The sequence below is a fragment of the Bombus flavifrons genome, chromosome 4 (genome assembly GCF_040668555.2).
Source record: "Bombus flavifrons isolate JBK064 chromosome 4, iyBomFlav1_principal, whole genome shotgun sequence".
NCBI classification, from domain to species: Eukaryota; Metazoa; Arthropoda; class Insecta; order Hymenoptera; family Apidae; genus Bombus; species Bombus flavifrons.
This window is the reverse complement of record NC_138445.1, coordinates 4753273-4870677: the sequence shown is the minus strand read 5'-3', so window position 1 is coordinate 4870677 and position 117405 is coordinate 4753273. Positions and strand designations below refer to the sequence as shown.

Below are 117405 nucleotides of genomic sequence, written 5' to 3'. Positions count from 1 at the left end.
AAACTCTGTTATTATAAACTAAATTATATTTTTTAAACTCAATTTGTCTGCCGAAAAAAAGTTTTCTTCTAAACGCTAGAATTCTCCAATTTTTCATGTCCTTTTTTCAAAAATGACTTCAATCTCAGCGTCGACTACAGAACTTTCAGAATATTCCTTAAGTTTTGCATTCTAATGACTGTGACAGATGCTATACTGCACTCCAATACACTCCACGTCAATAATGGTTACATTGTCAGAAATTGCATTTCAAGACTATCTATTTACATTCCAAAATGGTCTAGTTTCATATATCCAGTAGTTAGTCTAAAAACAATCCATAGAAATCACTTATTTTTATTGTTGTTACACGAGAATCCACCCTTGCTTGCTTCAATAACAATATTAAGTACATTACTTTAGTAATTACATTACTTTAGTATTTAGTATTTACATTACTTTAGTACATTGATTCTTCCTTCCGAAGCTATATTCTTTTATTTTATATTACCGGAAGGAAAATGGTAGAGAATTATTGAAGAACTGAACAATTCATGCTCCGTTCGCCTCAGGGGGAACTCATCAATGCATAGAACTCTTACAACATACGAAACCTGTATTGAATTTGTCAATAACTGATGACCTTCAGGACACTTATTTTTTCCAAAACTTGTTTCAAACGCACATACTTACGTTATACATACAAGATGTGTTCAAATAGTTCGGAACATTACGTTATAAAACGCGATAAATGATACTTCAGAATGTGGACTGTGGAGAGAGGGTATTATCTAATGTATAAACGACAGACTCACTAAATACAATCAACCATATTCTACGTTTAGTTGGATTATCGCTGTTCCAGTCCCATGAATAATTATAAACTGAACCCCACTTTTCATGATATTAAAACAAAAATTGACAAAGTTATATAGATATATTCAAAATTATATAAAATTATATTAATATATATATTATATATATATAATTTCATATTATAATAGAAAACAAAACTGAAAATGCAACAAGCACAAATTTTCTTCTTATCAAGTTTGGAAAAAATTAAATTTTCTCTTAAAATTGTGTTTCTGGCTGTGAAAAAATAAAAACTCAATGTTAATTTTATTACGTCTTCGTTCAATATTTAGCAAATCTTTCTAGCAATTTTTTATTACTTCTATTAATCAATTAGGTACACTATCCTCTAACTTATTTAAAGTGTTTTTTATTCTATTCTTTTTTTGAGTTCAGCGATACCTTCTATAGGTGGCTTTTCCTGATTGTATACCTTCCTTGCTAGGATCTAACCAGGACTGAATACTGGTTACAGTAATAATTCTATCCCGAAATCTTGAAACCATCTTTTCGTAGTGGCGACTATGTGAATAGGAGCATTGTTTTATTGAGAAGGTGCCTTTTCTTCTATTTCAGTTATGAGAGGCAATAATTCACCATGTAACATCTCTTGATATCCTATAGCGTTCAATTTACCTTTTACAAATACAATTTCTTTTAAATATCCAGGTATGATCAGTGGATTCTGGGAAATATTGAAAAAATAATAAAGAAAATGTATTTGGACCTATAATTATTCACGACATTGTATACCAGAATAGTGTTTTGTATTTTCAAAGAACAAAAATCGTATACTAGATTCTAACTATATTTCAATGTATAAAAATCTTTCGATTTATTATAATCATAGACCTAAACTCATAAAAAGCTGCCATTTTCACTATTTTTAACTGTTTATACCCAGCAACATTAGCTGATTTCAATGAAATTTTCAACATAAAAACGTCGTATATATAACTAATATAACTGACATAAATCTACTAAACCAGTATTTTGTATGTAGATATATAACTTTTGCTTTGTGCTATAAAATACATTTGTCCTCTATAACTTGTCCAGGATTTGGTATGCTTAAATTAAAAATAGCCTTCCTTTTTTTTTTTTTTTTTTTGCACGTGAAGAAATCCTCATGGATACTCTGCTGCTACTAATAATCGGTAACAGCAGAGTAATGTCGGACTCTTACCGACTAAAACTCCACGATGATCATCCTACGCGTATGACAGGAGTGCTCCAGGAACCTCTTATGAATTATCTTCCGTTGCACCCCCTTCCCACGTCCTCTTGTTCGAGCCAGTTCTAACAATTCCCTGACTGTTGAATTTGGCGTTAGGGGGGCCATTGCCCCTAGCGCTATCCCCCCTTCTAGTCGCGGTCCGTTGGGACAGAAATTAAAAATAGCCTAAGCCAAGGCTATCCTTCCAAGCAACCTTTTTCCTACACATATAACAGGTGCTCGACCTGAGTTTTCGAGTTTTACAGAAAAGTATGTTTGGTACCATATTACAGTCAAAACTTGATAATTCCAAGCTCAATAACTCAAAGACCCCTATTAAACTACAGTTTTGCTTATTCCCTCCGCTCCGCTGCGAAAACCTTTAAAAGTCAAACTAAAACTTACTTTAGGTCGAATTACTTGCCACACGTCTAGATACATTATTTTGGCTCTATAAATCGAGTTTAGAATAGCCAGATCTCTACAGGTCGAAGTTTACCTCTATAAGTTAAACTATCGCTGCTGCCTCTGTAACTTGAAGCGTACTATAGCTACGCTATGTAGCTCCTTTCTTCCAATTGTTCGATTATCTCAAATAACATACGACGGGAAACATAAGACGAAACAATACGACGAAAGTAAACTTCTTTGCTCTTCGACTACGTGCATATTATGAAACTTTCCTTTTTTCTGATACAAGCTTATTTTTGGATACAAAAAGCGTACGATTGAAAATTTAAAAAATTATAAAATAGAAATTTCTTCCAAAAAGTTTATTTTAAAAGATATAGAAGATTATGTGAATATCTCCATCGAGAATTTAATTTCAGAAGAGAGCCAGAAATTTTTAATTCAGTTAACACTTAGACTGCCACGCCGAAATCACATGTTTCGTTCAGGACGCCACGGGAGTATTTTTATTATTCAAAGCATATAATGGCAAAATAATAATAAATTGATGATGTAAGATAACATTCTTCCCAATGGACTGTTTATCTTATTGCTGGTCACAGGTGACCACCGTGGCGCTTTGGTAACAGTTGATGTCGACATATTATAACAAGGCTTCGTTTATTTCAACAAACCATTCGCTTTCGTTATTTCGTCGTAAGAGAAACGTCCAAAACATATTGTTGAAACGTATAGAAGAGTAAACAGTATTTGCTTATTCTATATGTCGGAGATGAAAGGACATCGGGACCTTTCGTTAGAATGTTCGGAAAACCCCAATACCCCAATCCAGATGTTTACGACAACGACATTTAAGCAATAAACGAAGAAATTGTTATGCGGGCACTTAAGGTTTATGACGATGGGTTTGGGCTCGAGGTGACATAAGGAGTCACCGAACGTACCCACGGTCACGGGAGGAACGTGTAATAACGGAAGTAGAAAATGTGCAGCTCTCCTCAAAAACAGAGATTGACCCAAGGAGTGGGAAAAGGACTATATAAGGGCAGTTTCATTTGGATTACGAGTTAGTTAGTTAGTTAGTTTTGGGTGAATTGCTGATTGAGTTATCGAGAGAGTTATCCGAATTGTGTATTACGTTGGCACTCGTCATCCCGTGGACCGTGGATTCGTTGTCGAACCTGAATTCGTTGTCATCGGCATCTCGACCATCCTATCGCCACTATTACTTGTAGCCTCTTGTAGTACTCACATTTGTACCGGTAAACATCGGCTATATCCGTGATGGTAAATTTGAGTAAAGGTTCATCGAACGCCCAAAATTCTAACCTTAATCCGACATATATATAATAGTAAGGTACGTGCACACATCTAACTGTGTGACACGAAATGCAGAAGAAAGAAGGGCAAGCGTACTTGGTACGAAAATTTTGCAGAGAGTGCTATAAAAAAAATGTTAAACAGTTAGGATCAAAAATTGCTAAGAATCGGATCAAAAAGGTGACCACCTATTGTCCAGATTGTATTAATGAGCCACATTTATGTTTAATTAAATACATTTATCTATTAATTTTTTAGGAAAAGATCCGTCGGTCTGGGAGAGGGACGAAACATATAAAGCAGGGTTGTAAATAGTGCAAAAATAAAAAATTGTTAATTTTACTGTACAACGGAGCTTAAAATTAATATCGGATTATAATAATTTATCAACCGAAGAGGAAGAAAATAAAGAATATGTTCTACAAATATGCAAGTAAATCAAGCTTGATCAAAGATATTTACTAAGAAATATGTAGTGTTAAGTTCTTCTTCCATATTTATTTTTCGTTATCTATTAAATACCTATAACAAAGTTTAATAATATTTTTGTCATAACTATATAAATAATTAAAATTTTAGTTAATAATGACGTACATAATTAAAAGGAAATATCAAGTAATACAATTTTTGTAAATAAAAAATATCGTAGCTGTAAGAAAGTACAACTCTCGTAACTGCGTTAGTGGCTTAGACGTTGTCATATACTAATTTTATAAATAAAATACAAAGATTTTGTACAATATATATTTTTGACAATAATACATAAAGCCTAAAACGTACTTTTTTATTGGAAAATATTCAGTAACTCTTTTCAAAAAACATCATATTTATGGCATGGGTTCCTGATGCCTAATCAATTTCAAATTTTGGACACATTATTTTCTTACCAGATATCATAATTTATCAGGATAAGACCAAACAAAATTCGAACACATAATTACTATCATCTCCTGCGTCTTTAACTTTTGCATATATGTGGATCGAATAAAATGAGTTCTAGAAGGAAGCTTGAAATACTAATACTTTCTGAAAAGGTGAATGTAATTGTGCCTTCGTATGAAACTTCTATATGTTGAATTTTCCTTTGTTAAACGTCTTTTACCCGGAGATTTTAATAAGTCGAAGCCTCTGTAAATCGAAGATTTCAGCTCTTCCCTTGAGATTCGAATTACCGAGATTCGGTTGTATTCATATTGGACCTTAGACCTGCCGCGACCACGCTTCTGAAAGTCGCGAATGCTATAGTTATACTTGCAGAATGCCGAGGTATAGATAATTCAGAGACACTCGAGCTCACGGTGTTCGTCGTACATGGAAAGTGATAAACTACTAGAGATGTGAAAAGGAAAAAGTCTACTGGTGGACCTTCGTGAGGTCTTGAAAAAATTGCTCACGAGGCAATTTCATGCTAGCTCCAGCTAAATGGGTCTTCGAGGCACTTGAACTTGGCTTCATTGATGTACGGAATCAATTTTTTAAGCGACTGGACCAGTTTAGCCTACCAGTGAAAACGGTTCCATATAAATGCATTAAATCAAATGCCTTTGGATTGGGTTTGCTTGTCAGTGAATTTCCAACTTTAGGATCTTCTAGAAGATTACATATCGTGTACAGAACTCGATTGTATGTAATGGATACATTTTACCGAATTTAGAGAAAGACAGCGCGAGTGAAAGAGAAAGGATTCCGAGAGTCGACTGGATGAAAAGAAACATATCGGTTGGACGATGTTAATGCAACAACAGAACTTTTTTATTTTCTACCCTTATTGAATAAAACTTTTACCGATGTAATCCTGGGGGTTTTTCTGATTATAACAAGGACCAAATGCGATATAATTTGAAACATATTTGCTTATTTAGTGATATTAACTTATTTTCTTTCGTCTATTACGTAAATGTGATTTAAACTACATCGTGTTTGGTCTCATTTTAACCAGAAAAGTCTCATAAATACGGTAGTAAAATTTTAATTAAAAAAAAATTCAGAAATAAAAAGGTTTCATTATTGTCTCATAGACAATTAGTATTTTTTCATGGACGATTGAATTTGTATCAGATTACGCTACTTAACGTAATCCCTTTGGGGATGACAACCGATCAATTATGGGAAACATAGTGGCGATCAGTTGTGGAAAAAATACTGTATTATCTAATATGTACTAAGATATAGTATAATACAACATTTAAGATTATAATAATTAATATTATTTGACGTTAACAATAAGTAACGAGATAACAGACATATGCAGGTAAAATTTAGACAATACAACTCAGAATAAAGAAGGCGTTAACTCCAAATACAAGCATGCTATACTCATAATGACCATCAAAAGTCTCTGCCTACACAAAATATCACATAATATTGCTTTATTATATCGTTGAAATAACGAAATTTTAAAAAAATACGGACTGGCTCCAAATAAAGAATTGTATAGAAGTATTAGATTATTGCATAATAAATTCAAGATTTCAATGAGTTTTCGTTTAAATCATTTTAAGATCAAGATATACATTAATTTAGATAATCATTTTCCTTTTATATCGTTTTATTTCTTACCTGTTTTGCAGTCTATTATAACTTTCACTTTCCTTATTTCCTTAAATCAATTACGTTTTATTTTTCTTAAAATGCGATATGCAGAAATGCAATTTTTGAACCATCAGTAATGCAAACTTGGCCGAAGAAACAGAAAACATACATCTTGCATTTGGTCAAGGATGTATTACGTTGGAGATACTTCCTATTACTATTTGTATTACATTACGGATACTTTAATTCAAAACATTTCGTAATAACATGATACGATGATGTCTCGGATAATAATGTTGACTAATGACCAATTTTAAATCTGATTATTCTAGAAATAACGATGAGAACCAATTTATAGAATGCATAACGAATTAATAAATCCAAATTCTGCAATTCAAGATTATGAGTGCAACATTGAAGATAATAGAACTATTAATGCAAAAGGGAACTATTGCAACAACGAAAACGCAAATTATAAAAAATTAGAATAACAACGACAATTAAAGCCATGAAAAAGTACAAAAGTGGATAAATAACGTTTTTTTAACCTTAATATATCTAATTACATCTGTAGTTTCGGCCTATCGCGGGGAGACGCGGTTGCGAGAGTGCGCGTCAACGGGAGTCGTAAATTCCCGTTACGATTAGATAATCGACGCCATGAAATGATCGATCCTCTATTTCGGTTAGGATAATAGAGGTGGTTTAATTGAGTAGTTACACTGATTCAACAGGTATAACTTAATGTTTATTCCAACAACTTTGTAGAGAAATGATCACACTAATGCGTATGTACAAGTTAAGTAGTTGACTTGACCCTCCTAATGTCGTAGGAGAAGTGCGTTAAAGTGACGATGCTGTATCGGAGGAAAGCTAGTCGTGGGTGTGTCTAACGCAAGGGATCATCACAAATCACAAAGGGATTTGTTGATGACAATTTTGGTTAGGAAAGTGAGGGCAGTAGACATTGCTTCTGATTGGGTAAAAGAAGGTTGGTGGACTAGGGAGGGCCTTAGCCGCCCTTGATAGAAAGTTGCTGGTGGAAAGCATCATACGTGAGAATAAACTAACTTTCCCGTGTCAAACCGTAGTAGACAATACTCTTTAGAAGGCGATTTAGAAAAGGGATATTTGTTTGATCTGAAGGACCTTAGCTAGTAAATTACTGAGATTTATGATGGGTCCTTGAGACTATTGAGTGTAGGCAGTGAGGACGAGCAGACATCTGGTTACCATCTTGCCCGCGGTGTGTGGCCTGGTCTAGGTAGAGTGTCGCCCGACGTAACACCACGGTTACTTGTCCAATTCTATAATAATCGTATCTGCACTAGTCAATGTCTTCTCTATTGCTTATCGACAATGTGTAATCCAAACGAAGATTCGTTTCATGCCCCTAACCCTAATTCCAATGTAAACCCGACATATATATATATATTCTACAAGGTATATAAAATGATATAGCTCTATTCAATAAAATTTGATATAAATTATTAAATACATATCCTTTGTGCCAGTTAACAATGTAAAAATATAAAATAAAAATAATAAAATACATACAATATATTTAGTTAATTTTTATATTTATTAATACTACTCTTCTACTTATATTACATATTGTCTAATATCTGTGCTTATGTTATTCTGCATACATGCTTCGTTTTTACAAGCACAGTTTTCTACTTATCGTCTACGTTCGAAAGGTTTACAAGAAACAGTTTGTCGTTTCAACCGCAAGATTGCGATAGCTGCAAAGCCAAAGCATTCGTTGTCCAGTAGAAAATATATAAAGTGGAGTCTTGGTTTTCTGATTTCCGTTTAACCAAAGTTCTTTTATGATCTATGTTATCCGAAGCTTTAAGCTTTACTATAATTTTATTTTTTTCAAAATTTTAACACGAAGAGTACGAAAGTGTAAACAGTCAAATATTGTGAAAGCAGTTGATCAAACTTTCAACCGATTAAATAATTAATTAAACTCAAATATCAAGTTGTCAAAAATGTTCTTTCCTTTTATAACAATATGGATCATACATAATTCAATAAAATAATATAAAACAAGAAATGTTATGTATCTGTTATTTCCTTATAAAACGAAAGAAACTTTTGGAACAATTTAATACAATTACAACATTAAATTATCAAAATGTTTTCTATGATTTTATTATGCGATTTCTGAACACTAATAGATCTTTCCATATTATCTGAGTTTTCGATCACCCGAGGTACACCCGCTCCATATTACCTCAAATAATCGACGTTCTATTGTATTACTATACATGACGTCAGAAACACTTTTATCGTGACTAAATGTATCGATGAATCTTATCGACATACTAAGAGTAACAAGAAAATAGGAAGAACAGGATACGCCGAAAACACGTGTAACGCTTATTGTTAATATTACGATTATGTAAAAATATAGCTGATGAAATATTTACACGATTACGTAGAATTATATGTAAAGATTTAATGTACTTCGCGATTGAGACATCGTATGATTCGGCGTACTGTTTATCGTTCGATAACCCACGATTCTAAAAGACATAAACTGCAAGATCATTCATTTCGCAACTTTCTCAATGTTCAAAATTGAAATTAAACATATCAATGTTACGTGAATGTTTCGTCATTATATGCTTGTGTAGACAGTCATGCATACATTAGAAAATCAGGACTAATAGAAAATATTCTTCATACGTACTAATTGCAAGTAAAGAATCTTACAGTGATTTTATCTTCGCCGAATGTAAGAAAATTAAAACTTAATAAACACTTGATTCAACTTAAAATATTTTAAGTATTTAATTTGCTATTGACACTGCGGAAATAAAAATATATTACATACCTTTCTCTGTTCATTCCTTTTAATCGACTAACACATATGAAAGCTTATTTCTTAAAAGTAAATGTGAAAGAGAAATATTGAATACTAACTCTTGAAGAAATCTTCATTCCTGAAAAACACACTTTTCGATAAGTTTCGTGAAAAAAAGTGTAATTTTACCTGTTTCCCAATTTGGATATCAGAGATAATTATGAGAAATAATTATGAGAAATACGAAGTATCCTAATTACAGAGAAGAACATAACGTCTCTACCAATATATTCGCATTGTAGAACTATTCAAGAAACCTAACTCTAACCTTAACCCTAATCCTAATAGGAATTTGTAACTTTTTACTAACTACAAGAAAATTGAATATAGTAGTCAAAATAATATTGTACAAAGGAAAGCCAGTAAAATTAGTAGTTCTGCATTATTCGACATAAGTAATATGAAATTTAAACGATTTTTTCGAAACGTCAAAAGCCGGAATCGATTAAAATGGGGAGAAAAAGCAGGAACTGTCGAATGAACACAAACAGCTTCTCATCTCCCGAGTGTTTACAAACGTGGAACGAGTTAAAACAAAAGAGCGGAGGAAAGAAAGGGTATCTAACGAAGACACAAAAAAGCGATGAGGGAAAATCAATATTGGTGGATGGTGGACAGCCCTTTGTCCCTTGCTCGACGAATACAGAGGATAAGCTAAACCAGGGTAAAGGCTCCTTTAATATTTAGGAGGCTCCTCCTCATCTATTTCGAGCAGCTGGCCCCTCGTTGAGCATTGATCGCATAATCGGCTTTTTCCGTATAGAAGACATTAAAATACATATATAGAGAGTGACTGATTGATACACGCCAATAAGAGAGCAGAAGCAGCAATGAAAGAAAGGAAGAAAGGAAGAAAGAGGTAGAGAGAAGTAGCAAAGATGTTAGAGGAAAGAAGGAAAAGTGAGGAAAGAGACGGAGTCTACGTATATCTCTTGTGAACGAGGCGAGGAGTGACGGGACCGAAGGGTTGCAGGGTCAAGGTTAAGGCGAACCACTCTTTCCTTTCTCTGTCATTCTCCTTCTCTCGCCGTTTCTATTATCCTCTCGGTGTTCGTGATATTCTCAGTGTCACATACTTACACGAGTCAGTGTCAAGGGTCACTGAACTTCTGATTCGGGTCAGCTCTGTTACCGTCTTTGCGCGTGAATACTCTAACTTTCCTGCTGAACGTAAATAATATGAACGATAGCGCGTCAGTTTCCCTGTTTTTGTTGGAAGGATTACATTCTTCAAATTTAAGCGAACGTGAATATGTTAAATTCATTAAATGATAGCCAATATAGATATATAGCTGGCAATGAGAGTATATTGTATATACAGAGACTCGCGAAAGTATTTTAGCACTTAGGAAGCATCTTTATGAATGTATTACTCGATGATCGCTGATGATAGTTATCAGAAGAAAAAGAACCTGATAAATAGGTACACTTCTTGATTTTTTTTCCTAATGCCACTGTACGTTTAATTAACAGAAATATTTTAATACAAAGTAACCAAAAATAGAAAGAACTCGTTGGGTCAAAAAACGTAGTTAATGAAGTTTTATAGAAGCCAAAAGTTTGACTCTTAAGCAAACAAAATCTTCATAATTCAATATTTGAATATTATGACAAATTATTTAAAATACTTTTAGAATTGTAAAGAAATATACGTGGAAAATACGTGTTTAACTCTAAAATCAAATAAACAGGTAATTTGGATAACGCTAAATTGAAAATAATTGACAATATAATGAATATGAAAACTGCTTCCTTATGAAAAATGAAAACTATAACGATGTGATATTCTTTTCCTGCGGCCTTTATGTGTGTTATCATATTATATCAGTAAAATATTGAACTTTCGTGAAACACACGACTGTCGTCAATGGACAACATAAGATTTTCGTCGAATGTAATTTTAGATACGAGAATCACACATTGATCATTTTGTTTTATGATTATTTTACTATACGAATAATTATAATTTCACAAATGTTTCTGCTACACCTATCCTTTTTTTACAAAATAAATATTTTTACTTGTATGTTAGATTCTGAGCGGTTACCGCGTTATCTGATAGAAAGAAGAGAAAAAAAGACAGGTATCTATTGGTCAGATTTAGATATGGAAATGAGCAGCGCTGAAAAGAGATGGAAGACAAGATGTGTGGAATTTATGAGAGAGGAAGAAACGATAGCGTAGCTTCCTAATGGAAGATGCGGAAGTATCAAGGCATGTAAGGAAGGAATATCAAGGATTTTCTGGATTATGTGAGCACAAGGCAAGAGGAAATGGAAATGCTCATGTGTGAAAAGGAGAAGAAGGAAGAAAGAGTCAGAGAGAGAGTTGGAGTAAGAGAAGAATAATTATGTAGTAACTTAATTTTTAGTAGAGTAACCTAATATAATCAAACTTCGATAACTCAAATCTCTATAACTCGAAAACCTCTATAAGACTAAAATTTTGTTCATTCCCGCTGCAAAATCTCTAGAAGTAGAAATGAAATTTATTTTAACTCGAATTATTTGCCATATATCCAGATGCATTATTTCACTTCTGTAACTCGAATTTAGAATAGCCAGATCTTTATAAGTCGAACTTCTATTGCCACTGTTTCTGCAACTCGAAATGTACTTATAGTTACGCTGTGTATCACAAGTAGAGATGGCGCGAACTGCTATTTGTTAATCACGAATGACTGCATCACGTTCATTTTCAATCATGATGGTTTTTCAGAGTGATTTGTGATTTTTCGTGCTCGCCACTGATTGGTGGAGAGCATAACTGTTCTTCTCAAGCATCGCATAACCTATATATTTTATATTAACGATATATTTTTATATTAAAAATATTACGATTTTGAAATCGAGAGGAAGCATTAACATTTTACTTTTTAAGAAGCTGCTATAAGATAAAGAACAGAAAGTTGAAATACTTTTCGCTTTTAATATTGAATAAAGTAAATTTGCGTTATATGAAGAAAACATAATTTCAAATTAACATTATATAAAGATATTTTTATGCAAGCTATATTAAAGAATTTTATAAGAAATAATTCAATCAAGATCGAGAATTATGATCACAGTGAGCAAATTCAGTCAAAATAAAAGAATCACGATCACAGCCGTGAATGAAGCTGAACGTGATCGTGATTTTGTGATCATTCTGATAAATCATTGCCAGTGATTTTGTACACTACCTTTAGTTACAACATGTGAAAAACGAATCATTCGATATAGTCTCCTTTCTCTTAACTGTCATGATTGCCTCAAATGACACAAGCTGTATCTCTACTTCTTTGTCCTTCGATCATGTGCATACACATGCAAACTAACCTTTTTTCTTCACTCGAACGCGTAATTGCCATTATTTCTCACGCTTTTAACTTTTACATTAATGTACATTGAGTAAAATGAGTTCTAAAATGAAGCTTAAAATAGCAACATTTTCTGAAAAGATGAATGTAATTGTGCCTTCGTACAAAGTTTCTATATATCAAATTTTTGTTCGTTAAACTTCTTTTACTCGGAAATTGTGATGAGTCGAAACCTCTGTAATTTGAAAATTTTAGTTCTTTCCTTCAGGTTCAAGTTACTGAAGTTCGACTGTATAAGATAATTAGTTTGTAGAACTCTCAGATAGAATGTAGGTAAAGACGTAAATGAGGATGTAACTGGAAGTCATCCGAAGCCGAAAGGCATGGATAGAATAAATATAATAATATAATATATAATACATGTGTTAGCTAGCGTAGTATTTATGTGTGAAAGTTCGTAGAAGCTTATATCTCAAAATAAGAAAATTGAATTCAAAATGAAATTATTGGCATGTATTTTATTGGTAATAGTGTTGTATTTTACTTTGCCATTTTTTTGCGCTGCCAAGAAACAATTTGTCAAAATGCACCTGCATTTGAAGGGTTAAAACATCTTATAACTTCCATATGTATAAATTCTTATATTGGTTTCAAATTTGACCGATGTAATCACGATAATCGTATTTTATTACAGTATTGATCAAATTTCGGAATTTATCTGACGCGTACAGTATACACATAAAAATATTTTACTGTTGGTATTCAAATATTTTCGTGCAGCATCATACAATGTACAGTATACGTGCGTTATACAGTGTACAATTTGTTTGACGAGTCGTCATTGACGACTCGTTAATCGGTTAATTTACTCTATTGAAGAAAACAATATAGTGTTTTGATCCTGCTGCATTCTTTAGCTTCTTTTTATAACTCAAGCATGTTTTTCTGTTGTTAAAGAATCTCTTAAGTTTCACAAATATTATTAACACTCATGCATTTTCGTTTCAATTTTATGTTAAAGAACTGTTCTTAAACAAGTGTAAAATCGGAATATGAAAATTCAAGGACTCCATTAGTTACAACCAAGTTTTATTTAAAATTCTAATGTCACTGGAACTTAACATTTAGACTGACTTTCTATTCAAAATTTCATTTTATTTTTCCACATCACCCACATACTTATAAGAATTTTTGTAATTACTATCACAAATTTTTATATTTATTTTGTGTCATATAGAAGAAATATATTTGAAATACCGTTAGCTTATATTTAAAATAACTGTTTATTTGAATTTTTTGTTTCATTTGTTCGTTGCAATACAATACAACGCAATACAATGCAATATGATGCAATATAATATATAATATATCCATAACTATCCATTGAATTATTTTGCATATATGAAATTTGTCAAGAATTTTATTTGTAATGGTACATTTTATTGACTAAGAGAGTCAGAAATTTTACAGTTTTACGTAAGAATTTTTTATATAATCTTCATTTATTTACATATTTTTGCGGTTAATAATAGGAAATTATTTATTATATACTTTCAAATAGTATATGATAGCAACTTATAGACATTTTGCTGATTAACTCATATCTTTCTCATTTAATTACATTTTACAAGAGCACTTGCAAAATACATATTGTGAAAAGTCTTGTATAATCGCGTAAGAATGACACTCTCCACGTAAAACCTAAAATAGTATTTTATAGGCATTGCAGTTTGCAGTTTAATTAATAATAATAAAGTTTTATTGCGTGAAGCTTTTAAATTTTACAGTCAGAAGATTCATTCCAATTAATAACTAAACATTCATTCTAGAAATCGTGCAAATAATTAATTGACATAAATATTTCAATATAAGTTGAAAATTCGAAATTACTTAAATACATATATCAGTTGTATAGTGTATAGTTTCCTTTCCATTCTATTTGCCAATGTGCGTGTATAATTCCTAATCTCAAGAAGTCCCTGAATAATAATTTGATGCTTTGTATTCTAATATTTTATAGATATTTCTTATCACATCATCTAACACTTCTACCAAGAAAGCAACAGTTAGTTAGTAATTGTAAATTCTATCATTATGAATTACGTTATTGCATAAATACCATGTCGACATATGCATGTAACCTTGAAAATCCTAACATGTAAATACTTCATCGTACTCATTAATGAATAATATACTAACTACATTTTTCTGAAACTATGTTTTCAAAGACTATTAACATTTTAATGTCTTATAGCATTTTACAGTGATCGAAATAAATAAAAGTCTACCGGTACTAACAATAAATAATTTCTAATTTAACTAGTTTAACTAAGTTCAAACTGTAACATGTTAAATGTTAAATGTGTTATGCAATGTTTTCGATATGTGCAACTGATGATTGTCACGATAAGAATAAAATTCTTTCCTGAGTCATTAGTGTTGACCATTTACCATCTATACTTTGTCAGTTTCGTTTGCACTCTTCTTAATTGTTAACTGAAAATTTCACGGAATTAGCGTTTAATTGTATCTTGGAAATTCGAAATACATAAATAAGAAACGATATTTCTTATTGACACTTGCGCCCTAAACTCTTGTTTATTTCCAATTAATGTCTTCTTACTGATAATAATAATTGGTGGTTCTTCGTGTAATCATAATTAAAACGTAAGAATAAAAAGATAGTGAAATGATAACGTATTACAATGCCTTGACCTATTTCTCCATATTGACAAATGCAGTTAAAATGTCATCATTTTTTAACCGATTTATAAGTTTATATTTTGTTTCCACGGTTAAGATTACATGCCAAGTCTTGTTAACATTGTAAAAAAAGCAATCACACACATTAATGATAAACTCGAAACAATCAGTTCACTTCAGCCGATAAATTCTCAATTATGTAAACTGACAATAAAATACGAATTACGAGCGCATGCGAATTGAACGTATGGTTGAACAGCATTGTTGAGCAATACTTTAAATGATTGGATAGACTGCGTGTATTCATGTATTCATGGGCAATTTTTAAGCATGAAAATTCTTCAACTGCGTATAACATACAAAAATATACAAAATATCAGAAATTTCGTACTCGTTATAATAAGTCTAGCGAGTGAAACAATCTGTTTAGGTTTGATTTTATATTTAATTATGTTCATATAATATGAATTGTGTGACGATGAAAATAACATCTGCAAATTTTTGATGAACATATAAAGAATAGAAGTTTACACAGAATTGTGTAATTTATTTTTGCTACTTGGATGATAGCATTCAATTTTATAAATGATGATTTATACACAATTTGTCTTGTGTCCAGAACTAAACAACATTTTATTAGAATTTATGGTAAAAGCAAAAATATATATAAAAAACAGAGGAATTTTTTGCAATTGCAGTTCACAATTATAGCACTCTATCCTATCCGTGCTAGCTGTACTCGTATTTCTAAGAAGGAGGTTAACGTTTTGAATGAACAAGGTCTTTAACCCATTAACCACATCAATCTGTTTCACGTACCAGTAATTTTGTATTCTGAGATTGCTTAAAATACATTCTTGACCTTCATATAAACATAAACCCTTCAATTTTGTATTAATTCTTGGTATTTCGAACAAATTGTCTCATCACACATATATAACAATATATAACAATTGCTTTTTGGCAAATAAGATAATTAGAATTAAATATTATTTAATGACCAATTCAACGAAAACAAAACTATATACATACAGAAATTGTAATTAGTAAAACAAAGTTATATACAACTTGTTAAAACAATTCCTTTCTTCTACATGACATGAAACGTAACAATGTTTATTCTGATCGTGATAGCAAAGTGATAAAACTACTTGTATTGTCAATATCGTAAAATACAAATCTCTTGCAGTATAACAGCTTAAAACGTGCACAATCAGATGTTATGCTTCTAAATTTCAAACATTTTGGTTGTTCATAATTCTTTCGTATTTGTACAATTTCATCGTGCATTCCAAAATGCTGAAGTATTTTATTCTGCGTTATCACGATGTGAATATATTATGTAACAAATTTAGAACATGCACAAAATATTCGTTTGTAAAGAAATATCAATTCAAGCTTACGAAGCAAGTACTTATCGACATTATTTTGAATTCATGTATTAGGTTTATAAAAATTATAATAACTTTAATTACTGACAATAAATTTATACCTTTTATAAGTCATTTCTCGTTCATTAATATTTTTATAAAGTATTAAATATTTTATTTTCTATCTCAATTTATTTATTTCTTAATCTATCTGTATACTAATTGTAAGTAATCTATCTACACATACAATTTTTAGTATTTTATTTTATTGCACAACAACAAAAAATGCTACTAGATGATGTGTTAAAATAGATGTTCGTTAAAATATTCTTGTATTTTTTAAAAATATGCCTATATTCTATTCTAATTGTTGCTAAAAATTAGAATATGATTCCACAAACAATAACTAAAAGATTAATTCCTATTGAATTTTTTTAAAGAACAGTGAAATTTCCTCAAATATCAAATAAGAAAAGATTAGTTTTATTTAATATAATAGTATTTCGAGAAAACATCAAGGCAACATAATGCATTAAAATATATCATTTTAGTGTCATAATTATTATGCATATTATTATTTTCTTTTTTATCCTTAATCAGATCGTATTAAGTCATGCAGTTGCTATGAATTACAATGTAACAGTACAATAAATATGATAAATATTATAAAGTACAAAAAAATAATACTACGTATATATATTTCTAAGAACTACCATTCTCAATGGCAAAGTGCCATTCAAAAATACGCAAAGAACAGAGCGCCATTCACAATATTGGGTACAGTAAGTAGTATATCGGTCTAGTTGAGAAGTCAGCAAGCCATTCAACAAAGCGTTTGGTATCGTTCAAATTTTAAAGTAAGATACGGCTATCTTATGTTAACGTGTACACATTTAGTTCTCAATGAATAAAAACGATCTTTTTTATATTGTTCCCGTTAAATTTCCAAGAGAATACATAAAAAGTATATTTTACTAACAAAATACTCGATACTTGACGAAATGTATAGTATTTTGAGACATCATACAAATCTCATCGAGAAATGGTCTGTTGGTCAAATATCTGCATATGAAATACATTCTTGCCCATTGAAATAGACATTTTTGAAACGAACTAATGCTAAGTATTCCAATTCTTAATCGGTAGCTAACTGTCAATGATCAAATAGTTCTTATCAGACCTAACAATTTACGAGAATCATAGTAATTTAATGAGATTTCTAATAGTTTAGTATAACTATAAATAAATAAATATTCAAATATGAAATTATTAGAATTATAAAGAAATACTCGTTGCCAGAATTATTTGTAGATATGCAGACGAAAATAAGAGAAAACATTAAAAGACAAAAATAAATTTCGTTTTTATACCTTTAAACGCTTATCAAAAGATGTTGATAAAAAGAAATGCGCTTTACATCTGTGGTAGGATATCTGTGTGATTATATATGTATGTACATACAGCGTGTCTCCGAAATCATGATACAAGCAGTCGGGTTGTCATTCTACATGCAAATGTAAGTACAAAAGAAAGAACAACATTCTTTCGTTTAAGGCTTGGTTCTTCGAAGATCCGCCTACTGCACGTGTATTAGTTGTAAGTTTCAAGATATCCGACTTCTTTTTCTGCTTCTGCTTATATTTATAAACATAGATAATTTCACGTTTGCTTCCTACTATATTACTGTTATCTTATTTCCGCGGCGTCCGCACTGAGAATGGTTTCATAAATAGAGGTGAGTTTCTCTTTTTAAAAATCGTTTTATTAGCGTAAAAATTATTCAAAATGTTGACCACAATGCTGCGTATATAGCTCTAATTAAATTATTATCAGCACGAGCAGGTAAAGAGGTCGGATATCTCGAAACTTACAATTAATACACGGTCACCTGACGCATCTTAAAACTCATTTTTCTTGAAAACGAAGCCTTAAAGAAAAATTATAATTTTTTTGTTTCAATTAATTTTTGCATGTAGAACTACGAATCGACCGCTTGTACCATGATCTCGAAGAATCTCTATATGTACGTATAGTATAGAGCTAAATTAAACAGATGGAAGACATTTCTATTAACAGAAATAATGATGGTAACCTAACGTTAATATGTAAACGTACAAACATACAATAAAACATTATTTACTTAAAAATTCCATATGCTGAACTTTTCCCCTTTATGTTGCTACATACACGTGTAAATGAGACGAATATTTAATTACTTGTTATGCATATGTAAGTAAAATGAATATTTATTAATTGCATAAATTTTAAAAGGACAAAAGAGATATTCGCTAAGAGATATTCATAACATTCCGTTATGAACATATAATGAAATAGTTCTTACTTAACGATATGTTTATTTTCACCATATTTCAACGTCTCGTCTCTTTCCTTTCAAGAAAATAGAAAATAGTTCTTTGACAATATGGAATAAACAAGAAGATATTTCAAATAAATATTATCAAATCATGTAACTGACATTCAAGTCACAAAAACCTGATGTGCTGTTTCATCTTAAGAAATGAGGGAGAGCCTTTGTTTCTCTAGCAATTCTCCATCTGAAATTTGTTCCACCTGAATGATTAACCCTTCTAGTGTCGACCGAAATAATTATACCTGAACGGAGAATACCAAACCAATTTGATATAATTTGGCAAGAATTGAGAAAAAAATCATAAAAAAAAGTAAGAATGATATTTACAAAAATCAAAAAGGAACGTATTACGAAATAAAGGAAGAATAAATTAATACCAATTGTATTTCAATATTTGTTGAAAATCATAATAATAATACTTATTTAAAACCATTAGGAAAAATGGAAAAATCAGTTTTCTTTTATAAACAGTATTTGCAAATAAGGAGAATCATCGTTTGGTCATAATTTGATGTAGAACAATACAAAGCATAAATAATGTATTCTCAATTATTTATAACAAAATCTCTAATATCAAGACACAAAACTAAATGACAATCCCATGATGCGCAGTAAGCGTCAGGAAGATTACTTGCTCCGAAACAAGAAATAACATTCTAACACTATTATTAGCATTTATAGCTATCCGGCTATTGAAAATGTGTAATATTTACTTATTATTATTTATACAAATAATTTACTCAGCATTGATGGTTACTAATGCATACACAGTATAATCCTAATATTGCACAGATTACAAACTGTACGTGATCTATGCACAAGCCGACCAAAAATTTTGCTCTCGCCTTATCGAGGAAATATTATTTTGTGAAACATAAGGAGATATTCTATTTTAAACAGTGTTATCTAAAATCAATGATTACGGTCTCAACCAAATCTCCGAAGCCGAATTTTTGTCCTATGACACCGGCGTATACACAGTCTCGATAATTTGTGGAATATCTCGCACAGAGCTTCTGCAGAAAGATTCAACCATTTACAGCATTTTATAAATTTATTTTGAGATAAAATTCTCTCGCAATAGAAATAGTAAGAATAAAACAATAAGAAAAAATAAAATAGAATAATGCAATGATATATCATTGTTCGGTACTAAAATTATTAATCCAATCCATTTAATTAAAATAAAAAAAGAAAGAAAAGTAAGCCTTTTCGAAGAAAACATCTTACCACGCTTTATGGTATTGGCTATATGGCTACTTTGCGTAGAATGAAATACCATAACTTTCTCTCCGTAGTACATGCATTAGCTTACTAAGGTAGTTTTAAATCCCGTAATTTATCGGAAATTGGATTTCCATTTGAAAATATAAAAATACAGCGGTTACCATTACGAATTCGATTAAAAACTAAATCTTTAAATTGACAATTGATAATACTCAGAGCATTATTAAACATAAATAATATTGCGTTTATATCGTTATTATTATATATTATATTATAAATTTCATTATTATATTTTTCGAAAATTTCGATATGAACTGTGGAAAGAATTGTATTACAGGCAAACGATTATAATATGAAAGAAGATGTATTCTGCTTCGGAGCTTTAAAGCAATTTACAAATTATTAGAAAACTCAGAAACATACCGAAAACGGATCCATTTAGATCTAAAGTAACAAATTCCTGTCAGAGACACACTATTTTTTAAAAAACCGAAGAAACGAATTTCTCTTCGAAACCAAATAATTATTCATATCCATGTTATTAATCATGAATATTTATCAGTTAATGGAACATTTAAGTCATCAAAAATTGAAGAGGAAGTTACCATTTAAAAATGCTAAACTTAGATAAACTTATCGTATGGTTTTTTTTAGACATTCAAATAGCTAAAAATTATATTTACAATTTTTCGTATTATTTTCGTAATTTATAAAAGCAATAGCAGGAATGCCTAACAGTCGAAAAATGAGCAAAGAAAACATCATTATTTGCACTAAAAGATCAAAATATAATTTGTGAATGAGCGATTAAATAATCAGCGTTAATTTCTATTTTATATAATGTAAGAATAATCAAATATAACAGAGACAAATGTTGCCAAAAACTGAAATAGTGGGGCAAAAAGCACGAAAAGAGAAACTGAAACACCCAGCTACGATGTAAACTACAGCAAATCGGATATGGAAATACCAATGCACTATATATACTCATCATATAGAAAGATCTATAAGAAGAGGACAAAACGGAACAACAAATTCCACTACAGCGGGACGTACGGAAGAATCACGAGCGTAACAATAATGAAAGCAAGAAACTACTTAATCTTAAGTATACCCCAGTCGACAGAAAGAATTACTGCACAGGTAAAATTAGTTGGCAAGTTAAGTTGAACAACAACGGTAGGACAAGGAACGAAATGTAAAATAAGAGAAAATCGACCGTGTCAATTATGCGACATCGGAGAAATAGAACGTGGTAAATAGAAAACACATACTAAGCGACTGCACAGTATATACAGAATCCGGACCAACTACACTGAGAAATAAAGAATAATCGGAAATAGTGACGACAACAACAACTGAAAAACAAATATGGGAACTGACAAGTTTCATAAAGGGAAGCATAAAGTTGAGCGCTTTCTGCATGGAGGAATAGAGAAACCAAAGAAGAATGAAACACAAAAGATTGATATACAGGCTGAGTCACCTAAGAATTTAAGCTGAAATATCTTTGATACTATTAATTGTATCGGAAAAGGTTTCAGATAAATGTTGAATGGCTTCAAGGGGGCCATGTTTTGATATAATTAGTTTTCCTGTAGTTGTACTAAAAAGATATATGATTCCATTTGAAAAATGTTGACCTTAGCGTGACCTTTACGCGACCACCTACAGAAAAACTAACGACATTAAAACACACACCCTTTAAAACCCTTCAACTTTTACTTGAAATGTTTTCCGATGGGACTAATATTTCAACTTAAATTCTTAGGTGATTAACCTTGTATACTAACTTATGTAATAAACTAACAATAAGATATAGATCAATGTACATACTTATTATTAGATAAGTAGGGGAGCAAGATTTAGCTTTAAAGAATAAACTAAGATAGTAAAAAAATTTAACAAGCTGGTACATACACAAGATAAATGTAATAGGCATAACCCTCGATACAAAAAACGAATATAATGCAATAATTGAGTTTAATGAATGGATGAATAAGCAAATTTGCGATGATAATTGCTAGTGAAAATTTCAATTTCAATAAAAAAATTCCGATAAAAAATGTTCAATGAAATGTATAAGGTAGAAAGTAAGGTAAAGTAAAATGTAAAAGAATCATATAAATTGTTTCTAAAACATTGGAAATAATCTTTCATACTTCTTAAATATTATAATGCATAGTATAATATAAAATTAATGTAATGCATACACATACGTGAAGTGCACATTTTCAAAAATTAAATTTCTTTCTTAATAGTTTGTTTTATGAAATAATCTGCTTCTTCAAAATCAAATTTAGTGATAGTTGTGTTGTAGTGAAGATTTGTAAATTTTATATATTTATTTTTTCATTTATTTTATATTTGACTCTTATAAGATGATATTAATAATAATAATAATAATAATAATAATAACAATAATAATAATAACAACAGATTATTTTCCGAAACTAGTTTATAATTATTATGACGAGCACCTTCAATTTTTCACAAATACATGATTAATTTCATTAAAAAAAAAGTTACACGCACACACAGTAAAACATTACATATTATTTTGCATAACAAAAATTTGCAATTTTTATGAATGTAAAGTAATAAATTATAGTTAGATCCAATTCTTGCAATCGCTAGCATTTGTCATTATTCGCACACTAGAATTGCACAATAGAATTTCAATCACCATTATCACTATTATTACTTCAAGTATCAATATTGCATAATTATTATATATCAAACATATAAAACAGAAATATCTTACTATCACTCTTAAAATTAACAATATAAAATATTTCTTTTCTTTTCGTGTAACTAAACTCAACAATAAAAAAAAATGATAGTTTCACAAGAAATACTGAACAGAATGTGAGATCGGGGTATATGGCAACACTGAAGTGAACATGAGTAATAATATCACAAACGGTTGTAATCTCAATCGTGACTTGACATAATTTTATTGTCAGTCGATAGCGTCATGATACCGGTGACGTTGAATGACTAAGTATTGATGTTTTTAATTAACGCATCTATTAGTGTATAAATAGAAAAAAAGTATAACAATGATGAATTTAGACAGATATTTCTCCCTTTTACGATATGTACATACATATTTATAAGTGCATCAGTAAAAATAAGCTTTGAAATTATTTCTGGAATTAACTGACAAGTGTATAAATTTATTCATTTCCCCCAAATGTTATTCTTGCAAATAATACAATAGTGTTTTAATAATAATGTTATGATCGGATATATTAGTTAATTTAAAATTGCTACAACCGTTTTAAATCAGTTTAAATGAATGACCGCTCAAACCACGTTGATTGCGCTATTACACATAACGTAACGGATGAATCACATTGCATTACATGAGAAATAAGATTATTACCATTTTTATTTTATTTCACTAAGGAGAATATTTCATGGATTTGTCACAAAGTTTCAAGAACAATGAAATCAAATAAAATCATTATGTTAGAGTATTTTTACGTAGTAATGTGCTACAGTCCATAGATTCGTATAGATATAGATACATATATATATATATATATAGATTTCGTATATGCATACATATATGATTCGTATAATATATGTTTTTTTATAGGATCTTCTACAATAATATATGAATGCAAAAAAATTAATGTTCTCAGTAAGAAAGAAATTTCATGTGATTATTATCCCTTATAATATTTAACTATCCGAGCTGACGTTAAAATACATGCGTAGATCAAATTCCACTCCTATTTTTTATTTTATATTTGCCAATTTATATAGTTAAACGTAATGCGATTATTATATTATTTACATTATATTTCTAAAAAAATTTTTTGAACTTTCACAAAATCATTTGTATTTGTCGGATTAAGGTTGGAATTTTGGGCGTTCGATGAACCTTTACTCAAATTTACCATCGCGGATATAGCCGATATTTACCCGTACAAATGTGGGTACTACAAGAGGCTATAAGTAATAGCGGCGATAGGATGGTCGAGATGCCGATGACAACGAATTCAGGTTCGATAACGAATCCACGGTCCACGGAATGACTGGTGCCAACGTAATACACGATTCGGATAACTCTCTCGATAACTCAATCAGCAATTCACCCAAAACTAACTAACTAACTCGTAATCCAAATGAAACTGCCTTTATATAGTCCTTTTCCCACTCCTTGGGTCAATCTCTGTTTTTGAGGAGAGCTGCACAACTATTTTCTACTTCCGTTATTACACGTCCCTCCCGTGACCGTGGGTACGTTCGGTGACTCCTTATATCACCTCGAGCCCAAACCCATTGTCATAAACCTTAAGTGCCCGCATAACTATTTCTTCGTTTATTGCTTAAATATCGTTGTTGTAAACATCTGGATTGGGGTATTGGGGTTTTCCGAACATTCTAAAGAAAGGTCCCGATGTCTTTTCATCTCCGACATATTTTTATACATTCCCAGATTCTTCAAATTTGCAAATATACATAACGATCAATGTTAAAAAACTATAAATTCTTTTTTTCTCTTTGACTCGCTTTTGCTTTCAATACTGTATTTAATTAGAATTGATTAAATTAATACCAGCTAGTTACAGAAAAAGCTCCTAATAAAGCAAATTTAAACTGATGAAGTTGTATATAAGATATATTATTATACCAAAATATGTTAAAATATCATATCAAGATTAGATAATCCACTAGAAATTAAACCACTTAATTATCTACAGATAATTGAATATGATATATGTAACTCTATAAAACAATATTCAAGCTATTAATTATTTATTTAATTATTAATAATTAAATAAAGATATAAAATTATTCCGTGAAAAATAAATTTCAAAATAAGCATGCACCTAAATCTGTTTGGACCTATAGAATCCAACTATGGGGTACAGCAAGTAATTCCAACATTCAAATACTTCAACGCTTCCAATCGAAAACACTAAGATCCCTAATAGATGCACCCTGGTATGTTATCTACGAAGCAATACATCGCGACCTCAAGATACCCACAGTCAAATAAGAAATAAGAAAATGTAGTAATAGATATATCAAAAGAGTTAACAAACATCGAAACCCCCTAATTACTAAATTACTTAATACGTCGGACCAGATCCGCAGGCTAAGAAAACACTATCATATTTTATTTTTTAATTCGTTTAAGTCTAAATATAGTAAGTAATCAAACAAATATTTCTCAATATTAAGGTAGCCAACTATCTACATCGTAAAACAGTGAAAATTAAACAATAATTATAATGAGATAATTCAATTAAGTTTCTTGTCTTTGGAATTTAAAACCAAAGCTATCTTAAAGAGAGAAATATGAGAATAAATCCATTCGGCGAACAATTAGTATCGTCAATTACCCTTGAAAATATTAATTTGTAAATAAAAGGGCAATATAAGTAATTTAAGATATAGATTTACATAGATAGATATTAACTTGGATCATAAGGATAAATATACGTAATTGTCTTTATCGAGAAGCAGCAATGAATCTACATTTATCCAAATTCTCTGAATAAAATTATGACTTTCTTCCTATTTTAAATTCCTAGTAAACGTACAACTGACAGCAACAGATAGATATTACGTTTCCATATCTTGTTTACGCACTTTTTACTAATACTTGTAGTTACAAAACATGCGAATGTACGATTTTTCAATCTTCGTCAAAACTCTACATTCTACCATTAATAACCATAAATAATAAATAATGTGACGCAACATATACATGAAATATAATGTGAGGAAATAAAGTTAACAAAATCGTGGTAAATCGTAATAGAGTGAGCGATACTTACGATATGTGAACAATGTATTTCCATGCCTATGATGATTAGTAAACTACTGATGTTTATGCATTTTTACGAATTACGGCGATTTATATTTTTACAAATACAATTAAAGGGATAAAAAAACAGAGCCTTGCTTCACCTATTTAGTACTATTCGTATAATGAATATTATATTTCTAATATCAAGTATATTTTTGCACCTGTATATTTCCTAAAAGTATTGTACATGAAAATGCGCGTATTAACAATTATATTAAAAACTGATAATTAAACATTAAAGCATACCTATGAGAATTGTTTAAATTGGTTATTTTTGTAACGATTCATTGCCTCATAAATATCTTTCATGTGATATAAAAATTGCGTCAGAAAAGCACGTGCTTAATTCACACTCGGTGAACCATACAATCAACGTAAACGACCGATATTATTATATTAAAAGGAAAAAAGATACAAAGATAAAGATAAGTTTTTGCTAATGTTATTTATAAAATATCAGGTTCATTTTTTACACGCTTCACGACGAGTATTTTAAGAGAAGAAATACTCGGTTTAGAAAGAAAAGTGAATTTTATAGTTACCTAAGTATGCATAATTATAATAACTTCATATAATTTTATATTTCTTTTTCTGCCAGTTATTGTTAGTTATCATTGAGTACACGAGTGAACTGAGATAAGTTATTAATCCGTACCCTTATCTTTGTTAATTCGTTCTTCAAGATAATCTTAACATCCTTTGATGATTAATCGAATGTTTAAAAATGTTCTTAAATGGAGAAAGAAATAAAAGAGTGGACACAAGTAGATAACGAATTATCATTACGTACTTTGAAGTAATTACACAACATTTACCTATATACATAAATGTATGTATTTCAAAACGTATATATAAGCATAGTCATAGATAAGCACGTGAACAGTTTCTGTGGAAGAATTATCATAGTTCTAGTAAAATAGTAAAATCCTAAAATGAGTTGCTAATCTATAGATTAAAAAATTTAACCCTGCAGTAATTTTTATTTTTCAATATCTCGACATTGCTTTCGTTACAACTGGAAAAGGAGTTTTAACATTTAAAAACTGTGAGACATCTTTAGTATTATTTCTTATTTTTCTCAAATTTAAAAGATTTTCTAATAGAAAAATACGATTTGGTCGTAAATGACCTAAGGAACAAATGAATTAACTTCAATTTTAAACTCCTTCGCAATTAATTATTTAAATCTTAAGTAATCATTTCAGTATCATTCCTTTGTCGATTAAGCCTTTTTATTTTAGTCGAAGATAACAATTAATACACCCATTTTGATTCCTTTATCTTGAACTAGTGTATGCTTTTGTAATTTTTCACGTTGATATATAACTTGAAGTTGGAGAATAATTTTAACTTCTCTTTCTCTTGGTTATCAATATTGCAACACTGAATTGCAGATAACTACCTTGTTAAATATTTTTCCAAAATAAATTATCGTTATAGAAATAATAAGTATACTTTCATTTCGCGCCATTACAATTCAGATTGCAATTAATTTCGCTGGTAACAAGTATGTGCTACCTTATAATTAGTGTTTTTACAAATTTGTTTATCCCATGTTATGTAAACTTTTCAAAGTAGTATCAGCTACTGAATCATACACGTTATCTTACAATATACATTATTTCGTTTCGTATTTTAAATAACATGTTTCCAATCAGAGTAAGTAACTATATACAAATTTTGAATTGCATCAAGTATGAAAAATGAATACTTCCTTAGTAAAAAAACAACAACAAAAGAAAGTAAACGAATAATTACCTTCGTAGTTTCTAAAATTAGTAATTTACGTCAAAATGAATGTTATCCGATTCGATGTGTTAAATTTTCATAAAAGTGAAATGAAGTTTTTACGACCTCTCAACTTGACGATTAGTCAAGTTGCAACTGTTTTTCTAGTATGTTTGTGATTTGTATGTTTATTTGAAGTATTTAGTATAAACGTAAGAGTAAGAAGCGTAAGCGAAAGACACACTGAATATGCTTGTACTCGTAGGCGTCTCACACGTGATGCGTCTTGTGCGTACCTGATCAAGGGTGCGTAGCGTAACGTTCCATTAGCGGTATGGTCTATCTCATCTGGTATCGAAGTTTATGACACGTCGCTTGCTGTTGAGTGGACCCGTCAAGTGCTTAAGATGCTAATTAACTTGTCGACGTGGTCCAAATTGCAAACTTTATAATGTGCAATCTGAAAAACTCCTACTTTCCAAAAAATAGTAAATGTGTCCGTATCGTAAACTGAGGATAATATTAAATCCTCAACAAAAGTAGCATATTAAAAATACGTTGAAAATATTATAGATATCAGGACTATAGTGATCTTTATTTACTATATAGATGTATTTATTGCGATTGAAACAGAGAACTATAATTATTTAATTAGAACTTAATGTAGTAATGTGATATAACTAACGACAACTAAATTCTTAGTTCACAAATCAACTTACAACTTACAACTTACAACTAACAATTCATAACTCATGAGTAACGATTGACCCACAACTACTCGCAGCTTCCTCGCAACTGCAACTAGTCACAACTTAGTCGTAACTCCAATTACAACTATTGACTATTGACTATTGATTATTGACTATTGACTATTGACTAGTAACTATTGACTAGTGACTATTGATTATTAACTAGTGACTAGTGCTAGTGACTAGTTACTTAGCATATCGCCCACTAGTTAGCATATGGCCCATCAGGATTTCCCATCCTTCCAGGCTTGTCAGCACTTTTATTGTTTTCTACCTGTAGTTCATCGAAATTTCCCCAACGGTTTTTCCTCAATACTACAATATTAGTAAATATTCTCTCAGGTATGTTAATTGTAATAGCTACAATAAAGATTATGTTTAAACGATCTAATACAATCAAATAAATGAATTGTACAAGAAATACGATTACCTAAGTCGATTTATTTAATTGAGAATATAACTTATCTGTAATATTTGCAACAACTATGAAACTTTTTGACAAAATTTTCCTAATATAATTAAAATAAAAAAGATCGTAAAAATAATAAATTCAAGAAGATCTTAATAACACAACTGTTTTATAGCGCTTATTTAAAATGAAACGAAATTTTAATTACAAGGCTTTTTTATAAATTGCAAAATTGAAATGTTTGAGAATGTGATTGAGGATTTTTGTCGTGCTTTACGAAATAAAATTTTGATCCCTAGAATAGGATATTAGAGATGAAACTTAGATGAAAAATTCGCCTCGCTATAAAGTAAAAAATCACAATAAAGTATTGCAATACAAATACAAGCGACAAATGAAGAACCGTTTTCATAGGAGAAAGTTACAACACAGGTGTTAAGTTTCAAAAATGACTTGATTTAATTACTGCTTTAATCGTAAAATAGAAGAGATAATTGCAAAAAGAATGCTTACTCGCAATTTATGCGTATCTTGCATTCAGCTGTGTCAGTGACATTGTATCAGGCTGCTCTACGATTTCGAACGTGTTCTCGCTCTGAAATGATTACACATAACCACGTTTTTTACTAAAAAGAATCATTGCGCACGCACAGAATGAAATTACACGTACGTTCCATACCTAAAGAAAAATCACAAGTGAAAAACATTTACTCATTGTAGTTACATATGCGTACATATTGAATCACAATAAAGACACGTAGAATTCAGATAAAAAAAAGTTGAATTGAATAAACATATGCTACTTAGTGAATTATATCTATTTGGTGAAGTAACTGTATTACAAACGTAAATTATGCTGAAAATATGTTATATATATTTGTAAATAATATATTTTTTATAGAACACTGTTTATTGCTTTACATTGATAGTTTAATTTGCATAAAATTAAGAAAACATCCAGTCAATTCATAATTACTAAATTAATACTAGATATGTACAACTTTTTAAAAAAATTATGACTATAGAAATTATAGATATCTTTAATCATTCTAAATTTTAATAGAGAGTTTAGTATAATGAATTAATAAAAACTTGATAGGTATCCGATACTTGATAAGTAGTAATTATATATATAAATAGATACATATGTTTTATATTGTAATAGATTTTATCCTAAAGATATGAAGATAGGATGTAAAAACGTGATGTGTAGAAACTGTTTTGGTTGCAAAACATTTATTCATTTTAATATTGTGTTAATCCAACGAATGAGTAGTAAAAACCATAGTCACACTGGGTATGCACGTAGGTAGTATGTAATAATTATATATATAATACAATAACATAAAACTATAGTACATATTTTTTCCTTTTATTCTATCAAGCGATAACCGATTCAGGTAGAAGGAACAAAAGTATCGTAGCTGAAAGCGATATATGTATGTAATGAGGAAATCAATTAAAGCATTAAACGGTTATATCGATTGATCTAGCCGCACTCAGGGCCGTGCGCACCCCGTGACCAGGGTTGCCAGAAAATTATTTACCGCTGTGCCGCGCCGACGTACCTACTTTAAAGAAAGATGCAGTTCTGAGTTGATACGGTACGGCCCTGAACAAAGCTCGAGCTCCTTATCTCCCTTAACATGCCACAACTTACGTATATGTTCGGTCTTCAACCGCATAAGCTTACGATCTCACTACATATATAGCTTCCAGCTTAATTGTTTTGAGAAAATAATCTACCATTATGAAATGACGCGTAAATAAATCCCAGATTATTTTCTTTAAAAACCTAACTTGATCTTCAATTTAAAGAAGAATTATTTCGAATAATAAATCTCTTGAAACTCAATATACAAGAGCTGATAAAATAAGTTTTACAAGCAATAATATATAAACGGTAGTAATATATAATACAATATAATATAATATAATATAATGTAAATATATATTTAGGAAAACGATTAAATCTAATACCATAGAAAGAATCTAAATTATTATTATAAAATATTTATTCATTTGTTAATGAAAAAGCAAAATCAAGTTCTTTTGAGAAGCAGAAGAAAATTTTATTTACATTTATTAAATTTTAATTAATTTTATAAACATAAACTAATTCGCTTTGGCTTTATTATACTTTTTAAACCGACGATTAATTATATACAAGGCAATTTGATACAAAAGGAGATTCAGAATTACATAAAAATGATATGATGTAATTATAACCTATAATACACAAAATTTATTTATCATTCTTTCCACGCTTGTATATTTTCAATATTAAATTATCTCAGACACTATCTTACTATTACTTTCTAAGAAAAACTCTCTTATGAGATTATTAAGTCAAGTTGGTGAAATTATCGAAAAATTGTAGAAATATACCTACATTGGAATACATAAAATACACTCGTCTTCGTCTTCTATTGCACTTTATTGACAAGACAAGCTTCAAGAACGATCAACCCAGATACATGATCGGTCATTTTTCACTGATCGTTTCTTGTAAACTATTTTTTCCGTTTTTACCACCCGCTCTCCTTAATTATGCGCAAAGCTCTCGTTTTGTTAAAATGTGTATTAGCAGAATTAACATAAAATTTCTTATCGGTTTGTTATTTTATCCTGCAGTTTCTTTGACGACTTGCACAATTAACCTATACACTTACATTCTGCGACATGTATTACCATGTGAATGCTTAAACCCCACTCGAGCATTTCCCAATCATGGAGGGAGATTCTACGATATATAAAACTCTAGCTGATACGTAACATCTACTCAGTATAAATTCTGTTCTTTCGAAGGAAACACACAAAGCGTATTTACTGCAGCTTGATAATAATTCAAGTCGACCTCAACTCATAGCTCAAAGTTCAATATACAATTATCCCGTTATACTTTGAAAGTTTTCCATTCGAACGAATCGCATATCACCGATTTTCCGAAGACTCGAAACGTTATATTAACAAGGTGACGAATACTTTTCACTCGATTAATATAATAATCCGTATGGGAGATTACGAATTTACACAAGTATACTATCAGTGGCAAGACCATTGATGTGTGATTATAAAAATCGGGAAAATTTCGTTATATCAGTTCCGTTTGATGTAACAAGTTTCGAGCTCTCGTTGTTACCTCGACCAGTTATATTCATAGTAAGATTACACACAAAAAAAGAGATAAAGTGACGAACGAAAAGAAGAATAACAATTTAAGAATGTAGCACATGAATATATCTACGAAACTCTACGATACTGTACTGTATTGATAAAAAACAATTATTTTTAATAATTTCTGAAGTAGAGTTGTTTTTTTTTTTCTAATATTGAGAGAAACGCTTGCATTTCGTGTTTTTAACTTTGTTACATATAAATGTTATTAGTAGTCGGCAAATATAAACAAATTTATTAACAATTTTATCGCAGAACGTGACACTTTTTTTTGCAGAAGTATTAAATACGTGGATAAGACATCGAATCGGGAACGGTGAAAGTAACGTTTCAGGCGAATCTAATCGAATTCCGCGCCGATTTCATCTCCTGGATGATCAAGTATCACGTGACTCGAGATTAGCCGAACGAAGCGACGAAGGTACCGAAGTTATAAATAACGGCTACCAGAGGGTGGGGAGTCTCTTTCACTTTCTACTTCTACACTGTACCATAGTGCATTTGCTCCGCGCTCGCCTGGCTGTTACGTTGTGTGCTGTGCTGGTGTAGGGTTGGCTCGTGCGAAACCAAAGTAGGGTATAGATTGAACTTAAGACCGAAATTCCTCGCTTTCTTCAACTATTAACGACGTCAGGCAAACTGAACGTGTCAACAGAGTTACAACACGTGGCCGAAGCATTTGAGCGTAGACGAAAGAAACCAAAGGCTGTATCCACGATCACGAAAAGAAAGAAAATGCCGGAGACCGCTCATCACATGAATGGATACGCTAACGGGCACACGCCGCCCGAGCTACAACAGGATACCAGTTTCCTCTTTACTTCAGAATCCGTTGGCGAAGGCCATCCAGGTAGGTAGCCTAAAAAGTATGCGTTCGTTTCATGACTCTTGTGTATTTTGGACGACATCGTGCTAGTTCGTCTCGAGTTCCATGTCGGTGAGCCGCGTGTGCCGCCATGAAGCTCGATGAACGAACCACACATACTTACATATGTATATACCGTGTGCGCACGCCGCGATTCTACCCTTTCTTCGCGCTTTCTTACTTTCCTTAAAAGCTTCGAAATGCGAGGATGGTGTTACGTTGCGATTTATTTGTTTCTTCGATTCTCTTTTTTATGTCTACCAAATACAGAATATCAATGCGTTTAAACAGCAGATCGGAAGCACATTTTTCCAATTGCTATCAGAGCAGAAGCAAGAACATCGGCGTCGCCATGTGCTCCTGAATATCGCAATCCACTATCATCTTCAATATCTTCCACATTTCTCCCCTTACGTTTAAATTCTTCATCCTTTTTCTCCTCTAATCATATGTTAAACAGCTTTCTAAATTCACTTATGAATTATATACAGAATTCGATTAATTCTTTTATACCGAGTTATCTCGAGTATCGTTTCGCACGTGCAAGCGCTGAACGTAGTTAAAACATATTTTCTTTTAGTCATGAGTCTTGATTGGATTATTGTAGTCCTTTCAATTATTTATTATTTTATGTATTCTAAAGTAAAAATCTGAATTTTCATTCAAAAAGTAATTAAATATTACTTCCGGTTGATTTATTACAAAACCAGGCTTGCAATATTGGTTCGACCAAACATCTTAACAAAATTTTACAAATATGTACGGAACAAGTTTAAATCAATTAGCATATATTCCATTTTCTGGTTATGCAATTGTTTCTACAAATATATATCTATTTGTTTCAAAATTCATACATCTATATAGAAATTACATATACCAATAATTCGAGAGAAAGTTAGCTAGATATAAATTTAAAATCACTTCTATTCTATAGTTAATAGTCTGCTTAATTTTTTTCTCCTTTTTTTTTTTTAGATAAAATGTGTGATCAAATAAGTGATGCAATTTTAGATGCACATTTAAAACAAGATCCTGATGCAAAAGTGGCTTGTGGTGAGTTTTCTAAAAATGATCCTAATTTTTCAAATAAATTGAATCAGTGGTGTCATAACCTCTATTTATAAACTAGTCAGTATGACCTTGAGTTAATTTTGAACCATAGAACTCTGAAGGGATCTAGTACTTGATACAGTGTCTATAGTTTAAGCTGTTATTTAACAGTCATCAAATGTTTATGTTCATTTCTAATTCTTATTTTTATATGTTATTTTTCGATTATTCAGAGACTGTGACAAAAACAGGAATGATACTGTTATGTGGAGAAATTACATCAAAAGCTGTAGTAGACTATCAAAAAATTGTTCGAGATACTGTTAAGCACATTGGATATGATGATTCTTCAAAAGGTAACAAATATTCTTATTTGTTCTTCGTGTTTCCTCCTTTCAGTGATGTATGTTTGTTAAACCCTTTCATTCCCCTAAAATTTTATTAAATTTATTTTATCTGTACATCTAAAACATTTGAAGTTTTCCTTGCTAACATAAAAGATTTCCATCTTCTATGTACACATGCCCTGTGGCCGGAATGATATCTTTATTATCTTATCCCTCACAAAATTCGCCTCATTTGGTTCTCCAGAATCAGATTTTATAAATACACGGTCGAATCATGGCACGAAAGCTTCCGACACTAAATATGATTTTTATTATACTTACTGTCTTTACTTACTAAATTATTAAAAAATGTATTTGCATAATTTAAATAAATATATTTTTTTATAACAAAGAGATGTGCCTTACGCTACATACACGTTAGACAAGTGTTAGAGAAAATTCCATGACTCGATCGATTGGATGACCAATATCCTGCTCATTATTTTTTGGAAAAAATAAGTAAAAGAACACGTATGAATATGTAACGTAAGCATATCATGATCGTGGCAGGATTCGATTGGCGTACGTTGAACCTTTTGGTGGCGATCGAACAACAATCTCCAAATATCGCTGATGGTGTTCATGTGGACAGGGAAGAGAAGGACGTGGGTGCAGGTGATCAGGTACATAACCCATTCTCAGCCCGTGCCGCAGAGCAGCCATATAATTCAATAACATTCTCCTTTTTTTGCTTTACCCTCTCCCCTCTTTCTTATGATACATTCTGTAGTTTTTATAACATACACTTTCCTTGTGTTATGCGTGAATGTGTGAATCTGTGTATGCAAACAAGTACTGTGTTTATTCAGATACAGGAAGTACATGTTTTATAATACAAGAATTTATCTTATCTGGAAGATTTATATATAAATAAATTCTACTTGTATATTATAGGGATTCTAGGTTAGAGAAATTCATCACTGCATAAAAATCATAATAATTGTCACTATGAAATATGTAACAATATTCTATTTCATATAACACTATTTCATACATTTTATGTATTTTAGTTAGATTTTGGAATTACACAATATATCGGTTAAAGAAAAAGATTTTATATGATATTAAACTTAAATAGGTCAGAATAAATTTATTTTTAACTTTTTTTAAAGCAAGGAAATTTATTATCTTGAAACAGCAGAGTAAACTGGGATACAAAACAGTGACGCATCAGTGTAACGAGAGTATTGATATTCATAGTAGCAAACATTTATATCTCATTCGTATAATTTCTACAGGTTTTGACTTCAAGCTTTGCAGTGTTCTGCTGGCGCTTGACGCCCAATCACCAAATATTGCAGCGGGAGTTCATGAAAACCGTAGTGATGAAGAAGTCGGCGCAGGAGATCAGGTCAATTAGCATTCTGATCTGTTCGTTTGAATTTTCTGTTCTTCTTTCTGTCTTATCTAATGCCAATGTAGTTACTCCCTCTTAGCTTTCTGAACAATATATGCATATTTAGTTACTCTTTTCTTACTCTCGTTTTGTTTACCTCATTATTATTGTAGGCACATATTTAGTTTTGGTAATGGTATTCTGTAGCTTATTTTTTTCCTCTTTCTTCCCACCCTGTGTGTAGAATAGCATTAATTAGTTTCTTATTAATATTATTATAGTACTGGTGAAGGCGTCTCTAAGAGTCTAAAACATTAAAGCTTACTCCCATATCTAATTTTCCTTTCTATTTTCTTCTTTATTCTTTGTATTTTTTGCTGGTTTTTAATGCAATTTTTATCCTTTCATCAATTGTTATAACAAACAATTTTCAAGTGTTATTTATCATTGTTTCTTTGTTAGAAATATTCATTAACATTTGCATTATGTTATATATAACTGTATCTAAATTTGTTTCTGCATACTACAGTTCCACATTTTTATTCTGCAATAAATATGAAATATATGACCAATTATTCAAAACCTAGTCTTACATCTGTATTTAATTATTTTAGTCAAATTTGGAGCTACTATCTCCATAAGTTTGTGTTATCATTAAAATGTGTTATAAACAAGAATGTAACAAAAGCTACTAAACAAATTAGTGAATGTAGTTAACTTGATATCTTAGTAATTCTGCTCTGTATGACACCTCCCTCACATATTATTGTTAAAAATTTTCAGTACATCATAGATTACAATTCCTGCAAATTCTGAGTGTAAATTAACACATAATTTTTAACTGTATGTTGTGTGCACTTTATTATTTTATTAATGCTTAATCTCCTGTATTACAAATTTATATAATATTGCAAGTTAATTAAAAGCACAATAAATCTTTCTCCTGCTTCAACTCCATACCTTATAAATTTTAGCTGAAATAACTTAAATTCTTCTCCTAGGGTCTGATGTTTGGATATGCAACGGATGAAACTGATGAATGTATGCCCCTAACTGTTGTATTAGCACACAAGTTAAACCAAAAAATAGCAGAATTAAGACGAAGTGGTGAATTATGGTGGGCAAGACCAGATTCAAAAACACAGGTATGACTTTAATTAATAAATTACACAATTGTCTCCTTTAAATGTAGTAAAATTTGAAAGTATTTATTAAAATGATTTATATTAACATTAAAGTTCATTTAATATTATTCAATGATGTCACATAGTATTTGCTACTCTTGAATGCCATGATGTTAAAAAACATTACTGAGAATAATTTGTAGATGATATATTAATATTCTCAAATACAATCTTTTTTTTCTGATAACATTTTTTTCTGTTAATATTATACAATAGGTCACCTGCGAGTATGTAATGGATCGTGGTGCTTGCGTACCTATAAGAGTTCACACAGTGGTGGTATCATTACAACATAGTGAAAAAATTAGCTTGGAAGAATTACGCAAAGCAGTCATGGAAAAGGTTATCAAAGAAGTTATTCCAGCAAGGTATCTAGATGATAGAACCATCTTCCATGTTAATCCTTGCGGATTGTTTATTATTGGTGGCCCACAGGTAAAATACAAATTTTTTACATTAAATTTAAATCAACTTTCTGTGAAATGCTTTTAATAATATTTATACTTCTCTGTTTATTTGTAGAGTGATGCTGGTCTGACTGGTCGCAAAATAATAGTCGATACATATGGTGGCTGGGGGGCTCATGGTGGTGGTGCATTTTCTGGTAAAGATTTCACAAAAGTTGATAGATCTGCCGCTTATGCAGCGAGATGGGTTGCTAAATCTTTAGTAAAAGCTGGTCTTTGCAGACGATGCCTTGTACAGGTACAGATTATTATTATTCTCTATTATTATAACATTCATTAAAATAACATTCTTTCCTTTACTACATTTTACTTTTTGATGAAAACATACATGTTCACAATGAATTTTTAGGTTTCTTACGCTATTGGAGTAGCAGAACCTCTTTCAATCACAGTTTTTGATTACGGTACTTCTAAATTATCTCAACACGAACTTCTAGGTATAGTCAATAAAAATTTCGATTTACGACCTGGGAAAATCGTTAAGTAAGTAATATTTGTACCTTATACTATATTTTGAATATAAATAACCAAGAATGTTGTATAAATAGTATTATAATCATTTCTTAGGGAGCTGAATCTTCGTAACCCCATTTATCAGCAAACTAGTACTTATGGACATTTTGGCCGAGAAGGATTCACTTGGGAACAACCAAAAACTCTAATTCTCGATTGATGAGAGCATAGATCCTAAATCAGTTTGACGTTTCTTATTGTAAAACGTCTATCAAGTCGTTCTCAATAATCATATATCTCGTAAATGTTTTCCGAGATTTTCCGACCTCCGCATTACTTCGCCAAGTCCATCAATTCCTTTTGCCAATTTAGTACTAGCCGGAAAAATTACATATTAGATTTTTCCACATCATGAAGTTCTTGGTATTATGCGATATAGTACAAATTTTTTTGATCCAGCATATAGGCAAGAGCAATTTTTTTTCTTACTATTCGCAAACTGAGTTGATGTTTATCAAACATTAGATATAATGAAACTATCGGCAAAGGGAAAGGTGAACTAAGCCTGTATGAGTCTGTTACTTACACGTGTACTTGTAACAGTCACGTGAGATTGTTTATTTACAGTGATACAACTCATTACCATGGCTTGTAAGCAGTGTGTGTTGGAAGTTAAAATGGTAAAAGAACAATAATACTTGGAATGATAAACATTCTGTATTTGGAAAATGTATAAATTGGCAACATCAGGCCAGGGCGTGCCTGTAAACAAACATTTGAGATAAAAATATCTCAAATTTTTAGCAATGTTTTAGTACTGTGTATAAATGTACATGAAAGACCAATTTGCTTTTAAAATACTAACGTAACATTTTAATACCTTGTGTTCATCTATTGTAGCAAGTCTTGTTAATAGTAACTATGCTTTCATGTACGTTTGTTCATTAGAATTATTTATCGTTCGAGTGCAAATATAAAATGGTAATAACTATGTATGTACATTAACTTTTAGCAAAGTGGGGAAACGAAGCAATTAAAGTGACCAATTATAAACGAAGTTTCTTTTCATATTGTTTAAAACTTTCATGACATAATTCAATATAATATTGACGAGGAGTTAATAATATCGCATTTATTTAAATCTTCTTAATTAAAGCACTACAAATTTTTCAATTACGTTTGAACTTAGGTAATTGCGATACTACTATCTCTTATATATTTATATATATACATACATGCATTTTCCCTCTTTGCTTCGTTTGAATAGATAATTATAATAAATATTATCGATCTTGCAACTGTATAGCAAATGATGCAAAATCAAATGTTAGACCTTATTTTATGGAGGTCTAGTGCAGGTTGCGTAGCGGAGCTCGAAAATTATACGATTTTTCCAAGTTGTAGTGTGAAGATCTGTAACACTATTGTATTTTAAATCAACAAAAATGTAAATGAAATTTAGTAAATTCGTTCCATTAGATTGATGTAACGATCTATCGTGTAATGGTATTGGCAGTGTAAAGATGCACAAGATCATTATATGCAAATCATAATAAAAAAGATTTTTTAATAAAATGCTAAACTGTCATTCATTTTTTGTTATAAACAATTTACAGGTTAACATTTCCCTTTGCACTTCCTCATAATGATATTCTATAATTTAATAAGTACACGTAAAGCTATGTTTAGTCAAAGATTCTTAAATTAGAGCTCTATTTCGCAGCAAATTGCAAGTAATTGTAATCAGAAAAATTAATAACTTCTACATTTTCATAAATATTTGTCTTTTCGATGACAACATAAAAAATATAAAACGAAATTTTTATCTTTTAGATGTAGCTCGCATATTACTATTCTCCAATATATAAAAAATTATGTATGATTTTGCAATATTTAAAGAATTAAAAATATATTAATACATAGCGTAGTTATAGCAAAATTCATTACAAATATAGTAATTTACATAATATATATTCTTCATTTTATTACATATGTATTATATGATGCTACATATTTGGAAATTGTATAAAAATAGAGCTTGAATAAATCCTTACTAATATACTGTATTAATTATTAGCTAACTATTATTATAACTAACATTTCAATACACTCTGTCTAAAAAGCAGATAAACTTTTCATGACAAATTATAATCTCATTTAGGAATTACAGATATGTAATAATTTATTATAATAGATCTTGTAGATGAATAGTTTTGCATAAATGACAAAGTATTGAATACTAAAAAAGAGTAATTTGTATTTTTGTCATAAATTCAGCATTTTATGAGCATTCTATGTGGCATTATATGAGCATTTTATAAACATAATATGTGGAAAAATTCTATAACAAATAAATTATAACATATTATATAGATAACATAATACAATATTCATGTTATTATATTCTAAAATATAAGGAAAAGTTAAAGAATTAAAATTTGTTCATTAGAATATATTTTGTTTCTTAAAGACTAAGAAACAGATGCTAAAAATATGTTTTTGAACAATTAATTATGTAAGCAAAACAAACTCTCTCTTTCTCTCATAAAAATAAAAATTAATTAGATATCCATAATGTATGTATATGCTTAATATATAGTATATGCTGAATATATTTATCAACAAATAATATATATATATATATATATATATATATATATATATATATATATGTCGGAGATGAGAGGACACCGAGGCCTACCCTCTGAAACTTCAGAAAACCCATAAAAGATTGTAATTAAGGTTTGCAATTGTAATTAAACAATATGCCGTCATTCTGCCCAATTGTATTTGTGCGAGATTTGTGACAATGAGCTTGGGCTCAAGGCGACGATCAGTCGCCGAACGTAGCCGCGGTCAACGGGATGATAGATGTACGTGCTCACGAAATCTAAGTCGGACGCGTAATATTCACTGGTCGTAAGGGGCTACTCTTTTCGTCGATGAGATCGCAAGAAAGAATGAGTATATTGGGGTATGTCTAAGGACACGAGGTCATCGGAGTCGTCGAGGATAGCCTTCGTTCAGAAGGTGAGGGTAAGGGCAATTTCATTTGGATTACAAGTTAGTTAGTCGTAGAGGGAATTGCTGATTGAGTTGCTGATTCAACTACCGAGAGAATCATTGCGAGAATTACCGTGTATTACGTTGGCGTTCGTCATCCCATGGACCGTGGATTCGTTATCGCGTCTGAGGCCATTGTCACTAGCGTCGCGAGTGCCTAATCGCCGTGATTGTCAGAACTGTAACAATCCCATTATTGTAATAAACTACACCTGTGTTGTACTGCATCAATGGCTAATTCCCGTAAAGATTCATTTGACGCCCACAATCTTAATCCCTGCGCTCATCCGACATATACATATATATGCGTATTGTATTTAGTAATATATATAATTATTAATTTTATATTTTTATTGTAATTTTTATGTATATTATGTACAATTTTTATTATTTTACAAATTTAATTGGGAATGATCAAAACAATATGGAAAGACATAAGATATTTAATTATATTCTTATAATTAAAGTTATATACATAGAAATACATAGAATTGTATACAATATAAATGTCATGAAAATATGTATAAGGAACAAATCTTTTACAAAAAAATGTTTTGCTAGAATACTGATCTACATTTTAATAAAATATAACTTATTGAAATGTTACAACAATGTGTAGTGTATATCAGATCGAAAGATGTATAAGTAAGTTCCATTACATATTTAATAAAATAAAAATATGTTGCAATTTTGCATTTAATGTATTTAAAAATAATATGTAAGCGATACTATTAATAAATCATTCAATATACTCCAATCAAATAATTTTAACATAACTAGATAGAAATATACTTGGAATTATTGAATGAATTAGTGCTAAGTATCAGTTACGATATACTTAGTATATTGTACTATCAGTAAGAAATAAGAAAGCTATTATCATACATGATTAAAAAAAATTCTACAGAAATGTTTTTTTAATTTAATGACGACCGATTTTGTAAACAATAGGATATGCAATTCGTAGAGGAAATTTAATTTGTCATTATTTTTTTAGGTGCATGGATACGACTGTGCCTTAACAACGAACTTTTATCAGTGAAAGATTTTTCACATTCTACACACTTGTATGTTCTGCCAGTATGTGTAACTAAATGTCTGCTAAGTCCAGATGCATGACAAAAGGCTTTAGGACAAAGTTGGCAATGGTGTAACTGTATATCATTTGGATCCAACTTTTGATGTCTTCTCATATGTACCTTCAACGCTTCTCGTTGAGTAAAGCTCTTGTCACAATGTTGGCATTGGAATGGTTTTTGACCAGAATGAGTCATGAGATGTCGAAGTAAAATTTCTTTCTGTGCGAAGGCACGATGACAAATGTTACAACCAAACGGTTTTTCACCTATATGAAATATATAAAATATAACTTTGGAAGTTAAAAATTGAATGTTCATTTTTATTTAGTCTCTTAATAATTTTTTTCATTACCTGTATGAGTACGTTCGTGTCTGACCAGAGCTGATCTAGTAGGGAACCATTTTTCACAAGCTTGACATGTAAAACCTCTTTGTGTAGAGTGAACAGACTGATGACTTTTCAACATTATTCTTCGGGTAAATGCTTTTGGGCATTTATCGCATTGAAACACTTTTAACTCTTCACTAGTTTCGACTATACGAAACAAAATATCTTACAAATTTGTATAAATACTAACATTACATGTTGGGAAATCATATGTACTATTTACCCATGGTATCTCCGATTGGTTGTAATTTTAAGGATTCTCCTTGACCTGAACTGTTACTCGTAACTTCCATCATATAAACATTTTTGTGGTCAGCATTTGCAATTGCTCTTTGTACTTCTTCCGCTTCATCTTCAGATTCCTGTTCTTGCTTAATACGTGTTGTACGTATTGTGCAACGTGCTTTTGCAGTACGTTCCTCCGCAGGTACTAATGTAATATTTTCTGGATCTTCCGACATTGTTTCTTCCATCTCTAAGTTTTCGGAATTCATACCTATATTTGATAAAGTAAAATATTTTAATATACTTTAAAACAGAATCATATAAGAATTAAATCCTAATAGCAGATGATCTTTAATAAGTAAATTTGATATGTAATCCTAGTACCTAGGATGTAACCACCAACAAGTTCTTCTTCCGTTACTTCAATTGGATCTCCATCTGTTTGTCCACTGTCACCTTTACTTGATACTAAGTCAGCTAATAGCTGTTTAACTTGTTTCGATTTTCCACTGGAAGAATCCTTTAGTTCTTCCCTGTTACTATCCTGATTTTCTCCTTCTTCACCTTGACCAGTTAATTGTTGAATCAATTTCATGTGCTTACGAAGTTTAGCATCAGCAGCTTCACATTTTTTCTTAAACTGGTAGGACTTTTCTAATTGATATTTGCATGGATAACAAATCATGTTTGGAAGACCATCTTCTTCATATACCTACAATATAACAAACATTAATCATTATTCAATTCTTTATATATAAAATTATAAGAACTGAATTATAATTCAGTTGAGATTTTTATTACTTATTGCTCTATGTAAAATAATAACGCGAATGTGAATAATATTACTGTATAATACTTATATTTTTTACGTATTTATATTTTATATTTCTTCAAAAATACAAAAATAGGTTAACAAACATTTTGATGTCGTTAAAATTATATTTTAACTACAAGCTACTTTAACCTAACAATAAAAAAATATCAAATATTTGAGATGTCAAAATAAAATAGTAGATACGTGGAAATCTTGTTATAATCGAGTGAAAAGAAATGTTTACGATACTGTGAAAATATATCGGGTATTTTGATTTATTTAAATTCTTCGCTGTTCAAGATATAAAGGACTGGGAGGAAAAAGGCAGAAGGTTCATGATTCGCCAGATATAAAGTGAAAACTGCGAACGCTAATGGCATTGGCTATAACATTGCAGATTTCTATAAATTCGTAGGGTAAACGATCTGTAATGCAATGATATGCCTTGTCTAGATTCCTGTAATGAAAGAGAAGGTGGCGTCAACGTATCGTGAACGCAAAGTCGATAACTCGGTAAAGCCGGTAGTTGCTTTGCGCAGTGTGTCGAGCGTTACATTAGAATTAGGAACGAAGTATTCTCTGTATATTGCGACGAACGTGTGGGTGATGCTCTCACAAATACGAAGCAGAATCGAAGAGTGGGGTAAAAGAGAGAGAGATAGAGACAGAGAGAATCTCACGCAGAGAGATAAACTAGATTCCTATTTTTCGATAAGCTTTCGATATACGCACGAAAGAAAAGCAATCGACACTCCTCTAACTTGAGTCTATTGTATACTCGTTCTGCCAAGTCTTCCAACTCACCTCTAGATTAACGCAAGCCATTATTCGTAGAGATAATGGGATGGTTTCGTCGTCGTAAATCGACACCATCTCCTCCTCCTTTGCCAAGCACAGTCGGCACAGTTCGTTCACATGAATGATTACGTTGCTCGGGCTATCACCCTTTTTTCTACTGTATGTTTTCATTTTGACGTTCTGCAAGCTCTTGTGCACGTTCGTCCCGTGTTTATTCCACGCTGAACGTCGAGGAGAAACAGAAATTTCCCTGGAAAGCCCTGGAGAATGAGACTCAGTCACACACAACGGAATCTATAATGGCGGCGGTGGCGGTGGCGGCGGCAGCGACGGTTAACCAATGGCAGACGTGCGGCGCTGTAGTTTAGCAACATGGAGAATGTAGTCGTGAACTTTCTACGCGCCTGAAAGAGAAAGATGGTTAAGTATGAAAGAGAAGCTGTACCGTTCAGGGTCTTCATCATCGCAAAGTCGGTAAGGCCGGTAACTATTATTGATTTTCCATTCTTCCCAACGGCGGGAAATGATCTTTCATTCGCTATCACACTGTGGCATATTCGAATTCCTTTGTATATAAGTCTATAGGAAATTATTCCATGTTCCTTTTTTTGTATCGGACTGTTGATAATTGTAACAGTTTATTCGTTGTTATTGATTGCGATGATGAAGAGAAGGATAAACATATTTAGTAATTCTTATTACGTCGTAATACTGACCGAAGAAACGGGCTTTGTAATCGACTTTATTCAGACAAGCTTGGTGAAGTATCGACCGTTCAGAGGTATGTGTAACAACAGGTACGTTTGATTCTTTTTTTCTTCTTCACATTATTGCGAATAATAGAATGAAACGCTTTTAACATGGAAAATTATCGTTGTTATACATTAAGTGTGACGCAATTTCTGTGTTACCGCTTTTAACGCATATAACAGTATTATTGCATTTTAGTTATGGATATTTAGTTATCTGACTCTCTTGGTAAAAAATTAAATGTCGTACATAATGTAAACATTTAGATATTATATTTTACACATATTTACAAATTTTTCTGTAAAATTGTTTGCAAAATTGTTTAAATATTTGAAACATACCGAAATTTTACTTATTTATTAATAATTTACTTGAGGAATTACTTGATACTTCTCAAGCAAGATATTACATCAGTATACCTGTAAGATCATATAAATAGTTAAATTGTTGTTCTCTTATAAAATTTTTAGATTCTTTAGAAAAAGGAAATTTCATAAAAAATAAATTAATTATTTTTTATAGTATTGCATTGGTGTTGTCAAATAGAAAATTTCGAGTTTTGTATTCATATGATATCTTGTAAAATTAAATACAATTAACTAAAACATTGCAAAGTTGCATACCAATCGATACTAATCATAGAATGTGATCTCTGAAGTAATTTTATAATTTAATTCTAGAGTATAGAGTTAAATTTTATAATTATTTTAGTTATAATCTAATCGAGATATTTTTCGTCAGAAAAGCTAAGATTTTCACGAATTTTTTACAAGTACGCAAAAAATCTCTTATCCGCTATACTTTACAGAGCTTTCCTAAAAATACCAGCGAGGAAGTGTGTAGATATCTAAAAATAAACTTCCGTTTTCTCTGTGATATAAATATGAAATTTCTATTGTAAGCATACGTCTGTATTTCATATGGTATATTTCAGGCAGAAGATATCAATTTTTACATGCCCGTTCACTAAAAGGAACAAGAAACAAATCATATATAACCGAATATTATTAAACAAATTACATGAAGAAAATATTATCAGGAGATACACGTGCACCATTTCAAAAGAAGATCGTCCTTATCCATGCGTTTGATTGCAACAGTAAGTAACAAAGTCTGTTGGAGAATGGTCAACAATTTCGAAAAAAGAGAATTTCAGGAAACGCAAAACAGTTTCCTATGTTTGCCAGGAGCGTTGTCGGTGTTGAATGTTAAGAGATTGGTGGAGAACGGGGGTCGAAAATAACTAACAAGTCAAAAGAGGAAAGGAGAACGATTCGACGGCTCTTCCGAGAGGTAGGGGGTGGTTCTCGCTGGTTCTCTGATGCTTTCGCTTTTCCGAGTCCAGTGTGTTTCGCCACCCAAGAAACCCGCGTGCCTTGCGTTCGAACGCGAAGGTAGGTGCTCGTTGCTGTGATTGTCACGCTTCGCATTTTCGTCCTGTAAACTCAGAAATTTCGTGACCCAGGGGATGATTTATTTCACGAGCGAAACAGAGAAACAAAAGTTTTGTTTTGGATTCTTCGAAAAATCGAAATACGTACCTACGAACGGATCGTGTTGAAGCAGTATAGAAAACCGAGGAGTTTTTAATTTTGATTAATTTTTTCTTCAGTTTTGATTTCAATCAATTTTTTAATAATAGTACGTAGTATTTTATAGAGAAAGAAATACACGTGGTATAGGTTTGAAGTTTATCGCGTTTCGACGTAACGACTTGTCATAACACATACGCGTCAAGGTTTATTACAATTTACAACTTACAAAATAACGTATGATATGTGTTACTATCTGAAAATTTTCGGTGATGACGGGAACGAATGAGAGTTCACGTGTCCGCATATTTTACGCTAAGCAATATTATCTGACATTGAGGAGCGTATAAACTACAAACGATATTCGTACTAGGATAAAATTATATCGTATATTTTATCTGTTTCACTGAAAGAATAAAGTATTCTATTTTATTTATTTTATTTTTCGTAATAACTTTTCACGTTTATCATAAAAACAGCAGAAAACTCCCGTTTATTTTATTATCGGACGAATCGTTTATCGTACAATTTAAGGAATATTCAAATATTTGCTTGAAACGTGAAACGATAAGAAACATATTCCGCTTGCGCCATTAACTTATCTACGTTTTGCTATCTTTTTCTCTATACTACATGGCGAATGAACAAAAATTTGTTTTGCTTCCTTGTGCTTTATTTCCTTAAGAATGCCGTGTACCTTAACAGAGCTTCACATTTGCTATAAAAGGAAAAATCGTCAGTAGTCGACGTCGATAACATGTGATTACGAAATCGATCGAATATATTGTATACATCAACAATTGTGTATCTAGTAATTGATTTTTCAAGCGGTCGTTGGCAACATTCGTTCCAAATGATTATTATCGACTACGACATTAGCGATGTTATCCGTATTAGACGGTAGACTCAGAACCGAGAAACGTTTTGTCTTCTCCCTTATCAATATTAAATCTCGAAACATGTACCTACTTACAATTGCCTCTAGGAAACATAACCTTTTCATTGCTATCGCTTTCGTTCTCCCGAACTCTAAATAAAACAACCAGAATTCACGTATGTACTTTATTTACGATATGTACTTACTCGCAATTTCTTCTAAGAGACATAATCATTACATTGCTATTACTTTCATTCGTTTAAAGTCTAAACAAAAGAATCAGAGTTCAAGTATGTATTTCGTTTGAAAATGAAATTTCAGTGTTTGTCAATTTCATTGTTTCGAATTTTGAAGAATACTGTTTGAGATTTGAAAAAGTTCGTTGCAACATGAAAACGTAGCCAAAAGTTTTTACAGGCAGGACATTATTTTACAGTTAGCGCTAAAATAGATGACACGAACATATAAGTAACTACACAAGTCACACGGTTGTTTAGAAAACAAGGGCAAAGTTCCAGTTTGTTTCGAACATTTTTGGTCACATTGCCAGGCTACGTAAGATACTGGGAAGTATCTATATACTTATACACATATATATATAAAAAAATACACGATCGTTTGATTTTTAGACGTGAAACTATGTATCTGCAAGGTTTTTTGGAAAACTGGCACGATTTGTTACTGCCCGACGCGACGTGACGATCGAAATCGAATCTTCACCAGCAGGCTGCAATACAAGCATCGTCTAAATACCAACGAACGAGCTTGGAATAGATATCAGTTATGTAAAGGGAACGTAGTGTGGATTGTACGTGTCTCGAAAAACAGCGTTCGTTACAGATTTCCGAGACTAATTGTCGCCGAATCTTTCGAAAGGCTTGGCCGGCTTTCCGGTATCCGGTAGCGGCTATCGAATCCCCAATTCCGCTGTAATCTAATACAAGAAGTACCATTGGATGCTCCGGGTCACGAAGTGGAAAGAGGGAGATGTAGAGATTTTGCGGACGATGCAGATATATTCGGAGGAATTTCGTAGCAAAAATAACTACGGTAGACTACCGGTGGCTGCTCACTAGTGACGCGTCAAAGAGAATTTGAAACTTTCGTAAGATAAACGTGAGCTTTGCTCGTGTTTATTTTGCTCTTTGCTCTTCGTTTTTTAATTCTTCGCTGTTTTCGTCCGAGTTTCCGGTCATTAGCGACGATATAGGTATAACCGAGTTCCAAACTGACATGAAGATTCAACTAATAGAATACGAGGTCCTTCCATTCTGACAGATTCGAATCATCGGTTTTTATGTATTAGTGAAATTTACCTATTCATTTCATTTCTAAATGTTAGATCGAACCGTCCAAGATTTTATCCTAAAACAGGTGGTTTAAATTATGTTCTATTCCTTTTTGTATAATTTGGATGCACAAATTATATTCTTTTCTTTCTTCTTTAATAAAAAATATATTAAAGACATTTGGAAGTAGATTAATATTTTTTTATTATTTATTGGGGTAGCAATTCGATCAAACTCATAATCTTTTGATTATGTAATCGGGTTTTTTCGTTATTTTATGTGTATGCGTGCATGCATGCATGCGTACGTATGTGTATTGTATTGTATAATACATTTCAAACCTGTTCTTTTCATTTTCATTATTAGTTACACTAGTTATTGATTCTTCATTCGTATTCCACTTATCGTGTGTTATCATATTAGATTGTGATAACACAACTTACAGTTTCCAAAATAATTATTGCATTTGAGAGGTTTTATAAATGAGAAATTATACACATGTACAATAACTAAAAATATGAAAATTTTTGTAGGATGATAAATTTTACTTTAATCGTAAGGGCAATCCAATACTTCAACTTCTAGAATGAATGCAATACAAAGGGCAAAATAATTTTTCATTTTAATTTAAATCTATCTTTTGTCTTTCATTTTTTTCAAGTAATTTTTCCATTAAAGACGGAGCCAGTATATAAGTAAGATTTGAAAATAATTCCTCCGCCATTAAATATTTCTATTTCAAATTATCGCAAATTTAATGGATATTTAAATGTAAAAATTAAAATGGATATTGTACAATGCTGTTATCGAGGAATCACAAATATATGTAAAATATATGTGTGAATATATATTAAACATTGTGAAAAAGTAACGAATTTTAAAGATATTATTATAACTATCAATTATACCAATACATTTTATACTTATTGTATCCTTTTTTTATTTTTTGTTGCTGTTTCTGCTATAACAAAATAACTATTATAAACATATTATAAATTATACACGTTCTTTGCCTTCTTTTTTTAGATTTAACCACGAATCAGGGTAGAAGCTATTACATCCCTCACAAGTGGTTGTGTACACGGTAAACAAGACGTTTCTATTTCTAAAAGTTATATACATATGCCAGTGAACTCGAAGTATACGTGGCGAATTGCGGAGGAAATCAGTGCTATAACATAGCGAGTCAGAAGACGAAGATGTCCAATGACTACCACTTGCTCAGATTTCGCGGTTCTGACTGTCTCTCTTTCCGCACGATGACGATACACCCCTGTATATTTCTTGGCATGAATTTTCCAACAACGATCACCTCTGGTTTGGATATCGAATATCCAAACACTCAGCGAACGATCCCGAATCATCGTGCTGCGGCGATGATTCGTGACCTACTTTGTTGCGAAGTTGTTTGTATAATACTTGGTTACAATATGCGTTCAGTTCGACGATGAATCATCGTTGGCTACTGATATTTACGTTACGAGATCTATGGTCTATTCGATTTCATTCTTCTAATTATTCGCGTGCCAATCCAGGGTAATGTATCGTTAAATCGAGATCAGTAGGCACGTAATTAATTACTGACATAATTTCGGCTAACAACGGCAAACTGCGCGAGAGACTCGTTGAATTTACTAAATTAGCCACAGATGTTAAATTAATGTTCGATTAACAGAATGATTTAATCGAAATCCCGTGTTGGTTTGCCAAACGATAATTATACAAATGCCCCGCTCATTCTGCCTAATTTGACCCACATATGTAAGCAATTTACGAAGGATACTGTAATACGCAGATTCGTGAATATCGTTCGAGCGACAATTTTAAGGTAAATGGATAGCATGACTAGTAGCCATATCATAGATGTTAATTATGCCTATTTTTACTTACAAATAGTTACGTGCACATTTCTTTATGAAGGTCAATATTTGCGCATTTTACAAGTCGTGTAGCGTTATTCAAAGAAACGGGCTTTGTTTTATATTTCTGTACTTTTAACAAAGCAGATTGAAATAGGTAAACGAATAATTGTAGCACAGATTAAAGAATAATTACAAATTAATAATAATTTGATTAAGAATAATTTGTAATTATTCTTACAATACTACGTCAAATATTAATTCTTTGGAATATATTCAAACTGATTAAATATGGCCTAAATATTACAAGAAACGGCTATGATATATTTTACGAGTATCTTATTCTCCTTTCTTTTATTATTTTCTTTCCAATAAATATATTTTCCTAGCTGTGTGTTAAACTGAGCAACTATGCGTCGCTCGGACCTTTGAGAGGATAAATATTTTGAACTTTGGGGTTGTACAGTTGAATCTCTCTTTGAGAAGTTAAATCTTCGTAAAATTATTTTTTTAATATTTATATTTTCCTTCAAATTCTCACTTGTTTAACACTCACTTTACTCATTCATTTCCAACATCTTTTCTAGGCTACCGAAGAATATTCAATAATATTAACATTTCATCCACAACACCAATTTCGATGATTTTTTAATATATTGCCAGAGGCATGATTCTGAACATCTTTTCCTTATACATGTAACCTGCGGTCGAGCTTACTTTCAGAGATATTCGCAAAGAACTGACGGTACCACTATAGTGGAATTTACCTATAGGCGACTTTTTGTAGACAATACTGTAGGTGCCAAACATCAGATTTTTTAGATGCGAGAAGAAGCTCCTCTGACTAAAGATTATTTTCAAAATTTAATTTGTTTTGACTATTGTAGGATCTTGTGTAAAATAATTCAAATTAAAAATTTTCTTCTTCTTTGCACTAATGTAATCAAAATTCATCAGCAGAAGAATGTGTAAAAAAGCCTGTATGTTCTACTTTTTAGTTGTAAAGAAAAATGAATGTATCATTCATTTAAATTTGCACATACTGAATCCTATTTGTCCCTAAATAACTTGTATACAAAAAAATATATTTTTTCAAGATCTTTTTATTTTTATTATAAAAGTATATTTTATAATGTTCCGCGTAAGAACTGAAAAATAATTATTACAATATAAATTAATATAATATAAATGTAATATAAATATTATTGTATTAATTATAAAATTGGTGATATTTAGTGTCCATGTGTTCTAGCATGTCTATTGTTTAACTTATATCGTTTCATACAGAGGCGATGTTAAACATACCAGTGGCATCACCTTTATTTACAATCTTTATTTACATCCAATTATTTACTAATGGAAGTTGCTCTTAAAATCTGTATTATAATGTTCCCATTGCCATGTAGCACATTATATATACGATAAAAAGCAATATGTTTGCATTTTTGCATTTATATTTTTGTCTACAAAAAATCTTCAATTGTTCGTCCGTGACAGCGTACGCGCTTAATAATGCTGCTTCATGACGGCCGAATAATATAACGCCCAACCTAAATCTAATTCTTATCCTTTGTTTATAGCTTTTGTATATAGGTTTTGGTCAGGTATCAGTTGCTGTGAAGCGGCCGTCAACCAATGCTAACGCATATGCTGTGGTATATATAGTGATACCGACAATTTTTTGTGAATATTTCGGAAACTAAGGCCGAGCGGCGGTTATATGTATAGACAAAAGTTGTTCAAAATGTTGATTTCCGCAACATATCTAAAAGTCATTGAAATCGGTGAGGTGGATGAGGTACTAATAATTACCGGATATGTATATTGTTCATGTCAAATTTGATACGGATATGTTTACCGATATAGAACCCTTTACAGAATATATATATATTATATAAATATTTTCACTTTTATGTACATACGGTAAGTTACAAAGTATTGGTACACCCTTTATAACAGAAGAACTTTTTTTAATATTAAACTAAACGATTTGAGTTTTTTTGAGAGGCTAGAAAAATTAGTTCACTAGATGATGTGTAAAAGAAATGTTGAGAATATTGAAATTGGAAGAATGGCGACGAAAGTAGAAAAGGTCGCCTTGTATAACTTTTTTTCGAATCTATAGTGAAAATTTCAAAAGTACATTTTGTAAATTTATGTTAGTTATATTCATGTTGAGAATTGTATCGAAATTGGTCGATGCAAAAACAAGCTAAATTTATGACAGTAATAAGCTGAAAGTTCCGAAAAACTGCGATTTTTACCATTTTTAACCGTTCGCAGCTTATACCAGTGTTAACTGATTTCGATAAAATTTTCAGCATGTATATGACTGATATAAATGTTCAAAATGTGTTGTTTAAATTTTTATTACAACATTTGTATAAGGAGACCTTTACTGTCTTCATTGTTATTCCTACCAATTTCAATTTCCTCAACATTTCTTTTACACATCATCTAGTGAACTAATTTCTGTAACCTCTCCAAAAATTTCAAGCAGTTTGGTCCTATTTTTAAAAAGTTATTCTGTTTTAGAGTGTAGGAATATTTTTGTGACTGACTATACATATATAGATACATGGTATGCTCTCTCTATATATATGTGCATATATATATATATATATACACTCTGTAGTCTATATACATATAATACAACATTACAAATGTTTAAAATATTTTCGAGGCACACAAAATTGTTAAAACTTAAATATTTAATATTATATCAACTATAGAAAATCTATAAAATTGTCACACGTGTGTTATTTCTTATTAGCAAAATTCATAATCAAATGAAAATACTTACAGATTCATAGATCAAATAACGATAACAGTAGATATAAATATCTACTTCCTCTTCACATTTTAGAGTTTTATATAACTTTTTACGTAACTTTTGTCTTTTTGTTATTTTTCAGAATTAAAAGGTGATTGCGCAAAAGCACAAGCATGTCTGCGCAGAGGGCAATGTTCGTGAACAAACAATTCAACTCTCCTATCAATTTGTATTCACCTCAAGCAATACAGGAAACTTTGGATAGGCAAACTCAAGTTCTAGCTAATGGTGCAGTTGGGTAAGTCGATTTTTCTGTATTCAAAGTTGATAAGTTTAACAATACAAAATTGTGCCACCACTTATCATTTGTGTCGAAATCCGATATGCAGTGTAACTTTTGAAAATATCTTCTGTTCTCTGTTCTACGTTACACATGCCAAAAAGTAATTTACGTGGTTTTGGTTATATAGCTATTAATAGAGAGAAAAAGCAATCCAATTTCAATTTCAATATGTATAATCTATAATATACATTTCTCAGAAACAACTATACAACCATACACTTCAATAGAATATTTTCTCACACACTACATAATACACTTATAAAGTAGTACACAATTTATTTAATTATCTTACTTATAATATATAATTCGTTTTAACTAAATATTATGTAATACGAAATTGTAGATACTTCCGTTTTCATGGCACATTTTACATATTTTCCGAGCTATTTTACGAGTAAGAACTTTATTTCATTCGTTGTAAATTCTCCAAATACTAAAAAATAATTGTACTGCTAATTCACAATGCTATAAGCATGCAGTAATGGAAAGAAACGCGTTGAACAATATCGACAAAAATAATTCTTCCCTCACCGAGTCACTTAGATCGCTGAAATAGAAAATCACACGTTACCTCGATAAAAATCTATAATTAGTTCATCCTTTCTTTATCTTTACAACTTTTCATAATATGTGCACAATATGTCGTTATCATTTTTATTTAATTTCTTCTTCTTCGGCACATTATTTTCGTCGAAATTTTTGTTTCGATTTATGCAATCTGTAGAATTTCTAGAATTCCAAGAATTTGTTCAAGTTTAAAATATTCCCATAGTTTAAACTAGCAAAGTAATTTAGCAAAGTAATTATAACGAATAAATAATGAACAATATATAAAAACTGATTAATCGAAACGTCAATCTGTATTACATAAAAAACCAGCCAACAATTTGTGCATTTAACATTTAACCAACCGATTCTAATTAATATTGGCGACTTCGTGGCGCACGTCAGAATCCGGAAGTGTCTCGAAAGATGAATAGTTAAACACGTTGAGAAGATGAGAAGACAGAGGATTCATTGGCACCGCGACCACCTTGTGTCGATCAAGATAGACTGCACCTGGTCCACGTGTGTCGTTTGACGGATTCATATCGATCCTCCCGTCAACGTGTGGCTGCTGACCGGTTGCAAGTCGATGAATCAGCCTTCTCGCCGTCATTGGCGAGTCGACCGTTATTTTCAGAAGACCGAATCACACGAGTTAGAAATAAACCCCTCTCGAATCCTATAGCCGTTGCGCAAAGTTCGCGAACGCTGTCGTACTTGACTTAGTTTCGCGTTTGGTGGCCTCGGTGTGCATGGTACACCACCGGTTTTCTCGTGCGACTTACGACTTGTCTTCTGTATCGTCAACCCTTTCCTTGTGATCAACATGCTCGCCCAAAGCAGGTGATTCCAGCTGCGTCTATTCTTTGTCATATAATTGTGTCGAAACAAATAGGAAGGATAAGTTTGGTTCGGTTTGAAGGAATTGGTCGAATTAACTGTGAGAAAAAATTACAGATATCATAAGGTTAATCTCGATTCTTTTCTTCGACTGTATCGTGTGCTTGTTTCTTTTAATCTTTAATACGTAAATGTGAATCTTTTCGCTACATAACTATCACTACACTTCGTGTGTTTTACTTTGCACTACGTAATTGTATTGAATGTATCGAAACGGATGATTGTTCATTAAAAATTTTATAATAATCTTAATTTAGAACGTTTGGAGACGTTTGGAACGTTTGGAATTTTTTCGAATTTGCTTAAAGGCTTTACTCATTAAAAAATACGCCGAACGTAAAAGTCCTAATTTATACTTTAAGGGTACTGCGTTATAAGTACGTTCACTTAGGAAGAGTTGAGTATTTTTAGAAAGAAGATTAAAATATAAAGAAAAGATTCAAGGCTTGCCAAAAGCGCAAATAAGGGAAGGTATGACAATAATGTATGTTCAGTATCGAGGATATTATATTTTATCGTACAGCCGTTAGTCAAGGTTTCAGGTGAAAATTTAAACTTAACTTAACTCTGACCCATCTCTCTTGTCAATTCGACATACTTTTCCGGTAGAAGATTATACTATTCCGTCATTTATAGAACAATCTTTCGGTACCTTTGACCTGCGAATGAAATCTGATACCTCTGAAGGAGAATTAGTGTAAGTGCGTGTGAACGACAAAAAGCAAAATTAATTATTTATCTTCTCGTTTCATTCACATTCTGTCAATCTGATACACGAGGAACACATTAAGTTGCGAAAATGGGGGACAAATGAAGATTAAAAAATAAAATAAAGGTTATCAATAGAGATTGTGTTAGATTCTTTACACTTTTATCTGTATGATGAATTTATATACATATTCTTATTAATTTAATAACAACATCCTTCTTAGATAACGTTATATAGGACAGTTCAAAATAAATATACTTTTACTAAATATTGAATCCACAAATTGTGATAGTAAATAATAAAGATGAACTTACTAATTTGAGCATACAATGTTCCACTTATTCAGATATAAAGAGCTGTGGCAGTTCCATTTGTACTTCGCTTGTTAAAGTTATTTTTACTATGTAATATAAATAGAAAGTTTACCTGATATTTATTGGTGGATAATTTAAATAATAAATATGTACTTTAATAAATTTTTCAGGATCGATTTCAATCAACTCGCCAAACCAGCGAATTTACAAAACAGTGCGGTCCTACGAATGCTTGAAGAGGAAGAAGCAAGGCAACGAGGTGGTCAACCCAGTAAGTAAATAAAGATTATCCTAGTTCCTTCCAAGAAGTCGTTTCTTGCTACTAAATCAGCGTCTTTTCAATGTAACGTTATCTCTGGAATAGGACAGATAATATGTACGTGTATGTATATTGTACATAGTCTGGTAAATGACCTCACGTGATCATGTAAAATGTAAATGATCTCGTATAGAACGTCCTCTATTACGTCTAACTCTAGAAAAACGTCTGTTATTTGCCATTTTTTAGTACATTGAACTTTCTCGAGACGAAGTTAGAGTAGGTTATAAAGTAACTTATACAAGGTGTCTCCGAAATCATGGTACAAGCAGTCGGGTGATGATTCCACTTTCAAAAATAAGTCAGAAAAGAAGGATTTTTTCGTTTAAGGCTTCGTTTTTGAGAAAAATAAGTTTGAAGATACGTCAGGCGTCCGTGTACCAATTGTAAGTTTTGAGGTCTTTCCGTTCCTGTTGATATCTATAAACATGAATAATATCACAATTTGCTTCTTATCATTACTATTATCTTATTTTCACAGCGTCCGTACTGGAAATGATTTTATAAATAAGGATAAGGATATTACTCTTTAAAAATCGTTTTATTAACGTAACAAGTGTTTAAAACGTCAACCGCTCCATGCATAGCTCTGCCCGTCTGACTAAGTTATCATCGATACGAGCAGAAAGAAAAGTCGGATAACTCGAAACTTACAATTACCACACGGGGCAGCTGACGGATCTCCAAACTAATTTCTCTCGAAAACGAAGCCTCATTATATTCGCCTCCATTCTTCTTTTTCGACTTATTTTTGCGTGCAGAATCACCATCCCACTGCTTGTACTATGATTTCGGAGACATTCTGTATATTAAATTTATTTTACAGACGATTTCAAATTGTTAAAAATATCGTTTATAGTTATCGCTTATAGTTACAATTATAAGCGTACAGTATATTAGAAACTCAGTTCCCCAAGTATTTTTCAATAGAATGCAAATAGTCATTAATCACTTTGTAAATTCGTCGATTAGTTTCTCAGAATTTGCACATCACTGTAACGAACGATTTTATGTTCAACATAAAATAGAAGTGTCATTCTCCTCGTTTCAAGTATCTGGCTAAATGTCAAACTGCACATGCAAATAGATATTTCTTTGACAGGGTGGGTTCGAAATACAAACTTGAATATTTTGTCAACTGATACCATAATAATTAACAATCATACAATTGTATGTGCTTTCTCAATGTATCAGTCTATACGTTTACATACATACATACATGTAATGTAATTTAGTATAATTCATTCCTAAGAAACGACTTCTGACCAATGTACATAGAAAAAATAACATATGCATTGTATAAAGGGAATTAATCGAAAGATTTCAGCCACCGAAGCATCAAGTCGCGCATTAACCCAAATGAAGAAGACTAACAAGAAGCGAATCTTATGCTGCAACTGCTAATCATGAACCAGGGAGACTAACATCACTTTCAGCCAGTTTAACGTATCTACGGAGAGGTGAACACTAACAATGTCACTTGCATGACAAAACTTTGATCAGTCCTTTCTTAATCCTTAACTGCTATTAACAGATTCTCAAGTATTCTAGAAACCTAGAAGCATCTTATTATGAATATTGTCATAAATATAATTTCAAGTAATACATGACATTACATGGCGGACTGGAAATCACAATGATGTACTTATGTAATTCAAAATTTTGAGAATTTGAATTTAATCACACGTATTTCAATTCTTAAAAGTGTTACGCTTTCAGTTTCATAGTCGATTACGTTATACTTTTACTTTCTGCTATGACATATTTTTATGTTTTGGAAATATGAGTGTTGAATAATGAATTTGTGAGTTTCTTATAATATAATAAATAAGAATATTATTTCATACAAAAAAATTGTGAGTTGGCTTATACTACTATTTTTCTCAAATAATCAAATATCTTAGTAATCTCCAATTATATAATACATACACAGATGTATATATTGTAGTTTAAAGCGTAGTTTTATAATTTTAATTCCTTATTGATATATGTTACAATTTCACTAAAGAGTTAATACATTTCCATTTTATCATAGCAGTTAAGTGTTAAGTTCTGCTTGTTATCCTTGCTTGGTGATCTTTGGCCTCTTTGCTTTTGTTGTTCGTCATTGATTAAAAACAGTCTGTTTCATAAGCAGTGATAGTAAGTATGATTACAAATATTGGTCTTCTTTTCCTCTGATGGCCTTGTCACCTGCTTTTTTCACAAGCCGCAGATAATCATCTTGTTGCTTGAAATTTGCTGATTTGGTAGCTTTTTGGTAATTAGACAATCGTGTCATTATTACCTACAATTCGGTTATTTTCTACAGTTTCTATTGCTTGTAATTATAATTGTTCATTCTTCCTTTGTAGGATTATAGAAACATGCATTATATTATACTTGTTTTGTGAAAAATAAGTACATGAACCATCGAAAACAATTTATGTAGGAAATTATTACATCTAGAAATTATTGCAAAAATGTATTGATAAAGCTATAATTATTTTTACCTGTGAAAAAAGTCAGAGTTCCTTTGCTACTGATAATCTTGGCTGCCATTTAAATCGTTGTATAAAATGTTAAAATCCTCAAAGCTAACTTGGGCAGCTATCTCTATCTATGTCCATCTTGTCTCTAATTAAAATAAGTTAATAAAAAAGCAAGAGTCATTTGTTGAACAGTGATCCTTCTGGAATTCGTAACATCTTCTCATTCGTGTTAATATCAATCCCCCACTTACTGGCCAGTTACCAAAAATCCTCTAAAATCGGTGACTAAAACGATCTACAATAATGAAAGGTACAGGTGACTTGGAGGTAGCGTCAGTTGTTGGCGAGTATCCGTTTTGGCAAAGTCGTATCCTTCTTCTTCTTCTACTACTTCTTCCCTGTAGCTGAGTGAACTTTTTTGTAGAAAGACGTGTGAAACAACGGTACGTTTTACGGAGAATATTTCAAATTGCCGGCTGCCAGTGAAAGTTTGACGTGTGTATACCTGACGTGTGTGTATGATTTGTAATACTGTTTCGTATGTGTCATGTAATTTTCATGATTTTATTGTGCCAAGAATTTACCGTGTTGTAAACTGTGACTTGTGGAGTGTCTATTGAATACGAGGAAATTACGTTTTATAATATAACATTTTATAATATATTACATGCATATAAGTAATTATACTCCAGATTATTTTTTTTTAGGAAAAGAATTGGCGTTTGTTATTAACAATTGCGTGTTTTGTGAAACTGTATTAAAACTGTGTATACAACGGTATTCGTTTCATAAAATTACGTGGAAAGTCGAAGATTCTGCGAACTAATGGAATATGGGCAATGTTGCTTCAAGTGTGATTAAATAAACAGATATCTTATATATTTGAAATGCGATAGCGAACACCTGTCAAGACCAGTAACGAGACAAATTTTTGACTAACATAAGTTTAGGAGTATATAGTTGATTTTCTTTCATAAAATCTCAGTGAAGATTGTGTCATTATCAGAATAATACATCCAAACATTTAATCAATAGGAATTATTTCGCGAGAAATATTTAACGAGTTTATAAGCAATCTACCAATACAGTAATACTGACAAAATAATTTCAAAATAGAAACTTGAATGTGTTTTTTTCGTGCCGAGCACCTGTTGAAGTCTTAAATTATTTAGATTTATATCGAAGTAAATTAGTAAGAAATTCGTTTCTATTTCTACAAAATTATTTTTGTATCCATGGTCTCGCGTTGATATCCAATATTCAAGGCTCCAAAACCAAAGAACCTAAAAATACAGCAAGGCTGGGCCGAAATTGTGAAAATTCTTCAGCAATAATCGCGTAAATATAAACTTGGCCAGTACCACGTTGCGGTATAGCAACGTGAATAATAATCCGTTTTATTGACGTAATAACGACTCTTTTCCACGCTTCTTTTTTATTAAACACGGGGAATGAAATTTGATCCAACGTTCCCAGCCAAATGCGTCGATACACTTGTTAAGTATGAGATACGATGACAAGTAACGACGATGATTTGTACAAAACTTGGGTAAACTTATACAAGCTTGTACATTTTATTTGCTTCAAATATCTAAATTTCTGGAGAATAATGAAATTTTAGTATAACAGGGTAGTAAAATGAAATTTTAAATATCTACATTTCTGAAGAATATTGAGAAGTAGAATGAAATTTTTGGAGATGTTGACATGTATTTTATAAATACATGAACATTTGCATACGTCATGGCTTAAAATTAGTTAACACACAACATGATGCATCAGTGCACATGCCTTCTCGGTCAAGTCACCTTGTATAAATTACAAATAAGCTTTTGTCAACTTCCCAATAGCTTTTCCTGAAGATGTAAATATGATGCATCTATATACCCGTTACTTAAAATTACACAATGCCTTCTATAATACATATTTCAATTTCGAATCAGGCATTTCGTCATTACTATCCGAACTCAAATAAAGAATTAATTTAAACTTATTTACACAAACCTAATTATTATACAAATATAATACATACTGATCTTTATAAATATATAGCGTAAATTTCGGTATTTATATACATATATATTCATTTATGAACTATATATATAAAGTATATATATATTTGGTAAATGAGCATAACAAATTCCAATCTTGAGAAATAGTTAACAGATTATAGTGAATATATATAGTGAATATGAACAACAATAAACAATATAATAATTTTAATAAACGTTCCTTTAAGTTCTAAATCGAAAATTGATTTTCCTGTAGCGTTTAGTATTTGTCAATTTGCTGAATAGAAATTTGACAGTGAATTTTCATAAACTTTTTACTTGCTCCTTTTCTTTTTAGGACATTCGATTAGTAAAGATACTTTTCACGCTAAATACAAATAAGTTACACACATTGTAAACTAAATGTAAATACACTGTTTTCTTGTTACAAGTATTCCACAGTGTACAACTGTGTAATTAATATAAACAAATCGCCACATGTACATGTATTTTTTATAAATTAATGTAAATAGGTAAAGATAACAGATACATTTTTCAACTCATATCATAATAAAAGTTATTTAAATTATTTGCAGGACTTAAGCGCGTAGCTTGGCCTCCACCTCCAGAAGATCAGGATTTGGATTTCGTGGAGCAAGGACCCGTACAAGCGAAGGTAAATTTCACCATTTGTAAGAACCTTGTCGAAACTATACGTATGCTTAATAATGACACTGAATAGAGCAACTAGTGTTAGATACCAGCGACTAGTTTGTTTCTATAGAATAAATTAGTGATACTACCGAACCATAGTTCTAGAACTTTGTACGTACTGTACGATCTACAACTTTAGAAGACGATTCTGTAACTGCAATGACTTAGATATTTATCGTAACGGAAAACAATAGACTCCTGCACCTTTACCCGAAATACATGTGATTTTTGTCTCATTTTTTTACCCGCATCGTCGTTGCTTGCCCGTGCATCTGTTATGCGTGCATCAAAGGTTCCTCATTTTATGTTTCTCCTCTCTTTTTCTTAACGAATGTGAACTGTTTCTTCCGTGCTTGCTGTTACACAGTAAACCTCCGCCCAGATTAATCAAGTTACCTAAATTCAAACAGCTTGTAGTGACTAGGAAAACTATTGCCACATATCTATTGCATCTATATGTATATGCATTAATTAATTAAAAAAATAAATAAATAAAATATATAATATTTTATAATTGTAATATTTAATTATAGTAATTTCGTGTCATCTAGTTAATAGCACTTTAGTACGACTATAAAAATTTCGTACTGTGAGAATGAAATATAGGATTTGAGAAAAAGATACATTTTGTAGCCACTGTAAATTTGAATAAATTGAAATCTCTTCATCAGCGTGAAACTCTCGTTCACTTAACGTAAAGTGCACTTACTATGGTTAAAGAAACATTATTCAAAACACCTCATTTCAAGTAATTTGAAACATTTTACTCGTGTGAATTACTTCTGTTATTTTATTTTCGCTTGGAACATATACAGTACTTTCATGTTTTAAGTGGTTCAAAAGTTAATTGCTAAGTAACATCTACTTCTTTTCAACTTTATACTCGATCACACTTTAATTAAACGTATGATTTAGAATGGCCCAACTATGTACTTATGCATGATAATGTACAATATCTCTCTGTTATGTTTATAATCATAATTGATAATTGACATTATAACTACATACCTTCTTCTTATTTTCCACCAAGTATTTGAAATTACTTTTGAAAATAAATTGCTTCAGCTCAAATGCCTTGAATTCAAGTAACTTGACTAATTTAGACGAGGCTTAAAGGTGAGATTTCCTATAAATGTTAAACGTTTGCGTATGAATTTTGGACACAGCAAACCAATCACAATACACTTAGATGGCACAAGGAAGATTTTCCTGTAACGTAAAAACATATGATTCGTTATCCAATCGTTTTGTAAAATATAATTTTCGAATCTACAGTTTAAATACGCCAAAGTTCGTTGTTTCAAAAAGCTATAACACTTTTATCCTTATTGCAGACATTAAACAGCCATATGATAAAAATAAGCAATAAAAGACACGATAATCAAATTTTTTTAGTGGATTATAATATTTCAATTACAGAACAAAAGATCGATACGAGATCAATTTTAGTACCATTTTAGAACCAATGCAAAAACGGCAAAATAGATAAAAACGATACAAATACTGATACAAGAAACAGAAATTTCGTTTCCTTGTCTCATGACAGGTCTTTAGCCAGTTGGTTAGAATATATTCCAAGTTTATTACTGTGTGCTGTTGCAAGAGTCAGTAGACTGAAGAGAACGAAGCCATACGAGATACTGGAATGAAAAATAAGGAAATGGAGTGGAAACATTATTGAGTGTTATTATCAAATTTGCTGGTTGACTCGGCAGAGTTAGTTACAAACATAATATAGATATTTAAAAAAGAATCTTACGACAGTTATTCAAGTTAAAAAAAAAGGCTACGTATTGTTTTAACACTTGGCTGTGAAATACATTATGGAAATGGAAACATGTTAAATCTCCGATGAAAATTTTACAATTTTATTGTTTTATCTTATAATTGTATCTTATAATTACAAGGTTCGATTTCATTGAGGATTACCAACATATTTGATCTTCTGTATTACTTGAGTTACTATAACGATACTTGTAATGTTTTAGATACTTTAGAATCCTACAGTAGCATCATTAATATGTAATTCGAAATATCGAATTACAAAAATGAAATCGAATTAAAAAAATTCATAATATAGAAATCCATATCGTCGCTGTTCTCAAAGCTTTTTCTCTAAATCGATGATATACATTATTTTATAAATTAGCAAATAATTAATTTTATAAATCAATAAGTTAAAATTTATAATCTAGGTTATACTTTACTTTGGAAAGAATTGGATAAAGAATTATATTCAGAGTTTTATAAAATGGGAAATTTTGTGAAAGAAGTTTATATAGGAAATCTCAGTGTAGTCAGTTTATTTGCGACTTCGTGCACGTGTCCCGACGACTGTAATACACGTTACGTCTGCATATCATATACATAGTATTAATACAAAATGTAAATGCATTTGACGACGCGGTTGACTACACCATCATGGATATCGAGGCGGATATCCCGAGATTATTTCTCCAAAGAAACATGCCTCAGTAACGCGCTCGAAACAATTCGAAAGGATGATTAGAGCCGGGCGAGCAAAATTCACCGTTCGATGCCTAGATTGGCGATACCTACAAAAGCCTCTGTTTTCCCTTTTATTTTCCCTCCGAAAGACTCGTGGAATCGGTGATCTCGCCTCGTACCAGAGCAGTCCCTCGTCAGGTTCATCACCCCAGCCGCCTTCGACGATCGCTCGTTCGTCGACTCGAAGCGCCGTTCCATCGTCTCCGTCGCCCGTTAGTCCTGGTGGAACACTGCGACAACCGTCACACTTTCAACTTCAGTCAGCGCCAAAGGGTTGGCGACCGGTAACACCACCGGCTACTTCTCCCATTTCGCAACAACCGATACAGCCGAATTGGTACAATCAGCAACAGCAACAAGATCATCGTGCTCAGGTAAGTGGTCAAAGCATAGGTGTCGGCTTCCGTTACATTGTGCAAGCAGTGCGTTGGAATTATTTGAAGAGCGAAGAATTGTATTTTGTCGTAGGAATTATCGAAGAAATTATTGTTGGAAAGCGAAAGGGCAAGTCGAAAGTGACGAGTTCAGTTAGTAATTAGTTTCGTTTTCAGAAATAAGGACTATTGGATTTAATAAAAGCAAGTGATAAAAATCTGCAAATATTCTATTTCTTCTCGTATAATGTTTTAACTGTGTAGAACTATAATATGCATTTTCGATTAATACGATCTATGTTCCACTTGTTTTATAGTATCTAGGTATAATATTTAAGCTACATCCGATTACACATTTTGTAGCATTTTTATTACTACTTTTTGCGAGCATATTTTGCCTGATTTCGCCTGCTTTAAAATGGGCAATTGTTTATTTTCCATTGATACGTTATCATAATATTCAACGTTTTCAACAATAAATATAGGTGATAATACAGATAGAAAGATTGTAAATTATGGAAATAATGGTATTTGTGAAAAATGCTTTTACCTCCATAAATGATTAGATATTATTTTAAATTCAAAATTCAAACTAGTTGAGCAATCACAGAAATGAGAGGTGGTATATTTTTTAAAGAAAATTAGAAATAGAAGAATTAATTTCTCTCGTCAACTTAATTACGTATAAATTTATAAAATTTTGTTTAAAGTCGACACCTATGTACAGTTGAAAAGTTCAACAGGTGGATCGCTTCGCAGAAGACGTGTACGATAACAAGGAACTTACTGTAATTTCCGAGTGTTTTATGTATACCTTCCTCCACTGTTCTGGAAACAAGCGTGTAGTCAACGGCTGTTATAATACGAGATGTGTCTCCTTTGGATACTCGATACGTTCGAAAAATCTATTGCATCGCGATTATAGAATTTGTAAGATTAATCTGATCGTGTTGTTAATTACAGCAGCATCCTCAAGATTATAATTCGCCACGACTGGCACAAACTCACGCTCCTGCCGTTTTTGAAGCACCACCGTCCACAATCACACTTCGCCCGGAGCCTCCAATCTCACAGGTAATACTTTTAATTAAAATATTTCCAATTAACTCTTTGTACATTCGTATATATGTACATTTTGTACGTTTAAACTTCCATTATAAACAGAAAATTGTATTAATCGAGACTCCTTCTCGGCGATCAGTTATCGTGTACAGGACTGGATTATATGTAACACATACGATATTTTGCCGAACTTAGAAAGAGACAGCGCGAGTGAAAGAGAAAGAGGTGCGAAAGTCGACTTAATAAAAAGAAACACATCGGTTAGACAATGTTGATGCAACAACGGAATTTTTTCATTTTCAATCTTTATTGAATAAAACTTTTACCAATGTGATCGAGAGGTTTTTCTGATTAAAACATGACCAAACACGAAATGATTTGGAGCATATTTGTCTATTTAGTTACATTAACTTATTTTCTTCCGTCCATTAAATATACTTGTAAATGTAACTAAAACTATACCATGTTTGATCTCATTTTAATCAGAAAAATCTCACAAATACATTAGCAACAATTTCATTTTGAAAACATCAAAAATAAAAAAGTTTCGTCGTTATCTCATGGATAGTTTGTATTTTTTCATGGACGATTGAATTCAGATCAGATTACACTACTCAGCCGTCCAGCTTTACAGTGTACCAACGGTAACCTTAAATTGCCTTAAGAAGATCTTCCCCCAGTAGTAGAAAATATTGTAATAATATCGATAATAAAGGATATATACAGTAGTGGATGAAAGTTTAAGACGTCTAACTTTTTATGAATTATGGCGCTATACTATAAATAATGAATAACCAATAGTTCGCAACTGTAAGCTATTAAATTCTACTCTAAAATAATACCATTTCCAAGTGTATTGTTCATACTTATACTGCCCAGTGCTTATGTGCCTGAGCAGAAGCAATTCCCAGTTTCCGATTTTTACGACTGAGTATTGGATTCGTCCGAAACTTCTCCGAGGCTGAAATCATGAAGATAACCCTGAACGGTTCTTACAAAAATATTCAGATCATTTGTAGAGTAGACTTCGTTTTAAAAATCAGTAGCAGTTCGAAAATAATCCTTTTCGGATAAGCGGTGGATGCAGTGGTTCATCTTTGCTGTAGTTTTTTGGTTCATCGTAATAGCATCCATTTTTTGCTAATTTTATAACTACCATGCCTGCTTATGACCTGTCTCAGATGTTCCAATAATATTTGCTGTATTTCTACAAATATCTTTTTCTTCTTGCGTAGTAATGTAACCATTTTTCTATCTTCTGAGCGTAGATTGCTTTACCCACGGTTTTCATTTAAATTTAGAAATTGTTATTTTAAATTTAGTATCTCAAGTTAAATCGACTTATTATCGTTCGATTAATTTGATGCACCGCTGTGTTTGAATTAATTAATTAAAGTTCACAGTAAATACAGCATGGAATCGTTTCATATTCATCCTCTCAAGTACATATTGTTCATGTTTTGAAAGTCTCGTCGTCGTTCGTAGCTAGAGTGTGAGTGCATATGTAATAGCAAGGACAACTTCGAACTGTTGGTTATGTAGCATCTATAGTATAGTGCAATAATCTATCAGAAAAGTAGTCATCTTAAAATTTGTCTGCCATGTATTTTGTTACCATGTATGGTATATTTATACGCATGGGTATTTAAAACTTAGATATATGTATGTATTGTGAAATAGAGATTTTTCATTTCGAATAACGAAAGCAAATAAAATAAAATAAAGAAAGAAACGAAAGAAAGAGAAAAAAGAATAAAATAAAATTGGGTATTTCATTCACGCACATTCCTTATATTAGATACATTCTAGTTATAACGCTATAATTTGCGGAAATAGTATGAAATAATACAGAACGCCTGGCATGAGTTCAATCCTGAAATATGTGCTACTCTCTCGATTTTCGAGGAATCGTTTATAAAGTTTACAATCTTCGGTTCCTCCGTTATAATTCACTTGCGAAAAAATAGTTCTAATAAATCTGACAAATGTTTCAAATATTTCGAATCTTGTATGTACAAGAGACATGAATTATGTGCGCAAATCTCTTTCAACCGCAATTTTGAAAAATTATTTAGATCGTAAATACGTTATTTAATTGTACGTAAAATTCTCAAGATAGAGTTAATTTCTGCACGCTGCGCTGATGTAATCCTGTAAATTATCTTGGGAAAATTATCAAAATTGCTTTTTGATAAAAAAATTTACATTTGTTTTAAAGACATTAATCTGTAAATGCTTTAACTCTTCCAATCTTTAAATTATAGGGGAAATCTTTTTTATTAATTTGTCCAGAGATTCACCTTATCTTAAATAAACAACTTATACGGTTCCAAAAATAAGCTACATTAACTTCGAAAAATGAAACGGTCGGAAGCATTAACGGAATGATCCTTGACCAGTTTGAATCGCTTTCATAGACATATATGCCTATAATAGTAGTGAGCAATTTGGTCAATATCTTTGATCTTTTTAAGCTTTGATATGCTAAGAAGGACTATCTAAATAAGCAAAATATCACAAAAAAAGTGTTACAAACAGTTGTACGTATGTACTTTTAATTTTATTTTCGAACTAAATCTAACCCTAATCCAAAAAATTTCTCAACAAGAAAAACTGGGTTGTATTAACAGTAGTATTAATCCAGTACTTCACTGTTTCACCTTACTGACATTCAATGAATTTATTCTTTGAAGTGATTAAGTAGTGAAATGCTGGTTGGCCGTCGCAGGGCGACTGCCACTAATCCAATCCAACTTGAAAGCTAAGGCCGAGCGGGAGAAAACTTTTCATTGACAAGTTTACCGATTTAGCCCTGATAGGCGAATCGCAAAATAACGAAATTATCTGGGGTTTTTGCTAAATTGAGGTTAGGTTTAGGTTTACTTCTATAGTAAAATTAAAAGTATTTATAATTATTTATGACATTTTCTTGTGATACTTCACTCATTTAAATAGCCTTTTCTAATATATTAAAGATTGAAAAAGTTGGAGATACTGGTCAAATTGCTCATTTTTACCTGTCTGTCGACATGGTTGTAAATGAGTAAGATGTGATTAACTTCCTAGTATAATTCCTTAATGCCATAAATCTACCAGGTTTACCTTTACATGTATTTACTTTAAAAATAGGTACACCGATAATGTTATTACGAGACATTAATCCTCCAAAATTATGTGATGATACCCATCTACAAGTCAATATTTTAAAAGATTATGTCATTGAGGCAACTATTTACTTTGGATTGCACTTTTATTATTAATTGGTGTGGTGCAGGCGAAAAAGTCGTTATTCTAGAATACCTATAATCCCCTCAGATTTATCGTTACAATTTAAACGTCCCCAACTTTCTATCAGAGTTTGCTTTGCAATGAGGGACTTAACTCCAATCGCAGAGTTAAACTCTGAAAGTAGCTAACGTTGATCTGCGGAATCCGTACTCGCATAGTCAATTATACATAACATATTCATACGTGAATTCTAACTACAGTCTTTACCTACTAGCGTCTAATGGTGAAACTGAAAACATTGTTTATGAGAAGGCTCTCATCTAAAAGAAGACTCTCACATTCTTTGGTAGAGATATGTCCACAAGAGGTAGTGCAAACAGTTTTCACGCATAAACGTTTTAAATGTGTTTATTTATTATACCTTAGATACATTAAAAGTTAGAAGCATCATTATCGACTATATTAAATGCTGATCTCAGCTTGAAAAATATATCATGCATATCATGTAATCCGCGTATGTAGCTTCGTATATAACCTAGATTAGAAATTATAGCATTAATGGCCTAAGCTGTATCCTGATATTTATAAATAACGAAATATTATTTCAGGCACCAGCGCCAGTTTACCAAGCACAACCTGCCGCGACAAAGGCTCCAGTAAGCGGAAACATGAGAGGAGACTTGAAGTGGCCGCCAGCATCGGTGAGAGCTCAAACGGAAGCCGAAAACAGAGCTAGGATGGAATTAGCGAAAGGTCCTGCTGTTAGACCTCGCAGAGTGCACAAGGACTATAGCGGATTTTTCGCTCAACATGCTTTAAACAGTACCTATCCTGGTTATCGAGCTCCGCCAGGCACTCAATACTTCACCCCTTCTTATCATAATTAGCAAATTTATTCAAGAGATGTTTACTTTTCTCGTAATATCATCCTGAGCTCGATTTGAAAAACATTTGTAAAAACCACAATTTTGAAATCAAATATTTGAAAACCTGAAATACTACAAATTTTTAAATTACAAACGGAAAGAACATTAACGTATATTTTCGGTTCAAATTTCTTTATATATATATATATATAATATGTATATAGGACTTAGGACTGTACACGCATGACAAAATGCGTGTTCCGCTCTTCCAGTTCTTAGTCCAAATTAGTACTTTCACGAGATACACAAGTTACTTTTTCCAAGTTCTTGAAACGCTTCCTGTTCGCATTTTGAATTTTAACATAAATATTTTTGTATACATTGAGACTGATGCAACACTTGCTTTTTCTCGCCGCGACTCTCATTTGCGCGTAAAAATTAAAATAATAGTTTAGCTTTAAAAACATATCCTTTTTACGTAATAAATATAAATAAATATCGACATATAAGTGAAAGTTAATGTTTTTGACGGAACAACGTATATCTCGTGAAAGAATCACAAATAATTCAAATATGTGTTCCGATGGAATATTGCTACCATAGTGAAAAATGTCGATTAATGCTGATTTTTCAACGACTAACGAATATCTATGTTCGAATAAACATCGAATAAAATATGACAAATAAGTTAAAAAAAATTGACCATGTGTCTTTTGACTAATTAACGAAACTTTTTAATAATGTAATATATTGATGTGTATAAATAAAAGATATTTACAGATTTAACTATTAAACTTTTGTCTTTTTAAAAACATTTATTTTACGATACAATTTGAACATAACGCAATAGTTTTTTTTATGAATAATCATACAAAATATGTTTATTTATTAACATTATGTATAAATTGTCTCATATGATTTATAGAATAATGTCCAATTCTAGAATGAATCACATTTCTATTTATTACCTTGTTATTAAAAAAGAAGCAAATAAATTACTTAAATAAATGTCAATGATCATTAAGTTATCCAAGTACCGATTTATTTTTTGTCAACTAATTAATGTATTAAAATAACTTAATCGTATAATATGTAGTAGTTCTTCAAAAATTAATACACTAACAATCATTATCTTTGATTTATTTATTAATAATTTTCCCTGAGTTTTCTTACTTTTGGGATTCAAACGTAATGTAGTAATTTAAAAAGTATAAGTTTTGTCCTTTTAAATAAATCATTAATGAAATTATAAAATTAAAGTTTAAAGTTGTAAATAATGATTCATCAGAATAACGTGCATAATACAATTTTTGTATTTTCCCTCTGAATTACTGTATGTTGTACTGATGATTTGAATTTTATATATACAATTCTTTCAATATTCGACTAGACAACATAGATAAATAAATTGTAGAAAAATAGAACAACAATGATGTAAATATCTTATTCGATACTCAAATATATAGCCTCTAAAAAATACAGAATGATGTAGCTTTTACTTTTTAATGTAATTGAATACTTAGATTTATAGCCGATAGAATATTATGCACGTATCGCATGATTAAAGTAGTAAATTTATACTAAAGAAAAGCCATGGGTTTGCTGAATTGCTTGTAATAGTTTATATCGTAACCTTTCTCGGGTTTGATATCGTGGTAAATCAAGTAAATTAAAACATGTATGAGCAACGGGTAGTAAACGTTCATCATTCATTGGTTGTATCGTTATCTAAAATAAAAAGATATTAAAATATTGTAAAATAGAAAAATATAGATTGCACTAAAGGCTATAATACTATCAGAATAAATTTTAACCGACTTACCCTAATCGCTCTCATGCCTTGTATAGGTATTCTATCACTTCCTGTTAAAAATAACAAAAACTTTTTCTTTTCTTCTAATGTAAGTTCTCGAAACACTTGCCAAAATAGTACAATCGTAGGATCATCTTTTGTATATCCTTCTTTATAACTTGCATTCCTTTCTAATTCCTCCCAATCGTAATCTTCATTTCCTACTACAACGGCCATAAGTTCATAACTGTGAAATAATTCCAATACACGACCGCCGCAAACTTTATGAAAACCTTGATAAAAAGCAAGAAAATGAGGTTCCACAGATTTGTTTAATGTATAATCTACATATAAATCAACAAATTGTTTCCTGTAAAAATAATTCTGTTAAAATACAAAGTTTAAAATAAAAATGTCAAAAAGGAATTTTAAAAAATATGTGCATACTTATTTTTCAATGTAACAGGAACTTTACTACCATTTGGTGTAAGTTCATATATCTTTTTTTCTCCAAACACTTCCCTGACCACTTCGAAGTGTAAACCAAAGACTTCTTCAAAATCTGCTTCTTCGTAATCAAGTATATTTTGCATACTCCTAAACGATTATTGAACATTGTATACTATTTTGCATTGTATAGTAATATATCTGTTCAAAAAATATATATAATGCGCAATTTACTTGGCAAAAACTGGTGACATATCTTTGATATCATTTAAGGCAACTGGTTCATGTAACAATTTCTTATATAGAGCTAATGGAAATGGTAAATCAATAATTATAAAATTATAAATAACTAGTCCACAAAGGATTCCAATTAAAAAATACATGTTTTCATCCTCAAATGAATCTTCACTGAACCAAATAACTCTAGTTTCTTCATACTGTTTGAACATGCCATATTTGGGATCTAGAATTTCTCTTAGTAATAACATAAAAAACTCCTTTCTAACTCCACCTGCATCTTCTGCTTCCTCGCCGTGAAATTTTACCTTTATAAAATAATGCATTTCAATTATCTATCTATATATATATAAGGGGTAAAAATGAGAAAAAACTTTTTTTACGTGATAACCGTATTTCTATGTCCACTAAAGTTCGAAAAATGAAATTCCGCATATAAATTTCTCATTAAAAATAAAGAGACAGTGTTTGAGCGATTTTCGAAATGCAACTCTTAAATATAATAGGAGTGTTTAAACAAAAAGGTAATAAACATAAATTTAAATGCTGTGCGGTCGAAACTGTGCTGGGCAGCTAATCTCTTATAAATAAAATATTCAACGTATAATTATAATACTCACTCGAAGAGGCTTTTTTAAGTCACTAGAGTTATATTGTGCCAATTCTCGTAAAGTATCAGCAACTATATTTTCCCGTGAAACGTTTAATATTACAAACTGATTATGATGTCGTGGGTCTACAGAAAATGGATCAAGAAATATTTGATTCATTACAGCTCGGGTTGCTGCCTCATTCATTGCTGATTGCATCTAACATAACATATGTATACATACATATATGTACAAACATAACATAATATAATACAATATGACAAATATAATATAGAAAATATATAAACGTACTTATATGTATATAATACTAGTTCATGCTTTACCTGAATAGCTTGGTCCGTTTCAAGCAATATAATTTTAGCATTTGCGTCAAGAAGGAATGGATAATTACAAAACACCTTCTGATACTGAAAAAAATTTAATTAAAAATGTAAATGTTTAATTACTATATTTTTAATAGCTTTTAAAAAGTTTAATAAATCAAACAGTCATTATATTACATAACGTACTGAAAAAGATTCTTTTTCTGAAATCCACTTTATGTAATCAGCCCTTATGTCTATAAGCTCTACTAATTCTGGCAAATGAAATGTAGAATAAGGTACTTTATTGCCTTCAGAATCTTCATTGTTCAATTTATTTAGCAAGTATAAAGAATCTAATATAACTTGCAACGTCACATCCCATACTATACCCTATATAAAAATATTCAAAATATATAAAATTTTAAGCATATTATATATTTCTTTAAATGATAAAATAAGTATTCGTGAGTATTACCTTATTTGGTTTAGATTGTTTTACATAATGCAGAACAACTGACTTATGAACTCTAACTAATCTCTCAAAATAATGAGGCGGTGCTTCAAGCCACCAATTTCTAACAATTTCAAGGACTTCTGGATGTAATGCTAAAATAGCTTTGCAGAATGGCTTATGTAATAAATTACAATTAAGTGGATTTACGAAACCATGATACAGGGGTAATATTAAATAGATTCTTAAAAATTCCACAGAAATTATTTTAGGTGGTAAGTTAACAAAGGAAGGAATCAAGCTGTCTGATATGCAAGTAAATATCTAAAGAAAGAATAATACATTTATTGTAATTTTATGTATGATAATATCTAAGGTTCGTAAAATTTATTTTTTTTATATACCAATTCTTGAATTGTGCTGTTATCCAATTCTCTAATAATTCCGAATAATTTAGTTGCTTGATCAAGATCCACTCCATGATGCTTACTTGAACATCCATAACGAGCATCGTTTTTAAATAAAAATGATCCATTTACACAGGATAGACTTTTAAATACCGTTTCTAGATATCTATAAGTATATTAATTCACAAAATTGTATGAATGTCATTATTAATTGTTTATAAAAGAAGCAAGATGTGATGAATTGTCAATTGGAAAAGGAATGAATTTTAACTTTTTTAGGTTTCTTTTAGATAGCCAGTAAAAAATTCGTTATATTATATACTTCTATAACAGCCTTAGGTACTAACTTTTCTACTCACGTCATAAGTTCATGATCAACAGATGAATTCGGTGGAACTCGTTGACATGCCATTAATTGTTCTTCAGTTATCGTAAGAATTTGAGAGGAGCTTTCCAATGTTCTACAGTCATCTGGTTTTATATTATCCTGAAAACAATTAAACACATGATATTTATATTTATATAATAACATAAATATTATTATTAAGTTGTATGAGTACATAATAAGAATAATAATTAAAGAATATCTACATTTTGTGTAACTACTGTAGCAAAACAATGATCTCCACCAGTGAAAATATGTTTAACGACATAGCCAACTGTACAAGAACTGAATTGCTTATCAAGGTCCATCATCGAAGAGCCATTTGGTGCAACCCATGGACCACGTACTACTTGTGGAGTTGTTATGCTTCGAGTAGAATTGTTACCTAACTGGCCTGCACCACCCAAGCCCCATGCATAAACTCTACCTTGTGATGGTACCAATGCCAAGGTATGTCTTTTGCCGCATGAGATCTCAAAATAAAATATTTAATATAGCATAAACACACGTTAATAAACAAATGATGCACCAATCTATATTTTGTGTAATATACCTGTGTAACTGTGCTACCCATAAGTTCCATAACTTGACGAGGTAAAATTTCATTATTATTACTCCCATGTCCTAATTGACCATACATTCCTGCACCACATGTAAATACTCCACCATCCTAATATAAGTTTTACATAACATTATTGATAAAACTATTTAATGTACAAATAAAAATACTTACAACTGTTAAAAATACAGAAAATTCTTCTCCGCAAGCCGCATAACATATTTTTGCATTTCGTAATGTTTGCAATTGATATGGTAAATTTCTATTTTGTGTATCATTTAGCCCTAACTGCCCAAATGTATTTTTTCCCCATCCAAATATAGCTCCTACAGAAAAATTTAGTTATTTCTCTAGTTATGAAAATAATTCATTTCGTAACTCTTATTATAATACCTGATTTTGATATAGCTATGCTATGATATCCTCCACAGGCAATAAAAGCAATAGGAACACCAGCTAAAGTATTGATAAGTTTAGGTTTTATTTCATATCTAATATCAACACCTAAACCAAGTTGCCCTTCACTATTAGAACCCCAGCTGTATAATTCTCCATTATTTGTTAATGCAAGAGCATGTTTCATACCACAAGCTACTTGTACTATAATACTTGTACCTAGAGTCTTTACCATACGTGGTGAACATTCCATAAAATTTTTGGAATTTAAACCTATAATAAAGATAAAATGTAAGTTCTTAAAAGAATAGTAATTGGAAACTTTGAAATATAATGTTTATAATAATAAATATCATTACCTAGTTGACCTTCTGAATTACATCCCCAACTAAACAATTGACCCCATTCGTTTACTGCTATGGTATGATATGCTCCACAAGCTGCTTTTTTAAATACAAATGCATCTAATCCAAGTATTAATTCTAAATATAAAATTAGATATGTAATCTCATATAAATCTAATTTACTAATTTATATTATCTATTAACATACTTACGTAATCTTTTTCTTCCTTGTTCATGACCAAGTTGTCCATAGTCATTATTTCCACATGAATATATTTCACCATCATGAGTAATAACCACTGTATAATTTTCACCACAAGCAACTACAGAAAGAAATTTTTTAAAGGTATAAACAATTAAATGAAAATCTATATACATAAATACATGTATGCATGAACATGTGATTATAGATGAGCTTACTTTGCTGAATTTCTGAAGCTTTTTTAAAATCAACTTCACATGGAATTAAAATAATTTCATCCTCTATACCACCTAAACCTAATTCTCCATGTCGAGTACTACCCCAACAAAACATATCTTCTTTTTTAAGTAGAGATTTTTGCACTTCTATAACAGGCTCACAGGCCAAACGTCGTTTTTTATTCCAATTTGCCTGCACAAATAATAACATAAAATATAATCATAATATATAACATACATAACATAATATAGTAATCTTGTATTTATTCAATGTCTGTATATATTTCTTTATAATATGAATATTAGACACTTAATTATTTACATATGTTCTTTTTAAAATTCAAGATACATCACAACCAAATATAACATTATAGTAGAATCATTCAATTGTTATTGTGCTTTTATTGAACTAATTTCTTAATACTACGGTTATTAAGAACTCCATGATAATACATTAGAAATTATATATATGAAATGCAAGCAATATGTAAATTGAAACTAAATAAATCTACAATTATGATTTAGTCAAATGATACTTAATATAAAAAAAAAAAATGAAATTACTTACAATATATGCTATGATTTGGTTTATTTTATTTAGTTATATATTATTAGCTTAAGGGTTAGTCATGAAAGGAATGACTAAATCTTAACTTGATAGACTTCAAATAGATAATATACATGCTTATATATATATGTACATACTTTTATAGTATTATATATTAAAGTAGTAAAAATAATAATTAATATTTATAATAATTTTTTAATGAAAACATGTATCAATAACTAACCATATTTTTCTATTTCTCTCATACTGAAAGCATCAGAAGTGTGGATGGGACATGCTATTTATGAAAAACTTGTGGTATGGCCTAAAAATAACATTCTTTATAATTCTCTTATATTTAAGACTTTGAAATACAATTTATTAATAATAAAATTGTTTTGATATAAAAAGAGTCATACAGTCTGACTAGTTATATTGTTAATTAAATTTCTAATTTAGAATACAGAGCATGAAAAAATTGAATAATATGTAAAATTAAATTCAAGCAAATATTTCAGCCTACTATCGCTAAAGAAATTAAAAATAATTTAATTTACGGTAAGGATGACTGTGCAGATATTATTACACTCAACACAATGCCATGTAACAAATTTTTATTATACCTGTTTGTCCTGTCATAAGTAAAATTTTATCAAGTTAGGTTAAGAGAAACGGAAGAAATTTGGTAGTTTAGTATGTGATAATATTTAACGAGTCAAGAAGTAACAAATTAAGAATGAAGGAATGTACAAGAAACTGAAACGCAGCAAATTTCACTTATATGTCGATAAGAATTTATTTTTATAGTAAAATACATATTTGTATCGTAATTTTACCGTTACTTACATTTCTCCTAAATAGAGTGTATTTGCGTACTTAAATATAGGTATTAGAAAAAATACAAAATCTGTATGTACATATATTACAATCGCGATTACAATTTACTTATAGTGTAAAAAACCTTTCCTTGCTGTGAACTTTCATTACTATAAGACCACAATCTTGGTAATATCAAGATTAAACATACAGATCTAAAACAAAACTTAAGATCTACAAAATAATAACGAAACTTATATAAAAATATCTGCCTGATATACAATTCTGATATACAACAAGTTCTGATAATTGTTATACAATTTTTCAGCACACTACGTATTTTATAACATTTACATACGTACATATAACGTTATAATCTAATTTTACAGATTACACATAGCACTTCTCTGATAGTACTCTAAATTATAGTGAATTCTAATAAAAACAAAAATACTGGAAAGTAAAGCTGAAAGTTACAATATATTCAATTATAAGTAATTGAATAAAAGATAGAAATAAAAATAAATACCATATATGAAAAAATAATGAAGAAGTTTAGAAGAAAATAAGTTAAAAAAAAAATTGAATATATTTGTTGGCTCTATCTTTAAACGCACTTTACAATTCTATGGTAGATTATTTCATCTATCTTATATACGTAGTTCATGATTTATCCCTTCTCTCGAAGAAAATTGTGCGAGCGGGTGGGCAGGCGGCAGCCATATTATCAGTGAGGTGTCAGTATTGTCCGAACGTGACGGGATTTTTGGGTGTGGATCATACAATTTCCTGTCGTTTTCTCTAGCGGATATAGTGCAAGTGCAAGTGCCACCGGCCTACTGTGAATGTGTGGCACATGTGTCATAGAATTTATATCTTATAATTACAATAATGTAAGTTGTACATATTGAATTGGAACTCGGTATTAAGCAGTTACACATTTTATATGTATAAATCTTAGAACAAATATTTTTTTAACTATCTTCGAAATATTACTCGTTTCAATATTGTTAGACGTTTTTATCAAATTTCTTATTTCCTAGTTCCTATTTTTTCCTTGAAAACTACCTTGCTATTACTAACCTAGATACAGGTTATTTCTTTAAGTTATAATGTCATCTCATAATACCATAATACCCTTAAGAAATTTTTAATGAGAATACATTCTTTTTTTCTATTGACATTTTGATTTTATGTGTTCTATTCATACAATAGATTTATAAATATATTTGCTTCATAATTTTAGTTATTGAAGGTGACATACTACATTCCAATATCTTTTTCGTACAAAGGGCCATGCAGTAAACATGAAAATAAATAAATCCATGAAAATAAAGATTCTGTAAATGTAGATAAATAATTAATCGTTATATATGTAGAATAAAATGTTGAGATAATTTAATGTTACAGCTATCTAGACACGAATGATACTATAAATGTAATGTGAAATGCCCGGTCTCTCGTGAACTGTTTAGCAATCGTCTCTTAAAGCAAAACGAGACGACAGAGACAGGATGACAGGATTACAAGCTTACATTTCTGTTAATCCTACGCATTTCTAGTCAATCTCAGCAATCAGCTTACAATATTTCACGCTATATACTATATACTATATACCTACTGTGTATGCATAATGAAGGTCTTTCGTCTTTTTCCATAATTATCTTTTTCTTTTATCGAATATTTCGGTAATTAAAATATTCGAAATAGTTTAACGAGTGTACATTATAATAACATATATATATATATATATATTATTCGATTTTACGTAAATTATAGCAAAACGTGTACTATTATATAATAAAGGTATATAATCGATATGTAAATTACCGTTGAAATAACATGTATGTATTTGGCGTCAATGAATGACCTTGGAAGAGATTTCGAAACATGAATCCCTTTTCATCATAACATTCCTTCAATTATATGGAAATTTCTAACGTGTAACACCTTCTGTATGTATTTACGTTATTTGAAAAATTTGTTTTTATCTTCTAGTACATTTCAGGTTTAAAACATGTATATATTTGAGCGTTTTTTCGTGAAATCGTACCATAAATTGAAATAAAAATTTGAAATTTATGCAGTAAAAAACATGCTTTAGCCATTCACGTAAACATAGAGATTTTGCGACGAGTATTTTGGACTTCGGACGCAGTATGTAGTCGGAAATGGAGACTTTATTAATAGATACTTTCTATCTCCATGCTACGTGAAAAGTTGGACGGATACGTCTCGCTGAGCTTTTTTACCGCCATTGACAAAAAGTTAGAAGATACCAACAGTTCAATGGACGTAGTGGTCCTAGATAAAAGGGGAATGCTAGACACAGTGCGCAGGCACTCCTTACTCCTTATTGCGGATGGATGTCGGTCACGCGGATTTACATTATAACCTGTCTCTTCTTCCAATATGGAGACTTGTATGCAGTTCTCGACTATGAACACGCTATGTACATGTACTTCTGTTTTTTTTTTAACAATGATCTTGCAGTAATTTCAAGTTGATCCGTCACTACACAATAATATTAATTAGCAATGATGTTGCTTCTTTCTATTATCATTAATTATTGTTAGTTAATATTATAGCATTATTAAATATTTCTTAAATACCTTTCCGCATTTTTTATAGGATTGGTGAATATATTACAACGTATTATTGAAAAAGTACTAACTCATTGAAAGTAATATTTAAAAAATGTTAATAATATTCGCAAATTCTTGTTAAACATAATAATGTTATACAATATAATATTTGGAGGAAGTTTTATTTCCATTTTTTCATTTTCTGTGTATTATAGTATTCAATGTATACAGATATTACAGAATTTATTAATAATATAATGTTTTATTAATTATAATTCATTTTTGTTACAGATTGATATTTTCATTGTTTGACACGAGAAGACGACCAAAGGAAGCTACCAAAATGCCGAAAACGGTAGGTATATTTTATAAAAAAAGGATATTCTTTAAAATTAGCTTTACTTTAAAATTTATATTGGTAAAGATGTGTAGTATAATCTTGTACAGTCTCTAGCAATAAAAAGACATTATTAAACGTTAATGATAATGAACACATTTTTCTTACATACAATATAGTAGTATTCTAGGTGAAACAGTATTATTATAATAATTAACAAGTTCAGTAGTAACAAGCTTTAAGTTATATGATAGATTAATAAAATTATCCCTGTTGATATTATTGATAATTTTAATAAGTTTTAATAAGTTTCTAATCTTCATTCCTTAACATATTTCGTATTAGTCTTGGATAATTTTAGAGAATAAAAAAAAGAAACAAAAGTTTCATACGTACCTTTCAAATTGTGATGACGGTATGCTTCAATTATGGTATTTTTTAACAAAGAAATCATCGTTTAACGAGTTACGGCGATAAAACTATTTTATAAGAACAAATGATTAGGGCACAATATAAATAACTATTACACAAAAGATGCTTCGATTATTTTAGAACGTTTCATTTTGAAGAAGACCGATCATGTCGGTAAACGTAAACCGTTCTCGAAAAATTACTTCCTTCTGTACACCCGGTATTTTAACTAAACGCTGATTGGCTCTGGCTATGCGCATCGGGTTCCTCACGTGATCACATTCGTTCTTCTTTCTTGCTCTTACGAGCTCTGGCTATGTTTCGGAAAGAGAAGAACAACAATGCATAGCTTATAAAGGGAAGGAGTGGGGGGAAAGACGCTGCCGGCTGCACTTGCCCCATAGCATAGTAGCCCATTGTATGACTTGAGACTTAAGATTTTGAGACCGGCATAAGTCGACATTTCGACAGACAGACGGTTAAATCTTGTGGTATCGAGTGTTCATTCGTCTCGACCAATACATCTACAAATTTCCAGTGTTGTATTGTTGAGATTATTCACGTTCGGTGCCACAATACTCGGTCACTTATCAATTTTGATCGTTTTAACGGATCTCAGTTGAATTCGCGTTTACGTTCTCGTATCATCGCAGTTCACAGCCATGGTTGCCGGTGCTAAAATGGTAAGCGTTCATCTGTAAGCTATTTTGTCCCTTTCAAATTCTTTCTTTAGTAATATTTTCAAAAGCAGAAAGATATAGGTTAGAATTGTAATATTTCATGTGTTCATAAATTATTTCTTCTTTTTTGAGAGAAGGATCTGAGATTATATACACATGTATGAAAAGGGTTAGAAGTGGCGTCCTTCCCTCTACTGGGTGACATCTCAATTTACTTCAATGAATTTCCTATTTTTGATTCTTGTTTCTTATTTTATATGTAAAGATGAATGTCAGGGTGACGACAATGGACGCCGAACTGGAGTTCGCGATCCAGCAGACGACTACCGGGAAGCAACTCTTTGACCAAGTTGTGAAAACGATCGGGTTGCGTGAGGTGTGGTTTTTCGGACTCCAGTATACCGACAATAAGGGCGATCTGACGTGGATAAAATTGTATAAAAAGGTAGGATGACTGGTTGTTTATTGCGCTATATGATTCCTTTAACCGTACATGATGGCTCTTTTTCGTATATGAAATTGAGCTACATGTATCTGCAAATATTTAAAAGCTTCTGTAGTTGCTTCGGTGTGAAATACGCTCTGTATTTAATCAATAGTCAATATTAAACTATTTATTAAGTACTTACATATTTATTACTTTCTATAGATAAAATATATTAGTGGTATATGGATAATATACTATTACCTATCATAATTTAGAAATAGTGAACAATTGCTTTCACGAGATAAATTTTTGTAAGACACGTGAAGCAAAATATGTAATATATAATTTATCACTGATCATTCAATATAACGGCTTTATAAAATTATTTAACAATTTTTAGGAGTTAAAAGTGAAAAAGTACTTATACTATTATGTAAATGTTAAAATTAAATTATTTATTCTGGAATGAATGACTGATGTCGATTGAATTCAGACATTTACATGTGTCATTTTGACAAAAAAAGTAACTTAGGGAGAGATGTGACGGCGAATGCTGATGTCATCGACTTTCGTAGATTCGTTACGTTCAACGATCAACCACACGTTCAATTTTACGCTCGATTCTTATCTCACAGTTACAGGTTACAGCATCCATTCGTATCTTATATTCAACCGGCATTTTATTCTTCCTAAAAAGTAATTTGTATTTATCATAGCACAATTAATATATTATTCATTTGCCTAAAATTTACATCTTCGGAATAACTTTTCTAATGCATTTATAATCTTACATCTATACATGAACAATTGTTTGCAAAAAGGCAAAAATATAGTAATAATTTTAACAAAATTACTTTTTGCAATTAAATTTATATTACGCCTATTCGTTAAGTTAATATAAATAGAAATAATTTTTTCCAATCCTAATCCTTGCTGTTTGTACGAAATTATAAATCATTAATTTTTTACCATTTACGTCTTAATTATTATTATAGATAATTTTAAAAATGCATGGAAGATAACCATGAAAAATGATTATTTTGATCATTTCCTTTAAAGATATCGTACTTAACACGATATTCTTGATTCGGATTCTTTTAGGTATGAGATGGAAACGATCTTTTTTAATCTGGCATGTTTGATGATTTACGTTTTAACTATTAGCTTTGAAAATATAACAGGCAGACACGACAAATATGGGAGAAATCAAATAATCATGAGAAACAATTCCGATTATTCCTTTCAAAAATATACTTGCCATGATATTCTCGATTGGGTTTTTTTTAAACGGAGTTCAGTCCGGAATCACGGACTTCCGACGCGTGATTTCAAGTACAGTTACGAGTTACGACCAAGTGGATGTTCCATTTGCTTTCACCAAGCGGTTGGTGTAGACGCGCCTTCACCTTGACACAGTCGCGTTTGCGTATATGTACCTTTATTGTCTCCTTGTCGTCTTTTCTTCCACGGGTTTCAACATTTCTGCGAACCGACTAAACGTGACCAATTTTAGGCGACTGCGGCTCATCTGGTCGTCGTTTCTTTTTTGCCCTTCCCATGTTCTCATTCTTAGAATAAGATGCACGAACATATTTTCCAATGGGGAAAATGAGAAACTCGTGGAAATCAAAACGACTTGTGATCGTCAGGTGAAATTCGATTTAACTACATATAGAAGACTTAACTAACTTAACGGATAATGATCTTGTAGGAAGCAATCGGGATTGGACAATCCATTTGAAACATGTTTCACTTATATGGAATTATCATTTATCATTTGTTCTATCGAAATATTCTAAAATCTTTTATTTGAAAGATATTCTCTAATTTTAGACTTAATTAAGTATGATTAATTATATGTAATTACATAAGTGTTGAGTTTCCGAAGAAAAACGGCATTTTCGTGCTATTGTTATGTGAAGGATAAATTTATGTTAAAGTTCAAATACTAATGGTTACATATCTATGTTTTGATAAAGAAACGTTAATAAATTATTACATTATTTCGTAGTGCAATTAGAAGGAAATTACAATTTTACTCTCTTAATCACAAATTTATAAACTTTATTCAAATTGTAAAGCATGCTACTTCAGCATATAATGTTTTAAAAGTACACGTAATGATGTATTTACATTTTCATTAATACGATTAATTAGAGATTAAAAGTAATTACTAGAACTTAGGCATCTCTAATTAGGATAGAAGTTTCTGTAAAGATATATGTTTAGCTTCTATTTATTTCTGCAGGACAGATGTGAAAATTAGATGACGTAATTATATTATCTGCAGTTGCAGATAATAACAAGTATTGTTATCGTAGTATGTATGTTGGCCTAAACAATAAATAGAGTGGAAGTTGCATTGCTATTTTAGGCCAAATTTCGTAGAAATCATATAATAGATTGTATTATCCTGTTATTTTCATTACGTAGAAAATGAAAGAAGCGATACATTTTTACATTTGAATCAGTGTCAATTAATGAAAAATTGAATCTTGGAGATCCAGATACAAAAATAAGTATTGGTACTCTGTTGTTACACTTCATTTCTGTTGTAATTAAGTTGATTTTCTTGAAAATTATTTGCAGAAAAATTCTAAAATTCATTGTTTGAAAATTTCTTCACTTTATAAAACTGAGGCGAACTAAACTTGTGTCATACCTAAAGGATGATACCTAAAGGCCTTTTTTATCTTTAAAATTATCGGATTATATAATATGTGGAATTTTGCAAACAATTTTGTAAAATTGTAAGGTAGCATCATTAATTGGAATTTTCGTATTAGGAATGTAAATATAAATTATTAATATAGATTTTGCAAAGAATTTTGAAAGCATTTTAAAAAGATATTGTAGAACAAAGTTAAAAAATTTCAACAACTACTGTACGTTTAATAGATATTGCTGTTGAAGTTCAGTTGAACGTAAGAAGATATAATAGCCTTCGATAAAGAGATAATGTTTTGTGAAATCAGCTTTTATTTATAACTAACAAATTACTTACAACTAACAAATTATAAATTTGCCGCTAATATTATTATATCTCATTTCAAATTCGTTGTCTGCATTATTAAATAATTGTAAATTTATTCATATATTTAAAAAATACAGTACGTGCATGTTAATTATATAAGTTTCCAAATAAGAACTTCTATTCTACTGATTTTGATACATTTTTGAGGATATAGTGAATATTTTTTCTGTTAAAAATTTCTTTAAACGTAACTTTCAATATTTGGGTCGATTCATGTTTATCTACAATTCTGAAATACTTTTCTTACTTATAGTCACTTTTTAAAAAAGCAATGAACGAATACTCTCCCTCTTATCTAATCTAATCAATTGAGTACTTCTTAATTTATTACTCGAATTGTATTTCTTAAAAGTGTTAATTTTAACACATGTTTAAATGCAGTTCGTGATTTGAGAGAAAAAAGTTCATTTTATTAATTATTTCAACACCAAGTAAATTAATACATTCTTTAAACAACTTTATGGTATAGTACCTTAATCTACATCGAATATTACTAGTGTACTTAGATAATTAAGTTCATGCAATAAACGATGAAAATGAGAAATCTTGGCATCAATTTTCAGTATCATAAAAGAAAGCTCGTGAGCTATCTTTTAGGTGTGACGCTTTTTTCCAAGCAATGTTTGGAGAAATGTTTTTAAATTAGATATTCATTGTTTTCTAAATTAGGTATTTCAAAAAGAGTATTGTTAAAGACTATATCTCCCGCAAACAATATTATGTTTGAATTTATCCCTCCTAAGACTCAATACTCTATTTTAATTTATAAGAAATGCCAGAAATACTCGATAAATACAGGCATAGAATACTGAAGCAATCCTATCGTTTGTAATTACAAACATAAAATTTCAGCTGAAAACATTTCACTAGAATTATAAATATCTTGTTGGAATTATAATTATCTTATAATTTAATAAAGTACAAAATACATACATAGTTTCTTATTAATTACTTATAATTAAAAATTTAAATGACATTTACGACCAAACTTACAATTTCCTTTTCGCTTTTTTAAACCGATTTTTCAAAGTAAAATTATAGACTTCTTCTTAACCAATTCCAAGCATAACAATTACTTTCCAATCAGCAGAAACCTGCAGTTATCAACGATAACGATTTTCCTTAAACGAAGCAGTTATATTTTTCGATTCACAGATCCGGCGAAACTAACTGTAAAAAGTGAAAGAAGAGCAAATGGTCGAGAACACATTCTCAGCGCTATTCTTATATTGTACGCATTCCATACAATGGAATTTTTCGTTCGATATCGAAATTCTCTAAATCTGATTTTTCTTCATTATCAATAAAATTGATATAATACCTGAGGAAAGTTCTTTAAAATATATCTTTCTTCAATATTTTTGTAGTACAAAGCTTGGAATATAAGTGAAAGATCGAATCTAGATCTACGGCCGGAAACGTTAGTGCATTGCAATAAAATGAATGTAATAAAATATAGAAACGAAGCCGGTCTATCGGCTCTGTGTATTTCTGGCAAGTAGTATACCGGGTACTAAAAGGACCAACAACGAATGTATCGCTGACTTATCTTAACCGCTAGGCGATATCCTAGTATGGAGGCAGCTAGTCGATGTCCGGTTAGATTGGTTGTTTTGGTAAACTTTTTCTTTAACAACCCATGAACGATTGCCCGCAGCCGGAAAATGCAATAACGAGGGTGGTGAAGAAAGAGGTGAAAAAGAAAGTTCGAAAGCTGAGAGGTCGCTCCGACTCGGACACGGACGACGACGAGTTTGAAGATGACCTGGTAAGCCACGGGAAGAGGGACTTGCTTTTCTCACGTTCCGAGATTCTTCGGTGTAGAAATGGGGGGTTCGGATCGAGAGAAACGGTAGGAAAGGCAAATAGATCGTCGCTTCTCAAATTTCTTTGATGACAGACTGTTTATAGCTATAGTGGCTCGCTAGAAAATGTAGAAGACTTTTATACGTAGCTGTATACATATACATACATATATCGCGTGTGTTGTGAAAAGCATTTTGAAATTTCATTAGTGTTGTAATAAGACTGCCATGGTTATATGGATAAAATTTCAAACTAATTGGAAAATGTATGTAGAAGTTACACGGAGAATATCTTTTTTTCTGGGATTTGTATTGATTGAATATGCATATTTTTTCGATTCTATTGCTTAAAGAAAAAGAAAAAAAAGAGGAGAGCTAAAAACAGTATTGAAAGGAAACAGCTTGCGCCGTTAAAGTCTTCTTGCGGTTAAAGCTATATAAAACATAAACCACAAATTTCCACTTCCTTCTTCAACTGCCTCTAGAATTGCTTCATTTTTTAAGGCATTTTTATTGTGAAAGAAGATTTGAAGAAGAAAATTATATTTATTTAAAGTAAAATAATAATAAATGTTGGAAATAATCAGACTGCGAATTTTTATACATTCATGCGAAATGTAAGGATGCAAGAAGGCACAAATTGAATGACACTTAATAAATATATATATATAGATGTTTAATCTTTGTTGGTTCCGCTATGAGGTTACAAGCACTTGATCTCGTTTAACCTGTTTAGCCTCCTGAATATGTAACAAATATTCGCCATTTATACGCATGCTATACAACATATTAATGTATAAAACTATACAATAAACACAATTTATGTACAAATACTAGTTGGTACTTACATACTCAGGTTTTTCCCGGAACATTATATATTATATAATCTTTTCTAGTAACATAGTTGACAGTTTTCTGGATTTCTGTTGGGTTGCTAGGCATTCTATACTCCGTGAAACGATTGTCACTTGAGATGGCGTGTAAGATCACTAACGGGAGATCTATCATAGTGATTGTAGAATCACAATCATGGTCGTGACCTAACTTCATTCACGACCGTGATGAATGAAGTTTTTTTCTATCTCGGATGAATTTGCTCAGGGTGATCGCAATTCTCGATCCTGATCGAATTATTTTTTACAAAATACTTGCGTATAGTTTGCATAGAGATATCTGCATATAACGTTGATTTAAAATTGCCTCAAGTTTTCTTTATATATCGTAAATGTACTTTATTCAGTATTAAAAACGAAAAGTGATTCAATTTTCCTTTCTTCATTTTATATCAGTGTCTTAAAGAATAAAACATTAATTCTTCCTCTCTATTTTAAAATCGTAATATTCGCTTGATATCGTTAATATAAAATATACAAGTTACGTGATTCGTGCGAAGAACAGTTATGTCCTTTATCAATGAGAAGCGACCAGGAAAAATTACAAATTGCTGTAAAAAATCCCCTTGATTGCAGACGAACGTGATCGAGTCGTGATTCACAAGTAACAGTTCACGCCATCTCTAGTCTCTGACTCATATTTTAGATTTCTACTTCCTTTGTCATATGTTAACGTTTCACACGCCTAAACCTTATTCGATAAATGGTGAGAACTGCATAAAAATGCGTTTAGCAGTTCTCGAGATCAGCTGTAATATACAGACGCTTGCAGTGAAATTTTATTTTATATTACGTATACATATAGATACATAATATAATACATACAATACCATACCATACTTATTCATCGAATTTTCGTAGAAGAAATGATTTTTTTTTCAACAAATTTTTCGCGCCGATTTATAGGTCTCAAGACACGGTATAACGTTTATTTCAATCATTTTTAGATATCTTTTGTCATTTACGACTTAGAAGCACTTACAGAGGTGGTCTGGTTTGAATAAAAGGGTTGATTTCTTTGAAGTAAAAAACAGGCACGAACGAGTTATGCCTATATTTCTAGAAACGTCTAACGAACACTTGTGCAAAGTTCGAAATCGACATGTATCGGCTCCCTTGTCAAGTCCAACCAATACAACAGCATATACCATCATATCTTACGAAATCTAGACGCTGTACGATACAATACAATTTTACAGAAACGAAGTATATACATGTAAGTACGTGTGAGCGCACGTAATGCACAATTTACATAATAAAATTTATATAAAAAATACATGCATACATGTACAGGTATACATATACAATAAGGATTATAATTTTTAATAGATACAATGAATCTCTAATTAAGTTCTATGTTTCTTCAATTGTGAAAATATAAATTTGCATAAAAATTTGCAGTCTGAAAATAGTTGGAAACTATCTTAAACAGGAAAAGTGGTAATAGAATAAAACATCTTCCTTAGCTAAACACCTTCTTGTGTGTGTATATATATATATATATTTGATTCGAAATATTACGACATTCTGATATAGGAGAAAGAAATAGATTGGAAGAATTTTATGCATAAATTATCATATATAGGAATTTTACCAATTTTTTAAGTTGACACTTTTCGCTGTTTTCTTCATAGAAACGTCTGAGTAACGTTAAAATTGGTATAGGAATTCATCATGCCTCCTTCGTATTTATCTAAAAGAAAAAATAACAGCCTGTAAAGATACAAGGAATTCGTACGTACAAGTAGTGCAATTCTGTTAAGATATACTGTGTTATTCGAGAAATGAATGGAAGAAACTGTTATGTAAACAAGAAGACTGGTTCTCCTTGCTGTATTAGACAAGCATTGATGATTATCGTCTTTTTGTAAGTTGCTCTTAAAAAAGATGTCCAACAAATTGCGAGAAGGTAATTTCGAAATGGAATAAATTACATTTGTTGGGTTGGTGTATACAAAATGTCTTTTTTAAATGAAACTTTAATAGCAGGTAGTTTCTTCAAGAACATCATGTATTTCAAACAAAATAAATGTAACTAGTTTTATTATCCTAGATTTATCAAACTTATCAATTCTAGAATTTAAAAATTCTCCAAACGAAATTGTTACAGTGTTTTAATAACCTATGTATCAGACAATTAATCAGGTTTTCTTTAACTTTTTCCAAACGATAAATTTAATTTTTCAACAGCTTTCATGACACGTTTCGTCATGCAAGAAAATTAAACGAATATTTTGATTATTTACAATAGCTAATAAGATTTTCATATCTATGTTATAAATCTTTTTAACATCGAATATATCTAGTTTATAGCAAACTTGCCTTTTCTTTAATATGATATTTTATCGACGATAGTATAAAGTTTAATAGGTGAAATAAATAAAAATTAATAAATTATAAAGGTTAATTTAATATGGTTCGTAAAATTGAAAGTGTAAATAATCATCATTTCATATGTACAATGACCATATGTAGACAGTAATGAAACTAGTCGTTGCTAGAAGAATTAAGAAACTTGGAAAAAGTAAAAAAACTTCATGCTATATTTATTTATTAGAATATTTTCATATGCATCAAGCAAGCAACAACCATAGGTATACAGTAATGAAATAATTCGTTGCTAAAAGAAATAACAAATTTTGAAAGAGTCGCAACTTTATTTTATATTTATGTATTGGAAGATTTTACATTTTTGAATGTTTAATGCTGGAAAAAATTATTTATATCATGGGAGACTGAACTGTAGAGTGAGTCTCTCGTTATCGATTCTGAACATTCGTTCATTAACTATGTATTCTAATCCGTAATATTTACTTCTGAATATTTACATTTACGTATGTGTGGACTTTGTATCTTGCGAAACAAGTTTTTCTTAAAGAAATTATTAAAAATAATCGTTTGTAGCGTTCAAGCAACTGGTTATTATATAACGGTAGAAATTATCAATTTTACGGTAAACTTAAAGAATTGGATAGTGAAAGAATTGGAAGAAAATTTCAGTGGTGAACGGTGCAATTTTGGGAGGTTACAAGGTATTCCAGCGATGGTGATACAACCGATAAGGAGATAACTGTTTATGAGAAAATAAATCAAAAGTGCAGACTAATGGTTTTACGTATGAGGATTCGTTTTCAGAAAGAACGACTTACTATTTACGAGCTACAAAAAAAAAAAAAAAAAAGAAAAGAAAGAAAAAAATTAAGTGACGAAGAAAATTGTCAATTTCTATTATTAGAAGCGTGTCTTATATTATAGATACGCACGTGTGATTACTTCATCTTGTTGGAAATAGCCTTTTGTTAATTCAACATCTGTTGGCTGATTTACAAATCCGTTAATTATACATATCTTAATAATTAAGTCCTCACAATCTGTCAGAAATAACAGCTTAATGAGAGAATTAACACCGTTAATGAAACATAGCACATCACGCTATAATCTTCTGTTGATATAAAATCTCATCTTTCAGTAAGTATCATATGGATTTTCTCGGTATATGCAGGATTATATGTATCTATTTATTATTAAATGAAACAATGCGTCATTCGCGATTATTCATGTTGTTCGAGATCTTATGGAAATAATAATTCTTGGACTACGGACACGCGACACAAGAGTACTTTCGTTTTTTTAGTGTCTCCTTGACACGAAACGATTCTGATAGCGACATTCGTAATTGAAGACCTTGGTACAAAAATCGGGCAAGTGTAGATTTTTAATGTTGTGAGAAATTTGAATGAAACTGAATTAAGTACAACTTGTTGAAGCTATTACACTAATATTTTGGACCTAGCAAGGCATTAGTATGACAAATTATATAAGAAATGATACTTCGTACATTTTTAGAAAATGTACCTATCTTTCTCAACATTTAGACTTAGGTTAGGTTTTTGGACCAAAATGCTGAGAATTTGAAGTGAAATATTTTGTTTTGAATCGACGAGAAAAAAGACACGCGATTAACAGGATATGTTTACTAAAGTTTGAAACACTGGCTGACAAATCAACGCTACATTAATGCCATCATTAACGCTATATATTAGAACAAAAGCCGAACAAGTCCTGGACATAGCTGATTCTTCTTCCCAAAGGTCACATTGAGTAAGTCCAAAAATTGTTATGAACGCATTGGACTTGTCCGATTCTTGCGTCGATCGATCAGTATATAAAAATATATAAAACTTCAAGGAGTCAAATTTTTGTAAAAGGTGGACTTGGATTTTTGCACCTTCAATTGCTCTTTTACATCTATCGCAGCTGCAGTAATCTACATATTTACTGAGAAAATTTGCCTTTCTTCGCCTTCATCTTGTTCACTAATTTCTAAATACAAATACTTTAAAAATATGTTTCAACGCTTTTATGATTTCTGGGAAATGTACATATTGTACTAAATATGTACATGCATATCTCGTCATTTCTACTTCTATATAGAGTGTGTCCGGTTTATCTCGGGCCGCTCAAATGTCTCGAAAAACATGAATGATACAAAAAAATGTTTCAGACAAAAATTGCACGATATCCACGGAGATATATTATGTATCTTGTGTGTTTGACCTTATGATGATCTTGAAACCTGCTACGAAGGTAACGTTATAATTTTTAAATAGAGACCTCCATTTTGTATTACATATTTTTGTAGCCGACAGTCAAATGTTTTCAAGAAAATACAAACTTGTGTATTTCCTAACTATTACCTAAAAGTGTCTGTTCGTATTGACTGCTTCGGAAACGTTAGAAAATTGCGCGCTTGTCCATCTACAATGCCATACGAATATGTAGTAGAGTTGGGCATTATTCGAATTGTTTCGAATAAATATTTATCCAAGATAATTAATGGAATAAATTCGTATCAGTGGAATAATTATTTGTTGCTCGTAACAGTTATTTTCTATATTTATTCGGATAATGATTGCACAATTGTTCGCATGATACGAATAATTGTTCTATTTAATTGTGTACAAGTATATACAGGTACCGGTACAATTCTCACTATTAATTTATCAAATAATAATTTACAAGGAACGATACACTTTCTAATCTGTCATTTGAAAAAAGTTAGTTACAAAAACCTATAAAATATTACAATAATGTAGTCTGAAAATATTTCTCACGTTCAGTACCATATCTACCCTTGATGTACCATATAAATATTATATTAAAATATAGTATAATATAATAATAATATATAATTAATATAGCGAAAATAATATAATTATAATAATATATATAAAATAATATAATATAAAATATTAATATTAATATGTATATAATATATAATTCTATCTGAATAAATTATTCGATCAAATTTTTATTTAGGCAAATTTCTGCACGAATAATTTCTTATTCGGATAAGTACTTGTTTGATTGGATATTTATTCATCAGTGGTGAATAACATTTGATTCTTTATTTTTATTCGTTTACTGTTATTCGAGTAAAATTTTGATCAACACTGGCACTTAGTAATATCACGAATAACGTCTTTATACGTCCCCGTAGTGTACATCGGGCAACGCTAATGCCGACAACAGGCCGAATTTTAAAGTTAGTTTATTAAGAAGTTTAAAGTATAGTCAAATCATAAAGTTACAAGTATGAGTTAGTTATAAGGATGGTGACAAGAGTAAGAGTTGATAGTGCTTGGAAAACGTTAGACTGTTAGCTACGAGAATATGCAATAAAAAATGCAGTTATCTATTTAAAAATATGTTTTTCATAAAAGATTTCAAGGTTACTGCTAGGTCAAATACGCAAGAACATAATAGGCCCACCAGAATGTCGTACATTTTTTCGCATCATTCATTTTTTTTTTTAATATTTGAGTGGTTCGAGATAAACCGGATGTGTATATCTTCAGATTTACTTCGAACAACTGACCAACATAATCAAGATAGTGATTGACAGTGTCAATGAAATTTTCAAACATGTAAGTATAACGTACATAGGTAATACTACTCATAAAAGTCAATGTCTACAAGCGTTCGAATACCGGCGCGAGCCGGTGTATTTATTTATTTACGCTCGAGTCAGCCACGGTTCGATCGCCATCTACGATGTAATCATCTTCGCGTAAATATATCATGCAGAAGGCAAGATCGTTATCGGGCGAAGCGCAAGTCCGTCAGGAGAGTTTGAGTTATCTGTGCGTTTCGACACGTTATGTCGATGACGTTGTCCTTAAGAGTTCCGTAAAGCAAAGAGCTGTACTACAAAACGAAGAGATATCGGCGACTGTTCTTTAGCAAAGTAGCTTAGCCAGCTTATCAGCTAGTGTTTTATAGGCGTGATAAAAGTGAAAAAAGGAGAAGGACAGAGTGCACACAGGTTGTGCGTGCATTGTGCTCGAACGAGGTGCGCTGCTGGTTTTGTTAAAACGGCCGAACCGCGAGTATGTTACGTCAATTGCATGAAAATAACGCTGGATGGATGAGTCATTACGTCGACACCATTTAAGGAAACAAGAAAACCGTCCACTCGTTCACTGTATCCCAGAGACTAGTCATCTTTATCATTTCTTGGCCTTGCCAAGCGTGCTACTGCTCTCGGTTATTTGTTGGACAAACAAGAGCTTGTCCACCAACGCACAATCGTTTCGTAAATGCTGTAATTTTCCTCAACTTTGTTAACACTTTTGTATCTATGCACCAAATATCTCGTCTGTCTTTTCGTACATACATGTACAGTACTATGCAGAAATATCAGGTCACCTAGCAAATAAATACATCGTATCTTAGAGCTACAAAACCATCTAAAAATTTCCAATTCTTATATTCAACAAGTTCCACGTTATACACATAATTGATTCATTAAACATTTCGGTGGCACGTGTTAAATATATACGATTAAAATACGTTTTAAACTATTCGTTTTCAAACACAAATATCTTAATAGCTTTTTTTTATAAAAGTAAAAGTAACTTGTAAAGACATTTAAAAAAATATCGATAAGCGTGAGAACTCGAGAATTTTTGAACCAATTATACATACCATATCACAATGTTCGTTCTTCTGAAGAATTAGTTTCGTCTTGAAATTATTTTTTCTATCGGCAAAAATAATTGAGATATTGATAAATTCAAATTTTTCTTGAAAAATCGCAATTGATAACATATATACATAGGTACATGTTTATTTTATCTATTTTAATGCTACATCCCAAATTTTAAAAATTAGCAAAATTGCTTTAGTAGATTCAGTCGTTTAAATGGTCTGAGATTTTCGGAGATTCTAACGGAGATTCAATTACGCTAAATGATCTTACGATAAATTACTAGTTAGACCTAAATTAGTTGGATCTCGAAAAAATTTAATAAAAGACAAATTTGATTCCTGCTTAGTATGCGTTAAGCCTGAAGGTTAGTTGATTCGCGTGATGTCTATGAATTTTTGTTACCATCCATTCAGATTTGCCCATCGTACGGGCAACATACTATGCTTTCTCTCTGATTCTCGTTAACCCTTTGATATAGGAACTATGCGCATGAGACAAGAATACGATGAATCATGAGCGTCGCACGCGGCATTCTTATTCGAATTACTTTGCACGTATTATTTCATGGGATGAGTGATGTTAATGCCTTATTTTATCAACATGCATCATTAGCTATATTCTTAAAATAAAACTGTACTTTTAATCCTTTCTGTGATGTTTATACGTAAACACGTTTTTTTTTGTCTCAATGATAAAATGATTCATTTATGTGAGGATCGCTTTCAGTACATTGTATTCTTAATTATCTTCATTCTATTTCTCTTTTTTAAATTATAGATTTAAGCTGTGTATTAAAAAACAGAAACGAACGAGAAATATTATGATTTTGGTCGTATAACACAATATATTTTTTAATTTTTGAAGAAAAAACAAAAGAGTATTGCAATTTTTCAGGGAAATTGTGTTAAATTCATACATATGTTTTAATAAACAAGTTGTAAATAACTTTTCTATATATATGCCACAATATATAATCGTAGAATATATGTATTTCCACAGTAATATTAAACTATTTTACAGATAATAGTTCATAATAGTACTTATAATTATTTCTAGAGAATGATTAATTGCATCATATTTTGAAAAATTATATAACGGATCTAAAAATAAATTATGTGACCTGTTTGTATTATATCAGGCTTCTTTTTAGCAGTTTAATTAAAATACTTCATCAACACATGATGTGGGACGTTGATAAAGAAAGAAATAATTTAAATTCTTATATTAATAAAAATTGAGAAACTGATTAATCATATAATATAAGAATTTACATAAAGTTAGGTGAACAAAAGAAATAACAATGAATGTACAATTTTAAATTAAATTTTAAAACCGGGCATTTGACCAGGTCTGGTAAGGTTAGTCTTAAGGTCAACTATTCATGAGAGGATATTATCTAATTTGAGAAATTTACATGGAATAATATTTATATCTTTTGAAATAAATTAAAACAATTAGCAAATAAGTCTAAATAAATAAATGTATATGTCAATGTTTTTCAAAAGATTAATATTTAAGCAAAAATTATTTAAGTTACACGCATAAGATCATCTGCACCTTATTCATACGTATATAAAATGTTCTATGTCTTTGTTTAAGCTTTTATATTCACATATGAAAAATAAAGTAGAGAATATAACAAATTATTATCATCAGAAAAATACATATTTAAGTATATTTGTTTTGAAAACGAAATTTCAGTTTCTTTCGCCCGCAAAAGACCGTTTCATTTTTATGAGAATTCGATGAAAATATTTAAATAGTTCTAAAATATGCCTTTAAACAACATTTAGCGTGGTTACGATATTACGTTGTGCGATTATGTAACGGAGGTATTTTAAATAAATTACCACAGTATATACATAATAGATAGAAATGTATTTATAAGTAGAACATTTTTTGTAATAGATAACAAATAAAAGATTAAAGTCAATAATATATGAACACAGATGACATGTTCCATTGTAACACTTGATATTTTCACTTACTCAGTGTTTCGAATCTACGGAATAAAATTTACAAGACTGTTCTAACAGAACACGACATAATCAAAAAACAAAATATTAAGCCATCAATCAAACATTTATCTTGGATTTATGATGGGTATATATCATTTGGGTCAAACGACTGCAATTTATGTGGAAATGTGTCATTCTTGGAGTCGTAGCTTGGGAACTTATCTGTCATGAATCGAATACTCGGGTGAATTTTTAATCGATTGCTATTAATACTCGTTTCATGAGAAGCGTAGTATATGGGACTCATACAGTAATTATTTGATTGCAAATTTTTGTACAGCTGTAGAAAATTTGTAGATGCAAAAATATATGAAATATCCAAAACATAGTATTCTCTAGAATATTTAATAGATGAAGTGATAGTCAAAGTTTCATTTCTCAACTACATCCACGAAAATATGAAGTTACATGTTTGCAGTGATTACGTAACAATTTCTTCCATGCTTTACAATTGCACCTTGTGAAAGAAAAATCCTTTAAACCTGACTTCTTAGATTCGTATCTTGAATAATGTTTATCCTCAAATTCCGTGTAATTTTTTACAATTACGCCTTAAATAATACTTACCAATTAATAATTCTGAATATGTGTTTTGATCATATCGTTGCATTTGCAAATTGTAATCAGTATCATGACAATATGTATGACATTAATTAACATTAAAATTAATATGTATCATATTAATGTGTTGTAATATTTCATTTCATACTTTATTTGTAATTATTTAATCGAAATTACGCAATGACATATGCTTTGAACACTTCCTGCTCATTTTTAATGATAAATCTTCGACTAGATGTTATGATTGAAACTTTTCAAGAGGCTTGAAAAGTTCGAAGAGCTGGCAAATTGCTGACGAAAAATTCCGTGGAAATTAACTTTATCCTTTATCCGGTGCTCCGCTACAGGCCACGAATCAAAAAGGCTACACAGGTGCGCGCGTTCTCTTACTTGCGAACTGTCGATCATTACGTAACACGATGCAGGTTCCATTAGATTGGCAAACATTGTTCCATCCGCAACTGTGCAGCCAACCTCATTCGCGTTTCTTCGATACATCTTTTTTTTTATCTTCTTTGCTGCTACTTATATTATGGGATCGGTCTGCACTGGAAGGACATTTTTGATAGTCCAGAATTTCCACATATCGACTATTCTGTATTATCACTCTATTATTACATACGTATATTCTTGCACAGACTGCGATTAATCTAACTTCTTACCCATTTAATCTATCAGAAATATTTTTTTGCCTACTTTTATAAGCATGCATAGATAATACATATATCCTAGAATATGTGGCATGAGGTTCGAACTAGGTTCTTTCAAAAACGTACATAAAATTTATTTATTATAATTATTACAATTTCCCACGAAAATGTTGCTTCTTTATCACTTTTATTCATTTTACCCAGTGAAAATATCCTTTCTTTGTGTTCCTGTTATTGACTCATCTCGTATAAATAGTAACAACGAGCAGAGTATGAATCAGCGGGAAAAATGTCGCGTATTTCGCAATTGCATTACGCTGGGAACATCTACTTAGACATTTATACAAGCTGCTTATTTATTTAATTCCATAAGAATAAACAGTTTTCGAAATCTTGTTGATCTCTAACATTATCTAACAAAGTAAATCAGTGTAGGAGAGACTAGAAAGGTATAGAATTATAAGGATAAAACTTGCTGGTCATAGCTTTATTTATGTACGGCAATGTCGAGATGCGAAATTGCAAAAAAAAAAAAAAAAAAAAAAAAAAAATGAAAACGGACGAAAAATGAAAAGTCGAAGTATTGAATTAGTCGTATCACAGAAAGAATTTGTAGACATGATATTTATAGTTGTATCATTATTCTTAATATTTTCTGTGTTTCGTCTTATGCCTTCAAGAAAAATTTATTACACATTTAATAATAGATACACCTCATCTGTAACGTGAGATTATGCACATGTCTTGTGTTTCAATCTTCTCCCCTGCCCTAAAGTATCGTATCAGCATTCCTTAATGTCGTGACTTACATCAAAACAGCAGTCTTTTTCATCGTTATAGAAACATTCGTTCGTTAAATATTGTTTTCATTGTTTGCACTCTTTTGGCAGGAACGTTGATTATTGAAAATTTATTAAAGCCACTAAATCGGTTGATATATATAAAAATTTAATTCTAAATAAAAAACTGACCTGTGATATATAGTAATACATTTTCTTGTTCGATACGCATATTCTGCTTTTTGCTTATTTTCAATTTGCGTCAGTGGTTATATCTCACCACGGCCAGTCAACTTGATGAAGAACTGCGGAAGAAAATTAGATACATGAAAAGCGTAAATATAATTATAAATAATAAGTAGGTATATAATGAAACATACATGTGAAATATATACGTAAAAAATTTATTATTTTGATGGAAATTAAACTAAACTGAAGCCTAACGCGTTACTAAATTTATGCAGTGACTTAAACATTTTTAAGTATAGTTTTAAGACGATGTATATATATACACCCTGTATATACAGGGTGGTCAAAAATCAGTCCTCACGATCTTACAGGCTCTTCCGATAACAATCGGGCAAAAAAATGTTTCGAACAAAAGTTAATCAGCTTTCGGTCGACTACGAATTGCAATGTTAAGGACTTAAAAAAGATTTTGCTCTCATGAGAAGTTCAGGTCGCCTCTATTTTTAAATGGAATAATAGATCTTTTTATATACTATTATTCTTCAATTCCCTGCAAGAAAATATTAAGATACTTGGGTTGAAAAATGATTAGTTTACAAGATATTTTAACTTTAATGTTGTAAAACTCATCGTATAAAAGTGAACGAAAGATAAAGTAGTACTTGTTTTTCTGCTCTTTTATACGAAAAATTTTACGACATTAAAGCTAACATATTTTTAAAAATAATCATTTTTCAACTCAAGTACCTCAATGCCTTCCTGTAGAGAATTAAAAAATGCATCGAACGGAGTATAAAGAAATGCACTGTCCCATTTAAAAATATAAAGGTGACCTGATTTTTCATCGAAGTGAAATTTTTTTTGTAATTCATAATATTGCCACTTGTAGTAGATCGAAAGTTGATAAACTTTTGTTCGAAACATTTTTTTTCGACTATCGCAAGTATCTGAAGGATTGTGTACATTTTTAGACCACCTTGTATATCAGCTTAGTAGCTCTGTGCTACACAACAGCAGTCTAAAATTTAAACTGTTTTTCTTCACTTTCAGGTTATTGACGAATTAATTTCGTCAACATTTTGTTTGCAAAACATTAGTAATTGAGGTATTATTTTTCCTAGAAATCTGATCATTTGATGGCAAGATCAAAGAATCTCAGCATAATTCCTTAACCTTAACGTAAGCCTCTTTTAGTTTAACTTATATTTAATTTATATCCTCATAAGATATATAACATAGCACTATGTATTGGTTAAAATTCCATGTACGTATCTGCAAAAATAATGGAAAATGCATGATGAAACTTTTCCATTACAAGAGATTCCGTCTTGAAGAAGAGTTACACGTTTACTTAATAGGTGATGAATGTTTACTTAATAGGTGTTAATTGATATCGAGTAATGGAGAACACACGATGAAACTGGAGATTTAGGATAAGTTTTATTACTTTAGAAATTGTTAAAATAGTAGGCTGTATATTTTAGTATAAGATGTCATAGTCTAAATTCCTAAAGATGAGTGGTTAAAATGAGCAAATTTGCGAGATATGCCCGTAATGTACAGTGCTGTGGATAATTATAAACTCAATTCCATTTTTACATTTTTCATGTTAAAACGAAAATTGAAGATACAACAAACAAACAATTTCTCCTCTCGAAGTCTGGGAAAAATGAAATTTTCTCTTAAAACTGTGTTTTTAGCTGAGAAGAAATATAAACTTAATGTTAATTTTGTTACGTCTTCGTTCGGTATTTAGTGGATTTTTGTTTATTTTTTATTATTTCTATTAATCTGTTAAGTACTCTATCCTCTAACTTATTTAAAGTAACGCCTTGAATATCAGCCCACGCAGATTTTATTCTTTTTTTAAGTTCCACGATATTTTCTAGAGGTAACTTGTCCTAGTCGTAAACTTTTCTCGCTGGAATTCTCCATAGGTTCTCGATCGTGTTCAGATCAGAACTCAATACTAGCTATAGATAATAATTCTAGTTCGAAATCTTGAAACCAAATTTTTATAGCGGCGGCTGTATAAATAGGTGCATTGTCTCGTTGAAAAATTGTTTTTTTCGTTTTCTATTTTAGTTACGAAAGGCAATAATTTGCCATGTACCATTTCCTAGTATATCCTTTAGCGTTGAATTTCTCTTTTACAGAGACAATTTCACTTAACATATCTAGGCATGATTAGTGGTTTCCTAGAAATATTGATGAGATAATGCAGAAAATATGTTTGAGTCTGTAATTACTCACGATGCTGTATGTATGTACATATATATCACGGGTATGTGCATTAGGTGGTTAATAAGTATATGTAGCAGGCAGCTTTGGTGTTTTATCCTCCACAAGGATGATTCCAAGCGCACGGACAATCTTTGAAATTAATGTGTTCTTCTATGATCTTCTATTTACTCGTCTAACCATTGTTTCATTTACTTATGCGACGAGGTTGATATGTGTCACACATTAATTTTAAAGACAAGCATGTGACCGATAATTCAAACAGCTTGTTCGTATACTTAAACTTTATCGTATTTTCATTCTTTGAACGCATGCCAACCGCAATACTAACAACTGGAAGAGTGGACTACTTCCGTTCTTGTCTAGGGTAAGTTACCACGAGTTTAATCAGCGTGATAAATCATGTTGCACATTATGTTTTCGAATTATACTCGTACGAGGGCACTGTTAATTATAAGTTCAAGATCACTCGTTTTACATTTATACTTATACGATGCACGAACAATCATAAATGTTACTTAATCGTGATCGTCGTGATAAGTCCTCAAGCGATTCGCGTTTAACTATGTAGTGAAATAATAAAATTGTTTCACAGCGTCATACTTGGGTTATGCAATTTTTCATTAATATCGGGAAATCTTTAAATACGGAATTCAACGGAATTAAAATATAAGTGTGTGCTCTTTGCTATGAGATAAATAATAAACCATCATTGATATGTACGAATATGAAAGTTAGTTTTTCATGTAAAGAATTGAATGCTTCAGATTTGCAAGGCGTTTTTTATTTTTCAAGTAGTTGCGGTGTAATAAATCTTGTTTGAATTTGAAGAATAAAATTCCAAATTATGTTTTATTTTGTCCAAAATGAGCAACAGGAGTTTCTTTATTTTCCGACATTTATATCGTTTATCGCTTAAATTTCTCGATTAGAGACATAACAAGGTACGCCAAAATTAGAACTAGACCTAGAATAGATTCCAGCTGTTAACCAGGGTAATCATTAGTGGAACGTCGGTTTCCTGTTTTTAATCGGCACCCTTACGCTTTACGACGTTCGTTGTTTCTAATTTGTTTGTACACTTATACTCGATAGGACGACTGCAGAGGAGCAGCATCATTCACGTATTGTCATTTATCGTATATTGTAATGACATGGAGTAATTAGTTATTTACACGTACTTTTGTTATAATTTCACGGTGCTACAGCATAACGTTTTTAAATCATGACTAGTGTGATTTATCGATGTCCTTGCAGCACGTTTCTAACGTCTATCGTACAACAGCGTATTTCGCTTCGGATCGGAGAGGCATGTTTTGGAAAGCATACGAGTACATCGAAACAATTTATAACGACACTGTTATACAGTTACTTTTCGTAGTTAGCGTACAGCTTGCTTCAAATTAAAGATTGAACGATTATGAATTTACATTTAAACGATTATGAATTTACATTTAAATGATTCTGAATTCACATTGAAATGATTATGAATTTACATTGAAACGATTATAAATTCACATTGAGATAATTATGGATTTACATTTAAATGATTCGAATAATAATAATATAATGTTGGAACACTAAATAGAGAAGAAACATACTTACAATTGTAATACCACGTGGCTGTTCAAAGTATCTGAACACTTATTGTTAGGTATAGAAACACATACAAAGGTTTCAACGGATATTGCAATACTTGTGTGAGCCACTCTATAGTTCTAGGATTAAGTTAGTATCTTGATTAATGATGACGGTTTCCCTGACACCTCGTGCAAACATCTTTTCACAAAGTTTGATATGTTAATTATATATAAAAAACATTTCGTAATTTTTTAGTTGTTCTAATGACAATACATACCTACTTTGTCGATAATGAATCGATTTAGGACGAAGGTACAATTGTAATTTCTGAAGGTTTTTTGTTCTTTGTGTTCCTATAAATGAAACTGTAAAAACTGAAATTAAAGGTCATTCGAATCGTAAAATTGAAATTAGCAAGATATGTAATTTTACGTGAGCAAGAAACATTATTAAGCAACTATAGGAAATATCTTATTTATAATAATTGAGGACGACTAACGGTAAGTTAAATCGATGTCTTATTATTTCGTTCTAATTATCAAACAATCTCGAACTGTCCTTTATCGATTTCATTTTCGACGTCAGCGAAATCGCAAGACAAGAGCAGTATTTGACAATATTGGCAAATAATTGCAGGTGGTTCCGTGTGGCCTTCGAAAATTCTGGCACGTAAGACCGCAATTAAAGTTTTCTAAACCCGTAGACGCGAACCGAAAGATAATTGTCCCAGCGCCTAGATTAAAATCCTCGAACTAAATGATAACCTGCTGTTTCACCAAACTTCCGCATTACGCAATAACATAAAAACATTAACGTCTTAGCATTTTGGAATGGAGAAAAGATTTTCGAGTGTAATACGTTTTCGGGAGATTGCTCGATATTGATAAACAATCCCTGCTTATTTAATCCATTTATTTTATTCCTCGAAGCAAACTCTGCCTTGCCAAATTGTACTCGTATTATTTTAACCGAGTAAGATTTAATTGCTCCTATTTTTCGCGTATAAAAGACTGCGTTTGTGTATGATGTACGTTACAGAGTTTATATATGTATGACGAGCAAAGTAAAAAGTAAATTTTTCCTTGTTAAGAGATACATATCGATATCGATATGTATGTGAGACTTGTTCAACGGTTCAACTAACAAAATTAATCGTGGATTGAAACAAATTGATCGATTGCAGGCACATACATTTACTTCATAGATTCATATGAATTTATAGAAACAGTTGATAATAATTGATCGAGGATCGATATCTCGGCGCTTAAAGAAACGCCTTATGTGTATATATACTAATGCAGATTAAACACTGGAATTTGCTGCTTTTCCCATCACGCATTAACGTCGAGAGTTTGTTAGTTTCATCGAACGGAAAATAAATGACCATGGCTTACCAATTGACAATTGCTGTGGCAAATTACTCGACGAACGTTCATTTTCTTAAGAATTAACACGTGCTTCTTACTTTTCATTCGAACAAACTGTCTTGAGTGATTATAATTATCGCCCAGTTTTATTATTTATTCTATCTATGTTATTTAATTCCAACAGGGATAATTAATATAATTAGTAAGTCTTATTAGATAATTAACAGTCTTTGTTAATCTTTAAATGCATTTTTTGTCTTTATCAAAATTAATTTATTTTCATTATAGCAATTCAGAATGATTTGTACATTTACTATAGTTATCTTGTATGTATAGATATAGAACACGATAATGTTTAATCTTGTTCCTCTACATTCATTGTACGTTAAAAAGTTTAAATAGTTTTAGTAATCGTCTGTTATTCTAAATGTGACAATAAATGAAAAATTATTACATTACACATTACAAGGATATTACCATAGATCTTTTGTAATCGCTAGAACTAAACTATCAGTGTAGTTGAATTCTTTTCTTCTTAAACGAAAAATGGTTGTTTCTTTTACGATCTTTGATAGTTATTATGTTACTTTTATATTTTTGTAGTCTTATATTTCCATCTCTTAAGAGTTGCAAACATTATAGGTATATGCAGAGTTATGTTCCGATTATTTTGCTAATGAATTCATTTAATACACCGAGAATGCAGTTAATAACATCGATTTATAAAAAAGAAATATTTAGCTACATATTTTCCATAGTATAAACTATTGTGCAATTCATATCATATTAATCATTGCAAAAATCAATCTTTGAAAAAATTACAGTGCTATGTAAATTTCAATCTTTCAAAGAGTACAATCAGCACATATGTATACATGTATATAAATTTTGAGTGAATTTTTTAAATATGTCTTTTCTAATATCGTCATTTAATATTTATTGTATTAATTAGAATTTTCTTCTAACTTAAGTAAATATATGACTATGATAATATTGGTGTTTAATAAATGCATTTTTAACGATAATCATTATCTATAAAGTTTTAAATTGCCATTACGAAGAAGTCGAGCGTATTGGGAAACACTTTTTAAATTAAATTTCTGCTAGTTTTTATTTCCTTAATTCATCAAGGATACCAATACTCCGTTAATGTAATATTTCATTTGCAATCTTTGTTCAGTCAATTTGCATTATTAAATTCGCTTCCTAAATTGTAGTTATGAAAGGGATTCTATGAATTTGTTCGATGCTTCTTCACTGCATTTTTTCTCCATCTAGATATCTACAATTTTATCAAATTGGTTGAAATTTAACTATTTACAGTACCATGATGAACTATATTTCTTAAATCGTGGACATTTTCTTTTTTCATTTAGTTTGTTTGTTTAATTAGTAGAGTTTTTCATTTACTGCAGATTTTAGAGTATCTAATATTTTCATACATTTCTGATGTTCCAATAATTTGATATGTATGTTTTATATATGAGCATTGTATTACTATATCTTTATATTTTTTAATAACGTTACACAACATTTACATTACATATTTCCTTACTTTGTTCTTAATAAATTAACAATACACACCTGACTCTCACAGAGAAAGGAATATCTTTTGAACACATATATGTGTTATGAAATCAGTATTAAATATTTTAATAAATAGTTTCTAGATATAACACTGCCATAACTCTATGATCATATGTTTCAAGAGCAACGGTAAAGCTGTGCAGAAGTAAATGATGTGTCACAATATTATAAGGAAATGCATTTAATGATTAACTACGGTAGACGTAATTATTAGGTTGGTGGAAAATAAATAGTTAATCGGTATCCGCATCTATAATCATTGTTCCATTTATACTTTCATAAAGAGATATTCATAATAACGTTGCAACTTGCGTGTTTTTCCTATTAATTTATAAACTAATCACAGTATGAAGAAATTTTTGGATTATCGAATTATATAAAAATCTCGATTATTGTAACATAGTTGTAACAACACTACATTCATAACAAAATTTTTCCAAGACGTTTCGAAAAATTCTCAAAGCGTTTAAAAATGTAGCAACATGTAGAAACGAATAAAAACTTGCAAAATTACATTTATATTTCAATTCGTTTGAATTTTCCATAGTCATACCTCGTAAGGAAAGGCTTAATTCGTTTCTTTTTTACCAACCTAATGAAATCAGGAATGAAAAGAAATTTTCTATTCAGTTATTAGTCGATAAACTAAATAACTAATGGTAAAGATAAAAGTATAACAGTTGGTATAATTTCGTTAAACACTTATAGCATTATAGTAGTGTACCATACAATAATAAGAAATCGTTAATTAATATATATAACGAAATACAGTTTCCTCTATATTAACTATAATATTCGTGTTTTCTATTTTTATATTTTACCGTTATTTCCAATTTCACTACTTACTTCTTATCAGCACAACAGGGGCCATCACTGATTTAAAGAATTAACAACATGTTATCATCGATGATTCCTCTTAAAGTTTGCTGCACGCTTATACCTGCAATTTCCACGCACTTCTCAATGTCCATCATGTTGTTTCTTTTTCTTCCTCCTGTTGTTTGCCAGTTCCTTGTTCCTATCCGTGAAATTATGCAACCGCGCAGCAATATTAGTAATAATAATAAAAAAAGTCGCGTTACACCGGCATTGAACTGCGACGTCAGCCGCGGTCAAGGCGACCGTGTCTACAGATTCGATTGACACTTCCGTATATGAACTGTCTAACATAAGCCCCAAGCGGATGCGGTTCCGCATTCCCAATGCTCGGGCGTGTGTTACGAGCAGTTACGAGAGTCGAGCATGACTGGAGACCGTGTCTGTTTACTCGCTTTACTGCCAACTCCTATAATTATTTCTCATTTACATACTAATGCGAGTTTCGAAATAGAAAAATTATAATGTTTCGATCAGATCAGAATTAACGATCGACTGGTAAAGTGCATTCTATTCTATTCGAACGAAACTATGTACAGAATATAATATGTGTAATAATAAATATAATACGTGTATTAGGTATTGTTTCAAGTAATATAATAATTCTTAAAGATTTCAATAATTTCCTAATTATTTGTCAGGTTTACTCAAATTTTCATAGATACGCAACATTCATGAATTTTTATTCTTTTTTTTTAAATCTTTAAAATTGTTTAAATCCAAAAATATAGCTTCAATTTGTTTGGTTTTTGAAATTCAAAGAAGCAATTTGTTACATTTTGCGTTAAAAGTAGACATACAAGTGGATGATTCCACTATTTGACAGATCTTTTAATGGAAACGTAGAATAATAAATATATCTTTTATATCAAATGTATCCGAAAAAAAGTAAAATATGTCTGTATAAAAATGAGAAAGAAAAGATATACTAGCAATGTATCTGTAGAATATAAACATCTAAAGGATTTATAGATATCACAGATATAATTGTATATTATCGCATCTATAACGAATCTTAAAGTTTGCGACAATGTTTTACCTTTATAAAATGTTTGTATAGTCGTCGTAAAATTTGTTTGTAAAAATTACGGACGTTAAATAACAATATTGAATGAGAATCGATTATAAGTTTGATTCAACTGAATCGTTTTAATATTCTAACATCATTGTATCTGTTTATTGGATTTTTTAATTTTAATTAAAACGTGCAACCCTTTTTATAAGTTGTAGATACAATGAATTTAATGTTGATATTAAAATGTACATTTTTATTAAAAATTAATATAATATCAATATTGGTATAAATTTAGCTGTTCCATTACTTCCTTTAATTGTAGCTAACTGTTTCCGCTTTACTAGTTAAATAACGAGTGTTTCGTGCTTATTGATTATTGACAGATAAATCCCACTTCAAAGTGAATTTGTCAAGTATTACAATAATTATTTTAATCAAACTCGATTTTCATCGTCAATACAAAGATGTGGATAATATTACTTAATGATTTTAAACGACATTCATTAACAACGCTTTTAACAGGATTGTCTCATTTTCAATTTGTGCTTAAGTTTTTCATTTTAAATTCCTTATAAAGGCAATTTAGTTGATATTGAAGTACATAATTATAATAAGTCTGCAATATTTTGTATTATGAGCTACAAATATTCAAATATATTATTTAACAGCATCAGTTACTTATTCTTATAATTAAAAGTCGTTGTATTTTGTTTGTTTTCTTTTTAAATCATTCTTTCAATTTAAAGTAAAAACGTTTGTTTTATTTTATTCAGACATGCTATTGTGTTTCATAAACGTTCCACCTACATATAATCGAATGGTACTCATTGTAAGAAATGCACATATGTAGCATAAATTGTAACGGAGACACTTTGATTAAATGACATTTGTTACCTTGAAAGTCTGTGAGGAATCTTGTCAAAGTTAAAGGTATTTATTTTGACGTATCTTTTTTAAATTTGAGAGTGTAATGTAAGAATGTATTTTTAAAACAATTACGATGTTCGCACATTAATCAATCACATTAATCAAAATAATGGGTCCCAATTAAAATATAAATAAAGATAGTACTTATACAGAGCCTAACATACTTAGAACCAGAAAATGTAACGAATCGAACAATACGGATAACGAATTCTATGATTGGTTAAGAACGAATAACTGAAATTCACGCAAACAATGTTGTACATTTTCTAGTTTTTGTTAATATTTAATGTCAGTTGGCAGTTCGAGAAGCATATGTGTTACTCATTGCCTTTCATTGTACAGTTCTTATTTTTCTTTTACATGTTGAGATAAGATATTCACATACCTATACGGTTACAGATAATCGTGTCAATCAAAGCGTCAACGTTATGACCATTCTCCATTAATGAAATATCTCCAACAATCTCTATCGCGTTTGTATCTTCGAACGAGTAATAAAAAAGAAATTTCACACATACCACATATGTTCTTCATACAAGGTCGTTAAATTAACAAGAGAATACACATATGTATTTCGGATAAGAGTTACCTATTTCGGACCATAATAAATAAATATATCGATCTCAAAAGTGAGAGTTGGTAAACTACATATCTTAATGTCCGTATTATTTTGTCACAAGTCACACTGCTTACCTGTAATACGATAAAAAGATAGTATCAACCACTTGCCGTGCTATTACGTTAGCGTTTTCGTCATCTATTATAATTATGTCATAAGTAGACTATGGATATTTATGTAAACACATATCTTCATAAATATAATAAAAGGGAAGGACCTGGGTAAACATTTATTCCATTCCATAAGTAACCTCGTTTCTTATGTTTCATTTTGAATTATTAATATTAAAGAAAATTGTAACTGTTAACGAATTTAAATATGTACTTTTCGATTGGAAGGAATTCTATTTCGTCGGGTCAATGCAAAATAAATAAATTTAACTTTGGAACAGCTACTAAATATTTTGTGTCGATATCATAAAATTTTTCCAAAGAGCAATTAAAAAATGTCAGGCGTAGTTCGAGAAAACAGTAGATATATGTACATTATTTATTAATGAATATAATATAATTTGTACATTTTTGAAATGTTTATTACATATAAACACGATATTACTTATAGAATGACCTTATATTGTTTTATAGATTTTTACATGTTATGTATTGTATTTTCTACACATTTTTGTATCTTTAAGTCTCCCATAAAAGCATAAAAATCCGTATTCTAATCATAGGATTTTTATCATCCTTTATGTCGCATGCAACGTCACTATATTCCATCATGTATACCGATGAGAAACACACTGCATTGCACGTTTTCAAACGATGGGGTGATTTCAGTTTGTTATTTATTTATCGAATTTTCTACGTTTATGTTTCTTGTGGAAATTTTTTCTTATATTTGTTCCTAATTGATTCACGAACGTTTTAGGTGATGAACCAGGAAGTCAAGAAAGAGACTCCCCTACAATTCAAATTTCGCGCCAAGTTTTATCCCGAAGACGTTGCCGAGGAATTGATTCAAGATATCACGTTGCGTCTCTTTTATCTGCAGGTATGGCTGAACGTAGTATTCATCAAAAGGAGTAAAAAAATGCTTAATTAATATAGAACTTAAACCGAATTTTATACAAGTAAATATACAAAATGTGCTTTGTATGTATGTGCGTACTTATGTATGTCGCATGTATACATAGGAGTGTGTGTGTATGTACTACTTTCAAGTTTTAGTTATAGAGGGCAAACTGTTCGGTATTATAAGTAGAATTGTATTACAATGTAACAAGGTTGAGTAAATAAGTGCATATTATCATTCAGATAATCTACGAAATAGATCAAAGCGAACGCAATCGTATCATATAATGTATTATACATGGGCACATTCAGCATAGTTCTATGTAAATCTGATTAGTTACCTTACTTTTTTGTTGACTAAAATTTATCACTATCATTATCATGAATTCTCACTGCTTACGCTTATTACCATCATATATGTTTTAAATCAGACTAAAGATTGCAATGAAAATGAGATTTTTAATTGTACTAAATATCGATCTGATCCAAGGATAGAATTTTTCAAACAAGAAAAATATTGAAAATTCCATCTTCCAACAATGATGATATATAAATAGATCTTAATCGACAAAATAATCAGAAAATTGGTCAGAGTTTAGAAAAACCATACTGAATACTATATGATCATAATATGAATATGATATATTTGCATTATTTATACATGACAACATGACAATTGAAATTGAAAAGTCGAACCTAATATATATATTATTATATTATGTGGACTACATTTAGGTGAAGAACGCTATTCTGACGGATGAAATCTACTGTCCTCCAGAAACATCTGTATTGTTAGCGTCTTACGCAGTCCAAGCGAAACACGGAGATTTTCAAAAAGGTACACATACTGCTGGCTTTTTAATAAATGACCGCTTGTTACCGCAACGAGTCGTGGATCAACATAAAATGAGCAAGGAGGAATGGGAGAGTTCCATCACTAATTGGTGGCAAGAACATCGTGGCATGTTACGTGAAGATGCTATGATGGAATACCTAAAAATCGCGCAGGTAATGATTTAATAGCTTCTTCTTATTAATTTAACATTTGATCAATATATTATATATATACGTTTCTTTTTTGCATAGGATTTGGAGATGTACGGAGTGAATTACTTCGAAATTCGTAATAAAAAAGGTACAGACCTGTGGCTCGGTGTTGATGCTTTGGGTTTGAACATCTACGAAAAAGATGATAAATTGACACCAAAAATTGGTTTCCCATGGTCTGAGATAAGAAATATCTCATTTAACGAGAAGAAATTTATAATTAAACCAATTGATAAGAAGGCACCCGATTTCGTCTTTTTTGCAACTAGGGTTAAGATCAATAAACGAATTTTAGCACTGTGTATGGGCAATCACGAACTCTACATGCGTAGACGTAAACCAGATACAATTGATGTACAGCAAATGAAGGTATGTTTCTGTGCGAGTATTCGCTTATAATGCATTTCTAATGCTTAGTTTCTTTGCTATTTCTGAATCTTAAAATTAATCATCTCATAGATAATGAATTGGGTTTATAATCACAAAATAAACATTTATAATTTAAAGGCGCAAGCAAGGGAAGAGAAAATTGCAAAACAACAACAGAGAGAAAAGTTACAGTTAGAAATAGCTGCAAGAGAACGTGCTGAGAGAAAACAACAAGAATATGAAGAACGACTTCGAAATATGGCAGAAGAAATGGACAGGCGGCAAGCTGAATTAACCGAAGCTCAAGAAATGATCCGGCGTTTAGAAGAACATCTTAGACAGTTACAAGCTGCGAAGGAAGAATTAGAGGATCGTCAGAAAGTACGTATAGTTTAGTATAAAATATAATTTTCCTACAATATATGTCTCTATGTGTATTATTTCTATACGAAGGAACTTACGGCTATGATGGAAAAACTTGAACTTTCACATGAGATGGAAGCAGCTGAGCGTGCTAAACTTGAGCAAGAAATACGAGCTAAGCAAGAAGAAATACAACGTATACAATCTGAGGTAGTGGCGAAGGATGCCGAAGCAAGAAGGCTAGAAGAAGTATTTGAAGCTGCTAAGTATGTAATTTTTGTTATGCAACTATTCGCTATTTAAAATATGAGAAAAAAGTCAACTCTATTCTATTCTACACCTGTATCTATAGATTAAGGCAGGAAGAAGCCGATCGAGCATATCAAGCTAGTACAACACCGCATCATCATCATGTTGAAGAAAATGAAGAAGGTGAAGAGGAAGGAGAAGACGAAGTTTCTCATGGTGATGTTACTAAAGATCTTGCAACTGATGAATCGATAATTGATCCTGTTGAGGAGCGACGTACCTTGGCAGAAAGAAACGAACGCCTTCATGATCAACTTAAGGTAGTGATCTTTGCTTGTATATAAATTTTTTGCACCCTGAGTAATTTTTATGGACGTATTTGAATAATAATTATATATTTCAGGCATTGAAACAAGATCTTGCACAGTCACGCGACGAGTCAAAAGAAACTGTTATGGATAAAATTCATAGGGAAAACGTCAAACAAGGTCGCGATAAATACAAAACGCTTCGTGAAATTCGTAAAGGCAATACTAAACGTCGTGTTGATCAATTTGAGAACATGTAAATTATATATGCATTTGCCTATTTGCCTGTCCATTTCACCCTGCCTTTGAATTCTCTTTCAATATCGTGTACACATGGAACACTCAGTAATCACGTCTTTTACATATGTATATGAGAAGCGTACACAGGTTCTCTGATTGATCTATACAAATACAATTTGTAAAACTTCAAATATATTATTTTATAATATTTTTTTGGAGATGTTTCGAGGTATAAGTCGCTCCCAATTTCTAGCGAACTAAAGTTTATGATATGTATTACTATTTTTCAAAGTCGATTCTATACTCTGAGTACAGTTAATTCAAGACAAAAGAAAATAAAAAGCTCACAATTGGCAAGGAACGCGACGAGCGACCAACTTGCGCCGTCTTCCATGTATGCTTCCACGTTGATCACTGTTAAGCAGTTTTTCGTAAAGCAAAATGTTTATATATTTTTTCATAATAAGTATAGATTTTCTTGCTGTTTTAGCTATAAAATATTTAACGTTAATTCATACTAACTTTGTTATTTTAGCTATATTATTAGCTAATGTTGTTTTTTTTTCTAACGATATCTCTTTTTGCTAAAATATCAAGAAAATGTGTTACATAATTTGTGAATACTGTTTTATTTTTTGTCCAAGCATTATACACAAGATTTTGAGTGCCGGCGCATCAGTATTTTTTTTCCAAGTATTACTGTCGGTCACTAAGCGTAACGCCACATATGTGACTTCTTTTCACTGATTACTTTCTTGTCGCGGTTCTTATCATGTTGCGTCTTATCCGTCCTTGATAAGGATTTGCCCGAGAAATACATTGTATTTTTATTTGCGTCATCACTTATTTTTGCTGATGAATTAAGATTACTTTTGTCAATAGCGGTCGCTATACACTGATGTATACATATCGGTTCCAGTTTTATTCCGATGTATCATTTTGCTATTTACAGTAACAAATATAATCCGAGTAATAGATGAATTAATATTTTAAAACAGTGTGGAAAAGTCACCATTATTTTTTAGTGAGTTATAAGTAATCTCTAAATATTAACCTGAAATAGGTTTGTAATGTACAAGCGACCGCTTAATTTATGTAACACGAAATCAACGATATCCGTCTTCACAGTAAATATAGACATGTAAGCACGTCATATAAACTTTGCAAAATTATACATACTATTTTAGTACGAACGAATTTCAACTACTGTTTAGTAATTTTATATTGAACACACTCGTGGCCTTTATTGATATACGTATATTGAAATACTAGATATTAATAATCAGTAATATAATATATACAAATGTAGGAATATCGCGCGTCTCTTTGTATTGCATACCTTCAACATAAGGTAATTGCGCGGTTCCTATAAAAAGGATAGTTATCAAGATTCTTGAAAATATGAAAGAGTGAATGTGAGCGAGAGTGTTATAATAAAAAATAATACGTACGAAAGGTTGGATGATAGGAGAACTATAATATGTGGCTGTCTGGTACGCCATATAGAAATTTTAAAACAATTCTCTTTTTAAAGAAAATTATATGGTGCGACAATGAAATTTAATTAAACTGTAATGAGGGAAAATATAGCCTATAAATGCTGCCAATTTTTTGACGGAATGCAAACAAAGAGCGATGTTGTGAAGTGACACACTTTTTGCAATAACGAAGTAGGAAAAATGATGGGAAAGTTTAAAAACTGACCATTGTATCGGAATTCATACTTTTGTGCATTATCATCATTACATGTTGCAGTAAACATGAAAGGAAAAGTACAGGAAAAATAACAATAGATATTTTTTGATAATATTTAATACTACAATTTACAAATTAGTAGTGTTATATTATTATTATTATTATTATTATTATTGTATTATTATATTATATTATAAATATTATTAATATTTACAATCTAGTAGCGTTATTATTATTGAAACAATATTAAATGAAAATTGAAGCAAAGGATTTTATAGTCGTCGTGTATTTGTACTCTCAAAACAAGTCGAATGTACATGGCAATAACTACATACATATTTTATACAATGTAACGCTCTAAAGTTCAAAGAAAGACAAATACCATTTTCATAATAACTCGTCTGGATATTTTTGTCGTTAAACGTTTGGTGAGAAAGCTACTCTTGAAACATTCCAAAAAACATTTGTAAAATGATTTTTTATTTACGTTGGGGTTTTTCGCTTTCTTATAAGATTTATAAAACTATTGGATTGCAAAACAAAAATTTTTTCTATATACATACATATGTCTGTAATGTACTTAAATACAACTATGTATATTTAAAACTACAGTATTTTGTTTATTGTGTTTATTGTGACATGAAAAGTCCACGAATAACCCTAACGTGGATCATTAAATGATTTTCATATTCCTTATGAAGGTAATGAATATAAAATCATCTTTAATGTATTTCCGCATATTATTACTTAATATATAAACTGCTATATCAAATCTTTGAGCTGACATAAAATTTAATAACATCATTTTACATATGTAAATATTATTATATACTTTCATGAGGTTATGGAAAATTAATTTAACGATGCACATCATGTTAAAATTTTCATGGTGTTATAATTTTTCTTTTCGACATGTCCAAGCGAGTAAAAACATGGTAGGAGAATATGCATTTCTAGTTATTAACAAATTTTTATAACTTCCAATGCTTGATGGTATTTCCTAAATTTTCAACAATGTTCAAAATGCGAATGTTTCATTTTTATATTGAGAAAAAATCTTTGTAACAGTATTATTGATTAATTGAAACAATATACATAAAACATATAAGATATGACCACAAGGACGCATAGACATGGTATTTTATTTGGAAAAATATTTGTTGGTGCGAGGATATACGAAAATCACTTGTACTTTGCTGAAAAAGTTAAATATTGTTTAAATAAAAGAATCATATCATACATGTTAGACATATTCTGACCCTATTTCATTCTTTTTTAATTTAACTGATCTTAATTACTTTCAGACACATAAAACATTGGATAATACTTATTTGAATCCAATCTCTTTCTGTATTTCAGAGTAAATAAAAGTACTTTTTTATAACTTCGAATTGCCATAATTTACATTATTTTAATATAATCTTTTTCTTATTACTGTAGAAATAAGATATTGAGAGTATTATTATCGTAAGGATGTGAAAGGAGAGACATGTTAAATGTTCTAGAAGCTATTTATACTTATTTATTTATTTCTACACTATCCATATATTTACATGTTTGTCAACTTAATATCATTCACATTGATCCGCTTTTCCTATTCGGTTGCTCGTCCTCGCCACTTCCCGTTCTTTCAAATCGATCTTCTTTTGTCCTAATCTCTGTTCCGTATATCCTCGAGCTAGTAAATACTTATATATTTAAATATAAATTCATCTTAGTTGATCTTATATCCGATAATTGTAAATTCGTAAATTGTAAATCAACTTGTAAGTTCTATTTGTGGTCTAAATATTTCTGAATTCTCTCATAAGTAGAAAGAGTAATTTATATAACTATATTAATTATATTAATTATACAGTTGTATAAATCTTCCCTTAACGTCCTTATTGAATAAGAAAGTAAAGATTCAGGCGCCATAGTAGCCGATTTGTAAAGCACAACTCCCGATATTTAAGAGCCTTATCACCACCAACGGAGTTTTCAGACCATATGACTGTGGACAAGACCCATCTATTAGTATAAGCCTGAAGCTAAAGTACTAAGTTCGAAGCAATACATACAAAGTGAGTACGAAATTCGGCTTTTCCTGTAACCATTATAGAAATAATATTTTATCCGCATTTAGAACTTCTTTAAACAGGGTTCTTATGGAACACATATTGTAAAACAGATATTTTAATATTATTATATTATATTTCGTATTAGAAAAGGTTCTATAAGATAAATAAAAGTACTAAACTATTAAACATTGGTGTTATTTAACAATATAATATCGTATTATTCATATATTTCTTTAAAAAAAGACATTTAATAAATAGAATACATGAACATACATCTACGTAGTACAATACTATTTAATTTTTTTTATTAAGCATAATAATATTCAATAACATCCTGACCTTCCTATCAGTTGATTTCACAGAGAAAGACAAACTAGTTTTGGACCGTAAATTATCTACGTGAATATTGAAAATTAATAACATATTCAAAATATCAATTTAACCGCAATAATTATTTAATATTGTTGTAATACCATTAAAAAGATAGTGTTACTATTTATTTGTAATATTCTCGTAGGTAATTCACAGTTTAAACCTATTTTGTGTTTTTCTTTGAGATCAACAGTTAGGAAGGTCAGGACGTTATTGCACATATACATGATATTTATGTATTTATATACAGCGTGTTCCACACAACTGAAACAGGCTGTAAATTGATATTTTGAATATGTTATTTATTTGTAACATTCTCGTAGGTAATTCACAGTTTAAAGCTATTTCACTTTTTAAAGAAGTTCCAAATATGGATTGAAAATTATTTCTGTAATGGTTTATATAAACATGTTGACTTTGTACTTACTGCTTACTGTTTTGAACTTGAACACTTAAGTTTATGGCTGATACTAATGGAGGGGCCTTGTCCATGGTCATGGCCCTGATTGGCCTGTCAATGCATGGCCTAAACTCCTGAGGGAAAAATGTTGCAAGATCTAAAGAATGTAGAAGAAAATAATTTTATGTCAAAGTAAGAAGTTTAATTAAATATAAAAATTATAATTTTTTAAATTTTATTCATTTATAACAACCAGTAGCGTAGAGTTATTTCTTTGAGTTTCTAAACTTATTTATGGCTGTAAAAGAGTATAGAATTAGAAAAGAAAATAGCGAAATTAAGGCAAAAGATATTAATGTGAAATAGGATTGATAAAATGGAAGCAAAGTAAGCTGTCAATAAAAGACTGATAGTAA

At 30.7% G+C, this 117405-nt stretch overlaps 5 protein-coding genes and 3 long non-coding RNA genes across 21 annotated transcripts; 3 read left to right on the top strand and 5 right to left on the bottom strand.

Moving 5' to 3' along the window:
- The first annotated feature begins 31670 nt into the window (after positions 1-31670).
- Sam-S (S-adenosylmethionine Synthetase) lies at positions 31671-39373 on the top strand. 2 transcript variants are annotated; one of them, XM_069110937.1, is made up of 11 exons: positions 31674-31847; positions 32328-32621; positions 32706-32900; positions 33891-33968; positions 34199-34321; positions 35590-35702; positions 36689-36832; positions 37088-37306; positions 37394-37576; positions 37688-37821; positions 37906-39373. In XM_069110937.1, the coding sequence occupies exons 3-11, from the start codon at positions 32786-32788 to the stop codon at positions 38009-38011; spliced, it is 1215 nt and encodes a 404-aa protein (XP_068967038.1). In that variant the 5' UTR covers positions 31674-31847; positions 32328-32621; positions 32706-32785; the 3' UTR covers positions 38012-39373. The 2 variants fall into 2 exon arrangements, with proteins under 2 accessions (XP_068967039.1, XP_068967038.1); XM_069110938.1 differs by lacking the exon at positions 35590-35702 and adding an exon at positions 34862-34974 and having other exon boundaries at positions 31671-31847; positions 32328-32900.
- Positions 39374-41289: 1916 nt separating this feature from the next.
- On the bottom strand, positions 41290-44492 carry LOC138178836 (zinc finger protein 189). The gene is made up of 5 exons (XM_069111121.1): positions 44165-44492; positions 42931-43258; positions 42545-42817; positions 42286-42468; positions 41290-42199 (listed from the first exon to the last, which is right to left on the bottom strand). Exons 1-5 carry the CDS (start codon positions 44327-44329, stop codon positions 41829-41831), a joined length of 1320 nt encoding a protein of 439 aa, XP_068967222.1. The 5' UTR covers positions 44330-44492; the 3' UTR covers positions 41290-41828.
- Positions 44493-44614: 122 nt separating this feature from the next.
- On the top strand, positions 44615-70369 carry LOC138178837 (MAGE-like protein 2). Of its 10 annotated transcripts, none has more exons than XM_069111124.1 (10): positions 44615-44632; positions 44880-44955; positions 45843-46007; positions 46096-46201; positions 53381-53536; positions 56221-56321; positions 61428-61507; positions 64143-64427; positions 65391-65501; positions 69326-70369. In XM_069111124.1, exons 5-10 carry the CDS (start codon positions 53412-53414, stop codon positions 69602-69604), a joined length of 981 nt encoding a protein of 326 aa, XP_068967225.1. In that variant the 5' UTR covers positions 44615-44632; positions 44880-44955; positions 45843-46007; positions 46096-46201; positions 53381-53411; the 3' UTR covers positions 69605-70369. The 10 variants fall into 10 exon arrangements, with proteins under 10 accessions (XP_068967225.1, XP_068967226.1, XP_068967224.1 ...); XM_069111123.1 differs by having other exon boundaries at positions 44616-44632; positions 46096-46302; XM_069111122.1 differs by having other exon boundaries at positions 44616-44632; positions 46079-46302.
- A 468-nt stretch (positions 70370-70837) lies between these two features.
- Herc4 (HECT and RLD domain containing E3 ubiquitin ligase 4) lies at positions 70838-77927 on the bottom strand. The gene is made up of 21 exons (XM_069111112.1): positions 77830-77927; positions 77663-77753; positions 77331-77534; positions 76729-76809; positions 75938-76130; positions 75730-75840; positions 75533-75655; positions 75171-75446; positions 74952-75103; positions 74772-74888; positions 74425-74691; positions 74193-74320; positions 73831-73999; positions 73451-73750; positions 73171-73365; positions 72994-73077; positions 72680-72868; positions 72057-72367; positions 71823-71972; positions 71406-71745; positions 70838-71311 (listed from the first exon to the last, which is right to left on the bottom strand). The coding sequence occupies exons 4-21, from the start codon at positions 76729-76731 to the stop codon at positions 71159-71161; spliced, it is 3261 nt and encodes a 1086-aa protein (XP_068967213.1). The 5' UTR covers positions 76732-76809; positions 77331-77534; positions 77663-77753; positions 77830-77927; the 3' UTR covers positions 70838-71158.
- A 1535-nt stretch (positions 77928-79462) lies between these two features.
- Positions 79463-80933, bottom strand: LOC138178839 (uncharacterized). The gene is made up of 2 exons (XR_011172821.1): positions 80619-80933; positions 79463-79814 (listed from the first exon to the last, which is right to left on the bottom strand). It is a non-coding gene; the product is annotated as an uncharacterized LOC138178839 (long non-coding RNA).
- Positions 80177-114377, top strand: Moe (moesin). Of its 4 annotated transcripts, none has more exons than XM_069111116.1 (9): positions 80177-80240; positions 81579-81758; positions 109744-109866; positions 110622-110894; positions 110973-111302; positions 111441-111683; positions 111756-111931; positions 112018-112234; positions 112318-114377. In XM_069111116.1, exons 1-9 carry the CDS (start codon positions 80229-80231, stop codon positions 112480-112482), a joined length of 1719 nt encoding a protein of 572 aa, XP_068967217.1. In that variant the 5' UTR covers positions 80177-80228; the 3' UTR covers positions 112483-114377. The 4 variants fall into 4 exon arrangements, with proteins under 4 accessions (XP_068967217.1, XP_068967218.1, XP_068967219.1 ...); XM_069111117.1 differs by lacking the exon at positions 80177-80240 and adding an exon at positions 81145-81316; XM_069111118.1 differs by lacking the exon at positions 80177-80240 and adding an exon at positions 99782-101268 and having other exon boundaries at positions 81619-81758.
- Positions 101264-106671, bottom strand: LOC138178840 (uncharacterized). The gene is made up of 3 exons (XR_011172822.1): positions 106283-106671; positions 102760-102847; positions 101264-102680 (listed from the first exon to the last, which is right to left on the bottom strand). It is a non-coding gene; the product is annotated as an uncharacterized LOC138178840 (long non-coding RNA).
- LOC138178841 (uncharacterized) lies at positions 114257-117056 on the bottom strand. The gene is made up of 2 exons (XR_011172823.1): positions 117017-117056; positions 114257-116167 (listed from the first exon to the last, which is right to left on the bottom strand). It is a non-coding gene; the product is annotated as an uncharacterized LOC138178841 (long non-coding RNA).
- Between the last annotated feature and the right edge of the window lie 349 nt (positions 117057-117405).

Bases quoted from the DNA above. Each gene is read 5' to 3' on its own strand.
- LOC138178837 (XM_069111125.1), top strand. From the start codon at position 53,412: ATGTCTGCGCAGAGGGCAATGTTCGTGAACAAACAATTCAACTCTCCT. The intron at 53,537-56,220 runs GTAAGTCGATTT...TAAATTTTTCAG, and splicing joins CTAGCTAATGGTGCAGTTGG to GATCGATTTCAATCAACTCG. The intron at 61,508-64,142 runs GTAAATTTCACC...TCCCTCCGAAAG, and splicing joins AAGGACCCGTACAAGCGAAG to ACTCGTGGAATCGGTGATCT.
- Herc4 (XM_069111112.1), bottom strand. The intron at 75,447-75,532 runs GTAATGATATTT...TCTTTATTATAG, and splicing joins TAATTCAGAAGGTCAACTAG to GTTTAAATTCCAAAAATTTT. The intron at 73,078-73,170 runs GTAATATAATGA...AATTTTTTTCAG, and splicing joins AATCTTTTTCAGTACGTTAT to TATCAGAAGGTGTTTTGTAA.
- Sam-S (XM_069110938.1), top strand. From the start codon at position 32,786: ATGCCGGAGACCGCTCATCACATGAATGGATACGCTAACGGGCACACG. The intron at 33,969-34,198 runs GTGAGTTTTCTA...TCGATTATTCAG, and splicing joins TGATGCAAAAGTGGCTTGTG to AGACTGTGACAAAAACAGGA. The intron at 37,577-37,687 runs GTACAGATTATT...ATGAATTTTTAG, and splicing joins GCAGACGATGCCTTGTACAG to GTTTCTTACGCTATTGGAGT.
- Moe (XM_069111117.1), top strand. From the start codon at position 81,296: ATGGTTGCCGGTGCTAAAATG. The intron at 81,759-109,743 runs GTAGGATGACTG...CGAACGTTTTAG, and splicing joins GGATAAAATTGTATAAAAAG to GTGATGAACCAGGAAGTCAA. The intron at 109,867-110,621 runs GTATGGCTGAAC...GACTACATTTAG, and splicing joins TGCGTCTCTTTTATCTGCAG to GTGAAGAACGCTATTCTGAC.
- LOC138178836 (XM_069111121.1), bottom strand. From the start codon at position 44,329: ATGAAAACATACAGTAGAAAAAAGGGTGATAGCCCGAGCAACGTAATC. The intron at 43,259-44,164 runs GTGAGTTGGAAG...GTTATATTGTAG, and splicing joins TGGCTTGCGTTAATCTAGAG to GTATATGAAGAAGATGGTCT. The intron at 42,200-42,285 runs GTAATGAAAAAA...TATTTCATATAG, and splicing joins ACACGAACGTACTCATACAG to GTGAAAAACCGTTTGGTTGT.